The sequence below is a fragment of the Moschus berezovskii genome, chromosome 7 (genome assembly GCF_049115385.1).
Source record: "Moschus berezovskii isolate FMDL1 chromosome 7, NW_MosBer_1.0, whole genome shotgun sequence".
Lineage (NCBI taxonomy): Eukaryota > Metazoa > Chordata > Mammalia > Artiodactyla > Moschidae > Moschus > Moschus berezovskii.
The window spans coordinates 68061757-68205935 of NC_142466.1; the positions used below are offsets into that span (position 1 = coordinate 68061757).

The following is a 144179-nucleotide window of genomic DNA, read 5'->3' on the forward strand; positions in this document are numbered from 1 at the left end:
AAGTGTGAGGTGACATCTCATTGTGGTTTTGATTTGCATTTCTCTGATGATTACCAACGTTGAACATTTTTTCATGTGCTTATTGACCATCTGTATGTCTTCTTTGAAAAAATGTCTACTCAAGTGTTCTGCCTACATTTTTAATCATGTTGTTTTTTTGATAGAGTTGTATAAGTAATTTATATATTTTGGATCTTAACCCCTTATTGATCATATCATTTACAAATATTTTCCCCCATTTGGTAAGCTGTCTTTTTGCTTTGTTGATAGATTTTTTTTTTTTTTTTTTTTTGCTGTGCAAAGATTTTAATTTTAATTAGGTCTCATTCATTTTTACTTTTGTTTCTCCTCTCCCACTTTTGTCACTGATAACTTATGATTCCTGGATTAGTGTTTCTCTGATCATTGTGACTGTCTTAATTGGCTGGTTTCTGTTCACCTGGTAAAGATTTGAGGAAACCATCTTTATTTTGTTGGCAACACACACAATTTAACGCCTTGAGTGGGCAAGATTTCTAAATTTTGGTGATTTTTGTAAGTTCTATTAATTCCAATCAGAGCAACAGTTCCTGCCCAGATTCCCAGGTTCTGGGAGTGCAGACCATTCAGAGAGGATAATCTAGCTCTGAAACCACTGTCCACATACAGGGATTTTTCTGTTGTTTATTTCATACTGAAGAGTATTCATAAACATTAAAAATTTTTTTAAAAAATATGTACTAAGTTGCTTCAGTCACGACCCTATGGACTGGAGCCCACCAGGCTCCTCTGTCCATGGGATTCTCCAGGCAAAAATACTGGAGTGGGTTGCCAAGCCCTCCTGCAAGGGATCTTCCTGACCTAGGGACTGAACTGTATCTCTTATGTCTTCTGCATTGGCATGCAGGTTCTTTACCATTAGTCCCACCTGGGAAGCCCCTGTAATTTTTTTAAAATAAAATTATTTTAAAAATACTTTCCTTTATTTTTGGCTGTGCTGGGTCTCTGTTGCTTCTCGGGCTTTTCTCTAGTTGTGGTCATCGGGGGTTGCTCTCCAGTTGCAGTGCACAGACTTCTCATTGCAGTGGCTTCTCTTGTTGCAGAGCATGGGCTCTAGGTGCACAGGCTGCAATAGTTGTGGTGCATGGGCTTAGCTGTTCTGTGGCATGTGGGATCTTCCTGGACCAAGGATCAAACCTGTATCTCCTACATTGGTAGGCAGATTCTTTACCACTGACCCACCAGGGAGCTAATAGCCCCAAACTGTGATCATCCCAGATGTCCTTCAACAGGTGAATGGTTAAATAGACTGTGGCACATCCAATCATGGAATGCTACCTGGCAATAAAAAGGAATGTACCATTGATACATGTGATAGCTTGGATGAATTTGTTTTGCAAAATGTTACCACTGTGTGTGACATACCACAATGACATACCACTGTGTGTGGCAATGTGTGTGACATAATAAGAAATACATATTTGGTGTCTGCTTTCCTTACTTCCTCTTTTCCTGGCACACAGCTCTTAAAAGCCTTGTAATCTCTGAAGTGGTAAAAGCATTTTAGTATGTTAATGAGATGACTTGTGGCTGGAAGCACCTAAAAAGCTCTTAAAGATGGGGGACTGGTTTCCGCTTGGAAAATTAACCACGTGATTAGAGGGTTGGAAGTTTGAGCCCCACTCTCCTAACACCCAGGGTGGGGATGAGAAGCTGGAGGTTGGGCTGATCATTAGTGGTCAATAATTTAATCAATCATGTCTGCATAGAAAAGCCTCTATCAAAAACCCTAGCTGAAGCATTCACAGAAGCTGCTGAACACATCAAGGTGCCAGGAGGCTGATGGTCCTGGAGGGGGCATGGAAGCTCCATGTCTCTTCCCACACATCTTGCTCCATGTATCTTTTCTGTTTGGCTGTTGCGGAGTCGTATCCTTTAATAATAAGTCAGGAATGTAGTAGATAAACTATTTTTCTGAGTTCTGTGAACTGCTTTATCAGATTTTCCAACTCTAGAAGGGGGTCATGGGAACCCCTCCTTTACAACTGTTTGGTCAGAAATACAGAAGGCCTCAACTCCGGACTGGCATCTGAAGTGGGACCAGTTTTATGGGACTAAGCTCTTATGCTAATTCTAATTTCAGGTAGAGAGTGTCAGAATGGAATTGAATTGTAGATACTCAATAGGTGTCAAAGTGTTCAGAATAAGTAGCAGTCTAGAAAAAAAGAGGGATTTTTTTTTTCCAATTTAGAGAGAAATGGAACAAAGCATACAAGAGAACTCTCTGCATTATTTCTTACTACTGCATATGAATCTACAATTATCTCAATAAAGATTTCAATTAAAATACATGCAATATAGTAAGTCTTAATATAGTAGTATGGAAAGTAAAAACTAAGTCTGTTTTCCATACCTTACCCTAATTCCATTTTCTGGAGAGAACATTAACACTATAACGTATAACCTTCCAGACGTTTTCCTATACTTACACATTTCTTTAAACACAAATGGCACTGTACAATTTGCTTAAGTAAGCAGCTTATTTTGTTCACTTAAAAACAGACATCATTTCATGGCATTTGGGGTTGCCAGATAGAGCAAATAAAAATACAAAATGCTCAGTTAAATTTGAATTCTGGATAAATAATGGATTTTTTAAAGTGTAAATATGTCTCCAGTATGTTGCAATTTTATCTAGTGACCCTAATGACAATATACTTACCGAATTCTTTTGAAAAACTGGTTACGTAGTATCCCATTAATACTTAGCCTTTGCCTGTTGATGAAGGTGCTCTTTAGGTCAGAGTGTTCATTATTATTCTCAGTAATTCACAAATTCTCTTGTATTTGTATGGCACCTGAAATTGTTCAAACTTCTCTCAAATTTCATTCAGCAAAATTAACTGAGAATTATAGCCGAAAAATCCTGGGCTTTGGATTCCTGACTCATTCTTATCAGATATCTAAACTTCTTGAAACTTAGTGTCCTCATTTGTAAAATGGGAATAAGAATACCTATTCTGCAGGATTAGAAATAATGTATATACAACCTATAGTACACTGTCTAGCAGAGAATGGAATTCAGGAGCTAAAAACATTGTAGGGACTTCCTTGGTAGTCCAGTGGTTAAGAATTCACCGCCAATGCAGCGGACACAAGTTCGATCCCTGGTCCAGGAAGATCCCACATACCACAAAGCAACTAAGCCCATGCGCCACAGCTACTGAAGCCTGTGCCCTAGAGCTCGGGTTCTACAAGAGAGGCCACCCCACTGAGAAGCTGAAGCACCACAAAGAAGGGTAACTCCCACTTGCCGCAACTAGAGAAAGCCTGTGTGCAGCAATGAAGACCCAGTGCAGCCAAATCAATCAATAAATACATACATTAAATATTTTTTAATATTAAAAGAAAGTGATATATGGCAAAACCAATACAATATTGTAAAGTAATTAGCCAAAAAAAATTTAAAAAAAAGAAAGTGATAAAACATTTTTAATTACAGTAATTTTAAGACCCTGTGGTAAGTGCTAAGGGATAAACAGAATTAAGAAACATATTCCTGGGATTTCTCTGGTGGTCCAGTGGCTAAGACCCTGTGCTGCCAATGCAGGGGCAGGGGGGACCAGGTTTGATCCTTGGTCAGGAAACCATATTATATATGCTGCAGCTATGAGTTTGCATGCTGTGACTAAAGATCCTGCATGCCAACGAAAAGATCCTTCATGAAAAAAAAAAAAAGATCCTGCATGTTGCAGATAAAGATTGAAGATCTCGAGTGCTGCAACTAGGACCCGGTACAACCAAATAAATAAATTAAATATATAATAAGAAAAAAGAAACATTGTTGATATTTTGGGGTTACTTTTAACTTTGAAATAATTTCAAAATTATTAGAAAGTTGCAAGAAGAGAACAGAGCAAGGAATTCCCATACACCCTTTCCCCAGATTCACTGATTCTACATTTCGTCCTATCAGTTCCATCATCTTCCCACCATGCTTTCCTATGAACAAAGACATTCTGGTTCCGTTCCGTTCTGTCGCTCAGTCGTGTCCGACTCTATGCGACCCCGTGGACTGTACCCTACCAGGCTTCTCCGTCCATGGGATTCTCCAGGCAAGAATACTGGAGTGGGTTACCGTTTCCTTCTCCAGGGCATCTTCCCGACCCAGGGATCGAACCCGGGTCTCCAGCATTGGAGGCAGACGCTTTAACCTCTGAGCCACCAGGGAAGCCCAAGACATTCTGGTACACACCCACAATTTATCAAAATTAGGAAATTTAACAAACTCCCAAAGTAGTTTTCACATTCAAATTCCTGAAGTATTTTTAATAGGTTTTTTGGAGCTATCTCCTCTTTCAGCAGAATGATGGCCCCAAACTGAATTTTGCGTGGTTTCCCATTTTCTCTTGCATTGCACATAAGAATCAAGGCATGATTTGTAGCCTGAGGTGTGCTAACCTCAACCGCTTCAGAAGAGAAACAGCACTGTAATGAATGGACCTTTGCTTCCAGTCCCCACTGATGACTCCACCACAAATGGCATTCATTCCACCACCAGGGAAGCACAGCTCTTGTCGTGCCTTCCCAGGCACGGATACTCTTATATGGGCAGAGTGGCTGCCTGGGCTTTCTCTGAAATGTACAACTGCTCATCTCTCTTTCCTGGTTAGCACCCCTCCCGACTCAAGCACGGCACACAAGCCCAGCCCTTCACCAAGAGTTCCCTGATTACTGGCTCTTCCTCTCCTGCCACACCCATTTCCTGTCCTCCATCCAACATAACTTTCTCCCAGAAGACTTGTGTTTTCTTGTCTCTGTGCTTCTGCACACAGAATTCCCCATCTGGGGAATGCTCTTCCTTGTCAAAATTTTCTACTTTTTCCCCCAATGCCTAACTCCAGTACAAAATACTTCAGTCCCTTGGTTAGAGATAATTGCTTCCCATTTTGAGTTTGAACCAGCATGAATGAGTGCACTTGTATTAATAGTTAGTGCTTCTGTCTGGTCCTTTGTTAGAGTTGGTTGCTCTATGGATCTGGCAATTCTGTGTTTGAGCTTCCTTGTGCAGAAGCCATCTCTCTTCTTCTTTCCTCAGGCATTGCCCTGGGAGGCATAGGGTAGACACTGGTGACTGATTATAGAATGAACAGCATGAATTACCCTATGTGGGAGGGGCAGACACTTGGTTATAGAGATGATGCATATAAATGCATATTAATCATTCTAAAAATTGTAGAGGGTTTTATTATTGCTGCTAATGGTGTTTTTATTGGTAGAGATGTTATACTCCAAATAGTCTGACCCACCCATTTAGTGGCTCAAGAAACAGGGAGCAGCAAAATCATATCCAATCTCCTTACTGTCCATTTGAGGAAACAAGCTGACAGAGGGGCAGGCACTTCTTTCAGGACAGGTCCCACAGCTCAGGCCCTGCCTCCCTGCACTGAACCTTTTCCTCTTGCAGCATAATTACTCTCCTTAATTCACCAACACTCAAATGCTTTTGAATATGCACACTCAACATGACTTTGAAAAACTTTTAAGTAGATATCTAATTTTTCACACCATACTTTTAATTATGATCTCCTTTACTTACGTAGAATTTTAAGTTTAAAATGGTTATTTTCCTTAGTACTCGTAACCATTTGACACAGACAGGCTAGACTATATTAACTCCATTTTACAGGTAAGAATGGGAATATGCTTATATTTAGTATAAGATCCAGGATATAAACCCTGGACTTCCACACATGCAACTGCTCTTTTCCCATGACTTTTTGATACATCATTTTTAAAGTAATCTGATTTCACAATGCTTCATAGTATAAGAGTAACATCTATAACTTGTAATCCTGGAAGGTTAACTCTTGGGGCAACCAACATAATTACCTCATAATCTGACACATTTTAAGGCACTGTTAATACCTCCAACTCAATCTCACAGCTATGTGTGTAACAGGGAAGAACATTTTGTATTCTATTACAAGTTCATCACTAAAGCAATGTTGCCTATAAACTTAAATTATACATAACGGCCCATGTTTGGGAATCTGCTCCCAGGTAATGAGCATTAAGCTAAGAAACCTTTGTTTGCTGACCAGGCCCACCTGTGAACAACTAACACAGCCCCTTTGGAGGCTGATGGGGACCCATAAATACTTGACTTTACTCCCTTTCCTATCAGTATAAAAGAAACCTGAATTCTAACTCAGGTAAGACAGTTTTTTGGGATACAAGCTCACCATCTTCTTGGTTTATTGGCTTTCTGAATAAAGTCCCCATTCCTTGTCCCAACAACTCATCTCTCCATTTATTGACCTGTCAGGTAGCGAGCAGTATGACTTTGGACTAACACGTTTGAGCGCTCCATGAACCCAAACTGCAGCAGAGCTGATCTTAAAGGACCAGGGGACACAATAGTTAAGCATGATTTTAACTCTTAAGCTTGGTTTGGCACACCCTCGCCACCTACTTAGACGACAAGTTGAAGCAACCCAGTGATAGGAGCAGAGGCAAGGCCCATTTAGGGATGGACACCAATGATAAACACAAGCACGATCAGACCCCCCCTTTTAGGTCTAACATCTTCACGAGTGTTGGTCTACCTGCAGGGTAGAGGGCAACACTTCTGGATTCTAGAATATATAAGGAAAGGGTCCAATTGTGTCTCTTGTCTGGGGCCTGAAAGACCAAATGGTGCTAACTTCATCCATGCCAAACCAAAAAAATGGCTCACTCTTTGCTGACTTGGGTTTTAAGAAGCCATCAAGAGAACCAGAAAATTCCATCTTGAAGCCCAGCAGAACTAAATGGTGGGCATTTCCCTGAGTCATAGATGGCACAGGGACTCAGTAATCTACCATGGCATTCTTAATAGGTTCAAGTACGCACCCTGGAGTTGGCCCACTACTGTCTTGTATTCATGCTTAGGTATTCATTCATTAACCCCAGGATAGAAGATGTGACAAAGCATCCCTCCTCCACGGCATGAGTCTTTGGCTGGTTTCAGAGGTGGAAAGCGACCAACACAGAAAACACACAGGAATTTTTCCTTGGAACTAGGGTGCCAATATCACCATCTTTTCCCTGAACTTTCCCCCTCCAGTTTCTGAAGATAGAGGAGAATATAAACTCTGAAGATATTTGGAAACAATTTCAGAAAACAAAAACACATGCTTCCAAATGCACTGTGCTTTCAGATATTCTGAGTTTAGTTCAGCTGCTGGTTCAGCTGACTGATGTGTTCACTTCCATAGATGAGCTTCCGAACAGACTTCAGATTTGGAAATCCCCAGGTCACGTGAGGTTCCACAATAGGAAGTGTTTTTATGGTTTGAGGGGTTTCTTGCACAAAGACGTCACTGAAAATCTTATTCAGGCTGTCTTGCGATGGTCCACTGCACCAGTAAACTCACCCCATTAATCCTCTAGATGACTACAACAAAGGCCAAAGAATGTTTACCTGGCACTTTCAAGCCAAGAGGTTTCACTTTCAGTTGTCTGTGGTCGGTGCATCCTGTCACACGGTTTCGGCTAGGAATCATGGAGGAAGCATTTTAGTCGCTAAAACTTGACCGCTTTTCCATTCCTCTGTTCCTTCTTTTGCAAAGGCTTTGCCTGGATGGCTCCGAGGAAGGACCTGATAAAACTTACACTTTTCCAGGAGGTTTTCTAGAATCAAAGGGATCTTCCCTCTTAACTCCTCCTCCGCCATCTTTCTGAGTCTGCGACTACTGCTGGTGCGCAGGTGGGGAAGAGAGGAACCGCTCTATGTTTACCGGACCATAGAAACGTCTGTTCTGACTCTTGGCTGGATGACCAGGACCGTCCGTGCCCTCTTAGCAGCACTGAATCACTGCGATCTTGCTAACCCTAATTCCTGGCGAAAGTTGCATAAAGCTGCCTTTACAAGGCTTCCAAACTTTTTAGAGCTGTGTCATCTTTAAAACCTAACCCTTTAGGTTTCAATTGTATTTCATAATGCTGGGGCGAGGCTGTAAACACCGAATTGCCTTCCACTGCGCATGCTCTCCTCATGATTTTGCATAATCCACCAAAGTTTTAATTTTTTGATTAATTGTATTTATGTATTTTAGAACAACTGTTTACTGTAAACCTCAGAAACTGAAGCAATAACTCCTTTGAAGATATCCAATGGATTGAAAATACCAGAAGATTTGATACCTGCTATTATTAAAAAAAAATACACAAACAAAATATGTGATTTCTTTTTTAATGTGCTTATTTCCCCTCTTTTCCCTTTTACTCATATTTCGGTTCCACACATGTTATCTTAGTGTAATTTCTTTTGCTTGAAAATCTTTTACTGTAGTATGCTGTGCTGTTAGTCGCTCCGTGTCCGACTCTTTGTGCTCTATGGACTGCAGACCACCAGGCTCCTCTGTCCATGGGATTTGGCAAGCAAGAATACTGGAGTGGGTTGCCATGCCCTCCTCCAGGGGACCTTCCTAACCTAGGGATCGAACCCAGGTCTCCCGCATTGCAGACGGATTCTTTACCGTCTGAACCACCAGAGAAGCCCCTAAAAACACATGTATAAATTTATACTTAATACTTTTTCTTTCCTCTTGCTATAATTTTTTTTTACGTCAGGATCGAGTTATCATTACAATTGTAATTCATACATCGGGTGAAAGTCACATAAATAATGACCAAACGGTAAAACGTATTAGAAGGACTTTACAGTGATGCTAGGTTGGTGTTTCTGGTACCTTGAGTTATCTAATGGCTCCTGGGGATTTCATTCCTCGTGGCAACACAGTTTATAGTAAGATGTGGAGAGGGCAGAGGTATACTTGTCTTTCGCTGGATGACGGGAGGGCCAATAGGCAAGAGAAGAACGAAAATGAGAACCTTCACTACCAGTGACTTCTCTGCAGATTAATTTTAGGAAAGAGAACTTAAGAAAGTTTAAATATGTGGAAACTGTACGTCCGCGCCACCAGGCACAACTTCCCGTGCCCTCAGTCACACTCCAGGTACCGAGACTTGAAGTCCCCTCTGTGCCGGGAGCGACCCCGCCCACTCCTCTCAGGGACCCCGCCCCCTCCTCGCAGGGACCTCCCCGCCCCGACTAGCCCCGCCCCCGACGAGCCCCGCCCCCGCCGCGCCCCCGCCCCTTCCGGCGCGCGAGGTTTGATTCCCTTGGCGGGCGGAAGCGGCCAGAGCCTCACCATCCCAAAGGTTCTTAGGAACTTTCTGCACTCGTCGCTTTCTTCGGGATTGCAGTCCAGTGCGTCTGTCTTTCTGCCTGGTTTAGTCCCTCCCAGCCCTCCGCCCTCAGGTCAGTGTGTCCCGCGTGGGTGAGGGCCGAGGTCCTGGCAGTGCGCAGCTCGGGGGACAGCGGCTTGAGCCCAGGGTGCTGCTAGTTTTGGGGAACTTCGTGGAGCCCCCGCCTTACGAGTTCGGTTCCTTGGATGAGATAATTAGCCTTTCCGACCCCCGTTTTTCTCCGCTGTGAGTGGGGATAGTGATCGTACCCGCCTCCGGGTTATCGATCAGGTGTGTAGTGGAAGCGCTTGCCACCTCGGAGGCTGGGGTAGATGTGAATTCCCATTCCACGTTTGCACGACCTTGACGGTCTCCGAGAAAGACGTTCAAAGAAGGATTTCAAGTTGTTTCAGTTCGTACAACTCAATTTACTGGGCCAGTTCAGTGAAAAAGGAAATGTGTTATGTCTTATCACCCCTCTTTCAGAGTCCAAAGGCTTCCTCTCCTTCACCTTCTCAAAGTAGTGGCTTAAGAGACTTACACTAAAAGGGGAGTATACACCGAATGCTATAGCAGTAAAAGAAGTGGCCCTCACCGAAAGACCAGTAGGGAAAGGGAGACGTCCGAAGGAGGGCGTCCCAGGGGAGTGATCCGGGCTCTCTCATTCCTAGGATGAGTACTATTGAGCTTCACCATTGGTATTTCTCTTTGGTAATGGAAAGGGAAAGGGGGAAGGCAGGGCAGCATTACAGGTGCCTGGAGTTTTGCTTAGAGACTAGTGTTCCTCACTTTTTTGTTCATATTTTGGTTTCTGTTTCTGTGCTGTGTGGGATAAATCAGAAACGCCCTCACTTGCACCTTCATGGGCTTGTCTCACCAGTGGATCTGTCCTTTCAGTATATTTGCTGTGGACCAAGGAGATGATCAGATCAATCTCTTACTGGCTTTGGGAATGAATGCCTCTCTGTTGGTACTCCCAGAAGCCTCTGCAAGGGAGCAGAACTGGATGTTAATTAAATGTATTACAAGGTCACATTGTAAGACATTCTGTATTCTGCTTCTCATTTGAAATATCCTCAGCATCAATGTCTTACCAAGCTCACTAGATAACGTAAATGTACGACACAGCAGGAAATAGCATAGCCCAAATAAGACTATGTTGGTAAGAAAATGCCCCCAATTTGTTGCTATCCTATAAAATTTACTGATAAACTTCCTCCCACTATCTAGGCAATTCCTAGTTTCCTCAGAAAAGTTCAGGACCACAGTTTTATATAGCTCCAGTTCTATTTAGTCACATTCAGAAGGACAATCAGGTGTCTGATTGGGGTCTAGTTTCCTTCTTTATCCACAGTTGGGAGGTCCCCTTCCACATTTAACTAATCATATATCTCCTTTAGCAGCAGCTGGATAACTCCAGTCACATGTCCTTATTCTGTATTTCCAAACTCTAGAGGATAAACAGAGAGGAGAATTAAGAATATTAGAACCAATTCTACTTCCACAAGCCAAGTAAAATCTGCTATCATTATAGAGGTTTGCAGTATAAACACTAGTTTTCTTATACAGTAGCAAAAAGAATGTTACCTGGATTAAATAGATATAATTTAGGCCCACATTAGTTTTACTTCTCTGAAGACATGGTATAATTTGAGGGAAGGGAGTAGATAAGCAAATGGAAGGAAGAAAAAAAGAGGAGGTGTGTGATTCAGTCTTACACTGATGCAGGTCGATCTCTGCTAGTTGACTGGAGGCCATAACCTGAAAGTTCAAAACTCATTTGGGAAAAATCCGTCAAGACATTGATTAGGATGCTCTTATATCCCTCATCTGGGAAAATCAATTCCAACATCATACCAACTGCTTTCTTTTTCTGTGTGGCAATTTAAAATAGCCCAGTCTTTGGTATGGAATTTAAGCATGTGCATGGTGGCAATTAGAATCTTATATTTCCTAAGACCTGTTTTTTTCCTTTGTCTATTTTCATCTCATGGTCTTTTGTTAGTTTGTTTTTTGGCTGTGCCATGCGGCTTGCAGGATCTCAGTTGCCCATCAGAGATTGAAACTGGACCACAGTAGTGAAAGGCTGGAATCCTTACCACTAGGCCAGTGAGGAACTTTTTCCATTTCATGGTTTTTAAGCTTCATAATGTCTGTTTGTGTTTCCTCTTTAACCCCTGTGTTCTGAATACCCCAATATTGCATTAGTTGGGCCTCTGCTCTCTAAGGAACGTGATAGCCTACTTTTATATCAGACAACTTTCTAAACAGATTTATAGCCTGACATCCCTCCATTTCCAATATCCTGCTCACTCTCTTCTCCCTCATTAGGATCCCAAAGATTTCTTAGCCTTGTATTGACCTCTATATTTTACTGCTATTTTTACCTGTTTTAAAAATTCTTAGTCCTGTAATTCCTGTCTTTGGGGGTGTGGTTCCACTTTATTCCCAATTTGCTCCAGTGACAAATGCCCTTTAAAAGGTTTCTGAATTAGTACTGCTGTTAAGGATATTTCTCATCCTGTATCTCAGGGGCCAAGAAGAATAAATATGTCCTCTGTACTGTCTCCTTGCCTGGAACAACTTTTGCCATTCTAATGGAAGCAGAAATATTTCATTTTATGTCATCAGCTTTCTATTAGCATCAGGACCTGACTTTTCTTCCTTAGTTTGCCTATGCTATTTGTGTAGATTCAGCTAGATTAAAAGTTCAACCTGCTTATTAAGTTGGTCCAATGTCCGTTCTTCCTAGAAAATGACTAATATTGTTTATTGGATCTTGGTCTTTTTTACATTATTTTTTATCTTTCTTGCTATTTCAACTTTGACATTGCTACTTAAACCATTTTTTAAGCTGATTGTTTTCTTGAGTTTTGATATTTTTCCCTTCAGAATTTCCACTCTAGTGTTCATTTCACTGACCAAATTTTTGAAGGCATTTTACTTGCTAAATAACATACCTTTTTTCTCCAAGTAAAATGATTCATGGAATCAGAGTGCTTTAAGCATTTTAAGAGGATATTTAAAGGGATCTTAAAAAAAAGATCTGTGGCTCTTGGGCTTTTGATAATTACTTTCAGTTTTTCCTCCACCTCAGTTTAAGAATATGGCCCATCTTCACTATAGTAAAAACCTTCCCTGTTACTCTGTCTTTTCCTTTATAAACTCACCATAGTCCTGAGATTGAGACTAGACCATACTCTAGGTCTTCCAAAGTCACCAACATTATTGAGATTTAATAACATGCTGGTCCCTCGGCTCTGGAAGAGCCAGGATGAAGGACAGAGAACTTAAAGTTAGTGAACATGGTGCTGGCCACATAACTGATCCCAGAGCCTTCAGCAGATTTGCTGAAACTCTCCCTGTTGGTAAGGGAGGCTCTCTGGCTCTAGAAATGAGCACTAGCACCAGGTTTCCACCACTGAGTGGTAGTAATTAAGATATACATGAGTTCTGTCCTTTCCAGGTGGAACTTTACCCAAGTCCCAGTTGGCTGTGCATGTACTTGCTGCTGCTGCTGCTAAGTCACTTCAGTCGTGTCCGACTCTGTGTGACCCCATAGAGGGCAGCCCATCAGGCTCCCCCGTCCCTGGGATTCTCCAGGCAAGAACACTGGAGTGGGTTGCCATTTCCTTCTCCAATGTGTGAAAGTGAAAAGGGAAAGTGAAGTCGCTCAGTCATGTCTGACTCGTAGCGACCCCATGGACTGCAGCCTACCAGGCTCCTCCGTCCATGGGATTTTCTAGGCAAGAGTACTGGAGTGGCTTGCCATTGCCTTCTCCGGTGCATGTACTTACCTAAGTGTTAAAGAGAGTGGTATCCTGGGGTCTTGAACCCTGTAGTGCCATACCTAGTCCACTGCCAGGTCACAGGAAGCTCTGGGCACAGGAGTCATACCAGCAAAGGAGGAGTTCATCACTAGCTAGGTCTTGACTCAAAGCCCTTTGAGATCTCTAGATCCCTTGGTGTGCTGTGCTGGTTTACCTGTAAGAAAGCTCCACTTTGCAGCACCTAAACTCAGGTCCCAGGACTTCACCTATATAGGAGCGCTTCCAAATTTATTTAGAAATCTGCTTCTGAGAAATTTTCTTTGACTAGTTTCGCTTTTTTCCCTTCCTTCTTGGCTTCTATGAAGCTGTATTCTTCTAATTCTTACTTTTCTAATGGTCATCTTCATGCTCTTCCTCTTGCCATTCCTAACTATAGGTCTGGTATGAGTAAGGCCTTATCTGTACGTATTTTAAACATTAAGGAGATCCAACCAGTCCGTCCTAAAGGAGACCAGTCCTGGGTGTTCATTGGAAGGACTGATGCTGAGGCTGAAACTCCAGCACTTTGGCCACCTCATGAGAAGAGTTGACTCATTGGAAAAGACCCTGATGCTGGGAGGAATTGGGGGCAGGAGGAGAAGGGGACGACAGAGGATGAGATGGCTGGATGGCATCACCGACTGGATGCATATGAGTTTGAGTGAACTCCGGGAGTTGGTGATGGACAGCGAGGCCTGGCGTGCTGCGATTCATGGGGTTACAAAGAGTTGGACATGACTGAGTGACTGAACTGAACTGTCTTTAAAGTCTTTACTGTAATTGATTTTGTGTGTGGTGTGAGGTAGAGATGTGGTGTTCTTTTTCTCTGTAAGCCTAACCAATTGTCCCAGCGCCACATCTGCATTTCTTTTTGCTGGTACTTCTGAAAGCAGCTTCAGTTCAGTACATGTCAGCCTTTTCTTCCACTGGGACCTTTGCACCTACATTCTCTTTTTCTGGAATTCTCTTCCTCTCATTCTTTTCAAGTTAACAATTTTTGTTAAGGCCTATGAACCACAAACCATTAGGAACACATCTGTAATTTAAAAACATTAGGTGTCCTTAGCTTGCTGCAGCAAGAGGAACCCTGCTCCCTAGGATCTTGAGCATCTCAATAAGAGTGAGTTGAAAGGGGCTTATATGGTTTGGGCTTGTGCTGGGGAAACGAGGACCAGTTTTGGAATGGATTCTATCAAAGGGCAGGAGCATTTCAGCTTTTGTCTATCTGAGGAAGAAGGAAGTGGGAGCAATGAGGTAGAGCTAAGGGTGTCATTGGTGAGAAAGCAGCAGTCTGTCAAATAAAAGAACACTATCATTTTAACTGCTTCAGGGACTTTGCTGGTGGTCCAGTGGTTAAGACTGTGCTACCGATGCAGGGGGCCTGGGTTAGATCCCTGGTCAGGAAGCTAGATCCCACATGCGGCAACTAAGAATTGGCGTGCTGCACCAACTAAAGATCCTGCAAGCAACTAAGACCCAGAGCAGCCAAGTAAATAAATAAAAATCAGTGTCAAAAGAAAATGATTTTAACTGCTTCACATGGAAACATTCTTTACATGGTCATGGACAGGCCCTGTGGAAAACATTGTTCTAGTTTTGATGCGAACATCCCAGTCTGATTATTTTTATGATTAATGGTTTCTCTGTCTATTTAAAGGACCCTTTTCTGTCCTGAAATGATAACAATATTCTATTAAAAGTTTTTAAAGATTTACCTTTCATATTTGTCTTTATTTGATCTGGAATAGATTTTTTTGTAGGAGTGAGAGGAATCTAGTTTTGTCTTGTTTTGTTTTTTCCTATTCCTAATCAGTTTTCTCAATATGATTTATATGCCTGAGACTTATTTTTGTAGTTAAAAGAGTGAAGGAGATAACCTGTTAGTAGTTCCCTTTTTGATTGCGTACTGTTTTTGTCTTACAGGTTATTTTTATAATTTTGAGTAAACTTCCAGGAGGACTATGAAAGATTATGATGAACTTCTCAAATACTATGAATTATATGAAACTATTGGGACAGGTAATTAATTTTTTCTTGAAGAGAATAGGTCATCCATTTGAGAGTAGAGTGAAATGGGGCAGCCATGAGCTGCTTTTCTTTTTTTTTAATTTACTTATTTTTGAGGAATCTCCATACCGTCTTCCATAGCGGCTGTATCAATTTACATTCCCACCAACAGTGCAAGAGCGTTCCTTTTTCTCCACACCCTCTCCAGCAAACGACAAAATTCTGTGAAGCAATTATCCTTCAATAAAAAATAAAAAAAACAAAACAGAAGCAATATTATGAAAAATTCAATAAAGACTCTAAAAATGAAAAAAAAATTTACTTTTTGTTGAAGGATAATTGCTTTACAATATTGTGTTGGTTTCTGCTAAACCATGAGCTTTTTTGCGGAACTTATATAGTTTAAAAAGTTTTGAACTTATTTTAGTAAGAAAAAGTGGAACAAGAGAGAGGTGAGTTGTAGGAAAGGTCTTATAGTTCATTTTATTAATAAAAGTCACTAGAGAGTTTTGAGCCAAGGAGTGATCTTACTTTTTGTTTTTAAGGATCACTCTGGCTACTTGATTGTGAAAAAAATGGCTGGGAGAGGGCAAAGGCAGAAGCAGATAGATGTTAGGAAGTTACTGCAGTAATTTAGGTGAGTGTACTGGAGATGATGGTGACATGGATGGTGATAGAATTGAAGGTAGTGGGATTCTGTGTATAGAAAGGGGTGGACTTCTGTATACAGACACACATATATGTATATATAATTTATTGAGGCATAATACACAGTAAAATAAGCAAAGTGTAATACATTTGGTGGCGTTTTGGCTCACATATGCTCATATGTTCAGATCAGGACATAGAATGTTTCCATTCAGTGCCTGCCTCCTTTCCCCCAAGATAAACATTAATAAATTTTTGAAGACAGAGCCAATGGGCTATGTTAATGGGTTGGGTATGGGGTGTGAGACAAAAAGGAAGGGCTAAAGATGGCTTCCAGACTTTTGGCCTGATCTGGGAAGATGAGTTGCCATTTACTGAGATGGGGAACACCATGGGAGGGACTTTTGGGAACTTCTTTTTAGAGGTACTAAGTTTGTTTCTTTCAGATACCTGAATGTAGGTATTTACCCAGCTTTTGAGCCAATTTTGAAACATAATTGCTTATTTTTTCAGTTTTAAAACTGAATGGAAGTTTCATATTATTTGTCTTTTGTCTCTGCAACTTTATATTGTGTTTTGACAATGTTAATTAAAAGGCAGGTTTAATTATAAAACAAATTTCTAAAGAATTATAAAACAAATTTATACTTCTTCCTAATTGAAAAATTAAAGATATCCTATAATGGCAAAAGGGAATCTTTAGCTAGTCATTGGATAAGGAGAGGTTAGGATCATGGCTAACGCTTTGGAAGCAATATGAAAAAAAGGGCCACAAACTTCATGAAAATATAGCTCAAGAGAGCTTTATAAAGTAATTGGAAAGGTATTTGTGCTTGAGTTCTCAGTTTGCTCTGCTGATGATATTTAAGTTAGTTTGCTTATCTCTTCATAATACATTTTCCTATACTTAGGTGGCTTTGCAAAGGTCAAACTTGCCTGCCATATCCTCACTGGAGAAATGGTAGCTATAAAAATCATGGATAAAAATGCACTAGGGGTAAGTTTAATATTATTTTTAAAATATTTATAGATCAATTTTGTGAATTACAACCTGAATTTCCTCTAATGTTCTAGTTATTGCTCTTTTATTAAAATAACGTTTCCACAGCCATTTATGTATAAATCTGTGGTTTTAAAAGGGCTTCCCTGGTGGCTCCACTGAGATAAAGAATATCTCAGATAAAGAATAATGGCAGGCAGATGAAGAGTCTGCCTGCCAATGCAGGAGACCCAGGAGATGCAAGTTCGATCCCTGGGTTGGGAAGATCCCCTGGAGAAGGAAATGGCAACCCACTCCAGTACTCTTGCCTGAAAAATACCATGGATAGAGGAGCCTGGAAGAGTTTAATATGACTTGTTACTTTATTTTTAAGGATGTAAGTGCTGATTAACATATATAAAAAAGTTGAAGTGAATGTTGTGTTAGAGTAATATCACTCAATTCTCTGAACTCCTTCTGAAATATATGCCAAAATCACGAAGTGATCTATATCAGAATTACTTTAAATAACCTGTCAACTGACAATTCAGGCTCTCCTTCAGTATTTTTGTTTTCAGTGCTCAATATTATGTTTATTAAACTAATAAAAAGATATTAAAAATAATTTTTCTTGATCATTTAAACATTGGTTACAAAACTGATTAATTTAATTCCCTTAAGCAATTTAAACTTCAGTTATAACTTTAGTGTACCTTATTTACTTGACCCAGCAAACACCTTAATAGCAGATAAAATATGAGTTGTTACATTATAAGATATAACATACTAGTACTCAAAACTTACTCTAAAGCATCAATATGATGATATTAATTCATTAATTCTAAACTGGTTTTTGTATTTTCTATTGTTATTATGCTTATTTTAGTTACTTCTTAGGACTTTAAAAATATTTTGATTACTTTCAGGGTTTTAGTCATCAGATTCCCACATCCCCCCAGAAAAGAAGAAAAAAAGATTATCATATCAGAATAGTTAAAGTTACAACTTCTTGGTTAAGATCTAATATCAGATTGCATGGCCCTATCATTAGACTGAGTCCCTTTTTATAATATTACTTGTTTACTACATGGATATCTGGATTTTTATCTTTAGTATGGACTTTAAATTTTTTCAGCTTGGCTATCCTCCTCCCAGCCAACTTCTTATTTTGAAAAATTTCAAGCTCCTTGAAAAGTTGGGAGACTGAGATAGTGAATACCTTTTATCTACATTCACCAAATTTTAGCTCAGTTCAGTTCAGTTCAGTCACTCAGTCGTGTCCGACTCTCCGCAACCCCATGAATCACAGCACGCCAGGCCTCCCTGTCCATCACCAACTCCCAGAGTTCACTCAAACTCATGTCCATCAAGTCGGTGATGCCATCCAGCCATCTCATTCTCTGTCATCCCCTTCTCCTCCTGCCCCCAATCCTTCCCAGCATCAGACTCTTTTCCAGTGAGTCAGCTCGTCGCATGAGGTGGCCAAAGTATTGGAGTTTCAGCTTTAGCATCCTTCCTTGAACACCCAGGATTGATCTCCTTTAGAATGGACTGGATGGATCTCCTTGCAGTCCAAGGTACTCTCAAGAGTCTTCTCCAGCACCACAGTTCAAAAGCGCTCAGCTTTTTTTCGGCGCTCAGCTTTCTTCACAGTCCAACTCTCACATCCATACATGACCACTGGAAAAACCATAGCCTTGACTAGACGGACCTTGGTTGGCAAAGTAATGTCTCTGCTTTTTAATATACTATCTAGGTTGGTCATAACTTTCCTTCCAGATGGTAAGAGTGAACGTAGACATTCTCTGAATCAGTGAACTAAAATGGACTGGAATGGGTGAATTTAACTCAGATGACCATTGTATCTACTACTGTGGGCAGGAATCCCTTAGAAGAAATGGAGTAGCCATCATGGTCAACAAAAGAGTCTGAAATGCAGTACTTGAATGCAGTCTTAAAAACGACAGAATGATCTCTGTTCATTTCCAAGGCAAACCATTCAATATTACAGTAATCCAAGCCTATGCCCCAACCAGTAACGCTGAAGAAGCCGAAGTTGAACGGTTCTATGAAGACCTACAAGACCTTTTAGAACTAACACCCAAAAAAGATGTCCTTTTCATTCTAGGGGACTGGAATGCAAAAGTAGGAAGACAAGAAACACCTGGAGTAACAGGCAAATTTGGCCTTGGAGCACGGAATGAAGCAGGGCAAAGGCTAATAGAGTTTTGCCAAGAGAATGCACTGATCATAGCAAAGACCCTCTTCCAACAGCACAAGAGAAGACTCTACACCTGGACATCACCAGATGGTCAACACCGAAATCAGACTGATTATATTCTTTGCAGCCAAAGATGGAGAATCTCTATACAGTTAGCAAAAACAAGATCAGGAGCTGACTGTGACTCAGATCATGAACTCCTTATTGCCAAATTCAGACTTAAATTGAAGAAAGTAGGGAAAACCACTAGACCATTCGGATATGACCTAAATCAAATCCCTTATGATTATACAGTGGAAGTGAGAAATAGATTTAAGGGACTAGATCTGATAGATAGAGTGCCTGATGAACTCTGGACGGAGGTTCGTGACATTGTACAGGAGACAGGGACCAAGACCATCCCCGTGGAAAAGAAATGCAAAAAAGCAAAATGGCTGTCTGAGGAGGCCTTACAAATAGCTGTGAAAAGAAGAGAAGCAAAAAGCAAAGGAGAAAAGGAAAGATATAAGCATCTGAATGCAGAGTTCCAAAGAATAGCAAGGAGAGATAAGAAAGCCTTCCTCAGCGATCAATGCAAAGAAATAGAGGGAAGCAACAGAATAGGGAAAACAAGAGATCTCTTCAAGAAAATTAGAGTTTCCAAGGGAACTTTTCATGCAAAGATGGGCTCGATAAAGGACAGAAATGGTATGGATCTAACAGAAGCAGAAGATATTAAGAAGAGGTGGCAAGAATACACAGAAGAACTGTACAAAAAAGATCTTCACGACCCAGATAATCACGATAACGTGATCACTGACCTAGAGCCAGATATCTTGGAATGTGAAGTCAAAGGGGCCTTAAAAAGCATCACTACGAACAAAGCTAGTGGAGGTGATAGAATTCCAGTTGAGCTATTTCAAATCTTGAAAGATGATGCTGTGAAAGTGCTGCACTCAATATGCCAGCAAATTTGGAAAACTCAGCAGTGGCCACAGGACTGGAAAAGGTCAGTCTTCATTCCAATCCCAAAGAAAGGCAATGCCAAAGAATGCTCAAACTACCGGACAATTGCACTCATCTCACACGCTAGTAAAGTCCTGCTCAAAATTCTCCAAGCCAGGCTTCAGCAATATGTGAACCATGAACTTTCAGATGTTCAAGCAGGTTTTAGAAAAGGCAGAGGCACCAGAGATCAAATTGCCAACATTCGCTGGATCATGGAGAAAGCAAGAGAGTTCCAGAAAAATATCTATTTCTGCTTCATTGACTATGCCAAAGCCTTTGACTGTGTGGATCACAATAAACTGTGGAACATTCTGAAAGAGATGGGAATCCCAGACCACCTGACCTGCCTCTTGAGAAACCTGTATGCAGGTCAGGAGGCAACAGTCAGAATTGTACATGGAACAACAGACTGGTTCCAAATAGGAAAAGGAGTACGTCAAGGTTGTATGTTGTCACCCTGCTTATTTAACTTATATGCAGGGTACATCATGAGGAACGCTGGGCTGGAAGAAGCACAAGCTGGAATCAAGATTGCTGGGAGAAATATCAATCACCTCAGATATGCAGATGACACCACCCTTATGGCAGAAAGTGAAGAGGAACTCAAAAGCCTCTTGATGAAAGTGAAAGAGGAGAGTGAAAAGGTTGGCTTGAAGCTCAGCATTCAGAAAACAAAGATCATGGCATCTGGTCCCATCACTTCATGGGAAATAGTTGGGGTAACAGTGGAAACAGTGTCAGACTTTATTTTTTTGGGCTCCAAAATCACTGCGGATGCTGATTGTGGCCATGAAATTTTTAGCTCAGCAGGCTTCTTTTTTAAAAAATTTATTTTTGATTGAAGGATAATTGCTTTGCAATATTGCATTGGTTTCTATCAAACATTAACAAGATTAGCCATATGTTTCATCATGCTTCTTAATGGACATTGCGGAGACCGAAGTGGTAGCCTAGACATGCACACTGGATAGTGTTCCTGTCATTTCCCTTGTTTGGAATGCTGACCTTCGAAAGGGAGTGAGATGATTTTACTTTTTCTGGATGTTGTACTCTTGCCTCAGATTGAACTTTTCTTTTGTAAAACCCTCAAGTCATTTTGAAAATGTACACAGAAATAAGTTGTTCTCTATTTCTGTATTGTTGAGCAAATCATTTTGAGGCCATTGACTGCTTTTGCTACTTAGTATTAGAGTTGTTGATATTGGGGCTTGGAATATTTTCCAAATAAGTTGATTGCTCATTTAATAAAATGTTTTGTCACAGAGTGATTTGCCTCGGGTCAAAACAGAAATTGATGCCTTGAAGAACCTGAGACATCAGCATATATGTCAACTTTACCATGTGATAGAGACAGCCAACAAAATATTCATGGTTCTCGAGGTCAGTAGTAAGTACCAGAGACCTAAAGTTATTTGTCACTGTCTTAGCCTGTTTGGGCTGCTGTAACAAGTATCACAGACTGAGTAGCTTATGAACAACAGCAGTTTATTTCTCACAGTTCTGGAGGCTGGGAATCCCAAGATCGAGGCACCAGCATGGTCGGGTGAGGGTCCTCTTTCTGGTTCATAGCTGGTACCTTATTGCTATGTGCTTACATGATGGAAAAGGCTAGGGATCTCTCTGGAGCCTCTTTTATGAGAGCACTGATTTCATTCATGAGGACTCTGCCCTCATGTCCTAATCACCCCCCAAAGGTTCCACCTTCTAAAATCACCATCTTCAGGGCTTAGAGTTTCCACATAGAAATTTTTTGTGGGACACAAATGTTTATTCAGGCCATTCTCTTTCATTTTATGATAGTTATGAAAGAGGTATTAAATTCATTTCACTCTTGAGGTTAAATGCTAAGTGGCTTACCTGTTTAAGTTCTATCTGTAACAATTTAGACCAAGTAGACATGTATAATAAATTGGAGATACATTGTAAATATTCCTTTGTAATACCCTCCTTCTGTGATGGTGTGCGTTAGTGTACAGAATAGGTTAGAATTTGTTCCTGGAGAAAACCCCGAGTGAAGCAACAAAGACCCAATGCAACTAAGCAATAATAAATAAATAAATTAAAAATAGCACAAGACCAGAAGTATTCCAAAAGCTGGAATACTGAGAGTGTATTTTTGAATATACCTAAATTCATTCCTTTGCTTATAAATTGAATTAACAACATCTCTGAGTTAAGTATGATTTTTTATTTTAAATTCCTCTGATTTTTGCAAGTAATAATGATATTTATGTGACTCTGCTGCTCTTGCAGTATTGCCCTGGAGGAGAGCTGTTTGACTACATAATTTCCCACGATCGCCTCTCGGAGGAGGAGACCCGCCTTGTCTTCCGTCAGATAGTGTCTGCCGTTGCTTATGTGCACAGCCAGGGCTACGCTCACAGGGACCTGAAACCAGTAAGTGGCTGCATTCCAGGTGCTCACCTGAGAATAGACATCATTTACCTGTCATCACTCAGTTTCCAAATGTTCTTTTCTGTTTAGAATTTATCTGGGCTTTGCTTATTTTTTTGTTCCATTCCTAATGTATCTTTGTTTTTCCTTTTTGATTTTTGACTCCTGCTAGGCTCTTCTGGATGGCCTTATTATTGGCATTCTATTTCTTTGTCAATTTTGTGTGGCATTATAAATGTCTTTGTAATCAGCTGCAGAATATAAACCTCAGGTTTTATTCCTAGGAAAGAAGAGTTTTGCGTATTTTCTTTGAGAATATTGTCTTTGAGTATTTTCCTCTTGATATTCTTTTCCTGACATCATCTTCCTTTAATTTTAATTCCATTATGCTTCAGAAGTGAACAGTTCAATGAAATGGGCAGACTCTGCTTTTCAAGGGCAGAATGAAAATCTGATACTCTTAAGCGTGTAGGCTCTGACTAATATCCTTGCTGGTGAACATGAATTTCAATGTAATTTGGTACTAGGGTTTGAGATCTAGAATTGCCCTAACAAGATACGGCAGTTTCTGTCCTTTTCTCTTTGTTTTTATCCAACTCTTTGATTCGAGTTCACTCTTTCTGTTCAAACTTGCCTTTGGCACATACCATGTTTGCTTGTAGTTGAACCTCAGAGTACCAAGGAGAAAGTGGTTTATGCTAATGTGTCTTGAGGGGAAGCAGGATAGTTATCAACATTCCTCTCCTCTTCTCTTTCCTTCTCTTCCTGTCACTTCATTATTTCTTTTTTTTCAATTGATATTTTTTACTCTGTACCCAACCTTGAAGTGCTTTTAGGAATAGCTAGAGGTGGGATGTGATATAAGGAAGACTGTATATAGTTATGAAAATGTCTTTTTTATTTTCAGGAAAATTTGTTGTTTGATGAGTATCATAAATTAAAGCTGATTGACTTTGGTCTCTGTGCAAAACCCAAGGTAAGTGCAGAGATAAAAATGAGTTTCCTTCCTTTGCCATTGCAACTCTTGCCTGTTATCTTACACTAACTTCCATTTAGTATTTAGTGAGCCTGGTTGCATCCATTGAGAAGAATGCTAAATTTCACGCTTTTTATAAGTTCTCTTGATGATTTTAACATGTAGCCAAGGTTGAAAACCACTGCTCTAGGTCCAGGGTTGGTCGTGCTGAAAACCCCATGGGTATGCTGTGAGAGAATTTGCAGGACTGAGGTGTCAGGAAGCCATCACAGTATGAATGCTGAATTGACCACGTGTTTGCAGTTGGAGTATGTTCCTGTTAGATGATGCCTTTCTTTGTTTAGATATGCATTTCAGGAAATCTAGTGAAAAAATCTGTTCTTTATTATCCAAATGGTTATATAACTAACAGTTACATTTTGAGAGACAATCCCCTTTCCTTATAAAAGAAGAAGGAAAAAGTCCATATGTACTTTAAAATTTATACCGTGAATTATTTCCTTAATTTGCACTCCATCGTTAAGTACTGGTATTCTCCAGCATACCTTCTCTTTGAGGTGACTTTGAACTTTCTCCTGTGTGGCTGCTGTTGGAGGCTTCCTCTTGAGTCCTCTAATGATGGCACTTACTGTCTCTAAAATGAACTGTCTACCCTCATTAAGAATGTTGAAATTTCAGACTTGTCTCAGCCCCTTGGAGTCCCATGATTATTTCCTGCCCCAATCAGAATTACCTGGGTGCAAAGGGAGGAAGATTTTGCCCCTTTGGCTGAATGTCTGATTCTTTTTGATTTTCCTCTCCTTCCCTTGGCTCTTCAGAGATTGTCAGTCGAGTCTTGTGTCTGGGAACCAAATGCAAGAAGGCATTTTTCTGATCGACAAGCAATAGAGATAAAGCTTACTTTGAGCCGATAAGCTGGTTTAAGTCATGTTCATCACAGGAGGCAGTGGAGAATGTTTGTGACAGACTCTGGCAGCCTTTATTTATGGCTGCCACGGATTCAACCCACACAGACTCCGTCTCACAAAGCAAGACTTGACTGGGAGAAGGTGGCTTCAGCTTTCTGCTGAGGAGCTAACTTCTGGGTGTGCTGTTATAGTTGTAAATGAAATCTTACAATTTCATAAGTCATTTGCCATTTGTGGAACTCTGTAGAAGTGTTAGGCGGTGGTATCATTTGTATTATGTCTCCATATTTCTGTGGGCGACCAGAGGATCCTTATTTGAACAGATCTGGAGGCTGAGGTCATGATCTGTGTTATAACCAAGTCTAGAAAACAGACTCCCAAGGGTTTGTTTTATGTAGTGTTTGCTCTCTTCCCTCTTGGGGAAAAGAAACTTATGTATTTATAAAGATTTGCTATTGGAGATAGGGTCCTTTAGAGAAATAATCCTTTTTTCTTGAATACTTGGGAGTTGGAGGCCTTGGGTGCTTGGATGTCTAAACTGATTATTATGCAAATGGATGCCTAGGGAAGTATGAACTTGACTTGATTGAGCTAAGGGGAGAAGGATTTTTTTCATGCTAGGTCTTGGTGGTGCTGGAAATCCAGAGAAGAGAAAGCCACACGTGCATGCGTGCACATGGGCAGAGTATTGAGTTGGCGCCAGAATGTCTCTTATCATTTGGGGTAACTCTTATCTAGCATCTCTTTGCTTAAATTGGAAGAATGTTTATCAGGGTTTGAATTCTCTTAAGGGCTGTAGTTAATAAGTGTTTCATTTTTATCTTATTGGCAGGGTAACAAGGATTGTCACCTGCAGACCTGCTGTGGGAGTCTTGCTTATGCAGCACCTGAATTAATACAAGGCAAATCATATCTGGGATCAGAGGTAATTATTCAGTGATTAATTCAATTTATGATCAATATATGTTTACTGTTGATCTGTAGTGAGTCAGGCACTGTGTGTTGAGGATGTAACGAGGTAAGAAATAAACTTGTTAATCAAAGAGTTGTCTAGTCAGAGAGTGAGATAAGGGAAATGAACAGCTTGCAATAAATATAATAACACATAGTATTCTTGTGAAACCAAGATATATTTCTGGTGTTTTGTGTTTAACAGTGCCATAATTTAGACTGATTAGTCCTGCCAGGTAGAGTGTGAGGCCAGGATTATAGGCTTGGTTTGCAGAGATGGTGTTTAGCACAGAGAAGACCTTGGATAGCTGGCTGTACTTTATCCACAGCCAGCTATCCGAGGCCTGCAGTCCTGTGTAAGAGGCCCAGGCTCAGAAAGCCCTGGGCGTTGCCGCTTAACTACTGGCTACCGCATGCTAGTTCGCCCCTTACACTCTTTGGAGTACTGATTTTGCTGATATTGTCATAAAATGGAAAAGGTTTAGTTGTCAAAAGCTCTGGAAATACTGGGTTAAACAGGTTTCTTTAGTTCAGGGTGTTTCTGCATCTTAATATGTTCCTGTACAATGTCCTCTGGGAGGAGACCATCAAGAGAGCAGCTGGTCTCAGTTTCATGCGCCTACAGAATCCACTTTTTATGTGGAGCATCTTTTGGAACTGGTGTTATGTGGGAGAAACTTTGAGATATGCCAGTTTACTTAATTTGTAACATGAGAAGATAAGGACTAACTTGTTTTTGGTGACCTTTTATTTGGATATATTCTCAAACTTACAGAATAGTTACAAATATGGAATGAGAAACTTCTATATGTATTTTGCCAAATTTACAACTGTTTACATTTTTCCCTATTTGTTTTAGTATTCTTTATGTTTATATACATGTGAATTATGTTTTGAACCAATTGAGAGTAAGTTGGAGACATCATACCCCTTTATCATTAAATGCTGTGTATATATTACCTAAAAGCAAGGGCTCTCTTATTTATTTATTATTTTTTTGGCCATGCTGCATGGCTTGTGGGATGATCTTAGTTCACTCACCAGGGATTGATTGAACCTGGGCCGCAGTAGTGAAAGCGCTGAATCCTAACCTCTGGACTGCTGGGAAATTCCCAAGGTGTCCCTCTTTTAGTTATCAAAATAAATTTACCTTAGTTATCAAAATCAGAGAGTTTAACATTGGTACAATTTATTTAACCCACAATTCATGTTCAGGTGGTGTTAATTGTACCAATCATGTCTTTCACAGCTATATTTTCCCTCAAGTCCGGGATTCCATTCAGGATCATGCATTGCACTGTTGCATTTCTTTGTTCTTTAATCTGGAAGACTTCCTTAGACTTTCTTCATCTTCATGACCTTGAAATTTTGGGGGAGGCTGGTTATTTTATAAAATGGCCATCAATTTGAATTTGTTTGATTAGTTTTGGGTTATGCATTTTTGGCAGAAATACCACAGAGGTGTATTGTGGCCTTCTCAGGGCATCATAAGAAATGGATAAACTTTTACTGAATATTTATCGTAGTCCTGGAATTATGCTAGATCTTTTTTTTTTCTTTCAATTGTGGTAAAATACACATGACATAATATTTGCCATCTTAACCATTTATAAGGATACAGTTCCTATTTCAACTATTTTTAAATGTGCAATTCAGTAGTGTTAGGTACATTCATATTATTGTGCAGTCAATCTCCAGAGCTCTTTTAATCTTGCAAAACTGAGACTATACCTATTAAATAGTAACTCTGTTCCCCACTCCCTGCTCTCCTGGCAGCTATCCTTTTACTTTCTATCTTTGTGTGAGTGTGATGGACTCATACAATATTTTTTTGTGTGACTGCTTTATTTTATTAGTGTAGTATAGTCAAGCTTCTTCCATATTGTGGAGCATGTATCAGAATTTCCCTCCTTTTTAAATCTGAGTAATATACCACTGTATGTATATACCATATTTTATTTATACATTTATCCATGGACACTAGGATTACTTTTATCTTTTGGTTATTGTGAATAATGCTGGTAGACACAAATAACTCTTTGAGACCTTGCTTTCAGTTCTTTCGGATGTATACCCAAATGTGGACTTGCTAGATCATATGGTAGTTATATTTTTAATTTTTTGAGGAACTGCCATACTGTTTTCCATAGTGGCAGCAGCATTTTACATTCCTGTAATAATGCACAAGGATTCCACATGGTAGATCCTTTTTATAATTTTCATTTAATCTGCCCAAAAATCCCTTGGAGTGAATACTGTTACTCTGTTTCATAAGATAAAGATGATGAAGATACTGGGGCTCAGAAATTAAGTGCCTTTGCAGGATCACAACTAGCTACTGTGGGTCAAGATTTGAACTGAGTGAGGCTTAACCGCATGCCTGTACTCTTTCGAGTCTTCTAAAAGGAGTGGTAATCACATGCCTGACACTCACAAGATTCCTAGAGGTCTGGTGATGAGGCTCTGCTGGTTTGAATGCATCAAGGTTTTCCCACAGGATCTTGTTTTCTTATCCATTTTAGTTCAGTTTTCCATCCTTCTAGGATAATTTCTTAAGGATAGTGTACCACGGCATTGTCTGGGGGCACTTGTTAAAATATGCAGAACTCAGGGCAGTATATTTAGAGATTTTGGTTTTGTTTTCTAAGGTGGGGCTTTAGGAATCTTCTTTCTTAAATAAGTAATTTAGATTATTCTGTTGCTCATGGTTCAGATCGTGCTTTATGGAATGTTCCATGGTAAACATCGCTAATTCCTTTTTTAATTTCTCAGAGGAAGTCTCTCTGTTGACCTCTTCTTATGGCATTTGATGAGGCCATATTAGCCCACTCTTTCCTGGGTAGCCTCTTTCTTTGTGTTTAGTCTTTGTTAGATTAGTATGTGTCTTGGTGTGTTTTTCCTTAGGTTTATCCTGTATGGGACTCTTTGCACCTCTTGGACTTGATTTCCTTTACCATGCTGGGGAAATTTTCAACTGTTATCTATTCAAAAAATTTCTCATACCCTTTCTTTTTCTCTTCTTCTTCTGGACCCCTAAAATTCAAATGTTGGTGCGTTTGATATTGTCACGGAGGTCTCTGAGACTATCCTCAGTTCTTTTCATTCTTTTTACTTTATTCTGCTCTTCAGAAGTTATTTCCACCATTTTGTCTTCCAGTTCACTGATTCGTTCTTATGCTTCAGATATTCTGCTGTTCCTTCTAGGGTATTTTTAATTTCAGTAATTGTATTGTTTGTCTCTGTAGGTTTATTCTTTAATTCTTCTAGGTCTTGGTTAATTGAGTCTTGCATTTTCTCCATTTTATTTTCAAGGTTTTTGATCATTTTTACTATCATTCTGAATTCTTTTTCAGGGAATTTGCCTAGTTTCTCTTCATTTATTTGGACTTACATGTTTCTGGTTTTTTCCTTCATTTGTATAATATTTCTCTGCCTTTTCATTATTTATTTAAACTTACTGTGTTTGAGGTCTCTCTTGCCCAGGCTTCAAGGTTGAATTCTTTCTTCCTTTTGGTTTCTGCCCTCCTAAGGTTGGTCCAGTGGTTTGTGTAAGCTTCGTATAGGGTGAGATTTGTGCTGAGTTTTTTTGTTTGTTTTTTCTCTGATGGGCAAGGCTGAGTGAGGTGGTAATCCTCTGCTGATGACTGGGTTTGTATTTTTGTTTTGTTTGTTGTTTAGATGTGCTACTGGTGGTTGGGTGCTGCGGGTCTTGTATTCTTATATTCAAGTGGCTTCCTTTGTGTGAGTTCTCACTATCTGATACTCCCTACGGTTAGTTCTCTGGTAGTCTAGGGTCTTGGGGTCAGTGCTCCCACTCCAAAGGCTCAGGGCTTTCTTTCTTCCTGGTCAGTCTGCTACAGCCGTACTGGCCTCTGCTGTTCCACGTCTATGCCTGTTGCTCCCTCTGCTACGAATCTTCTTTCCTGTCCTCTTAGCCCGCTTGATTTTTCTCCTTAGCACTGTTACCACCTGGCAGAACAGCTGTCTATCTCGCCCTCCCCCACCCAATAGAGCTTCAGCACTTTCTCCACTTCCGCTCATAGTATGGTACCCAATACAGTTTTCCCACCCATGCCTCTCCTGTTTAGCCTCTTAACCTTAACACCCCAGTCAGGAGTGCCATGCCACCAAGACTCAATTTATAGATGAAGCATTTGACATCTTTCAGGCATAAATGGTTAATTTCTGACCTCCTGAAAGTTGGAAGAAGAATCAGTTTTTCACTTGAAAGTACACTGTTCACCCAGGGTTTCCTTTTTGAGTCCTAATGATATGATGTGATTTGGTAGGCAGGACTAGGTGTGAGATTGGTGTTATTTAGTATAAAAAGTAAAGTTTTTCCAAGGCTCAAATGAGGGTGGGAACTGTGACTTCTCAGCCAGTAGTCAAATGGCTGTCTTACGTAAAGGTTAACTCATTTCTGGGATTTTGAGATTTGTAGGGCTATTTGTACTGGCAGGCTAATTTCTAGCCTTGATCCTTGAAAAGTCATTTGTTGAACTTTATTAAGGTTTCTCTACATAGAGAGGACTTTACAGTGCAGCTTAGTCACATTTGCAGATTATCAGTAGTAAATTTTAAAACTTGTTTTGATTTTCTCATGCATGTTTACATAATTCTCATATGTAATAAACCCTCAGTAGCACTAATCTCTTTCAGAATCAGAGACTTAGCCTCATCTGCTTCCTTATCATGCCCAATCCAGCCAACTGGAAAAGATTTTCTGTTAAGCACTGGAGGGGAGTGCACTGAACTGGAAGTCGAGAGACCTGCCTGGGTGGCCTGCCGTTGGCTGGGTGACTTTGGATAAGCCTTCCTTTTCTGGGCTTCACCTTGTAGAATGAGCTGGTTGAACTGGATGATCTCTGAGTTCTTTTCCAGCTCTGTAAAGATTCTGTGTACTGCTACTTTGAAATGTGTTCTAATTTTTTGTCTTTTGATTTTTTTCTCTTCAGGCAGACGTTTGGAGCATGGGCATACTCTTATATGTACTTATGTGTGGCTTTCTGCCATTTGATGATGATAATGTCATGGCTTTGTACAAAAAGATTATGGTGAGTATTACAAGGCATAGAATTTCATTGTGAAAGTTTACTGCAAACTATATACTTCTATTTATAAAAGTACAGAAACAGGCAGAAGTAATCTATGCTGTTAGAAGTAAGGATAGTGATTACTTGTTGGAGGTGGGTAGTGACTGAGAGACATGGTTGAGGCTTATGTTTGGATTTTGATCTGAATGCTGATTATACTTATGTATTCAGATTTTGAAAACTCACCAAGATATACCCTATGATAGGTGTCCTTTTCTATATGTATTTTATACTTCTTCAGTAAGAAGCTTAACAAAACAAAAACAAATGGGAAAGTAAACATGTAAGCTGATTTTCCTGGTAAGAATTTTTGTTTTGTATCCTGAAATGATGCCTTAGTACGTTGCTGTGTTAAATCACATTTTTGTTTTGAGTTATGTTAAAACAAGAGAACCTTTTTGTGTTGAAGGTATTATGGGGCAGTGGGGGTGACTACTTAAGGGTAAAGGGTTTGTTTTGGGATTGATGAAAACATTATAGAATTAGACAGTGGTGATGATTACACAACTTGGTGAATGTATTAAGGACCACTAAAGTGTGTACTTTAAAAGTGAATTTTATGTTATATGAACTATATTCAATTGAAAAAACAAGAAATCATATGGGAAGGAAAGGAGTAAAATCCTTTTTAATGAGTTAAATTCAAGGCACACTAACAAAAGAAGACATGTAGAGAGGAGGAGCGCCACGTTGTGTCCATAGCAAACCACGGCCAGACCAGCAGAGAGCTTCTCAGTGGAGCTGGAATTCCGTTCTGCTTAACAAATATTTCCTGAAAGTCTTCTTTGAGATACTGAAAAGCATGAACAAAGATCTATGAAACTTGGTCATTTTTCCCCAGGGCCAGATTTCTTGCTAGAGACAGATATATGGCTATCTAAAAAGAGGAAAAGCATACATATACGTGTATCCATTTTCTCTTCAAACCCCTTCCATCCAGGCTGCCACATAACATTGAGCAGAATTCCCTGTGTTTTACAGTAGGCCCTTGTTGGTTATCCATTTTAAATATAGCAGGGTGTACATGACCATCCCAAACTCCTTAGCATGTGTACATGTGGCTGAGTCCCTTCACTGTTCACCTGAAACTGTCACAACATTCTTAATCGGCTATACCCCAATGCAAAATAAAAAATTCAAAAGAAAAAAATGAAAATAAAAAGGGGAAAGGGTGAGGGATGCCATTTTATAACAGGTATAAGTGAAGTTAATGCAGGAGTGGATGTGGGATTTGGGAAAACATCTTACAGGAAGTGAGGTTTGAGCTGGGCTTTGAAAGGTAGGAAGCACTTGAGAAAGGGATGTGGGAGAGAGCATGTCTGGTGGACAGTATCAGCAAAGACATAATGGGAGTAGCATGGGGAGAAATGATCAGAAGTTTTCTGTGTCTGGACCATTAGGTCTCTAACTCCTTTTTGTAGGGAGGCTGCCTACATCAGCTCTTATTTCTGGGAAGTAGCATACAGGGTTGAAGGTGGCAGAGGCAGTTGGCTCATTGCCTGCTCTATAGAACAACCAAGGCTAAGGGCACAGAGTTCAATCTGCAGTTATTTGACTTAATAGTTTTTCCTGTATCCCACCCTGGAAAACGCTTTAAAAATCAGTGCCAAAACTACAAGAGTAGTTTTGGGAAGTGACGGAGTTGTAGTAGTTCCAGTTTCTTGAAGGCTGAGGAGCTCTGATTCTGCAGGATCAGAGAAGTGATGTTAGCAGTAGCTGTTGCTCATGTTTTGGGGAACTGTGAGCTTGTGTGCTTCTCCTTGGAGAGGAGGATGGATGGGGCAGTGGGCTGGAGCCTGCCAGGGTAGCCAAGACAGCATATGTTTCTCCCCATCCCTTCTCACGAAGCCTCCTCTAAACTTTGTGGGGTAGCAGTTACTGCCTTGGCTCTACTAGCAATGCTGCCTGAGACAGCAGTTCCTGGCCTCACAGAGCCACAGCCCCCTGGTTAACAGCAGGATACAAGGAGAACAGTGTTAAAATCCCTTTGTAGTTTCAGCTTTAGTTAACAGATGTGGAGTGGGAAGGAGGCAGCTCAGGGACAATTTTCCAGTTATACTTTTGAAAAATATTTGGTTGACCTCTTGAGTTATTCCTGTTTTTTGCTACTCTTTCTTTAAAGTAGCATTCCGTTTTCTGTTCTGAAAATAACTTTAGTATTATAAGCTGCTAGTATGTCTTACCATGCTCTTTGGGGGTTGGGGGTACTCCATGCTAAAGAAATAAACTGACAGACAGATTTCTCCAAAGATGAAGAAGAATGGATGTGTTAGGTGTTAATAGCATGAAATCTTAAACCTTCTAGAATTTTAGAAAGACAATGTGGGGACACATGGTCATAGAGTTACCCTGTTTTCTCCTCTCTGCTTCTTGTTTCATATTTAAATTTTCACTAAAACATCTCTCACCCTGGCTGTGTCCATATGATCACTCTCAGGGTGGGGGAAGCCTTAGCTATGGACTTAGTTCACTGGTTTACAACCCTGGCAGCATAACAGCATCACTTGGGGTGCTTTAAAAAACATAAGGTCCAACCCCCAGAGAAGTTAAATCAGAATCTCACTGATATTTTAAAAATCTAGGATCTCTACTTTCTGGCTATGGACTTCGGCAAATTACTTAGCCTCTCTGTATGTCAGCTTCTTCATCTGTAAAATAGGTGATAGTATTCACAACACAGGGTTGTCAGCGTTAAATGAGTTGGTTCATTTAGTGTGCTGCTGCTGCTGCTAAGTCACTTCAGTTGGGTCCGACTCTGTGCAACCCCATAGGCGGCAGCCCGCCAGGCTCCGCTGTCCCTGGAATTTTCCAGGCAAGAGTACTGGAGTGGGTTGCCATTGCCTTCTCTGTCATTTAGTGCAATGCTCAGTAAATGTTAGCTCTTTTGACTGACATACATTTCTAAATTTGGTTTGCCAATATTTTGTCCAGGACTTAAAATTTGTTCAGAGATTAATATGTAGTTTTCCTTCCCAGAACTCTTTTGGGTTTTTTTTGGCTTCAAGATTTTACTAGCCACCTAAAGTTAATAGGGGACTACTCTTCCTTTTACTGTTTATTTTGTGTGTGTGAGTGTGGAGAGGCAGTTTAAGCTTAGAATTTTTGGGTGTTATGGAATATGCTTGAAAATCCATCTCCAACAGTGACTTCTTTATGGGAAGATTTTGAAATAGTAAGATCTCATTACTTTACTGAAAGCTCTCCAGTGGCTTCTTTCCCATTTTACTCAAGCCAGATTGTAGGCTCTAGGCATCATCCTAGGTGAACTGGCTTTCCATTATCTCAGCGTCCTCACTGCTTACTCACTTAGGATGAAATTCTCAAATCTTAAACAGTTTCTGAACACCTATCTGTGCCAGGCACTTTTCTGGATACTTGGGATATGTCATCATCTGTGAGTAAAACAGATGGAAGGTGCCTGCCCCCATGGAGTTTATATTACAGTGGCAGGGAAAAAAATACTGATAGTGGTAGAAAGAGATAATAGGTGTAATATTAAAAGATGATCGACCTCCCTGGTGGCTCAGACAGTAAAAGCGTCTGCCTGCAATGCGGGAGACCCGGGTTCAATCCCTGGGTTGAGAAGATCCCCTGGAGAAGGAAATAGCAACCCACTCCAGTACTCTTGCCTGGACAATCCAGTGGATGGAGAAGCCTGGTAGGCTACAGCCCATGGGGTCTAAAAGGGTCGGACACGACTGAGCGACTTCACTTTCATTTTCATGTGCTTTAGAAAAAAGAAAAAATTGAGCAGGTTAAAAAGGAATCAGGAGAATAGATGGAGAGGTGTGAAGGGAAAAAGAAGGGCTGGTTGCATTCAGTTCAGTGCAGTCGCTCAGTCATGTCTGACTCTTTGGGACCCCATGAACCACAGCACGCCAGGCCTCCCTGTCCATCACCAACTGCTGGAGTCCACCCAAACTCATGTCCATTGAGTCGGTGATGCCATCTAACCATCTCATCCTCTGTTGTCTGCTTCTCCTGCCCTCAATCTTTCCCAGCATTAGGGTCTTTTCAAATGATTCCGCTCTTCGCATCAGGTGGCCAAAGTATTGGAGTTTCGGCTTCAACATCAGTCTTTCCAATGAACACCCAGGACTGATCTCTTTTAGGATGGACTGGTTGGATCTCCTTGCAGTCCGAGGGACTCTCAAGAGTCTTCTCCAACACCACAGTTCAAAAGCATCAATTCTTTGGTGCTCAGCTTTCTTTATAGTCCAACATATCAACCATAGCCTTGACTAGATGGACCTTTGTTGACAAAGTGATGTCTCTGCTTTTTAATGTGCTATCTAGGTTGGTCATAACTTCCCTTCCAAGGGGTAAGCATCTTTTAATTTCATGGCTGCAGTCACCATCTGCAGTGATTTGGGAGCCCCCCAAAAATAAGTCAGCCACTGTTTCCACTGTTTCCCCATCTCTTCCACGAAGTGATGGGACCGGATGCCATGATCCTGGTTGCATTATTAAATGTTAAATAAGGTAGTCAGAGGTGAGATTTAAGCAAGATTTGGTGAGAAGGAGGTGAGAATGTTAGTCAAGTGGTCATCGAGGCCGAGAATATTTCAGGCAAGAAAGCAGAGCAAAAGCTAGAAGGTAGAAGCATGCCTGGTGTAGTCAAGGGGGAGCAGAAGGCCCGTGCCACTGGAATGGAGTAAGGTAGGAGAGCCATAGAAACGAAGTCTCAGAGGCTCAGAGCTCCAACTGCCTTTGGCTCTGTAGCTTTCAAAGATTCTGGCTTTTTCTCTAAGTGAAATAGGAAACAACCAGAGGGTTCTGAACAGAAAACAGACATGGTCTTGTTTAGATTTTATCAAGACTGCAGTGGCTACTGTGTGGGGATAGGCTCTAAGGAGCAAAGGGAGAACCAGGGAGATGGGTGAGGGGAATGTGGAAGTAATTTTCAGACAAGAGATGGTAGCCATTGAGGTCGTGAGAAGTGGTTGGATTCTAGGTGTCTTTTTTTTTTTTTTAATTATTTAAAAATGAACACAGAGTAAAATAAAAATTTTGTGTGTAACAGTTCTACAGATTTTAACACATGGAGATTCATGTAACCACCTCCATAGTCAGGATATATGTTTAGACTAATCTGTTGTCTTTGGAAGGTATTGCTAGTGTAATTTGCTGATGGATGGGATGAGGGGAGTAACCTGAGCAACTAGAAAGTTGGAATTGCCATCAGCTGAGATGGAGTGGATTCCTGGTAGAGCACGGATCATAAGGAATTCAGTTTTGAGCATAACGAATGTGTCTATTTTGCCTAAATTTTTTAGTTTATTGGCATAATGTTGCTTATTTAACCCCTCACAAAATGTATATCAGATTTTTATGTATATTTTTCCAGATTAATCTATACTATGTAAGGAATCTTTTATTTTATCTCTTTATGCTACCCCTTTCCCAGTTTTGTCATACAGATGGTAGCATACCACACTGTTCTGTATCTTGTCTTCTAACGGTATGTGTTGGAAATCATACCATTTCATACCCAGCTCAGAACTTTTCATAGAATTTTTTTTTCTTTTTGTTTTTAAATTTTAATTGGAGGCAAATTACTTTATAATATTATGGTGATTTTTGCCATACATTCACATGAATCAGCCATGGATGTACATGTGTTCCCCATCCTGACCCTCCCTCCCACCTCCCTCCCCATCCCATCCCTCAGAGACATCCCGGTGCACCAGCCCTGAGCACCCTGTCTCATGCATCAAACCTGGACTGGTGATCTATTTCACATATGATAATATACATGTTTCAATGCTATTCTCTCAAATCATCCCACCCTCGCCTTCTCCTACAGAGTCCAAAAGTCTGTTCTTTACAACATCTTTTGCTCTCTCGCGTATGGGGTCATTGTTACCATATTTCTAAATTCCATATATTCATAGAATTCACTTCATAGAATTGCAGTGTATTGTACTTTAATTTATCTAAACCAGCCTTAGTTATGTACCTTAATTTAAATTATGTACTTTAATGTATCGAAAATATAAATTAAAAGATTTTTAAAGATAAATTATATACCTTAATTTATCTAAACAATCCTGGGTTAATGGGTATTTAAGTAGTTTCTGAGTAGTAATTTTGTTCATTGTGCATATATGTATAAGAAAATTCCTCAAAGAGTTATGGGTCAGTTGTTCAGTCGCTCAGTTGTGTCTTACTCTTTCTGACTCCATGGACTATAGCACGCCAGGCTTCTCTGTCCTTTACCAACTTCCAAAGTTTGCTCAAACTCATGTCCACTGAAGTTGGGTATGTCATCCAACCATCTCATCCTCTGTTGTCCCCTTCTCCTTCTGCCCTCAATCTTTCCCAGCATCAGGGTCTTTTCCAGTGAGTCAGCTCTTTGCATCAGGTGGCCCAAGTATTGCAGTTTCAGCTTCAACATTAGTCCTTCCAATGAATATTCAGGGTTGATTTCCTTTAGGATTGACTGGTTTAATCTCCTTGCTGTCCAAGGGACTCTCAAGAGTCTTCTCCAGAACCACAGTTCGAAGGTATCAGTTCTTTGGTGCTAAGCCTTTTTTATTGTCCAGCTCTCACATCCATACATGACTACTGGAAAAACCACACCTTTGACTATACAGACCTTTGTTGGCAAAGTAATGTCTGTTTTTTAATACTCTGTCTAGGTTTGTCGTTGCTTTTCTTCCAAGGAGCAGGCATCTTTTAATTTTATAGCTGCAGTCACCATCCACAGTGATTGTGGAGCCCAAGAAAATTTAAGTCTGTCACTGTTTCCATTGTTTCCCCATCTATTTGCCATGAAGTGATGGGACCAGATGCCATGATCTTAGGTTTTTGAAAGTTGAGTTTTATTTTAAGCCAGTGTTTTTGCTCTCCTCTTTCACCTTTATCAAGAGGCTGTTTCTCTTTGCTTTCTGCCATAAATGTGGTATCACCTGCATATCTGAGGTTATTGAAATTTCTCCCTGCAATCTTGATTCCAGCTTGTGCTTCATCCAGCCTGGCATTTCACATGATGTAATCTGCATGTAAGTTAAATAGGTAAGGTGACAATATACAGCCTTTACGTACTCCTTTCCCAATTTTGAACTAGTCTGTTGTTCCATGTCCAGTTCTAACTGTTGCTTCTTGACCTGCGTACAGGTTTTGCAGGAGGCAGGTCAGGTGGTCTGATATTCCCATCTCTTTAAGAATTTTCCGTAGCTTTTTGTGATCCATACAGTCAAAGGCTTTAGCATAGTCAGTGAAGCAGAAGTAAGTGTTTTTCTGGAGTTCTCTAACTTTTTCTATGATCCAGTGAATGATGGCAATTTGGTCTCTGGTTCCTCTGCCTTTTCTAAATCCAGCTTGTACATCTGGAAGTTCTTGGCTCACATACTGTTGAAGCCTAGCTTGAAGGATTTTGAATATTACGTTGCTAACATTTGAAATAAGTGCAATTGTGCAGTAGTTTGACCATTCTTTGGCATTGCCTTTTTTTGGTATTGGAATGAAAACTGACCTTTTCCCATCCTGTGGCCACTGCTGAATTTTCCAAATTTGCTGGCATATTGAGTGCAGCACTTCAACAGCATCATCCTTTAGGATTTGAAATAGTTCAGCTGGAATTCCATCACTTCCACTAGCTTTGTTTGTAGTAATGCTTCCTAAGGCCCACTTGACATCGTAAGATATCTGGTTCTAGGTAGATGATATACCGTCATGGTTATCTGGGTCATTAAGATCTTTTTTATATAGGTTTTCTGTGTATTCTTGCCACCTCTTCTTAATATCTCTGTTTCTCTTAGGTCCATACTGTTTCTGTCCTTTGTTGTGCCTGTCTTTGCATGAAATGTCCTCTTACATAAGGGTCAGAGGTATGTGAATTAGTAAGTTTATTTGATATTGCCAAATTATTTCCCAGCAAAGTTCTATCAGTTTATAGTCACCAGCAATAGTGTGAAAATGTGTATTTCTTCATAATCCCATCAATATATCACCTTTTTCTGTGTTTAAGATTTTTTTTTGGCTATACAGGAATTGTTTTATTTTTGTTTTGTCAATTTTTTTCTATTTTGCTGCTCCATGCTACTTGAGGAAACTTAGTCTCTTGACCAGGGATCAATCCCATGCTCCCTCCAGTGGAATCGAGGACTCCTAATCACTAGACCACCAGGGAATTCCTGATGCTCCTAATTATTAATGTATTGTTTTACCAATACACGTACTAACATACAAATTTAGTACTAACATACAAATTTTAGTGTTCTCTACTTTTATTTATTTATTGAATACACTAGTGGATTCTGGGTGAATCCTTTGGGAGAGAGGACTTACCTTCAGTTCAGTTCAGTTCAGTTCAGTCGCTCAGTCGTGTCCGACTCTCCGCGACCCCATGAATCACAGCACGCCAGGCCTCCCTGTCCATCACCAACTCCCGGAGTACACTCAAACTCATGTCCACAGAGTCGGTGATGCCATCCAGCCATCTCATTCTCCGTCGTCCCCTTCTCCTCCCGCCCCCAACCTTTTCCAGCATCAGAGTCTTTTCCAGTGAGTCAACTCGTCGCATGAGGTGGCCAAAGTATTGCAGTTTCAGCTTTAGCATCACTCCCTCCAATGAACACCCAGGATTGATCTCCTTTAGAATGGACTGGTTGGATCTCCTTGCAGTATAAGGGACTCTCAAGAGTCTTCTCCAACACCACAGTTCAAAAGCATCGATTCTTCGGCGATCAGCTTTCTTCACAGTCCAACTCTCACATCCATACATGACCATGGGAAAAACCATTGCCTTGACTAGACGGACCTTGGTTGGCAAAGTAATGTCTCTGCTTTTTAATATACTATCAAGGTTGGTCATAACTTTCCTTCCAAGGAGCAAGCGTCTTTTAATTTCCTGGCTGCAATCAGCATCTGCAATGATTTTGGAGCCCAAAAAAATAAAGTCTAACACTGTTTCCACTGTTTTCCCATCTATTTCCCATGAAGTGATGGGACCAGATGCCATGATCTTTGTTTTCTGAATGTTGAGCTTCAAGCCAACCTTTTCACTCTCCTCTTTCACTTTCATCAAGAGGCTTTTGAGTTCCTCTTCACTTTCTGCCATAAGGGTAGTGTCATCTGCATATCTGAGGTTATTGATATTTCTCCCAGCAATCTTGATTCCAGCTTGTGCTTCTTCCAGCCCAGCGTTCCTCATGATAACATAAAAATGTTATATCCTAATAGTAGGTGTTAGATCAAAGTTTTGATATTTGGAGTAAATCAAATATTTCTGCCATGCAATGAGTAGAAAATGTCTAATTCTTGTTCAATAGAGATTTAGCCTTCCTAATTAATAGTATTTAGTAATATTAAATTAATATTTAAATTAATGCTAATACTAATCAATGCTAATACTAATATTTAAATTAATATTATTTACTAATACTGTATATTCTTTGTTTCTCTTATTCTGAATTTCATTTTTTAGTTTTTCATGTGTTTGCAAGTTGAAATTGATTCAAATTAGAACTTTTATGCATTATTGTGGAATTTAATTTCACACATTATAGATTTTGAAATTTATTGTAATCTTGGCTCAGAACTATTGTTCCGAGTCACAGTGTAATACAGTCTGCTGGTTGAATCTAATTAAGGTGTCGTATCACTTGCATGCAGTATGTATCTTTGCCTAGAATGTTCTAAAATTCCTCAGTTGGGAATAACACTTCCCTCAAACCCAGCAGTATTTGACACACTGTATGTAACTCTTGTTTAAAAGGCAGACTTTGTTTAGCTTTTTTGTTTTTTGGCTATTTTAACCAACATGCTAAACTACAGTTTCCAGCATGGTTACTAATAGACTGAGTGTTAATCTTATTAATGTCACCTATATTCATTCACTATTGCTGCATTCAAAGACAAGCATGACTGTACTCCAGTTCTGGGTACATAAACATTAAGGAAATATAACTAATTTAGTAAATGAAAGTTGAGTAGCTTGAAAGTAAAATTGCTTTCTAACAAGTATGGTTTATAATTTTAAAGGAAATGAGCAAGTTATCTCTTTATGAGATAATACTTTACAATTATAGAGCTGACTCCAGTACTATTATGTGTTGAAGAGATCACCTGCCTTTTTTAGTACTGTATGAAAAGTGAACAATTCCAAGCTCACCAATATTCCCAGGATTATCTTGCTTATTAGCACACAGATCTTTTTTCCTTCTTCCCAATTGGTTTCACCCTCTATTACCTGTTTCTTGCTCTCATTTGCAAGGTAATCAGCTCTTAAATAAACAAGAAATCTCCAAAGACTGGATATAGGGGCACAGGCTTAGTTGACACAGGGCCTTTTGTGGAGGTGCTCTTCCCCAGCGAAATTGTTCCTTTAAGGCCTTTTCTGTTTGACCATTTATAGATACATATTTTCAATATTTAAAGATGGAACCTTTCTCCCTACTTCTAGGTATCCTTAGACTTTCCAGCACAGTACAATACAATAAGTATTATATCTTTCTTTACTATCTCTGCCCCTTTATTTCTTTGTAACAATGTTTCTCAACTTTGGCACCACTGACATTTTGAACTGGATAATTCTTTGTAGTGGGGGACTGTCCTGTGCATTGTGGGGTGTTTAGCAGTATCCTTTGCCTTTATCCACGAGATGCCAGTAGTGGCCTCCAAATCACAACAATCAAAAATGTCTTCTGACACTGCCAGATGTCCCCTGGGGGACAAAATCACCCTCGGTTGAGAACCAGTGCCTTATAACATTGAATAGGTATTGATTTCCCTGGCTGAGACATAGGTTCCTCACCTGTGTGATGTGGTTAGTAATCCCTGCCCACTGCACCTGTGGGCAGGGTAAAATATGTATACAAGTGCTTTGTGTGTTTTTGAGTACTGTGTACAAATAAGTGGTTGGGGTAAGCCTGGCTGCAGAACTCAGCTCTGGACTCAGTGTAGAGGATGAAGCTCAGAATGTTAGGTCATGGTGCTGGGGCACAGGCTTCATGCTTCCTTTGTCCATGGTGCTTACAGAGCTGTTCTGTCCAAATAGGGAAAGTGGGTGGGTGATGTGAGTAGGACTTGACTAGTTGATTTGTTCTTACCAGGCAATCCTGAGGTCCTGAGGCAGCTGTGATGGGGCAAAGCACTATTGAGAGGGCAGGTGCATCCTCAGAATGACTCTAGCTGTTTTTACCGTACTGAATATTTAGCACCCTGGCATGTATGGCTTTGGCCACCATGCCATCTTTGGTCTGCCCGATCTCTCTGCCCTTTGAGTAGCCCTATCTCCCACTTCTTTTTATTTCAGATTGAACAAACATTTATTGCCTTTTGTGCAAGCCACTTTGCCAAGTGCTTTCCCATACATTCTCTTTTATTCCTTTTAGTGGAATAATCCCACATACAGTAATGCCTGGTAAGTAGCATCCCTGTACTTGTTTCACAGACAGTAACAGTAGTAATAGTAGTAGCAGTAATGGTAGTGATGGCAGCCTTAATAGTACAGACTAACAGATACTGAGCTCTTAATTCTGTGCCTAGCCTAGCACCCCACTCCAGTACTCTTGCCTGGAAAATCCCATGGATGGAGGAACCTGGTAGGCTGCAGTCCATGGGGTCGCGAAGTCAGATATGACTGAGCGACTTCACTTTCACTTTTCACTTTCATGCATTGGAGAAGGAAATGGCAACCCACTCCAGTGTTCTTGCCTGGAGAATCCCAGGGATGGCGGAGCCTGGTGGGCTGCCGTCTTTGGGGTCTCACAGAGTCGGACACGACTGACGCGACTTAGCAGCAGTAGCAGCATCAGCCCTGTGCTAAGTGCTTTATATGTATTAAATCATTGAATGCTAGCAGTGGTTTACGGAGTTGATACTATTACTGTATTTCTTTTCCAGATGAGGAAACTGAGGCATAGCGAGGTTACATAGCCCATCCACACAGCTAGTAAGTGGTAGGTCCTACATTTGGATATAGATAGTTTGTCTCCAGAGCTTACTCTTAGGAAACAGGGTCAGAAAAATGACATAACTTGTACAGGTTCAAGGAGCAGATAAGAGACAGACTGGGATTCAAATACAGAGTATGACTCCAGGCTCTGCTTGTTTCCAGTGTACCAAGTACCATACATCTCATTCACTGCCTACCTGTGGGTAGTATTGCTTCAATAAGTACTAGCTTATAACACAGCACAGGGGATCTATTAAAAGAGACTTCATGAAATCAAGTTAGGATGATCAAAGGGGTGAGAAATAAGAGGCAAAGGGAAACTTGGAATCAGCCTGGTGGCTCTTGTTATTCAGTTCTTTGGTCTGAAAATTCATTTTTATATCTGATTTCTGTAGAATTCTGCTGTTTTTAGTTGAGAGTACTTGTGTTTTGGATGGTAGTTTTGGGATTTAATGGCATAACATTTATTATCATAGTTCTGGTTCAGTTCAGTTCAGTGCAGTCGCTCAGTCATGTCCGACTCTTTGCAACCCCATGAATAACAGCACGCCAGGCCTCCCTGTCCATCACCAACTAGGAACTGTTATTTGTGTGTTGGAACAGACCAGAAAGGGCTGGAATCTGGAACCAGAATTCTCCTTGGGTGGGTAGGTGATGATAGGAGAGAGGTAATGCAAGTAAGTTAAACCCTTAGAGATGGTCTGTTAGTTTTCTATGGTTGTTGTCACAAAGTACTACAAGGTGGTGGCTTAAAATGGCAGATACTTATTCTTTCAGTTCTGGAGACTAGAAGTCTAAAACCAAGGTGTCAGCAGGCCATGGTCTCTCTGAAGGATGTGGAGAAACTCCTCTTTTGCCTCTTGCTAGCTTCTTGTGTTTGCCTGCAATCCTTGGCAGTCCTTGGTTTATAGGTGTGTCACTCCAGTCTCTGCCTCTGTTTTCGTGTGGCCTTCTCTCCTGTGTGTTTGTGTCTCTGAGTCTAAGTGCCCCCCTTCTTATAAGAATACCCCCCAGTTACTTTGGATTTAGCGCCCAGCCTAATCCAGTACATCTTAACTTGATTATTTTTGCAAAAGCCCCTATTTCCAAATGAGGGTGCATTCACAGGTTTCAGGTGGACTTAAGTTTTGGGGGGACACTATTCAACCCTGTGCAGTTGGTATTCAGAGAGTAAGCAGTAGATGGCTCTGCATCCAGTCAGCATGAGCAGAGACCCACTGGAGTACATGGAGGTTCTGACCCGTGAGCAAGACAAAGGACACTTGAGGCTGTGCAGGTTGTGATTGGAGACTCGGATCATGACTCTCTGATCAGCGTAAATAGATAGTAGAGTCCTCACCCCAGGTTGTCTCTATTTTCTACGGGACCCTGGTAAGAGCAGGCTATGGTATTTGAGGTACCAGGCAAACGATCAGTTTGCCAAGAAAGAGAACATGTCAGGTACCCAGGGTTTGAATCATGAGAGACATCTGGATGCAGGAATAAGGAAAAGCTGAGATAAGAGAGTGGGGCCAGCCAAGTCACGGCCTGTCCTGCATGTGAGTTGGTGCTGAGTCCCAGCAAAGTGGCTGAAGCATCTAAAAATCCCCCCTTCCCAGGGATAAGCCTGAGCCTAGGCAGCACTGAGCCTTCAGTGCTTGGTGGATGAAGGGTGGTAAGGAAAAATGAATTAGAGGCTTCTTATTACAATTCAGAAACAAACTGTCAGCACCTGACATTGGCATGTGTTTAGGTGCCCTGGCAAGGCATAAATAGGCATGGGATCTCCAGGTAGTAAAGGAGAATGAAAAATTTACAAAGCTAGTGGAGGTGATGGAATTCCAGTTGAGCTATTTCAAATCTTGAAAGAGGATGCTGTGAAAGTGCTGCACTCAATATGCCAGCAAATTTGGAAAACTCAGCAGTGGCCACAGGACTGGAAAAGGTCAGTCTTCATTCCAATCCCAAAGAATGGCAATGCCAAAGAATGCTCAAACTACCGCACAATTGCACTCATCTCACATGCTAGTAAAGTCATGCTCAAAATTCTCCAAGCCAGGCTTCAGCAATATGTGAACCGTGAACTCCCAGATGTTCAAGCAGGTTTTAGAAAAGGCAGAGGCACCAGAGATCAAATTGCCAACATCCGCTGGATCATGGAGAAAGCAAGAGAGTTTCAGAAAAACATCTATTTCTGCTTCATTGACTATGCCAAAGCCTTTGACTGTGTGGATCACAATAAACTGTGGAACATTCTGAAAGAGATGGGAATCCCAGACCACCTGACCTGCCTCTTGAGAAACCTGTATACAGGTCAGGAAGCAACAGTCAGAACTGTACATGGAACAACAGACTGGTTCCAAATAGGAAAAAGAGTACGTCAAGGCTGTATATTGTCACCTTGCTTATTTAACTTCTATGCAGAGTACATCATGAGGAACGCTGGGCTGGAAGAAGCACAAGCTGGAATCAAGATTGCCGGGAGAAATATCAATAACCTCAGATATGCAGATGACACTACCCTTATGGCAGAAAGTGAAGAGGAACTCAAAAGCCTCTTGATGAAAGTGAAAGAGGAGAGTGAAAAGGTTGGCTTGAAGCTCAACATTCAGAAAACAAAGATCATGGCATCTGGTCCCATCACTTCATGGGAAATAGATGGAAAAACAGTGGAAACAGTGTCAGACTTTATTTTTTTGGGCTCCAAAATCACTGCAGATGCTGATTGCAGCCAGGAAATTAAAAGACGCTTACTCCTTGGAAGGAAAGTTATGACCAACCTTGATAGTATATTAAAAAGCAGAGACATTACTTTTCCAACAAAGGCCCGTCTAGTCAAGGCTATGGTTTTTCCCGTGGTCATGTATGGATGTGAGAGTTGGACTGTGAAGAAAGCTGATCGCCTAAGAATTGATGCTTTTGAACTGTGGTGTTGGAGAAGACTTTTGAGAGTCCCTTGGACTGCAAGGAGATCCAACCAGTCCATTCTAAAGGAGATCAATCCTGGGTGTTCATTGGAAGGACTGATGCTAAAGCTGAAACTCCAATACTTTGGCCACCTCATGCGACGAGTCGACTCACTGGAAAAGACTCTGATGCTAGGAAAGGTTGGGGGCGGGAGGAGAAGGGGACGACCGAGAATGAGATGGCTGTATGGCATCACTGACTCTGTGGACATGAGTTTGAGTGAACTCTGGGAGTTGGTGACGGACAGGGAGGCCTGGCGTGCTGTGATTCATGGGGTTGCGGAGAGTCGGACACGACTGAGCAACTGAACTGAACTGACTGAAATGTCATTTGTAAAATGAAAGCTCTTGCCCTTCCTAGGAAACACTTTGTAGGTCAACCTGTCTGCTCTCATCAGAAAGGCTGAGTAAGAGGCTGAGTTACTTTAACATTAGCACCTTTTCTTTTTAAATAAATTGCTTGATAACATTTCTTTGGAACTTTGACTGTTTCTTTAACATAATCAAAGTCCAGCCTGTCATGTAGGTCTCAGATTCTGAGTGATCTGTACTGTCCATTTCCCCCCTCACCTTTAAGCTGGACTGGTTCCTGTGAGAATTGTGTCCTAGACAGTTCATAAGGGCAGAGAATGCAGTGCTGCTGCTAGTTGATGGCTTCTCCACCTACCTGCCTCTACTGTTCCAGCCTAATTCAGTTGTTGCTGGGTGTGTGTGTGTGTGTGTGCGCGCATGTGCATGTACTTACATGCATGTGCGTGTGTGCACTTGCCCTTGTCAGGGAAGTTTGTAATTTCCTTGGTTCTGTCTCACTGCAGCAAAAATTTGAAGCAACGGAGGGACCAGTGTTACAGCTCACTTTTATTTGGCAAGCAAAGGAAAATACATCCTCGAGGCATGAGGGCGGGCTGACCCAAAAGATGCGAAGAGAAGAGAGGCCAGAGGCTCAATTTTGGCTTCTCTTTTTCTATGTTTTTTTCCTCCCCCTGAGCCTGCCCTATGTAAATTGGGCTAGCCAGGAGGGGTGTTTGTTTCACTTTTTTGTTTCTCCGGTCCTTGGACCTTCCTTTGTTCTATTTTCCCGGGCTTTTCCCTGCTTTGTACTTTAGCCACCACCATTCTGAACTACTTTTTCCTATTTTAACTACCTAACATCACCGACTTGATGGACATGAGTTTGAGTGAACTCCGGGAGTTGGTGATGGACAGGGAGGCCTGGCGTGCTGTGATTCATGGGGTCGCAAAGAGTCAGACACGACTGAGCGACTGAACTGAACTGAACACCCTCATCTCCCTGGACCTGTAATAGATTTCTAACTCAGGATCCTTATTCAGGTAATTTTGTCTTTGAGTAGTTTTGGGGAACCTCTGGATTCTCTCAGACCATGTTCCTTAGTCCCCATAGTTATCACAAACAATTGTGTGATGAATATTACTATTCATGACAGTAATAACTGTTTTATGCCAAATTATTTGCTTTGGATGAATTGCTAGCAGTGTAATTGCTGGATCAAGGATATTTGATCTTGAGTGCTGTTTATACACATTTCCAGAGCACTCTTCAGAAACGGTCATACTTTCCTTGTATATATAAGTGCTCTTGCCCCTGAACTCTAACACTGGATAATTTTTTTTGAAGTTTTATCAATTTAGATCATATTTTTGTTTAAATTAATTACTTTTTTATTACTAGATTCATTGAACATGTTATCATGTTTATTGACCATTTAAAAGCTCTTGTTTTTGGAATTGTGAAAATTCTTTGTCCATTGTCTTTTGGAGTATATGCTTTTATCCTATTTCTTCATTTAATCAGCAAATATTAATTGAGCACCTTTTATGTTAGGGCCAGACAGTGTTCTCGGTGAACAATACAGACAAAATCCCTGTGATTTTTTGAAGAGTTTATATTCTAATGTAAATAGAATACATTAGAATATTTTCTAATGCATAAACAAATATGTAGTATGACGTTTATAAACAAATAAATATGTGTTTATAAATATAAACATATAGTGTGACATATTTAAACAGTAAATATGCTGGGGATGTGTGTATGTGCACAAAATAAATACGTAGAATGACATATAAACAAATAAATATGTAGAAAATAAATAAATATATAATATGACAAGTGGAGATAAGGACTGTACAGAAGGTGCCTTGAAAGGGTGGTAGAGATGATGGTGTGTGAGGATGCTGTTTATAATGGTGGTTTGGGGAAACCTCATTGATACCACTGGTATTTAAGGGGATACCTGAAGAAGGTAAAGGTGCAAGCTCTGCTGATATTGAGGAAAGCATGATAGTGGCGGGAACAAAATGTGCAAAGGACCTAAGGCAGGCCTGTGTTTAACTTGTGGCGTGATCATAGTTTGGTGAGTGAGGGAGAGAGTGAGGAGGTGAATTTGAGAGGTAGCAAGGAGTTGGGCCTGGAGCCAGAGTAAGGAATTTGGATTTCATTCTGAGTGAGATAGGGAGCCTTTAAAGAGTTTTGGATAGTGAAGTGACATGATCTGACCAAGTGTTTTGAAAGAACATTGGTGCTGATAAGTAGAGACTAGACTGTGGGGAGCAGTGAAGGGCTCTGGAAGACTAGCTGGGAGCCTCTTGCAGTATATCAGATGAAAGAGCCTGGAGGTGTGGGGCAGGTAGTGACAGGGGTTTCTGGATATATAACATAGAACCAGTAGATTTAGATTTGCTGATGGTTTGGGTGTGAAGGAAAGAGGAGCTAAAGATGGTCCAAGGTTTCTTCTTGTTTTTGTAAAATATTTGTTTACTTATTTGGCTGTGTTGGGTCTTAGCTGCCACACTCAGGATCTTTGATCTTCATTGTGACATTGAAGTTCTTTAGTTGCAGCCAGCAGGATCTTTAGTAGTGGCGTGAAAACTCTTAATTGCAGCATGTGGGATCTGGTTCCCTGATGGGGATTGAACCCAGGCCTCTTGGATTGGGAGTGTGAAGTCTTAGCCACTGGACCCCCAAGGAAGCCCATGATCCAAGGTTTCTGATCTGAGGAGTTGGTAAGGCAATTGCCATTTGCTGTGAAGGGGAAATGTTGGAAGAAGAGGATTGGTGGTGACCTGTGAGAGCTCTTTACATGATAAAGTAGGTTAGTCTTTTGTCATTTAGGTGGAAAGGCTTTTCCCCTACTCAGTTTGTTGTTAATTAACTTTGTTAGTTGTGTTTTGCTATACAGAAATGTCAGCTTTTAATTTTGTCATCTGTTAAAATCTTTTTAGTTTTTGGTATTGCTGTCATGTCTAGACAGGTTCTGAAAACTAGTCACCGATGCTTTCAGTATTCTCATGATTTTGTGTTTGCATTTAACTCTTTAATCTGGGTAGAATTAATTTTGATGTAGATTGTGAATTACAGTTCAATCTTAATTTTCTCATACAATTAACCTGTTATCCTAGCACCATTAAACAGTTTGTTCTCTGCTGAGAGAAATGATTCTGTCATTTCCTTTGAACTGGGAAAGAGGGGTGTGTGACAGATTGTGTGAAGAGGTACTGTTCTATCATGTGATAGTGTGTAGCAAGCCCCTAGTCTTGTTCTGGTTGATGACTTAGTGACGTAATGTCTAACAGGTTGTAAACATTTGTCTCCCAAGTCTTCCATTCCCTAAAGGGGTGGCTTTATTCAGTGCCAGTTCTTCAGTGATAGTGAATTCTGCCTCGTAGATGATATGTGACCTGTCTGTAACCACAGCCTGTGTCCAGTTACCAAGTGTGCCTTTCTGTGACCTAATTTTGTCAACTGACAATTCTTCTGGGATTATAAACTAAAATTTGCTTTAGCAATATGAACATTGACTACAGTGTATACTTCTGTCTGCTAATAATACTGTAGATTCCGAAGGCCTGTACGATATATGTTTGCCATGTCTTAAAGTTGGGTGAAGTCTTCAAGCTTGGAAGTAAATCTCTAGCATGTTGTTAACCGTAGACATTTTTGTTAAGGCTGATTGAACCTAAATCTCTTTAATGCTTTTCTTGTTTTCTGTAGAGAGGGAAATATGACATTCCAAAGTGGCTCTCTCCCAGTAGCGTTCTCCTTCTTCAGCAAATGCTACAGGTAATCTTTGTTATTTATTTTTAAATAATAGAAGTCTACTGCAGTTATTTGATTTTAAGATGTCTGTGGCGCTACTACATTTATACATCACCTTTAAAAAATTCTATTCATTATATCTATATCTATACTAGTAGAGTACAGATGTTCTCTACTAGTGCTTTCTTTGCAAATGCAATTTTTTTTTTTTTTGCCATACCACATGGCATGTGGGATCTTCCCTGATCAGGGATTGAACTCCCATCCCCTGTAGTAGAAGTGTGGAGTTTTAACCACTGGACCTCTAGGGAAGACCTGCATTTTTTTTTTAAAGACAGCTAATATATGTCTATGATGATTTGGTTTTTCTTCCTTTTTCTTGAGAATTGTCAGTTTAATCAGCTCTTGCTCCACTGTTTTCTGTGTTCTTGCTCCCACTCTTTGTATGCTAGATATATAGTGGATATGGAATAAATGCTTGAATGAGCTGATGTACAACTGAGTGGGCCCTTGATCTAGTGCTGTGGTTCTCAAACTTTAGCACGTACCAGAATTGCCAGATGGGCTTATTAAAACCCAGATTGCTGGGCTTCAAACAGAGAGTGTCTGACTCTATAGATCTGGGGCAGGACTAAGAGTTTGCATTTCTAACAAGCTCCCAGATGACACTGATGCTGCTGGTCTGGGGGGGGCCACATTTAAGAATCACTGATTTGGCGTAATGACCTCCGAAGGTGAAAGATAGGTGTGCTGAAGGCTATTTACACATCCCACCTAACCTGGTTCTGACCTGAAAATGGGGATTCTGAGCTTGGCCTCACTGCTACATAGTGTTTTGTGGATAAAATGAGATTAATAGGAAACACTTTGAAAATATGAGTACCTTATTAGTACAGTATGTTTTTCATTATTATGTATTCCAGTTTTCCATATTAAGCCTTCTCTACTTTTTATTCAAAATTTACTTCAAGCTCACCCACCTTGATTAAGTAGGCCAGACCACCAAATCTCCATAATGAGATTGAAAACACCTCATCCTTTCTTCTAAATTCCCCAAAACTTAATCTGTGTTGATTAATTTTCCTTTCCTCACATTTGAAAATTACAAATGGAAAAGAAAGGTATGCTTTTCAACTTGTTCTATGTGATTGTAAGCTCACCGGAGGTAGAGATTGCATATTCAGTGTGAATGCCCTGCATTGTGGCTGCTTGAATATTAAATTGGTGAATATTTCCTGTGAATAGGTTTTCCAGCAAAAGACTATTACATCATACAATAGATTGACTGAACTTCATGAATAATGTCCATACCAATGAAGTTCATGTTTGTTAAACATTTATCTTCTAAGCCGTGTTGGTTGCTATAGTTCTCTTGCTTCTAGTCCCTTTTTAAAAGAATTTATTCCAAGGCCATTTTAAGGTCTTTGACCGCATTTTTGTGATGATAAAAGTTTACATCTGTTCTGATGAATTTTGAGTTCTCAGGAGAAAAAGGTGTTCTATGCTCCCTGTTTGAAATGTTAATCTCCAGCTACCTCTCAATGGCCACTAGGTGGACCCAAAGAAACGGATTTCTATGAAAAATCTCTTGAACCACCCCTGGATCATGCACGATTACAACTGTCCTGTAGAGTGGCAAAGCAAGGCTCCTGTAAGTAGAATTAAAAAACAAACAAAAAACTTTGTGTGGATTCAGGATGTACAGTGATGTGGTCTAAGTATAAAAGAAAATATATTTTGTAGACTTATCCATCAGATTGCTGTTTGGGAGACTGTAACTGAATTATACATTTACCTGTTAATCTCTCGGACAGTGATATTAATTGATTCACTTAAAAGTAACAATACTATACCTGTTACAGTTTATCACAAATAAATATTTTTATGAAAAATGACTATTTAAAAAATAAATGTGGTGGGAAGAACAGCATTGTTTTACATCTTTGCAAGTTTCTTTAAAGTTTAGCTTGAAGGAAGGCACTTGGATCTCACCTGCTTCTGCATTGTCTCTTTTGTTATGTTGTTTTGATTGGAGATCCTCCGGGGTCTGCAGACCACACCACACCCTGAGAACTGGTTTAATATATATATATAGGAAAGAACTTTAACACAGAGTGCTATGCAAGTTTAAGCAATTATATTAACAAATATTCCTACATTACTGTTTTAAAATACTTTTTAACAAATGGCAGTTTGAACTTGATAAAAATGTGAGCGTTACTAAAGAATATGTATAATTTAAAAAATTATAGTTAATTTAAAATATTGTGTTAGTTTTAGATGTACAGCAAAGTGATTCAGTTATGCATATGTATATATTTCAAATTATTTTCCATTATAGGTTATTATAAGATATTGACTGATAGTTTCTGTGTTACACAGTAAATCTTTACAGTTTATTTTATGTAAGGGGTAGCCAAATTTTGTATATTAGTGAACTATTGCTATTAAAATAAAACCACATTTAGTGATTTAAAACAATAATAATTTACAGTTTCTGTGGATCAGTAATTTGGGGCTCAGCTGGGCTGTTCTTGTGTGGGTCTTACCTGAGGTCACTCGTGTGGCTGCAGTCAACTGGTGACTCTAACGTGGCTGGATTGTGTAAGATTCACTCAAAAGACCAGCTGTTGGGACTTCCCTGGTGCTTCAGTGGTTAAGACTCCATGTTTCTATTGCAGGAAGCACGGTTTTGATCCCTGGTCAAGGAACTAAGATCCCACATGTGACATAGCATGGCCAAAAACCCCCCCGGCTGTTTATGCTGGTTATTTGTTGGGTCACATTGTGTCCAGCAGGCTACTCTGGGCTTCTTGATATGGTGGCTAGATTCCAAAAGAAACAAGAAAGTGGGCAAGCCTTAACACTCAAGCATTTTTCAAGCCTCTGCTTTCGTTGTACTTACTAATGTCTGGCCAAAGCAAGCCACAAGGCAAAACCCAGAGCCAGTATGGAAAGCATAGGCATCAAAATTGGTACAATTCTTATCCCCTTTTCATAGACAAGGAAGTCAATAAGTTAAACATAACTGTTTAAGAAATAAATATAGTGAGAAGAATGGCACTGCTTTATGTCTTTGAAAATTTCTTTACGGTCTAGCTTAATAGAAGACACTTGGGTATTCATCTGCTTCTGCACTCTGTTTTGATACATTGTTTTGGTTAAAGCATATGAAGAAAATGTAGCCTCACACAGGTGTGTAGTTAGAAAAACATTTCAATGCTTTAAAGGAGATGTATTTTAATAGCCTTATCAGATAATTGGGGATGTTTTTTGATAATCTGAAATGTCTACAGTGAAGTGGAGTTTGTGCATGGGTCACCAGAATAGTTTGGAGACACGCCACATTGTAGACCTGATACAGCTGTAGGGTATTTGCTTTCTGGAAGAATCACACCAATAAATATAAATACTTGGACAATTAGGCTGTTTTTAACCCCTTCTCACTAGTCTGTCCCCTATTAGGACCACACAGCCTGATCTGAAATCCCTCCTGATTCTCCTGTGATTGTCAGTCTCTGAAACTTCTCTTCTCCCTTTTTCCTTTCACCCTTTAAGACATATTCAGTATCTACTGAGCAAACACAATTAGAGCAGCAGCTTAGTGCTAATAACTGAGAGCCTACAGACAGCAGAACGTATGCTGTCCTAGCAGTGTGGCAGCAGGGCCGGGGAGCTATGCTGTGCCCCCTGCGGGATGTTGACCATGCGTGGTGCCAATGCCTGTGTTCAGCCATTGGGGGTCATCATTTCTCCATGTGTGGGAGGGCTCTGCATGTCTTCTCAGCTGTGATCCTTAACAGGGGAGGATATGCTACTGTTTGCAATAGAATAGATGCCAAAATGAAGAAAGCCTCTGATTTCAACAGCACGAAGATTACTTTAAATTTTGGCATTGTGTAAAGTAGGATACATAGTTTTGAGGTTTTGAGTGTTCCGAAAATGTATATGATTTCCCTTACATATTAATATAATAATTGCTCATATATACTGAATGCTTACTATAATAGAAAAGTGTGCTGTTATAGTACTATAGTATAATTATAGAGCCCTTAGGATACTACCCTTAAGGGCTTTATGTTTTTAACTCTTTTAATTCATTTAACCCTCATACAAACCCTCTGAAGTGGGTACTGTTATTGTCCCCATTTGCAGATGAAGCAGTTGAACATAGAATCATGAGATAACTTGCCCAAGGTCAAATAGCTAGTAAGTGTAGAACCAGGATCTTAATCCAAACAGAAGGGCTCCAAAACATAATGGATCTGACAGGTCAACAGTTGAAACTCAGGTCTTGTATTCTGTGTAGTGGTAGCCTTTGTGATGAGCATTACTTGTCTGGTCTCTGTTGGAATAGCTATTGGAACAGAGTCTCAGAGAGGTGGCATTGTGGTGTGGTAGGAAGAACCCTAGGCTAGGGTGAAAAATGCCCATCTTGGGCAAATGGTATAAATTTTTTTGAGTCTTCATTTTCTCACCTCTAATGTGGGTATTCTAATGTCAGTCTCTTCTGTATGTTTGGATTATGTTTTGTCATTTTTAGAGTGCTTTAAATGTAATGTCATTCATCTTTTATGTCTGCCTTACTGAGCTATTGCAGGGATCAAATGAGTTATATACAGAAGAGCTATAAGGGATTATTGCTTTTTGAAGTATTCGCTTGTCTGCCTCAGTATTGTCTTTCATCAAGGTTGAACTATAAAAAATAATGCAGATTTACTTGGATATTTAAGGTAGAGATGCCGTTCTGTAACTGTATGCATGTTCTCCTATCATTTTCACACATAGCTGTAGTACTCAAGTATTGTATCAAATAGAAGTTATATTCAGTTCCATTTTCTGCCCTACTGAACAGGAAATGTAGTAGGCACGGATAATCCAAAATAATTGGCTAGCTTTTGGTACACATTTTTGTACTTAATTTAACTGGAGTGTGTGTGGCTGAGAATTCAGAGTACTTAAAGTATTTAACCTTTTTGAAAAACCCAGCTTGAGAAACCATATTTTTCAGACTTTGGTGTCTTGTCCCACTCTTTTCATTCTTTCCAGTTCAAGAGCCGAACAAAGAAGATTGCATCTCCTTCCTGCTCTTCCTTCCTTTCCTCCACATACCCTGTGGTAAAAGTACAGAGCAAGAGGCTATGGGGGAGAGGTTTTTGTTTTTATGAGAGTAACTTAAAATCATGGTGGGAACCCCAGAAATCCTGTCTTTCATGCTTGAGCAGTGATATCAACAAGAATATATCCAACTGAGTTGTCAAGTATCTGGGCTTCTGAGTCTGAGTTCTTCCTGAAGTGGGAATCTACAGTTCAAGAAATTGCTAAGGTCAGAGCATCACAGGGAAAACTTACTCGTGGCATTGTTGACTTTCCTGGAACCATCAGTATAAACCTGTGTGGTCTCCACATTCTCCATAGCCCGTGAGGTACCAGCCAGTCATACAAGTCATTGTTTGTACCGTCCCTGTAGTTTCATGGTGGCAGCATGATTTTCCCTTGAGTCTGCTGTGACGACTATGGTGTCCAGAACAAGGGAAAGTCATGATAGTGCTCTGCCTTCTGCTGGGCAAACCTCTCTTGGATCTTGAGGGTCAGTGACAGCCTGAACTATGTGATCTAAAGAAAGGACCAGAATGGTTGGGAGGAGTTAATCATTGAAACAGTGGTTAAAGGGACTGGAAAAGAGAATGTTTGGTGAAGAAAGGTTGTTGATAATAGGAATATTCAAATTTATGAAAGGCTCTTATACCAAAGAGGAAATAGAATTAAGACTGTTAATAAAAATAGTTAACCATTTTTTGAGGGTCTGTTTGTTTAGGTATTCCACATAGCTTGCATATGTTACATGGCAAGTGCTATCTCTATTTTACAGATGATGAAACTGAGACTAAGGGTAGTGTAATAACTTGCTCAAGATCACATGGTTCTTTTGTGATATAATGATTAAAACCAAGGTCGTCTACTTCTAAAGCCTGTCAGCTGTCAGATTGTAGTGATTCACAGTGAGTAGGAATCAGAAGGAGACAAATCTTAGGGGAGGAGGAAGAAGCTAACCATCCCAGCTGTTCTGGAGATGAAGACTAAATAGAAAGTGAAACCTCACTTACTGGGGCTGTTGTGAAGTGAATTCTTACATTGGAAATATGACTTTATAATTACATTCCTTACAATTCTCTTCCTGTGTGATTTTCTGAACTCCTTCCTGTTGAAGGGATAGGCCAGACCCTACCTGCCTTTTCATTCTCAGTGATCCTTGTTTGGTTCTGAGAACCTATTTCTGGTCCCATCTCTGGTGAGATCTCATCCTGGAGGGGTCAGACTACTTGGATCATTTCTGTCCTTAATCAAAGTAATGTTTGTGTGGAGGCAGTATTACTTCTTCCTTTTAACGACTGTGCTTTGCCAGTGCCTTCATCATAATGATGATTGTGCAGCGTCTGTGGCACCATCAGAAGCGCTCCTTGGATTGTGCTAAACCCAAACATAACCTGGGAGACTATATGCTGCAAGTCTGACCCACTCTTTACCTAGTCTCTTGTGCAGCCACCAGTTTTTGATGCCTAGATGACTGCTCTTTGATGCAAATGGCGGTCCCTGTCTTGCAGTAGGGGAGGAGAATAGAGTCCCTGGGCTGCACAGAAGAATTGTAGCAGTCGATCAGATGATGATGGGGACATGAAAAGCCAGGAAATAGAGCTCATCACCTTCTTGAACTGCTTATTGTTATCTGCTTATATCTCTCAAAATTGTGGAGGATGTTTATTCTTACCTAAGTGTTTGACAGGAGGGCAGTCTGAGGAAACTAACTTGAGATAGCAAAGCAGACTATGGGATAGCTAACCCGGGAAAAGGTGAAAAGCCCTGACCTAGGACACCACCAGACCCGCTCACAGAGTGGGGGACTGAGCAGAGCCAGCCGGCTATGGACGGCTCATCCCCCTTCCCCCGCCGAGACAGGCAGGGGAGGGCAGCCAGAGCCAGAAAGGGGCGATCGATACCAAACTGCAAGCAGGCTTCATTGCTAACCAAGACTTCTTGGGGTTCTGGCCGGTCAACACCCTCCTGAGAAGGTGTGCCAGTTGTACACCCAGAAAACTGAGCGGCAGGGACAGGGAGGTGATAGGTCACAGTGACTGCGCTCACCAAACACCTGGTCACCTGAGCTGCCTGGACTGCGGAAGGGCACAAAACGCAGGCCCAACCGAGTCTGCGCTTTTGTGGACCTGAGAACCAGAACCTGAGCGACTTTGACCTGGGAAATGCATGCAACCCAGGGCCCGCCTCAGACAGTTCCCAGCAGAGCAACCTAGAGCCTAAGCAGTATAGACCGGGAAAGCACACACGCCTTGAGCCCATGAGCGGGGGCAAACCCAGTGTGGCTGAGACACTGCGAGCACTCCCCACAGACGCCAGTGATATTTGTCTGCAGCGTTCCTCCCTCCCCACAACACGTGAACAAGGGAGCCTAAAAAAGTGTCCACCACCACCCCCTTGTGTCAGGGCAGAAATTAGACACTGAAGAGACCAGCAAACAGAAGAAGCTGAAACAGAGGGAACCACCTTGGAAGTGACAGATGGAGAAGTCTTGAGGCTACTTCAAGAATAAGACTGAAAACCAGAGGCAGAGGCTTAAGTCTAAATCCTGAGAACACCAGAGAACTCCTGACTGCAGGGAACATTAATCGATAGGAGCTCATCAAACGCCTCCATACCTACACTGAAACCAAGCACCACCCAAGGGTCAACAAGTTCCAGAGCAAGACATACCATGCAAATTCTCCAGCAACACAGGAACATAGCCCTGAGCTTCAATATAAAGGCTACCCAAAGTCACTCCAAACCCACTGACATCTCATAACTCATTACTGGACACTTCATTGCACTCCAGAGAGAAGAAATCCAACTCCACCCACCAGAACTCCAACACAAGCTTCCCTAACCAGGGAACCTTGACAAGTTACCCGTCCAGTCCCACCCACAGTGAGGAAACTCCACAATAAAGGGAACTCCACAAACTGCCAGAAGACGGAAAGGCCACCCCAAACACAGCAATATAAGCAAGATGAAGAGGCAGAGAAATACCCAGCAAGTAAAGGAACAGGATAAATGCCCACCAATACAAACAAAAGAGGAAGAGATAGGGAACCTACCTGATAAAGAATTCCAAATAATGATAGTGAAAATGATCCAAAATCTTGAAAACAAATTTGGAGTTACAGATAAATAACCTGGAGACAAGGATTGAGAAGATGCAAAAAAGGTTTAACAAGGATCTAGAAGAAATAAAAAATAGTCAATATACAATGAATAATGCAATTCAGTTCAGTTCAGTCGCTCAGTCGTGTCCGACTCTTTGCGACCCTGTGAATCACAGCACGCCAGGCCTCCCTGTCCATCACCAACTCCTGGAGTTCACTCAAACTCATGTCCATCGAGTCGGTGATGCCATCCAGCCATCTCATTCTCTGTTGTTCCCGTCTCCTCCCACCCCCAATTCTTCCTAGCATCAGATTGTTTTCCAGTGAGTCAACTCGACGCATGAGGTGGCCAAAGTATTGGAGTTTCAGCTTTAGCATCAGTCCTTCCAATGAACACCCAGGATTGATCTCCTTTAGAATGGACCGGTTGGATCGCCTTGCAGTAGATGAGATCAAAAACACTGGAGGGAACCAACAGTAGAATAACGGAGGCAGAAGATAGGATAAGCGAGTTAGAAGATAAAATGGTAGAAATAAATGAAACAGAGAGGAAAAAAGAAAAACGAATTAAAAGAAATGAGGACAATCTCAGAGACCTCTGAGACAATGTTAAACACCCCAACATTCGAATCATAGGAGTCCCAGAAGAAGAAGACAAAAAGAAAGACCATGAGAAAAATACTTGAGGAAATAATAGTTGAAAATTTCCCTAAAATGGGGAAGCAAATAATCACCCAAGTCCAAGAAACCCAGAGAGTCCCAGACAGGATAAACCCAAGGCGAAATACCCCACGACACATATTAATCAAATTAACAAAGATCAAACACAAAGAACAAATATTAAAAGCAGCAAGGGAAAAACAACAAATAACACACAAGGGGATTCCCATAAAGATAACAGCTGATCTTTCAACAGAAACTCTTCAGGCCAGGAGGGAATGGCAAGACATACTTAAAGTGATGAAAGAAAGTAACCTATAGCCCAGATTACTATACCCAGCAAGGATCTCATTCAAATATGAAGGAGAAATCAAAAGCTTTACAGACAAGCAAAAGCTGAGAGAATTCAGCATCACCAAACCAGCTCTCCAACAAATGCTAAAGGACCTTCTCTAGACAGGAAACACAGAAAGGGTGTATAAACTCGAACCTAAAGCAATAAAGAAAATGGCTACAGGATCATACTTATCAATAATTACCTTAAACGTAAATGGTTGAATGCCCCAACCAAAAGACAAAGGCTGGCTGAATGGATACAAAAACAAGACCCCCATATATGTTGTCTACAAGAGACCCACCTCAAAACAAGGGACACATACAGACTGAAAGTGAAGGGCTAGAAAAAGACATTCCACACAAATAGAGACCAAAAGGAAGCAGGAGTAGCAACATTCATATCAGATAAAATAGACTTTAAAACAAAGGCTTTGAAAAGAGACAAAGAAGGACACTATAAAATGATCAAAGGATCAATCCAAGAAGAAGATATAACAATTATAAATATATATGCACCCAACATAGGAGCACTGCAATATGTAAGACAAATGCTAACAAGTGTGAAAGGGGAAATTAACAATAACACAATAATAGTGGGAGACTTTAATACCCCACTCACACCTATGGATAGATCAACTATCCAGTTAATTTACTAAACGGTAAATTAACAAGGAAACACAAACGTTAAACGATACAATATACCAGTTAGACCTAATAGATATCTATAGGACATTTCAACCCAAAACAATGAATTTCACTTTTTTCTCAAGCTCACACGGAACCTTCTCCAGGATAGATCACATCCTGTGCCATGAATCTAGCCTTGGTAAATTCAAAAAAATTGAAATCATTCCAAGCATCTTTTCTGACCACAATGCAGTAAGACTAGATCTCAATTACAGGAGAAAAACTATTAAAAATTCCAACATATGGAGGCTGAACAACACACTGCTGAATAACCAACAAATCATAGAAGAAATCAAAAAAGAAATCAAAATATGCATAGAAACGAATGAAAATGAAACACAACAACCCAAAACCTGTGGGACACTGTAAAAGCAGTGCTAAGGGGAAGGTTCATAGCAATACAGGCACACCTCAAGAAACAAGAAAAAAGTCAACTAAATAATCTAACTCTACACCTAAAGCAACTAGAAAAGGAAGAAATGAAGAATCCCAGGGTTAGTAGAAGGAAAGAAATCTTAAAAATTAGAGCAGAAATAAATGCAAAAGAAACAAAAGAGACCATAGCAAAAATCAACAAAGCCAAAAGCTGGTTCTTTGAGAGGGTAAATAAAATGGACAAACCACTAGCCAGACTCATCAAGAAACAAAGGGAGAAAAACCAAATCAATAAAATTAGAAATGAAAAGGGAGAGATCACAACAGACAACACAGATATACAAAGGATCATAAGAGAGTACTATCAGCAATTATATGCCAATAAAATGGACAACTTGGAAGAAATGGACAAATGCTTAGAAAAGTACAACTTTCCAAAACTGAACCAGGAAGAAATAGCAAATCTTAACAGACCCATCACAAGTATGGAAATTGAAACTGTAATCAGAAATCTTCCAGCAAACAAAAGCCCAGGTCCAGACGGCTTCACAGCTGAATTCCACCAAAAATTTAGAGAAGAGCTAACACCTATCCTACTCAAACTCTTCCAGAAAATTGCAGAAGAAGGTAAACTTCCAAACTCATTCTATGAGGCCACCATCACCCTAATCCCTAAACCTGACAAAGATGCCACAAAAAAAGAAAACTACAGGCCAATATCACTGATGAACATAAATGCAAAAATCCTTAACAAAATTCTAGTAATCAGAATCCAACAACACATTAAAAAGATCATACATCATGACCAAGTGGGCTTTATCCCAGGAATGCAAGGATTCTTTAATATCTGCAAATTAATCAATGTAATACACCACATTAACAAACTGAAAAATAAAAACCATATGATTATCTCAACAGATGCAGAGAAAGCCTTTGACAAAATTCAACACCCATTTATGATAAAAACCCTCCAGAATGCGGGACTAGAAGGAACATACCTCAACATAATAAAAGCTATATATGACAAACCCACAGCAAACATTATCCTCAGTGGTGAAAAATTGAAAGCATTTCCCCTAAAGTCAGGAACAAGACAAGGGTGCCCACTCTCACCACTACTATTCAATATAGTTTTGGAAGTTTTGGCTACAGCAATCAGAGCAGAAAAAGACATAAAAGGAATCCAAATTGGGAAAGAAGTAAAATTCTCACTGATGACATGATCCTCTACACAGAAAACCCTAAAGACTCTACCAGAAAATTACTAGAGCTAATCAATGAATATAGTAAAGTTGCAGGATATAAAATCAACACACAGAAATCCCTTGCATTCCTATATACTAATAATGAGAAATTAAGGAAACAATTCCATTCACCGTTGGAACGAAAAGAATTAAATATATCTTAGGAAAATATCTACCTAAAGGAACTAAAGACCTATATATAGAAAACTATAAAACACTGGTGAAAGAAATCAAAGAGGACACTAATAGATGGAGAAATATACCATGTTTGTGGATGGAAAGAATAAATATTGTGAAAATGAGTATACTACCCAAAATAATTTATAGATTCAATGCAATCCCTGTCAAGCTACCAATGATATTTTTCACAGAGCTAGAACAAATAATTTCACAATTTGTATGGAAATACAAAAAAACCTCGAATAGCCAAAGCAATCTTGAGAAAGAAGAATGGAACTGGGGGAATCAACCTGCCGGACTTCAGGCTCTACTACAAAGCAACAGTCATCAAGACAGTATGGTACTGGCATAAAGACATATCTATCAGTGGAACAAACTGGAAAGCCCAGAGATAAATCCACACACCTATGGACACCTTATCTTTGACAAAGGAGGTAAGAATATTCAATGGAGAAAAGACAGTCTCTTTAACAAGTGGTGCTGGGAAAACTGGTCAACCACTTGTAACAGAATGAAACTAGAACAATCCTTAACACCATACACAAAAATAAACTCAAAATGGATTAAAGATCTAAATGTAAGACCAGAAACTATAGAACTCCTAGAGGAGAACATAGGCAAAACACTCCCCGACATAAATCATAGCAGGATCCTCCATGACCCACCTCCCAGAATATTGGAAATAAAAGCAAAAATAAACAAATGGGACCTAATTAAAATTAAAAGCTTCTGCACAGCAAAGAAAACTATAAGCAAGTTGAAAAGACAGCCTTCAGAATGGGAGAAAATAATAGCCACTGAAGCAACTGATAAAAGAATTAATCTCAAAAATATACAAGCAATTCCTGCAGCTCAATTCCAGAAAAATAAATGACCCAATCAAAAAATGGGCCAAAGAACTAAACAGACATTTCTCCAAAGAAGACATACAGATGGCTAACAAACACATGAAAAGATGCTCAACATCACTCATAATCAGAGAAATGCAAATCAAAACAACAGTGTGGTACCATTTCACGCCAGCCAGAATGGCTGCTATCCAAAAGTCTGTGAGCAATAAATTTGCTGGAGAGGGTGTGGAGAAAAGGGAACTGTCTTACACTGTTGGTAGGAATGCAAACAAGTACAGCCACTGTGGAGAACAGTGTGGAGATTCCTTAAAAAATTGTAAATAGAACTCCCATACAACCCAGCAATCCCACTGCTGGGCATACACACCGAGGAAACCAGAATTGAAAGAGACACATGTACTCCAATGTTCATTGCAGCACTGTTAATAATAGCCAGGACATGGAAGCAACCTAGATGTCCATCTGCAGATGAATGGATAAGAAAGCTGTGGTACATATACACAATGGAGTATTACTCAGCAATTAAAAAGAATACATTTGGATCAGTTCTAATGAGGTGGATGAAACTGGAGCCTATTATACAGGGTGAAATAAGCCAGAAAGAAAAACACCAAGACAGTATACTAACGCATATATATGGAATTTAGAAAGATGGTAACGATAATCCTGTATACGAGACAACTAATCTTCGAATGTATAGGCATAAAGTTGTTTCTATTATTTATAGTCTTAATGCTTCTATGAGTAATTCCCATTTTGAGTATTGTTTATTTGCAAGGTTTTTCTTGTTGATTATTGTTACCTGATGTTTCCCTTTCTAGAGAAGCTTTTTAAGGCAGCTTTGACTCTGTTGAGTCTCTCAATTTTATCTTTATTTTTATTGCATTAATACCTGGTATGTATTAGTTGCTTTCTTTTCTTTATGATTATTCTGTTCATTTTGCTAACTTCTTAAACTGGCTGTATACTTGTATACTCATTGCTCTTCCTTTTTATGTAAAGTCTACTACATTTAAGGCCTCAGTGGATAATGTTTTCCACATCCCGTAGGTTTTAAGACTTTGTATTTTTGTTATCTTTCTGTAATGATGTTGTTTTTAAATGCCATGTACTCAGTGAGTGATATAAACACATTGTAAATTTCAGTTTTCTAATTAAAAAAAACAAGAGTTTGATAAACTCATGTTGTTTTTGCATGTTGGCGTTTGATTTTTTAAGGTCATTATTTAATTTAAAGGTTTCAAAGCCATAAATATTTTATTAATGTTAATAAAATTGATAAAATTCTTTTTCTAGCTTATTCACCTTGATGAAGATTGTGTAACGGAACTTTCTGTACATCACAGAAACAACAGGCAAACTATGGAGGATTTGCTTTCACTGGTAAGAAATGCAGCATGAATTTGAAAATATTATCTTTTATTTCATCTTTTTGTTTTGTTTTGTTTTATCAGTACATTAAAAATAGTATAGCATTTTTCAGGCCTAAGATTTTATCCTCGGTGAAGATACTGTATTGCACTTAGTTTATGTTTGTGTATATTTTCAACTCTTTTCTGATGTCTGCTAGATATCCTCTTTAGAAATTATGTTGAACAAAGAGAATTACAGTGGAAAAAAAATTAAGAAACAGATCAAACGAGTCCAGAGAATTTTCAGAGTTCCAATTCTGACAACTTTTAATTCTTTAATGCAGAAATGTGATTCTGCTGTAGCAATGAGGTAAACACAAATCAGTTTTCATTTTACCTGAAAGCATCCCATTAGCATCACATCACCCCCAACCTTATGAACCAGATACATGTGATTTCCGGTGTTGGATCATTTTTAGCTGTTTCAGATGCTTAATTACTAGATTCTGTATGTAGTTTCTCCTGGAAACAGAGGCTGTCTCTGAGTACAGTCTGACATGATGGGTAGGGATCGCACCCAGCTTACCTCCTGGTTCAGGACCATGTCTTTCATCACCTATAAATTGTGTTTGCTTTTTCCTCTTTTCTAACTTGAAAGGTAAAGGCCTTAAGAAGATTTTTTTACAGAACTAACCAAAGCTTTGCTAAGACACAAGTTTTTTCAGTGAGGAGATAATGAAAGAATTCTTTTGAATGACACAGTAAGTCTTTTGAAAGACAATTTCAGACAAATGGGACATATCTGGAAAACAGAGTGATAATTTACTTTTTCAATGGAATGAAAGGAAATGGCAAGAATTGGGAACTGCTGCTAGATATGTTAGGTCCTTCTTTTTTTTAAAGTATTTATTTATTTGGCTACACCAGGTCTTAGTTGCAGCATGCGAACTCTTAGCTGTGGCATGTAGGATCCAGTTCCCTGACCAGGGATTGAACCCAGGCCCCCTGCATTAGGAGCAGGAGTCCTAGCCACTGGACCACCAGGGAAGTCCCAGGTCCTTCGTCTTTTACAGTGAAAATTTGAAGTTTTCACATAGACGAGTTTTATATAAATATGACTTTTTCTTTGGGATGATCTTTAATAGAAAGCTATATTTTGGATTCAAGAAATTGCTTTTTCAATTGTTATTATAGAAATTTTCAAATATCTATAGAGGGACTAGTATAATAACAATGATTTTCCATGCACTCATCTTCTAGCTTTAATTAACAGGTATTAACATTTTGCCAGTTTTATCTATATCCCAGCACTGTCCTCCATCTGCCCTTTTTAGCTAAGATATTTCAAAGCAAATCCCATGTATCATGATGTTTTATGCAGAAAAACTTTGGCAGGAGATTCACAAACTTTAAAACCTGTATCTGAAAAGTAACATACTCAAAACTTCAAGAATCTTTGGGTAAAAAGTCTTTAAAATAGTGTCCTTTATGTGGACACTATTTTATCTCTACGTATAATTTTCAAAGTTGAAACTGAAATGGAAATAGGGATTATAAAACAATATAACGAAGCATGATAGTAATGGTTTTCTGGTATTACATCTCTCTCAACATCTCAGTTGTCTTGAAAGCTGGGCATGACAAACCTTAGGAATGTGTGAGGAGAGTAATAGTTTTCTTCTTGTGTACTTTCCCTTCATTCTTAAATGCCTGTTTGTACTTATTTTCCAGTCCTAGGGATGAGTAGACAACTTCCTCAAAACCTTGGCTGAACATTAGAATCACCTAGGAACTTTAATCCTGATGCCTAAATCTCAACCCCAGAGATTATTATTTCATTGATCTGGGGTGTGGCCTAAGCATCAGAATTTTTAAAGGCTTCCCAAATGATTGCAGTATGTGGACAGGGGTTGGGAGGTACTACTCTAGATTGTTCCTCTTCAAAGTGTGATCTGTGACCAGCAGCATCATCACTTTGTGCTTGTTAGAGATGCAGCATCACTTTGTGCACCTCAGACCTACTGAATCGGAATCTGCATCTTAGTAGAACCTCAAGTGATTGATCATGAAGCACTGGTCTGAATCAGTGGTTCTCAACTGGGAGTGATTTTGCCCCTCCAGGGACATTTTTGGTTCTCACAACTAGGGTGTGTGTATATGCCAATATCGCCTGGTGGGTAGAGGCCAGTGGTGCTGCTAAATATCCTATAGTACACAAAATAGGCCCTGGCCACAAATTACCCAGGTCAATTATCAATAGTGTTGAAGTTGAGAAATCCTGGTCTGGGAAGTCTCAGAGAATTCACATTGGTTCTGAGTACTTTCCAGTTTTAAAGAGCCTTGGGAAAACCAGTTTTGAGATCAGCCATGGTTTGTTAATATTTTTTTTTTCTGGTGTCTTGGGCACTATGCTGTTCAGGCTGGCTAGACAGGGCAGAGATCAGTTTAATGTGATCCATGCTAGTATGGAGCTGCTGATCTTTGTGTAAAGAGAAAGAAACAATATTATTCACAAACATTCAACTTTTGGAATACCACTTATACATTAAATACCCGAGCATTCTTAAACTGCTTTTTGTATTGGAAGTGAGAATCTCTCATGTGTCATGATTTTGAGCCATCTTGTTTTAACCCTCTTGAGATTTCCTCCAGTGGTGCTAGAGCTTCCACTTCATTGCTTTCCTCACTTTCCCCCTCGTCTTCCAGCTGTGAGTGGCTCTGGATTGTGGAGCAGCCAATTATCTGGTTGGGGAGCTTCACGGAAGGTCCCGTGTGCACACAAGGACCTCCAGAACAAGACAGATCCTTTCCCCTCACCCCTGTGGTGTAAACTCTCATGTATTCTGGTAACAGAGGTTTAAAGATTGAGGGCCCCATTGCGGGAATATAAATGTTCCTTTGTCAAAACCCTGTTTTCTGGGCACTGTTCTGTCTTACCCTTTCCTTACATGCTCTTTTTCATGCCCTTAAGACAGATGTCTTGGCTGACACATCAGCCTCAGCAGGTGTTGTTCTGCTCGTAGAACAAACTTCCTTATCTTCAAAGCCTTACTACATGACTTCCTTGTCCAAGAAGGAGACTCAATAAATATGCACTCAGGATTTTTTGGGCAGTTGCTGTTTTGTGAGCTCTCCCTGCACTGTCTCTCATAGTCCTGTGTGGTTGTGAGAATTAATTCAGGACGACACCGCTATACCCCAGGAGCAAGGTCAGGGAAAGGAGACTGGGCTGCTCCTCAGTTTATCAAACCCTGTGATCCAGTAGCTGCCTGTCCTCAGCCCAGGCGCCCAGGCAGTCCTTTAAACATTTGGTTTGCATGAACAATAACTGGGGATTTTTAAATGTCTTTCATTTCCTGGAAGTAGAACCTTCTTTATAACAGGTAAACCTTTTGCTTTACTCTCAGACATTTGACTTTCTAAAGAGGGAGCTGCTTAAAAGATAAGAGAGACATTGGTTGTGTTAGACTTGAGGATTGACATCACCTGGAAAGCATAACTAATGCATTGATTTATCTGTTATTAAACACAGAACTCCCCTGTGCATATTATCATAATAAATAGTATGCAATAGCTATGGCAAAAAAGTTATTAAAAAGATGCTTTTTTGCCTAGGGAAATAGAGAATTTCCAGGATGATTATTAAGCTCTGAGGTATGTTTAGAAACTCCACCTAAAACTCAGCATTTTCCCAGTATTATTTACAATGCCTGGGTTATGCCATCATTAACAAGCACGTGGCAACTTTTTTCTGAAACATTGTCTCTAATCAGTTTATGGCATCCCTTTCAAAAAGACATTTATCACACATGAGACCATAGATGTGGAAGGTGCAAAAAAAACCCTTTAACATGGGAATTATCTGGAGATCCAGTGATTATGACTTGGTGCTTCATTCCTGGGGTGTAGAATTCAATACCTGGTCAGGGAACTAAGATCCTACAAGCTATGCCACACGGCCAAATAAATAAATGAATAAACAGTTAAATAAATGCAATCTTTAACATAACTTTTGGAGAGTAGAGAGTTAGTTTCCAAGTACCTTCTCCATGAAACCTTTCCTGTCCTTCCTTATCCCCAACCTATCTAAATGAAAGGCAACATCCATGATAATTTATTACAGTGTTACACTTCTTCCACTAGATTGATTTGTCCATTATGTAAATTTCAAAGTATATACTACAATTGTGGGTGTCTAAAATGTTAACAGATAAAACTTATTAATAAAATCAGAGGTGACAGTAGATCTCTTTGGGTCATGTGAGAGATGACATGTGAGACATGACCCCTTTGTGAGAGATACATAGCATAAAATACTATTTAGTTTTAAATTTTAACACTTTTACAGGGCAGAGAGTCTCGTAGTCTTGAGTACATTATTTAGAAACATTTAGTTTTTCATGAGGATTGAACAGATATGTTTATATTCAACACCTCCTAAAACCTCAGTAAAATAATAATAAAGGAATAAAAAGGCAAACATTTCACAATGAAAAGAATGAAAGAGGAGATAAAAGAACTGTCAATAAAATTTTAGAAGTTATAAAATAGCTAAGTGTCAGCTGACCTAGCATTTTGGAGAAAACTGAAAGCAAAGTGCATGGAGTGGGAAAAGGCAATAAGCAAATTGTTAGAGCCTTGGACCTCCAGAAAGGCTCAGGAATCAGAGGTCCTAGGAACCTCTGGAGTCAGGGAAGTGAGCAGGTTGGCAACCAGGAATATTGGTTGGAAGTCTCTATTAGGAGCAGTTAGACTGCTAGGTCCCTTTCTTTACCTTGTGCTGCATGATAACCTTTCCCCGACTCCAGCAGAAGACTGGAGAGACACTGAACACGACATGCTTTTGTACCAGATGCAGCTCAGTGGGGGCGATGAGCCATCCTGAAATGGATGCATTGACACACACAATCCCCTTACTGAACAGTGAACCACCATCTCAAACTCCCTTCCCTAGTCATCTTTGAGAATGCCGGGATCAGGATTTTATCCTTACTGCAGTGGAGTTGGGGAAAATACTAGGAGACTCATCTCTAGGGAAAAGCCAAGAGAAAAGACCTATTATACCATTGGCTGGGAGTTCAGCTTCCTGCCTGTTAACCTTAAAGCAGGGCTTCCCAGCCCCTGGGCCACAGACTGGTATGGTCCATAGCCTGTTAGCAACCAGCCCACACAGCAGGAGGTGAGCAGTGGGCTGGAGAGTGAGCAAGTGAAGCTTCATCTGTATTTACAGCTGCTCCCCATCGCTTGCATTACTGCCTGAGCTCCTCCTGTCAGATCAGCAGCAGCATTAGATTCTCACGGGAGTGAACTCTACTGTGAATTGCATATGTGAGGAATCTAGGTTGCGTACCTATTAGAATCTAATATCTGATAATCTGATTCTGCGTTATGATGAGTTGTATAATTATTTCATTATGTATCACAATGTAATAATAATAGAAATAAAGTACACAATAAATGTAACGTGCTTGAATCATCCAGAAACCATCCTCCCCTCACCGCCATCTGTGGAAAAATTGCCTTCCACAAAACCTGTCCTTGGTGTGAAAAAGGTTGGGGACTGCTGTGTTAGAGAGAAGCCCCCAAGGTAATGAACTGCCCCAAACTACACATAGAGTCTTTTAGCTGTGTAGTATGCTCTTTGCTTCTAAATAGAGACAATCAGCCAGAGATCACCAAACCTTTGAGGACAGCCTCTAACATGAAAGTCAAAGATCAAAACAATGGGGTCGGGGAGAGAGTGAAGCAAAAGTATAGATACTCAGAAAAAATCAGATAATGCAGGGAGTGGAAGAAAATGGCTAAGAAACAATAATTACTATTCTTTGAGATAAGAGAAGCTATTTTGTTTTCGAAATGGGAATAAGATGACTTAAGAACATTTTAAGAGATAGCTCTTGAAGATTTAAAATATGACCAGGGAAATGAAAAGCTCAGTAGACATATTTCAAAATGAAGTTAATGTGAAATGTTTCAAAGGGAGAACCTAAAGACAAATAGATGCACAAAGAGAAGGTAAGAAAGGTCCAACATACACATAATAGAAGCTGCAGGAAAATAAAAAACAGAGGAGGGGAAAGAAACCATCAAAGAAACAGTATGAGAAAGAATATTCCAGAAGTGAAAGTATAAGTAACTAGGGCTTGGCAAAATGGATGAAAATAAATCTGCACAAAAGCCTATTTTAGTAAACTTCTAGAAAACTAGGGCTGAAAAAGGAGATGCAGATTTTCTAGAGACAGGAAGCAAAAGGTCATACACAAAGGTTTGGGAATCAGAATGACTTTTGATTTTTTGATAACTGTACTAAAAGTGAGAAGACCATGGGACAGTGCCTTCAAAGCTGTGAAAATTATCGTCAACCTAGAATTCCATACTCAGCCAAACCAGAATCAAGTGTGTGAACAGCATACAGTCATTTATCAGATATGCAAAATCTTAAAAAATTTACCTCCCATTCATCCAATAATTAAACAGTTTACTAATTGACATGGCAAGGGTTTCCCCAGGACTCTACCCACCTTTTGGCCTCTGTTCTGATTAATGTCAGGGTACCAATTAAATATTTTGGACATTACTTAGTTGTAAGGACTATTTACATGGTTATAATAACATAAATGTGATTTAACTAAAAATTGATTAAAATTATAATAAGAGGATACAGGAAGGAGATGTGTTGGGGAAAAAGGAAGGAGTTGAAATAGAGCTAATTTCTTTTTTCCATAGTAAGAAAGCTGGAGACAATATCTGACACTAAACTAAAATTTAAAGCTGTATAATCAATTGATCTAGAAATACAGAGAAAATAGCTGAAAGTGTTAAAAAGTGGTACCTTTTAGGGAGTGGAAATTGTGTGTGGGGTATGGTGTAGGGGATTGCTGTTTTTCACTGTATGCTTTGTAAAGCTTAAAAAAAAATCTAAACTCTGAATGTCATGATATTGGGGAAAAATATTAATTTAAAATAAAGATGATGTCAAAAGCAAGTTTAGTCTTCTAAACAACTTGATATTCTTTTCTCCAGTGGCAGTATGATCACCTCACAGCTACTTACCTTCTGCTCCTAGCCAAGAAGGCTCGGGGAAAACCGGTTCGTTTAAGGCTTCTTTCTTCCTATGGACAGGCCAACTCAACGCCAGTCACAAACATAAAGGTGAATGTTAGAACCTTTTGTGTGAGTGCCATCCACTCTTGCCATGTGCTTACTCTGTTCATGAGTGAATACACACCAGGAAGGTTAACTTTGCTGATGTCAAGGACCCAGAAGCAAGGCATTTGATGATTTAAATATTTTTGTTAAGGGAAATGAGAAATTCTGAGCTTGAATGCTAAAATTTTGAATGTTGGCGTGGCATTAAAAGAAAAATTTCTCCCTTCCTCCTTTTTTCCCATGAAAGTAACTCCTGATTGTTGTAGAATAATTTTAAGCCACGGATAAGCTAAAGGAAAATGTAATTTATCTATAAAGCTACTACCATCTGTAGATAAAATAGTTTATATTTTACTGTCTTTCCAGTCTTTTTTAGTATGCTTGTTTATATATTATGTAAATTATAGGACAAATTATATATGCTTTATGTAAATGAAGTGTTTCAGTGTAATGTTGATACTCATTTATGTTAGGGGTTTAAGATGTTTTGAATAGTAGCTATAGCTCATGCAACTCAAATTTCTTGTATGACTTGTAACTATTTTTTTCCATTTTGTAGTCTTTGTCTCATTTTCCTTCCTCATGAACGTGTAGAATGGTGGAGAAACCTTGCCTATTTGGAAGCACCGTGTCATTCCTAAGTGCTCACATCAGTCTCTGTTTTCTGTGTGATTCTCTGTATTTCCCATGGCTTAAACTTCTGCCTTCCAGATACTTTGCTGAATGGATGTGGAGCTTTGTAAGATAATCTTCCTTCCATTAGTTCAGGCTGCAGTTTAAATGATTTTAGCGCTAGAAAACGGTACTTTTGTTATTCTCAGAGAGAGGGAGTATGATCCAGTATGTTTGCTTAGTCTCTCAGTTGCGTTGACTCTTTGCGACCCTATAGACCTGCCAGGCTCCTCTGTCCATGGGATTTCCCGGGCGAGAATACTGGAGTGGGTTGCCATTTCCTCTTCCAGGGAATCTTCTTCTCCCTGGGATTGAACCTATATCTCTCGCATCTCCTGCATTGGCAGGCAAATTGTTTACCACTGTGCCACCTGGGAAGCCTGGAATCCAGTATAGCCCAAATGATTATGTGAGTGCAGTGATTTTTTTCTTAAATTGGAGGATAATTGCCTTACAATGTTGTGTTGGTTTCTGCCATACAGCAGTGTGACTCAGCCGTAAGTGTACGTGTGTCCCCTCCCTCTTGAATCTCCCTCCTCCGTCCCAGATTTTTTTTTTTTCAGGTCTCAAAACTGTGTTTTAAAAATCTTCAAATGCTACTCCTTTCATAATCTTTTGTTGAATCCACCCATACCCCCAGCCCCGGCAATTCCTTTAACAACTCATGTAGATCTCTCTTTTGGCACTTGTCAATCATGTGCTGCATGTATAGTGGTTCTTTTGTCCCTGAGGGACCTAACTCGTCTCCCTTTTCTCCCTAGTTGGTCTTTTGACCAAATTAAAAACTGAAAGTGTTAGTATAAGGGGCTGTTGTGTGAAGAAATCTCTGAAGTGAGATAATCTTCTGCTGGGCTGTTTTTCTTTTTAAAAGAAAGTTTTGTATTGGAGTATAGCCGATTTACAATGTTGTGATAGTTTCAGGTGGACAGCAAAGGGTGAGCTGTTCTCTAGTCTGTTCTCAGAGAGTTATACTGGGTTGGTGAATATCCCATGCCCAGGCAGATCTTTTACCTGCTGACTCTGAATCATCTAATCCCTCATCCTGCTCACGGAGCAAACTCTTTAAAGTCTGATACTCAAGTTGGTACCTTTGGGTTCAGGAGGATGCAAAAACATAAGCTTTGCTTCTGATCAAGGTAATTTCAGAGAGATATTAGATACCTTCATACTTAGAATAAACCTCAGCTTAATTTTATTTTGTTTTTTATTTTTTGGCTGTACTGTGTGGCATGTGGTATCCTAGCTCCCTGATCAGGGATTGAACTCAGGCCCTCAGCAGTGAAAGTGCAGAATCCTAACCACACTGGACTGCCAGGGAACTCCCTAAGTTTTTGAGTTTATGACACCCTAGTTAAACAGTCTTAGACATTTTCCTGAGCCATTAGATTTTCTTATATCTGGATTGACCTGGTCTCAATTGATGTACTTATATGAGTCATAGAATATCCAAGTAAAAATGATCTGGGAAGGTATTTAATCTTCCATCTAATGAACATTTACCCAATAATTTAATTATTTGGGCATTTATATTATTGAGTCAGTTTTTATAGCCAATAAAGAGAGTTTTTAATGTCAAGAAATGAAGTAGAAATCAAATTTTGTTATTTTTTTTCTCCCTAATCTATATGCAACTCACTAAGGCTTGGAGCAAGCTATATAGTCTTTCTGCTATTCTCCTCCTTGATAGAATCATTCCTTTTTTCTCTAGAGTTTTCTTTATAAAAAAGTAAGTAATTCTGAACTACTAATCAATGACACTGTCAGTGAAATGATAATACAATCTGATCTGAGAATCACAAAAAGACCACATATTTTCAACATCATTAGCATTTTCAGGCCCTGTGCTAGAAAGGAGAGTGCTTGCTGTCTAACAGATAAGATGAGACAAGACACGTATAAATAACACAACATCATAGTAGATGGTTGGTACCAGGTAAGCCCTGGAGATGTGTGGTAGGGGCTTTGTATAGCACGGGAGTGATCACTATGGGTGATTCAAACTGGATCCATTGTTAACTTTAGGAAAGTGGAAAAGAAGGAGCACAGAATTTAGGGCAAGATAAATGTAATTAGCAAAAACTCAGTCTCCTAAATGTGCTTGATGTATTCTTTTGACAGTGATCAGATTTGTTTGCTTAAAATAGAGTTGAAGGGGGAAAAGTAAGAGAGGGAGAGAGAATGGGTGATCTGGAAGGGTAGCTGAAAGCTAGATTTTAGAGAACCTTGAAATGCCTGATCAGAGGGTTAGACTTTATGCTATAGGTAATGGGAAACTGGATTTTTGAGCAAGCCATGACGATGACAAATCACCAACCTGACTCATTTTCAGAATTCATCCATTGTATATAGGGTTATTCAGTCAGGGATGTGTATGTGCTTTTACTCCCTACTGTAGCCCTCATTCATACAATACTGTGCTTCTCCCCACTGAGCCTAGACTTAGTATTTTTCTCAGCCTAGCACTCCATGTAATTAGTTCTAGTTGATGGTAATTGATAACCCTGGAGAACTCTGTCATCCCTGGTTGAGAGGGTGGAAAGACTAGTGGTGGGGATTGTACTGTCTGCTTGAATAGTTTAGATATGAGAAGATTTGTCCTTGAATTAGAAAATCAGAAAAGAAGGGATTTTGGGGGTGTAAGAAATTCAAGTATAGTTGCCTGACTAGGCTAAATAGATGTTGAAAGAAAGAAAAATAAAAAATCCAGCTATACTGCATAGTCTTAGAATTTAGAGTGTATCTAGTATATTCCTAGTTTATTAACTTCCCAGGTGGCTCAGTGGTAAAGAATCTGCCTATCACTGCAGGAGATGCAGGTTCGATCCCCACTCTACTATTCTTGCCTGGGGAATGCCATGGACAGAGGAAGCAGGCAGGCTACAGTCCATGGGGTTGCAAAGAGTCAGACACACCTGAGCAACTGAGCACAGTTTATTGAGGAGGAAGAATGAAGGAAAATAAGTGACTCTGGTGGTATTATTAGCATAGGATCCCAAATATATTGTCTCCAGGAGATGTTTCATAAGGCTAATTTATTCCTAGTAGAAATTGCTAACTACTCAGTATGTTCTTCCAACCAAGAAACCTCTATTTCAGAGTCCCTTCCATTTTCTACTTTGTCAGAGAGCTTCTTATTTGTGGATTTGCAAAGGAGTCATTTGTCTGATGTTGTAGTGTTTATCTGATAAACTACTTAGCCATATAACATAAGAACATTCCAAGGCATCTTGTTTGAGAGTCAGAGTCTACTATCTAATAATTTGAATTAAAGACTTTTGACTTCTTGTTTTCAGTTTTGGATGTGAGCTCCTTCTATATACTATCTCTCATTTGTTTCTGCTTCCAGGGCCTTGCCCTGTGTATACCCTTTTAAAACTGAATCATGGTGGCATTGTTTTCTGAGTTCTTCTGTTTTTGAATAGTCAAAGAATCTGAGTCTAGAAGATATGATCACCAGTGACGAAAATTATGTGGCTGGATTAATAAACTATGAATGGTGTGAAGACATTTCATCAAGAGGTGTGGCTACTCCACAAACACCACAGGTTGGTTATTTTTATTATTTAAAGTGGATATGTTATCTCAATTATAAAAAATATCTAGGCTATATAACGAGATCTAATTTGTGCTTGCAAATTTCATGAATTCCTAAACTATTAAAAATATTAACAGGAGATTGTTGGGATATGAATGAAAGGAAGCCAATTATTTCCAAGTTGAATTCTTTTCATTTTGGAGCACTTTACTGCTCTTTTTTTTTTTCCTTTCCTCCCCTCCCCTCCTGTTTACAAAATGAGGTATAATTTAAATGTCCCTGTTCCACAAACTTATCAATACTTGATATTTTTTTGTATTTAGTATTTTATAATATGATGAATGTGAAGTGATATCTCATGTGGTTTTAATTTGTACTTTTTTGATTATGTTTGTATCTGTTCATATGTTGATCAGCCAATCTTTTTTCCTGTTTTATGAAATGTTTTTTTGTGTCTTTTGCCTGTTTCTCTATTGGATTGTTTCTTTTCTCTTTTGGTATTGAGGAAAGTCTAATTCTAACCCTTTGTTGGTTGTGTATTGCAGGTGTACAGATATATCATCTGAGTTTGTCACTTGTCTTTTTACTTTGATGGCAGGAGTCATTAATTTTAATGAGTTGTCAGTATTTTTCTTTATGGTTTGTAACTTTTGTATCTTTTAAAAGAAATCATTCTCCAAAAGTTATAAATGCATTCACACATATTGCTTCTCAAGTTTTAAAGCTTTTTCTTTCACATTTAAGCCTTTAATCTATGGAGAATTAAGTCTCTTGTATGGTGTAAGGTAGGGAATCAATTCTTCCTCTTATAACCAGTTGTGCCAGCACCATTATAAAATCTAGTCTGTCTGCACTGATCTACAGTGGCACTTTTGTCAGATATCAAGTTGTTATATGTATGTCTGCTTCTGAGAAATATTTTGTTTCATTGGTTTATTTTCACCAATACCATCTGTCTTACCTCTTCAGTTTTATAATATTTCTTTTATCTGGATAGCCAGTTTCCTCCCATCTTAGTCTATAGGGATATCTTGGCTATTTCTTGTTCCTTTGCATTTCCATGTACATTTTAGAGTCATTTTGATAAATTGACAACTTTATATATACTTAAAAATTGAAATTACATTGTTTCTAAGATTCAATTTGGGAAAAAATTGAGGTCTGTACTCTCAAATCCCTCATCTGTAGACGTAGTATACCTTGCTATTTATTAGGTTTTAGTTAACTGCTTTCAATAAAATTTTATAAATTTCTCCCAAAAGATCTTCCTTTCCAATGTTCATGCCTTTAGTGTCATTTTATTACTGTACTTAGTAGTCCTAACAATATAGCAGACATTCTTGGGTTCTTCCCAACTGTAGAATGATGCTTCTAATATTTTACCATTAAATATGGTGCTTGTTTTTTCTTTTTCATTCCCCTTCACCCTGCCTTTCTCTGTTCTTCTTTCCCTTTTCCTGTTATCCTGCTTTTCCTCTCTCTTCTCTGTGCCTCCCAACCCATATTTCTCAGACTAAGAAAATTTTCTCATCTATCCTGGTTTACTTAAAAATTATGAATCTCAGTTGCAGAAAAAAAGATTAGATAGAATTCATCTGTTGAGATAATCATCTGGCTTTGTTCTTTCCATTTGTTAATGTAGTATATGTTATATTAATAGATTTTATTTTAAAACAATTTTGCATCCTTTAGATAAGCCCAGTTTGTCATGATGTATTGCTATCTTTTTTACACGTTGCTGGGTTTAGTTTACTAATAATTTTCATTTAGAATTTTTGCTTCTATGTTCTTAAGTGAGATTGGCCAATTCTTTCTTAAATGACTTTTTTTTTTCTTTTGAAAATTTTAGTTTTGTTATGCGCAAGTAATACATGGGTATATTCATCTTGTAAAAAAGTTCAAACATTATGGAACTATGTTGAATAGAGTGAAAGGCTTTCTTCCCCTGTTGTTGCATCCCATCCCATCTTATATTACTTGTATCTGATTGATATTAAGATTATAATTTGTCTTTTAAAATGATTTGGAACATAGTCTCTCTTTTTTATTCCATGAAATGGTATTTAAGAGCTATTAATTATATTTTCCTTGAGTCTATGATGGAGCTTATGTAACTATCTCGGCCTGGAATTTTTCTGTGAGAAGCTAGTCAACTACTGATACAATTTCTTTTGTGTTTATAGGACTACACAGTATTTCAATTTCTTCCTGTCAGTTTGGTGAATTTTGTTTTTCTAGTGTCCATTTCATTTAAATTTTAAAATGTTTTGGCATAAAATCACTGGATATTATGGTCCCATGTGCATTTCGCTCATTTTCCTCCAGTAGTTAATTTTGCATAACTGTGGTACAACTTTTTTTGGCTCTATACATTTTAACTTCATAAATTACATTTTTAGAATGTAATGCTATTGATATTTGTTTTGATTTCCCTTCATTTACATACATTTCCCTTCATTTACATACCCTTCTTATCTCTCAAATTCTTCATTCTAAAATTATTTTTTTTCTTCCTGAAGTGTATCCTTTAAAATTTCCTTTAGTGGAAACTACAGTTGATGGCAAACATTCTTTCTAAATTAGCTAAAATTGTCTTTTTTTCATTTTTTTAATGTAGTTTCTCTGTATGTTGATTTATAGTTTATCAGTTATTTTACACTTTTCATTTTGAACATATTATTCCACTCTCTTTTTTTCCCCCTCTGTTCTCCTAGAGATCTGTTTATTTTTTAATTAATAAAGAATTGTTTAATCGCTAAGTCATGTCCAACCCCATGAACTGTAGCCCACCAGGCTCCTCTGTCCATGGGATTTCCCAGGCAAGAATATTGGAGTGGGTTGCTATTTCCTTCTCCTCCACTGTCTTCTTCCTTCTTCAGTTACCACTGAGGAATCAGTGTCAGCAAATTTGCCAGCAAATTTGGAAAACTCAGCAGTGGCTACAGAACTGGAAAAGGTCAGTTTCATTCCAGTCCCAAAGGAGAACAATGCCAAAGAATACTCAAACTACTGCACAATTGCACTCACCTCACACGCCAGCAAAGTAATGCTCAAAATTCTCCAAGCCTGGCTTGGAGAACCATGAAATTCCAGATGTTCACACTGGATTTAGAAAAGGCAGAGGAACCAGAGATAAAATTGCTAACATCTGTTGGATCATGGAAAAAGCAAGAGAGTTCCAGAAAAACATCTACTTCTGCTTTATTGACTATGCCAAAGCCTTTGACTATGTGGATCACAACAAACTGGAAAATTCTTCAAGAGATGGGAATACCAGACCACCTCACCTGCCTTCTGAGAAATCTGTATGCAGGTCAAGAAGCAACAGTTAGAACTGGGCGTGGAACAACAGACGGGTTCCAAATAGGGAAAGGAGTACATCAAGGCTGTATATTGTCACCCTGCTTATTTAACTTATATGCAGAGTACATCATGAGAAATGCTGGACTGGATGAAGCACAAGCTGGAGTCAAGATTGCCCAGAGAAATATCAGTAACCTCAGATATGCAGACAATACCACCTTTATGACAGAAAGTGAAGAACTAAAGAGCCTCTTAATGAAAGTGAAAGAAGAGATCGAAAAAGTTGGCTTACAACTCAACATTCAGAAAACTGAGATCATGGCATCCGGTCCCATCACTTCATGACAAATAGATGGGGAAACAATGGAAACAGTGACAGACTTTGTTTTGAGGGACTCCAAAATCACTGCAGATTGTGACTGTAGCCATGAAATTAAAAGACGCTTGCTCCTTGGAAAAAAGCTATGACCAACCTGGACAGCATATTAAAAAGTAGAGACATTACTTTGCCAACAAAGGTCTGTCTAGTCAAAGTTATGGTTTTGCAGTAGTCGTGGATGGATGTGAGAGTTGGACTATAAAGAAAGCTGAGCACTGAAGAACTGATGCTTTTGAACTGTGGTGTTGGAGAAGACTCTTGAGAGTCCCTTGGACTGCAAGGAGATCCAACCAGTCTATCCTAAAGGGGATCAGTCCTGGGTGTTCATTGGAAGGACTGATGTTGAAGCTGAAACTCCAATACTTTGGCCACCTGATGCGAAGAGCTGACTCATTTGAAAAGATTCTGATGCTGGGAAAGATTGAGGGCAGGAGGCGAAGGGGATGACAGAGGATGAGATGTTTGGATGGCATCACTGACTCAATGGACATGGGTTTGGGTGGACTCCGGGAGCTGGTGATGGACAGGGAGGCCTGGCGTGCTGCAGTTCATGGGGTTGCAAAGAATCGGGCATGACTGAGTGACTGAACTGAACTGAATTGAAACAGGGTATTGTTCTAATACTGTTCATTACTCACTCCCCTGAGCAAATGAAATCCCTTTACTGAGGGAATATCACAGATAACATAAATATGACTGTTTAAGTTGTACTAATTTGAGCACTGAAGAATTGATGCTTTGGAACTGTGGTGTTGGAGAAGACTCTTGAGAGTCCAAGGGACTGCAAGGAGATCCACGCAGTCCATCCTAAAGGAAATCAGTCCTGAATATTCATTGGAAGGTCTGATGTTGAAGCTCAAACTCCAATACTTTGGCCACCTGATGCGAAGAACTGACTCATTGGAAAAGACCCTGATGCTGGGAAAGATTGAGGTTGGGAGGAGAAGGTGATGACAGAGGATGAGGTGGTTGGATGGCATCACCGACTGGCATGCCATCACATGGCATCACACGAGTTTGAGTAAACTCTGGGAGTTGGTGATGGACAGGGAGGCCTGGCCTGTTGCAGTCCATGGGGTCACAAAGAGTCGGACACGACTGAGCGACTGAACTGAATTAGTGTCAGTCAGGTTGCTTTCTAGTTAGTCTTTTCTCCCTGGCTCTTTTTAGGATTTTTTCTTTGCTTTTGGTGTTCTGCAGTCTCATTGTTAGGTATACTGTCTGGTGAGTAGTGTCTTCTAGAATTGTACAACCTGGTAAATATAGATATGGATTTCTTTTTGTTTATGATTCATTGTGTTTCCTGTATTTGAGGATTTGTATCTTTAATTAATTTTAGAGGATACCTTGAGTAATTACTGCTTTTTCATTGTCTCTATTATCTATCTCTGGAATGTATAATAGATGTATGTTAGACCATAGAGCTTCGTCTTCCATTTATTTTAAACTCTCTTTCATATATCCCATATCTTTCTGTCTAAGCTGTGTTCTAGATCATTTCATATTTATTTCACATTCACATTCTCTTTTCATTTCTATCTGCTATTTGACATGTCCATTGAATTTTTCATTTTTATCATTGCATTATTTCTAGAGATTTTTATTCTCTTTCAAAATTGCTTTAACGTTTCTCTTTTCATGTTTTTAATTTTTTATTTTGAACATATGAACATATTTATGTTCTGTATTTGATAATTTTAATATCTTACATCTTTTGGGGTCTGTTTCTTTTATTTTTTTCTCCTGACTTTTGCTCTTGGTGTTTGAATCATTTGTGATTTTTTTTTTTTAATAGGTTCATTTTTCTTGGAATTCTTTGGGAATGCTTTGAGGCTTGGATTAAGGGTTGAGGTCTTGGGTTGTGCTGGATTGAAGCTTTTCTTTCAGATAGGAATTGTGTTTCCTTTTGTCATGTTCCTGGAATACAACCATTTAGGACTAGAATTATTTTAAATCAAATTCTAAGGTTGAAATTTCTGGGATATGAATTTGAGCTCCAAGTCTGTGTGAAGACTGTTCTGTGGTTACTTAGCAATTGTTAAAGGAAATTCTCTTTTCTTCTTCAGAGCCATAACCAAGACAGACAAATTTTTTTGCTAACTCCTTTACAGGGCAGGTTTAAATTTATTCACTCTTTCATTTTTGTTTTGGCCCCTCCTGGCTTTACCTGGAAGCTTTGGCTCTAACTTAGCCCCTGCATAGGTCTCATCTCCTGCTGTAGATTATGCGAGAGTGGGTACATGCCCTTAAGGCAGCAGACAGTTTCAACCTTGATTACATTTCTGCATTCATGCTTCTGTTTTTCGTTTGACCTCTGAGGATTTTCCTATCTTTTTTGCAAGCTCAACCATAAATTTAAAAGGATTAAGACATATTTTCTATGCAACATTTCTGTTAGAACATTTTAACATAGTTTTTCTGTGCTGGTCATTGACTAAACTTTTATTTCTTGGTACATATTAGAAACAAACTGGCAGTCTAGATATGGGAAGCAATTCTTAGGGATTTATTTGTGGCCATCAATTGCCTAGAATCTGGGTGTGTTTGATTAAATACAGCTTGAAACATGTTGAAAATTACCTGTCAATAGAACAACCTAAAGTGATCTACATGTACTAACTAAAGGGAACTGAATATATATTTTCAAATTTCCTAGTATCACCAATAATATCCTTTTGATAGTGTTTCATTTTAATAAAAGTGGTGCAAGGTAATTTGCAAATGATTAAGGCATGCTGTAAAGAAATTGACTTTTCTTCTTCAATGTGCTTTATCCAGTAACTTTTTTTTTCCAGTTTGCCAAGCATTGGACAGAATCAAATGGCCTGGAATCTACATCATTAACTCCAGTATTATGCAGGGCATCTGCCAATAAATTAAAGAACAAAGAAAATGTATATACTCCTAAGTCTGCTGTAAAGAATGAAGAGTGCTTTGTATTTCCTGAGCCAAAGACTCCAGTTAATAAGAACCAGTATAAAAGAGAAATACTCACTACACCAAATCATTACAGTACACCCTCCAAAGGTATTTGCTGTTTAGATTAAACAGTAGCAAAATATCTCGAAATTCCTTCTTACCATGCTAAATAAACATATAGCAGATCAGAAATGGCTAGCAATGCCCTCAGGAATTATAGGAGAAGTCAGGCTGTTTTTTAAGCATATGTTATTTGCATTAGTTGGAATGAAAGCATATTAATCAACTTCAGATTTTTCTCAAATGTTATTAAGGTTTTCTCTTTCTCACATTTATAGAGTTGAATCATATTATCACAGAATATCAAAGGTGAAAGGCAAGTTGCTGCTGATTTAATCCCCCTACCCTTTTCACAACTAAGGAACCTGAGGCTCAGATGAGTGAAGGGATCTACCCAAGGTTGTACATGTAGGCCGAGACCTTGCTTGCCCCTCTGCCCCCACATAGAATGACTCCATTCAAGTCTTTGCTGAGCCCTTCTTAGTCATCTGGAGTTCCAGTTCTGGTGTCTGATCCTGTTCTGCCTGTTCTATTACTGATGCCCTTCCGGATACCTAGAGCTGTGTTCATATTACAGCTCTCATTTACCTTGATTTCCTCTTCATTTTAATCATCACCAATTATTCAAGCTGTTTCCTTGGTGATATCTCAGTGTTTTCATAGCTGATTTTATCTGGGGACATTCTGTTTTGTCACTCTGTTTAAAACATAGTGCCTAGATCTGAATCCAGTTTTCTAGTACTAGGTCTCACCAGGATGACAGTGTCATGAGAGTAGACTCTCACTTTTCTGTGACATGGCATAGTACATAGCTGTAGCCATACTTGGTATCTTGTACCTACTAGGTGCCTGCATGCGTGCCAAGTTGCTTCAGTCTGCCTGACTTTTTGTGACCCCATGGTCTGTAGCCCTCCAGGCTCCTCTGTCTATGGGATTCTCCAGGCAAGAATACTGGAGTGGTGGGTTGCCATGCCCTCCTCCAGGGGATCTTCCTGACCCAGGGATCAAACCTGTGTCTTTCATGTCTCTGCATTGGCAGGCAGATTCTTTACCACTAGTGCCACCTGGGAAACCTAGTGCCTGGCATATAATGGGGTCCATTTCTGTTGAATGAAGAAATGAATAAATTAGAGAGCCTGAAGGGATTTCATTTACTGTGATCTAGTCTTTGTCACTTTAAAGAAATGACACCTAAACTTTATTAGTTTTCTTTCCAGCAGTTGTGACCTACTTGTGTGTTATGTTAAAATCTTAATGAACCTACACTGTGAAACATTGCCTTGTGAATGGCTGCCCACATCCTGCCATTGTGTTTCCAGTTTGCTAACTGACTGATAGCCAGTTCTAGAGTTTACTTCTTATACATAAAGATATTATGAAACACTTGGTGAGAATATTTGCTGGAAGTTCTGTTGATAGCATTATCCAGTTGAATCAACACTTTCCCTAAAATCATGAGGCTGGTTTGGTGTGATGTGTGAAAGCCTGTGGTTATTTACGAGCATTAATGAGATAATATTTGCATATAGTAGGACCTCAGTCGGAGAAGGAAATGGCACCCCACTCTAGTACTCTTGCCTGGAAAATCCCATGAACGGGGGAGCCTGGTGGGCTGCAGTCCATTGGGTCGCGAAGAGTCGGACACGACTGAGCAACTTCACTTTCACGCATTGGAGAAGGAAAGGGCTACCCACTCCAGTGTTCTTGCCTGGAGAATCCCAGGGACGGAGGAGCCTGGTGGGCTGCCGCCTATGGGGTCGCACAGAGTCGGACACGACTGAAGCGACTTAGCAGCAGCAGCAGCAGCAGGACCTCAGTAATTGCTGCTGTTGCATCGTATCTCTTTCTCTTCTCTTATTTCTCTTAATATACCTACAAGGTCCTTTGTGAGTCGTGAGGTTGGGCAGGGAACTAGAATGGACCTTTAACTCATCTTAACCCATTCAGGAGTTTTTTTTAAAAATTATTTAAAAAAAATAGTCCCTTCTGTTATTGACTTTCAATAAAAAAAATTTATGTAATTCTGAAAGTTTTGAAAATATAGGTAGTTTAGAATTTATAATCTTAAAGTGTCGTTAATTTACATATCTTGTCCCTGTGAGAGATTACATTGGTCAGAAGCTATTTTTGGACATTTTTCTTTAAACATAAGGGCTGCCAAGAGAAGCAGTGGCCGAAGCCCCAGTTGATAGCCTCCATCAGCACTTTGCATTTTACTTTTGCTCTGAGTCATTTTTTTAATATTTATTTTTTTATTATTATTTTGCTGCTTTGGGTCCTCATTGCAGCATGTGGGATCTAATTCCCTGACCAGGGATCAAACCTGAGCCACCTGCATTGGAAGCATGGAGTCTTAGCGACTGGATCAAAAGGGCAGTCCCTTAGAATTAGTTTTATTTTTCTGAATCCTATCTAACCCATTTAATGAGAGTTTGCTGAAGGGTAACTATGTATGGTAGTAGATACCCTCAGTACACAAAGATGAAAACTGTTTTCATAGGTATTGTTGATTAATCTTATTTTCTTGTTCTTGGGGAACCAGTGAGAGTAATGCTATATAGTCATAAATAAAACAAATCCCTGATCTCTTTTTAAAACCTTGGTATCTTATATTTCTAAGCAGTATACAACTTTTAGATCATGAACAAAAAGTTAGCTAATTAGCAGTAACCAGATTGTTAATGCAGACTTGTCACAAACTGTATCAGTTACAAATACACTGCTAGAATAAAACCCCAAATTCTGGAATATGGAGTATAAAAATAATTAAAGCTCACAACCTCTTTAATAACTTTTGTCAGCTTTCACAGGGGAATGTTCTCTTTGCCTGACAGGAGTTGAAAGGGCTATGAATTGAGTTAACACCTCTCAGTAATATATCAGCTAAAGGTATAAATACAGATTAACTTTTATTTATAGAAAGGATAATCAGTAATCATGAAGTATTATTTATATGTTCTATTTAGATTTGTCATGTGATATTTAAAACAAAATCATGAGCATGGCCTCAGTTTTACAGTGATGAAAAAGCAGAGTCACACTTGTAAGGCAAAATGATTTTGTTTTTATTTTAAATCACATGGAAACATTTCTTTAAAGAATTAGAGCTTTAACATCACTGGGCAAGTGGTTACAATATTTCTGAGCCAGTGAATGAGGTGATACATGCATTACTGATAAAAATTTTGAAACCATAGCATGTAAACTACATATGGTTTGTATTTTTTGTTTTTCTAATAGCTGGAAACCAGTTCCTGAAGGAAACCCCAGTTAAAATGCCGGTAAATTCAACAGGAACAGAGAAGTTAATAACAGGAGTCATTAGCCCTGAGAGGCGGTAAGTGTTCAGTTTTTAAGACTCTTTTGCTCTTCAGTATATGTAACCAGATTTCCTTTTTTCATATATGATAAGCCCAATTAAGGTAAACCAGCATGTGAATTCTGTCAGGGACTGTAGGAATGTCTGTATAAACATAGTCTGAGGTCATTACTGAGGATGTTGACACTGCCTTCCTCAGGGGGCAGCTGTGAGACTCATCACCAGTAGGATTGACACCTTACCTTAAAATACAGCAGGGGCTTCTTTGGTGACTCTGGTAAAGCATCCCCCTTGCCAGTGCAGGGGACATGGATTTGATCCCTGATCTGGGATGATCCCACATGCTGCAAAGCAGCTAAGCCTGTGAACCACAACTATTGAGCTTGTGCTCTAGATCCTGGGAACTGCAACTACTGAAGCCTGTGTGCCCCAGAGCCTGTGCTCCCCAACGAGAGAAGCCACCTCAATGAGAGGACCGTACACTGCAACTGGAGAGTAGCCCCTGCTTGCCACAACTAGAGAAAAGCCTGTGTCGCAGTGCAGACCCAGCAGAGCCAAAAATAAATAAATAAAATAAAATAATACAGCCGGCTGGGAGGCTGGGGCCAGGGTTCATGTGCTGAGGTCCGTCTTTCCCTGCACTTCTGCCAATGGAGGATAGATGTCTACTAACAGAAGCAAAGAGTCAGACACGATTGAGCTTGCACGCATGGCATTATTACTCATTTTCTTGATATCATAATGAGATTGTGGTTATGTAGGAAAATATTAATACATTGATGTGTACTGAAGTGTTTTAGAATAAAGGGTTGTGATATCTTCAGATGGGTTACTTTGATGGCTTATTTTTAATATATTTATTATATATACATAAAGAAAGCAAGTGTGATAAAATATTAATATAATATTAATCTAGAAGGATATGTGGGTGGTTGTTATGTATTTTGCTCAACTCTTCTACATATTTGACATTAAAAATAAAAAATAATTTTGGCATTTGGCTCGGGGGACAGGTGATGGCTGTATTTGGGTGGGAGATGGCTTTCGTGCTCCCTGAAGAAGAATAAGATGGCCTGGCCTGGGCATAGCTGGCACCTATCAGGCAGGACAAAAGCACCTCTGTGAGGGGCCAACAGGTGGAAGTCCAGCCCCTACTCATGATGTTTTTGTTTTTTTTCCCTCAGGTGTCGCTCAGTAGAAGTCAATCTCAACCAAGTACATGTGGAGGAAACTCCAAAAAGAAAAGGAACCAAAGTGTTTGGGAGCCTCGAGAAGGGGTTGGATAAAGTTATCACGGTGCTTACCAGGAGCAAAAGGAAAGGCTCTGTCAAAGATGGGCCAAGAAGACTAAAGGTAGTGTAAGGTCGTGGAAATGGGCGTCTCAAGCTGTAAGGAAATAACCCAGACACCACGGGAAAGTAACAGGCTTTATTGGCAGTGCGCTCCCGGGCAGAACCCACTGACCGCAAGAATGGCCACGAGGAGTTCTGCCCCAACAAAGGCAGGGTGCGATTTTTATGCCTTCGGGGCAGGAAGTGGTATCATATAACCTGGACAGGCCTAAGATAAGGTAAAGCTCGGGAATGCGAGATTGTGAGTGGTCAGCTAGACAGGCGGAGAAGGCAATGGCAAGCCACTCCAGTACTATTGCCTAGAAAATCCCATGGATGGAGGAGCCTGGTAGGCTGTAGTCCATGGGGTCGCTAAGGGTCGGACACGACTGAGCGACTTCACTTTCACTTTTTACTTTCACACATTGGAGAAGGAAATGGCAACCCACTTCAGTGTTCTTGCCTGGAGAATCCCAGGGACGGGGGAGCCTGGTGGGCTTCCATCTATGGGGTCACACAGAGTCGGACACGACTGAAGTGACTTAGCAGCAGCAGCAGCAGCTAGACAGGGTTGGTCACTCTGGAGGTCAGGAAGTGGGGGGATAGATCTCGGCAGAGGGTTATTACGTCAGAAATTCCTCAGCGGTTTGGCGGGACTTTTTCCCTCTGGCGGGGGATGGAGAGGGGAAGAAGGAGACAAGATAGCCACCGGGAAGGGGAAGCCAAGAAGGCCACCAGGGTCCGACCTTACAGGTAGGTGGACTGAAATTCTTTAATATGGATTTTAGAAGCTTACTGCTAATTGCACTATTTTTTTTTTCCAAAGAAAAGTACTGAATGTGTGAATTGATTAGTATTTTTAATTTACTTATGTACATATTTTTTGAGCACCTAAAGTATGCGTGTTACTATGCAGTGGGCTTAATGCAGAGGTAAATTACATACAGTTGGTCTTTTGGGGGGACAAATAACTATTTGTTAAAGTTTAAATATTCAAGTTCAGGTAGGGGGATTAATCTCATGGAGATGAGGAAGCATGGGGCATGTATGAGGAATTGTCTTAAAGGGTGGGAGCTTGTGCTCAGTTGTCCTATTTCTGGTACACAGAAGAGTCCCTGACACATGGGTGCATTTGTAGGCCCTCACAAAATATTTGAATGCAGGAAGTTAATTTGAACTTTGAGTGTGACATGTGAGGAGAATAGCAACAGGCCCAGAAGGGAGGCTGGGTGCTTCAGGGGAGAATGTTCTGAGATCCCATTTATGTTCTGTCTTAAAGTGAGAGAAGATAGGACTTCTCCATTAGTGTCTGTTGCCTTGTAGAACTTACATAATTCACTGGAGTTTTATGTTTCATATGACTGTTTACTAGGCATATTTTATCTTTTATTCTGAGATTTCTCTAGTTGGAGACAGTTGTGAGGTATTTCAAACCCTGACACTGGGATTATGAAAATCATGTCATTTCTATGAGAATAGTAAATAAAGAAGATTAAGGAAACTTGTCCAATTATATATATTGTTGAGATGCTAAGCAGTTATCAAATACTAATGGATGACATCTTTGAAATGTTCACCCATGTAAATTGTTTGAAACTTGAATGCGTTTTTCAGTAGTAACTGCTGTGATATTGGCTTTCTAGGTATTTCCCAGTGCTTCCAGAATGTAGGAGAAAAATGACAAGATGGGAATGAGAAACCTGGGTTGTAGCCTCAGCTTCATACAGTGTAGCTTGGCTAAGTCATTTTATCTCTGACTTTCTCGATGTCTTTATTTGTAAAAACTGGAGAGAATGTCTCTGGCAGCTTCACAGAGTTGAGATATGTAAACAAGACTGTATGAAATGCTGCACTGCATATGAAATGCTTTATTGATATAAGGTGTTCCAGGGTCAAATAACATTGTTTTTGTCAGTGTTGAGCATTTTAACCGCAGTGTAGCAGAACCACTGTTCTAATCAGCACATTCGAGCATCTGAAACTTTATCTAACTTTGGATCTTTAACCCTTTCTGATGTTTAAAGTTTTTCAGAACTGAAGGACTTGCTTTAGGAGATGAGCCTCATTTTTCCACCTGGTTGTTAAAAATTATAGATTTACAGAAAGTTAAAAGGATGGTACAAAGGGATTTTCCTGGTGGTCCAGTGCTCCCACTGCAGGGAACATAGGTTTGATCCCTTGGGGAACTAAGATCCCACAAGCTGTGAGATGGGGCAAAAAAAATATAAAAGATGGTTCAAAAAACCCCTTAGTTTTTTAAGATAGCAAACCGTATGTAGTTAAGCCCTCTTTTAGGAAGCAGTCTTTAAAAATCTGAATTTTAAATAGATAAAATAAGATCACTTCCTTATTTTACAAAAGGAATCACTTGAATTGTGATTTCCTGGTAGGCTGCAGTCCATGGGGTTGTGAAGAGTCAGACACGACTGAGTGACTTCACTTTCACTTTTCACTTTCACACATTGAAGAAGGAAATGGCACCCCACTCCAGTGTTCTTGCCTGGAGAATCCCAGGGATGGCGGAGCCTGGTGGGCTGCCATCTATGGGGTCGCACAGAGTCGGGCACGACTGAAGCGACTTAGCAGCAGCAGCAGCAGCTTGTTATTATCTTGAAAAGACCAAGTTAATTTGGTGAAAAAAGTCCTGAGTTGGAAACCAAGACAGAGGAGCTTGTCACAGCTGTGCCTCTTGTTCCTTTTATAACCTGAAACTGAGGTTCCTAAACTCCTCATTTGACAGTCACCTTTATATCGGCATATCAGTATATAATCTACACTGTTATTTTTCTGATACTTTCTTTATAAGATGCATTTTAGTATATGTGCTGCCAAAGTGAGCATTATGTGATACAAAATTAAAATAGATTTAGAGGTATAATTGACATGCAATAATCTGCGTATATTAAAAATGTACAATTCATATACTTTGGCATACATAATGCACTTGTGAAACCACCACAATCAAGATGACTAACTTTTTAAAAGCTTGAATTTATTTAAAAGGAAACCATATATTATTATTTTTTGCTAATTATATTTTTCTAAATCAGATTAGAGCAAATACATAAAATTATTTATCTGGGGACTTCCCTGGTGGCCTAGAGGTTCAGACTCCGTACTTCTACTGCACTGGGTACAGTCTTGAACTCTTGTCAGGAAACTAAGATCCCACATTCTATGCAGTGTGACCCAAAAAAAAGTATCCACGTGCCACTTCTTATAAGTCCAGTTATAATTTTTTTATCACATTTTGGGAAACCCCATCTTAAGAAACTTGTATTTCTTCTTTGAGTCATAGGTTCTTCATTTGAAAAGTAAGGTAGTGGGGTCTTTTCCAACCTCAGCATTTTGTTATTTATAAAAAGAACTGAAATCTTAAAGACATAGAAGGTATAATTTTGTTTGACAGTAAAGGTAGTACTAGGAAGGCAGGGATTCTTGTCTGTCTCTGGGACCTATTAAAACAGTGCCTGGCACCTAGTAAGCCTTCATTAAATAGTTGTTGGATGAATAGATGGACAGTTACCAATTAGGAATGAAATTATTTCTGAGAAATATGCAGTGAGTGAATGAGAAAAACCTGTTATATTCATTCCTTCATAGAATTGTCATAGAATCAGCCCCTGGGATTCTATAAAATTCCTTAAGTAATCAAGAAAGAATTAAGGAAACACATCCAACTATATACAAGTGAAATTTTCTAGGGTATTTGTTTTCTCATAGTTTAAACTGCAGGAATCTTTATCACAGTGTAGGAAGGAGGAAATAGGTAGAGCTCAGAAAGATAGACATTATTTAATATTTATTTACTTATTTAAAAAGGTGGTAGGAGAGGAAGATGCAAGTATAAAAATGATGATATAGAGGTTATTACTAATAAACATGATTTCTCTAGGCTCTCCCAGTACCATCTCAGTCCAACTTACTAAGAGTTGATTGTAAATTCTGTTTATCTTGAAATATTTCCACTTGAAATGGTACTATATTGAGGAGTTGGGAATCTCTAAATCAGGTAGGATGGTCTTTGTGTTGATGTAAGGATTTATTTCTCACCCCTCCTTTTTCTTTTTTAAGCCTCACTATAACGTGACTACAACCAAATTAGTGAATCCAGATCAACTCTTGAATGAAATAATGTCTGTTCTTCCAAAGAAGCACGTTGACTTTGTACAGAAGGGGTAAGAATCATGTTTGCATCTATTACTTGATGTCTTTTGAACTTCGAGAAAATATAGGTTGAGTCCCCTCTCCCCTTATTAAAAATATGTATTTCTTCCATCTCATTTTTTCCAAAAAAGCTTTTATGATAGTGTCTGTGTTTATAATTTATTCTCTTTTGTTTTATATGGGCTTTAGAAGTTTTTTAAGTGACCATATTGTCACCACTTTCAAAGTTAGACTTTTCGAAATAGAAAAATCTGAATTTCTTCCAGTTTTCTTTTGCTTCTTCTATTTTTCTTTAATGTTCTGCTTAACGATAATATTTCTAAATTGTAATCTAAATTTATGAGCTACCTCAAACAAATCAAGGATATATATATACACACACACTCCTCTTTATGATGTCTGTGTGATAGGATTGGTTTTCAGTACTTTGGATAGTGTGTCACTTTACCTCTTTCCCACTGTTGAATGAACTGTCATCAAAACCTCCTGGGTCATGATCTCATGGATTGAACAGCCAGAACACTTCTGGTTACTTAAGATGTTCATATTTCTAAGCATTTCCACTTAGTTACGTCTCTCTAAAATTTTATTATTAAAGCACTAATAGAAGAATGAAAGTACTAAACTAGAAGAATGAAAACACTGACTTAAAACTCAGCATTCAAAATACTAAAATTATGGCATCCAGTCCCCATCACTTCATGGCAAATAGAAGGGGGAAAAATGGAAACAGTGACAGATTTTATTTTCTTGAGCTCCAAAATCACTGCGGACATGACTGCAGCCATGAAATTAAAAGACTCTTGCTCCTTGGAAGGAAAGCTATGATAAACCTAGACAGCGTGTGAAAAAGCAGAGATATCACTTTGCCAACAGAGGTCTGTATAGTCAGATCTATGATTTTTCCAGTAGTCATGTACAGATATCGGAGAAGGCAATGGCACCCCCCTCCAGTACTCTTGCCTGGGAAATCCCATGGACGGAGGAGCCTGGTAGGCTACAGTCTATGGGTCACACAGACACGACTGACGCGACTTAGCAGCAGTAGCAGCATGTACAGATGTGAGAGTTGAACCATAAAGAAGGCTGAGTACCAAAGAATTGATGCATTTGAATTGTGCTAGAGAAGACTCTTGAGAGTTCCTTGGACTGCAAGATCAAACCAGTCAATCCTAAAGGAAATCAACCCTGAATATTCATTGGAAGAACTGATGCTGAAGCTCCAGTACTTCGGCTACCTGATGCAAAGAGCTGACCTATTGGAAAAGGCTCCAGTGCTGGGAAAGATAGAAGGCAAAAGGAGAAGGAAGCAACAGATGATGAGATGGTTGGATAGCATCACTGACTCAATGGACATGAATTTTAGCAAACTCTGGGAGATAGTGATGGACAGGGAAGCCTGGTGTGCTCTAGTACATGAGGTTGCAAAGAGTTGGACATGACTTAGTGACTGGACAATGACAAAGAAGAGCCACTAATAAATTAACAAAAATATTTAAATGGAACAGTCAATAGAAGATTTGAAGAAAGAATCTTTTGCAACAGTAATTTTACTTTTCACTATCTCTAAGTGTTGGCAAGCACTCCTTATATAAACCCTGGCTTTCTTCTTCAGATGTCATTAGAACACATCTAACCCTGACTTGCTCTTCATGCTTGGGGTTTATTCACAGTTGCAGAACCTCTCACCGAATCTGTATGAGAAAGCTTTCCTAATTATTTTTCCTTTAGCATATAATCTGCCAGATCACTAACTGGCTATTAACCAATAATCTGTTCCTTGAACTTCCTGATCCACCCAAAGGTCTGCCTTGATCCCTTATTTTTCTTTTTATCTTACCTGTTTTACTTTCTTTGTGACAGAACAGAATAACGAACTTTTCAGTGGTGTGGTGTCACTAATCTCGATTATATTCCATTACTATCTTTTTCCAATGAGGAAGAATCACGTTTTATCTTTGATGTGGCTACGTTGCTCTGTGCTTCATCTTCCCATCAGGAACCTTAACTACAGGGTATACCTTATGGTATGGCATTTCTGGTATCGACTGCTTATTTTTAATAGATCAAGCCCCAAAGGACACAAGTAAGAAAAAGAGCGATATATTTTATAACTCTGCCCTAAAGTGTTATAATGATCATAACCTCTTATTACTATTAGAAAATAGGGCTTCCCTTGTGGCTTAGCTGGTAAAGAATCTGCCTGCAAAGTGGGAGACTTGGGTTCGATCCCTGGGTTGGGAAGGTCCACTGGAGAAGGGAAAGGCTACCCACTCCAGTATTCTGGCCTGGAGAAGTCCATGGACTATATAGTCCATGGGGTTGCAAAGAGTTGGACACAACTGAACGACTTTCACATTCACTATTAGAAAAACCTTAAAAACGTGTTTCTTACTAACAGGTTGGTGGCTTCATCTTAATTTATATGAAAGACAGAAGTTTCTGATGAAGTGCACAAAATAAAATATTCATCTCCCCTCTGCTTTCTTTTGTTGTGAACATTGTGGAAATGGCCTAATGTTCACAGGTTACACCATTGAAAGAGCTGCATAAAGGATGCCAAAAGATTTCTTAAGCATGAATGGCTTGTATAGCTATGAATAAAGCACTTTTCCTTGGAGCAAGAGAGAATTCTGATAAAACGTTTTCAGCTTTTTTTTTTTTTTTTTAAAGATTCTGGTTCAGCTTTTGGGAAAACACTAGTCATACTCCATCACTAATGCATAGCTAGGTCATCTGGAAACTGTAAGCAGTACTACATTGCTTAATATGAAATCATGGTTCATTTTCCCCACTGGCCTCCTAGAGGCTTAGAAATCTCTTGTATTATACAGAATATTCATGATTCTCCTACTAACTGGCTTCTTATCTTGTTTTTCACAGCTATACACTGAAGTGTCAAACACAGTCAGATTTTGGCAAAGTGACAATGCAGTTTGAACTAGAAGTATGCCAGCTTCAAAAACCCGATGTGGTGGGTATCAGGAGGCAGCGGCTTAAGGGTGATGCCTGGGTTTACAAGAGATTAGTGGAAGACATCCTATCTAGCTGCAAGGTTTAATTGATGGATGGTTTCCATCCTGCTTGATGAGTATGGATGTGATACAGTCTATGTGGAGCCTGGTGTGATTGGTTTGATTTTTCAAGTCCACTGGAAGTACAACAAACTCATGTCTAAAGAGCTGTCTCAAAGACCAATATCTTTTTGTTTTTCGACAAAAGATACTATTTTGTGGGTGAACCTAAGGCAAGCCCATCTGTCATTATCTATTACTGTCTTTTTAAATCATGCGCTTTATATATTAATAACTGTTTACTTTCTTAGAGTCACTTCCATACATGAATGTAAGCTCTTAACTATGTCTTCTTTTTAATGTGTAATTTCTTTCTGAAATAAAATCATTTGTGAACATAGCAGGCTTCTCCTCTTCTTTGTATTTGATTTTGATCCAAATAAAACCTCAAATGGCTTCTTGACTATTAAGTAGAGACTATTTGGAGTATGTTTTATCTGTTATCAAATATGCCTTGGGCAGAAAAACAGATAAGAATTCATTTGCATAATTTTTTCCTGTCTCTGATTTAAGTAGGATTTATTGAGATCGTTAACTAAGTCACAGCTGTGGTTACCAGAGTTAAACAACACATTTAATATGTTGAATAAAAGAGTGTTGACTTCAGTAAGTGTGTTCAGTCAACAATGATAAGTATCTGAACTATGAACCCCCATGAAATGTTACTTTATTGTAATTTTCCACAAATCTCAAGGTTGGCCTCAAATTTGTCTTTTTATTTAATTTTATTGGTCTCTAAAGGTCAGCACTAAAGTTATATTTGTGTGGATTTTACAAGTTAACCTAGTTGGAGAAAAAAATAGCAGTGTTTCTAGTCAGTGAGGAAATGTTTTATCATTCATTTGTTCAGTAAACATTTACTCAGTGCTTGTAAGCATTAGGTTCTGGGACTGAATATCAAACTGTCTAATAAAAAGTTCAGTCTATTAGCAGGTTGTGTATGTGTAAGTCACTTCAGTCATGTCCATCTCTTTGTGACCCTATGGACTATAACTCAGCAGGTTTCTCTGTCCGTGGAATTCTCTAGGCAAGAATACTAGAGTGGGTTGCCCTTCCCTGCTCCAGGGGATCTTTCTGACCCAGGGATCGAACCCCCATCTCTTTACAGCCCTGCATTGGCTGGTGGGTTCTTTACCACTAGGGCCACCTGGAAAGCCCATTAAAAGGGCAGATGCATATAAATCAACCAGTACTTATAGTATAGAGGGCATGATCAACTTTGTCTGGAGGAGTAAGGGATGACTTCTTGAAGGAAACTATTTGGTCTTGAAAGATACATGAGTTCAATAGAAAGAGAAAACAGTATGACATTCTTGACAGCATAAATAGTATGTACAAAGGCATGGAATGATAAAATGGCTTGTGTGTTTAAGGTACAGGCAGAAGGTACTACAGGGAGGATAGCAGGAGATGAGGATTTAAAAGTTTAGCTGGAAATAAGTGATAAAAACTTGGAGGAACTTGAAGCCTCCACTAAACTGTTTTGATAAAGGAGTGCTGTCAAGGAGTTTAAAATTTTTTTATAGCAGCTTTACTGAAATACAATTCACATCCTATAAAATTACCCCTTTAAAGTGTACAGTTCAGTGGTTCTTAGTATGTTCCTATTTGTACAACCATCACCACAATCTAATTTTAGAACATTTTCACCACCTGAAAGAAAACCCTTGTACCCATTAGTGGTAACTCCCAATTACCGAACCGCCTATCCCCCACAACCCCCACAGCCCCTGGCAACCACTAATCTACTTTCTGCCTCTATAGACTTGACTACTATGGACATTTGATATAAATGAAATCTTATATGTGGCCTTTGGGGTCTAGCTTCCTTCAACTTAGCATAGTATTTTTAAGATTCATCATATAGCATATTTTAGGACTTCTTTCTGTTTTACTGCTGAAAAATATTCCATTGTATGGATATCAGTTCAGTTCAGTTCAGTCGCTCAGTCGTGTCCAACCCTTTGCGACCCCATGAATCACAGCACGCCAGGCCTCCCTGTCCATCACCAACTCCCGGAGTTCACTCAGACCCACCTCCATCGAGTCGGTGATGCCATCCAGCCATCTCATTCTCTGTCATTCCCTTCTCCTCCTGCCCCCAATCCCTCCCAGCATCAGAGTCTTTTCCAATGAGTCAACTCTTTGCATGAGGTGGCCAAAGTATTGGAGCTTCAGCTTTAGCATCAGTCCTTCCAATGAACACCCAGGACTGATCTTTAGGATGGACTGGTTTAACTCCTTGCAGTCCAAGGGACCCTTAAGAGTCTTCTCCAACACCACAGTTCAAAAGCATCAAATCTTCTGCGATCAGCTTTCTTCACAGTCCAACTCTCACATCCATTGTATGGATATATCACATTATATTTATCCATTTATCAGTTGATGGATATTTGGGTTGTTTCTGCTTCATGGCCTTATAAATAATGCTGCTCTGGATATTTGTGTCCAAGTTTTTGTGTGGACATAGTTGTTCAATTCTCTTGTGTGTATACCTAGGATTGGAATTGCTGAGTCATCTAACATTTTGAGAAACTGACAAATTGCTTATCATTTTATGATTCCACCAGCAGTGTGCTGCTAAGTCACTTCAGTCGTGTCTGACTCTGTGTGACCCCATAGACGGAAGCCCACCAGGCTCCCCCATCCCTGGGATTCTCCAGGCAAGAACACTGGCGTGGGTTGCCATTTCCTTCTCCAATGTGTGAAAGTGAAAAGTGAAAGTGAAGTTGCTCAGTCGTGTCCGACTCTTAGCGACCCCATGGACTGCAGCCTACCAGGCTCCTCCATCCATGGGATTTTCTAGGCAAGAGTACTGGAGTGGCTTGCCATTGCCTTCTCCCACCAGCAGTGTATGAGGGTTCTAATTTTTTCTCATTTATATTCTAGCATTTCTTACTGTCTTTTTTATTTTAGCCCTGCGAAGTGATATGAAGTAGTATCTCAGTGTGGTTTTCATTTGCTTTTCCCAAATGACTAATGATATTGAGCATTTTTTGTGTGTGCCTGCTGGCCATTTATACATCTGTTTTTTGAGAAATATTTATTTAGATCCTTTGCCCATTTTTAACTGGGCTGTTTTTCTTTTTACTGTTGAGTTGAATAAGAATTCTTACTCTATAGTGCTAGATATAAGTCCCTTTTCAAATATGTGCTTTGTAATTTTTTAATTATTGTGTGGGTTATCTCTGTACTTCTTGATGGTGTCTTTTGAAGAACAGAAGTTTTAATTTTCTAAAGCCCAATTTATATATTTTTATAAGACATAAGAGAAGGATCACTCTTCTGTTTCTATAGCAGATGGCATGGTCTAGAACAGTGATTCTCAAAAACTTCTGACCATGAACAATAGTAAGAAGCACATTTTGCTTTAGGATCCATCACATAAATACATTTTAATAACACTGCTTAACCTTAATATAAGAAATACTATTTTATATTTTATTTTCTTTTTTAAACATCTGGTCTAACAATTACAATCCTTAAATTGGAGGTTTTAGTATATTTACCTTTAAAATTTTTTAAAAATTAAAAATCTTTTTTGGGGGATAAATTCAGTCTAGAAATGCTGTTATTAGTTCTGCTACCCATCAGACTATATCAAGTTAAAATAGGTTCTCTGATTGCTATTTAGGCTAAAATCTTCCTTTTCTTTAAGAAAAAATATTAATAGTTGCCATATCATCTAATAATCTGTCACTTAGCTCTAATTCTGTAGAACCATTTGGAGAATTAAAGGGATATGGGTGTAGTTAAGTAAATGAGGCTGGGTTAGTTCTCAAGAGGCAAATACCGTTTAGATTGTTGACACTAAACTAAATCTACATAGTTGTAAGTTGGCTTTGTTCTCCATCGTCCAGCCATCGCTGGGCTTCTTTGTCGGGCCTGTGTGATTTTATGTACAAAGGAAGGCAGTGTAAAGGAGGATGAGGGGATTTGTAAAGGATTGTTGAAGGAATTGGGAGTTTGAAAACTGGAGGGCTCACAAGGGGAGAGAGTATGTGTCTTGTTTCAGTGAGAATAACAGGCAGAGAAAGTCTAGTGAAGAGTTGGAGGTAGAGGTTATATCTCATTCATCTTTGTGTTTTCAGCATGTAGTAGTCTCTGGAATATAGTAGGGACTCAATATACGCTTATCAAATTTAACTGCATTGAACTCCTTTTTTTGGCCACACGCATGGCATGTGGGATCTTAGTTCCTGGACCAAAGATTGAACCCATTCCCTGAGGAGTATAAGTGTGGAGTTTTCACCACTGGACCACCAGGGAAGTCCCTGAACCATATTGAACTAAACTCACAATAAAGAGCTTTGAGAAAAACTCCAAGCTACCAGACAAGAGAAAAGACACTTAGACTATTGCCCTTTCATTGGAGGTATTCAGACATGTTGGACAGCTATTTGTGAGATGGGTCATAGAAGGGATTTAAGTATGAGCTAAACCAACAGTCCTAAAGTTCCTGTCTACCTTAGCATCTGCGATCCAGTAACATCATGGAAGATAATCAGTTGTTTGGATGTTGGCAGCAGAGAGAGAGCCCCAGAAGCTTTTGCAGCATCATTATAGGTAGTTTTGAATATTTTGGAAGTTAGGAATGATAGAATGGTGACTGAATCTCAGGAGCAATAAAAGATTGTGTTTGTTGACTGTGACAGGGAGAAACGAAGATTATAGAGCTGTCAGATATTGAGTGCCCACTGTGTGCCAGATACTATGCTGGATGGTTTGTATCAGGGGTCAGCAAACAGGCTTGTGGGCCACCCTGCAGTCTTTTTTGGCAAAGTTTTATGGGAGCACAGCCAATATAAAGTAGCTCATGTTGTCTATTTTTGTTTCTCAGTGGCAGGGTTGATTGGTTTTTATAATGTATGACCAAGAAAACAAAGTATTTGCTATCATAAAGTATTTACAGGAAAAGTTTGCTGACCCCTGATTTAGATCAGTGTTTTCAAATCATCGTAACATGTATTACACACATTAACTCATTTAGCTTTACACTCACTCTGCAAGGGAGGTGGTATCCCTTTTCACAGAGGGGAACACTGAGTCTCAGAAAGGCAAATTAATAACTCTTCAGGTTGGATAAAGCTTAAAAGTGCATTGGATTTGAACCAGGCATGACAGGCTCTGAAGCATAGAGGTAATACCTCTCTCCTGAAATTGTACCATGTAGGTAAGCATGATTATATTATAAATAAATATAATATAAAGCATATATTATATAAACTTAAAATATTACTTTCTTGTAGCAACAATTATACACAAAATGGTTAAGACATAGGAAAACATCACTATTTCAGACTTCATTACAGTGTAATAAGTGTATTACAGTTGAGTGTGTTACATGATTCTCTTTAGTAAAAGTAATGAGTTCAAAGTCTTCCCGAGTAAGGAGAATACAGTCTGCAAGGAGATCCAACCAGTCCATTCTAAAGGAGATCAATCCTGGGTGTTCATTGGAAGGACTGATGCTAAAGCTGAAACTCCAATACTTTGGCCACCTCATGCGATGAGTTGACTCACTGGAAAAGACTCTGATGCTGGGAGGGAGTAGGGGTGGGAGGAGACGGGGACGACAGAGAATGAGATGGCTGGATGGCATCACCGACTCGATGGACATGAGTTTGAGTGAACTCCGGGAGTTCGTGATGGACAGGGAGGTGCTGTGGTTCATGGGGTCGCAAAGAGTCGGTCACGACTGAACGACTGAACTGAACTGAACTTAGATATGACATGAAATGCACAAGCAACAAGAGGAAAAGTTGATACTTTGTCAAAATTAAAAATTTGCTTCAAAGGACACTATCAACAAAGTGAAAGGACAACCTCCAGAATGGGAGAAAACATTTCCTATGGGAATCCCAGACCACCTGACCTGCCTCTTGAGAAACCTGTATGCAGGTCAGGAAGCAACAGTTAGAACAGGACATGGAACAACAGATTGGTTCCAAATAGGAAAAGGTGTACGTCAAGGTTGTATATTGTCACCTTGCTTATTTAACTTATATGCAGAGTACATCATGAGGAACGCTGGGCTGGAAGAAGCACAAGCTGGAATCAAGACTGCTGGGAGAAATATCAATAACCTCAGATATGCAGATGACACTACCCTTATGGCAGAAAGTGAAGAGGAACTCAAAAGCCTCTTGATGAAAGTGAAAGAGGAGAGTGAAAAGGTTGGCTTGAAGCTCAACATTCAGAAAACAAAGATCATGGCATCTGGTCCCATCACTTCATGGGAAATAGATGGAAAAACCGTGGAAACAGTGTCAGACTTTATTTTTTGGGGCTCCAAAATCACTGCAGATGCTGATTGCAGCCATGAAATTAAAGGATATTTGCTCCTTGGAAGGAAAGTTATGACCAATCTTGATAGTATATTAAAAAGCAGAGACATCACTTTGCCAACCAAGGTCCGTCTAGTCAAGGCAATGGTTTTTCCCGTGGTCATGTATGGATGTGAGAGTTGGACTGTGAAGAAAGCTGATCGCCGAAGAATCGATGCTTTTGAACTGTGGTGTTGGAGAAGACTCTTGAGAGTCCCTTATACTGCAAGGAGATCCAACCAGTCCATTCTAAAGGAGATCAATCCTGGATGTTCATTGGAGGGACTGATGCTAAAGCTGAAGCTGCAATACTTTGGCCACCTCATGCGACGAGTTGACTCACTGGAAAAGACTCTGATGCTGGGAAAGGTTGGGGGCGGGAGGAGAAGGGGACGACGGAGAATGAGATGGCTGGATGGCATCACCGACTCTGTGGACATGAGTTTGAGTGTACTCCGGGAGTTGGTGATGGACAGGGAGGCCTGGCGTGCTGTGATTCATGGGGTCGCGGAGAGTCGGACACGACTGAGCGACTGAACTGAAATGAAACACTTTTCTGGTAAAAGATTTGTGCCCCAAAAATAAGAGAATTCTTATAAGTCAACCATAAGAAAATAACACAACTTAAAAAAATGAATGAAATATCTGAATTGATGCTTCATCAAAGGTAAACAAATGGCAAATAAATATATGACAAGGTGCTCAACATCATTTGTCACTGGAGAATTTCTAATTAAAGTGAGATAGTGGCATGGCTGAAATCCCGAAACTGATAATATCAAAAATTGACAAAGATGTGGAGCAGCAGTAACTCATTCATTGCTGGTAGAAATGCAAAATGGTACATGCACTTGGGAAGACATTTTGATAGTTTATTGCAAAGTTAAACATAATCTCATTATATAACCCAGTAATTGTACTCTTAAGTCTTTACCCAATTGATTTGAAAACAGGTTCACAAAAAGATCTGCATGTGAATGTTTATAATAACTTTATTCGTAATTGCCCAAAATTGGAAGCCACAAAAATGTCCTTCAATATTTGACTGGATAAACAAACTGTGGTACACCCATACAGTGGAAAATTATTCAGCAATAAAAAGAAATGAGCTATCAAGCCATGAAAAGACATGGAAGAACATTAAACATAGATTGCTATGTGAAAGAAATCAATCTGAAGAGACTATCTACTGTGTGGTTACAGTTGTCCTGGAAAAGGCTAAACTGGAGACATTAAAAAGATCAATGTGATGGGAAGGAGTGTTGAATAGGCGAAGCACAGGGAGTTTTTAGGGTGGTAAAGCTACTGTATGATACTTTAATGGTGGGTACATAATATGCATTTGTCAAAATCTATCGAACTTTCAGCACAGTGAGTATATATTTGTTGTAATCTATTCAGGCTGCTGTAGCCATAAACCATAGACTGGTTGGCTTAAACATTTATTTCTCACAATTCTGGAGCCTGGAAAGTCCAAGATCAAGGTATTGGCAGATGCTTGCTTCCTAGTTCAGAGACAAATGTCTTCTCGTTGTGACCTCACATGAAGGAAGGAGTGAGTGAGTTTTCTGGGTCTTTTGTAAAGGCACTAATTCCATTCACAAGGGCCCCATCCTCATGACATAATCACCTTCTAAAGTTCCCACCCCCACATAGTGTCACATTGGGGTTTAGGTTTCAACATTTGAATTGGGGAGTAAAGGACAGAGACAAGCCTTCATTCTATAGCATGACTGTAATATGAATTTTTAAAAAATCATTTAGAATGTAGGATAACCCAGGAAGAAATGTACACTGTGACAAGAGGATCTAACTGTATTACAGATGTACGAAACAACTTCTTTAAAGGGAGTGGAGGAAAAGGTGCTGACCTAAGTAACTTTGGAAATGAGGGAAGTGTGTAAGATTCAGTGCAAAAGGAACCACACAAGCACTATACTCTCAATGATAAAGTTGTTTCTCGTGGGAACACAGCTTAACACTTTTGATACTTGTGATATTCTGATGCTTCTGATACTGGAACTGAAGTAAATGGATTTTGGGTGGTGGAAGCCAGATTTCTCACCACTGGAGTAGGAATTTACAATAAACAAGGGAAGAAAACCCTAATGATTTATGCAGTGTTTATCTTAATATAGATACAAATGGTTACATATAGAAATATATCAACCTATATATAAACACACAAGTTCATATTTGTATGTGTATTTCTTCTGTCTGCTGAGAAAGTTTCAAAGACACCTGGTTGCAGCAAGCAGACTTAAGGCTCAGATCTTAGCTCCTAATATTCTCTAATAAAAGGAATCAGGGCTCCTTGGAGAACTGGCTGATTCTAGGACTGGGGCTGGAAATATGGAAGATGAGTCTGGATTATCTCAGTGCCAGAAAGTGGGGAAGTGCTAACAACAACAGTAACACCCACATTGATAAGGGTGTGTCATTAAGTGGAAGCATTGGAGTTGTTGGCAATTTTAAAATATTTAAGATGTTTAAAATGCCCATTACTGGAAAAGCTCTGTTTATGGCCTGGCTGGGAGACTGAGCGATTGCTTGGCCTCTGAGAGATTCTGGTTCAGTTCAGTTCAGTTTAGTCGCTCAGTCGTGTCCGACTCTTTGCGACCCCATGAACCACAGCACGCCAGGCCTCCCTATCCATCACCAACTCCCGGAGTTCACTCAAACTCATGTCCATAGAGTCAGTGATGCCATCCAGCCATCTCATTCTCTGTCGTCCCCTTCTCCTCCCGCCCCCAATCCTTCCCAGCATCAGAGTCTTTCCCAGTGAGTCAACTCATCGCATGAGGTGGCCAAAGTATTGGAGTTTCAGCTTTAGCATCAGTCCTTCCAATGAACACCCAGGATCGATCTCCCTTAGAATGGACTGGTTGGATCTCCTTGCAGTCCAAGGGACTCTCAAGAGTCTTCTCCAGCACCACAGTTCAAAAGCATCAATTCTTTGGCAATCAGCTTGAGAGATTCTGGTACTCAAACAGAAGAAATAATGCACACGCTAGTAAAGTCATGCTCAAAATTCTCCAAGCCAGGCTTCAGCAATATGTGAACCGTGAACTCCCAGATGTTCAAGCAGGTTTTAGAAAAGGCAGAGGCACCAGAGATCAAATTGCCAACATCCGCTGGATCATGGAGAAAGCAAGAGAGTTCCAGGAAAATATCTATTTCTGCTTCATTGACTATGCCAAAGCCTTTGACTGTGTGGATCACAATAAACTGTGGAAAATTCTGAAAGACATGGGAATACCAGACCACCTGAGCTGCCTCTTGAGAAACCTGTATGCAGGTCAGGAAGCAACAGTCAGAACTGGACATGGAACAACCGACTGGTTCCAAATAGGAAAAGGAGTACGTCAAGGCTGTATATTGTCACCTTGCTTATTTAACTTATATGCAGAGTACATCATGAGAAACGCTGGGCTGGAAGAAGCACAAGCTGGAATCAAGATTACTGGGAGAAATATCAATAACCTCAGATATGCAGATGACACTACCTTTATGGCAGAAAGTGAAGAGGAACTCAAAAGCCTCTTGATGAAAGTGAAAGAGGAGAGTGAAAAGGTTGGCTTGAAGCTCAACATTCAGAAAACAAAGATCATGGCATCTGGTCCCATCACTTCATGGGAAATAGATGGAAAAACCGTGGAAACAGTGTCAGACTTTATTTTTTTGGGCTCCAAAATCACTGCAGATGCTGATTGCAGCCATGAAATTAAAAGACGCTTGCTCCTTGGAAGGAAAGTTATGACCAACCTTGATAGTATATTAAAAAGCAGAGACATCACTTTGCCAACAAAGGTCCGTCTAGTCAAGGCTATGATTTTTCCCGTGGTCATGTATGGATGTGAGAGTTGGACTGTGAAGAAAGCTGATCGCCGAAGAATCGATGCTTTTGAACTGTGGTGTTGGAGAAGACTCTTGAGAGTCCCTTGTACCGCAAGGAGATCCAACCAGTCCATTCTAAGGGAGATCGATCCTGGGTGTTCATTGGAAGGACTGATGCTAAAGCTGAAACTGCAATACTTTGGCCACCTCATGCGATGAGTTGATTTACTGGAAAAGACTCTGATGCTGGGAAATGTTGGGGGCGGGAGGAGATGGGGACGACAGAGAATGAGATGGCTGGATGGCGTCACCGACTCTGTGGACATGAGTTTGAGTGAACTCCGGGAGTTGGTGATGGATAGGGAGGCCTGGCGTGCTGTGATTCATGGGGTCGCGGAGAGTCGGACACGACTGAGCGACTGAACTGAACTGAACTGAACTGAAGAGGGATTGCAAGAATTGTTAGACTATGTGTACAACTCAGCACAGGGTCCCCTGAAAATATCCATAGACAAGCTTCACGATGTCCTCCTCGCTGGAATCTGTGGAGTGGCCTTGCCGAAACAGATCTGATACACATGCCCAGCCCTAGTCCTTCCTCTACCAAATTTAACACCCCAAAATGATTAGCCAGTTAATCTCATGCCATTTGTTGAATATTCATTATTGACTCACTTTAAGAAATTTTTGATCAGCCCTGGGTGTCCATTGGAAGGACTGATGTTGAAGCTGAAATTCCAATACTATGGCAACCTGATGTGAAGAGCTGACTCATTTGAAAAGACCCTGATGCTGGGAAGATTGAGGGCAGAAGGAGAAGGGGACGATGGGATGAGATGGTTGGATGACATCACCGACTCAATGGACTTGAGTTTGTGTAAACTCTGGGAGTTGGTGATGGACAAGGAGGCCTGGCATGCTGAGGTCCATTGGGTTGCAAAGAGTCAGACACGACTGAGTGACTGAACTGAACTGAATTAATTTATTTTAATTGGAGGATAATTGCTTTACAATATTGTGATGGTTTTTGTCATACATCAGCATGAATCTGCCATAGTTATACATGTGCCCCCCTATACTGACTCACTTTTAACTTCATTTGGTTCACCTACTCAGTCAACATTTATTGAATTTGAACTTGGTACTAGGTCGGATGTGGGAAAGAATACATGTATTATCCTGCCATTAAGGTGCTAAGGGTCTCAATGAAAAATACACTGGGCAGCATGCAGATGCATGGAAGTTCACAATGGCTTTTTGGTATCTTCTTCCTGCCCAGTCCTCATCTAAGTCAGCATTATAGGAGACACCTGTCTCTCTTGGCATATTAGAAGGGCCTAGCTATGACCTCTTATTCAAAATTTGAGGCATTGTGAAGACTTCTCTAAGCCCAACTGTGGCATTTGTACCACTGTCTATGAGACTGTATACTTCAGCAGGAAGAGCACTGGATGCTAGGACTCAGGCACTGGGAGAACTCAGCAGACCTGACACAGTTGTGTGACCTTGGGTAAGTCATTGTTTATCTTCAGGTTTGATTCTCTAAACATGACATGTACATGGAAACACAGACTACAAAGATATACAGACTTCTTTCAGGATCCCTCTTAGCTGACGCCAAGGTTTGATGTGTAATTTGGAATGATAGATTAAAATTTAGCCAAGAAAAGTAACTCTGGCAGAGTGGCTACAAACACCTCAACATGTGACATAAACATAAGGATACTCTGACCTGGACAACATGCTGACTCTGTATTTAGATGTCCATTCTGCTGATCTGCTTATTTTTCTGAATTCCCATTCTGGCTTATACACTCTAAAAAGCCTCAGGCATTTGCTTGATAGAGAGAAATATGTTCCACAGAAAAGTGTTTTGAATTACCAAACACAGAGTTATAGAGCAGAAAGGTGTAATTCCATAGGAGACTGAGCAAAGTTTGGTGGTCAATGGGAAATTTCCTTTTTTGGGGGGGGGCTCGCTGTGTCACACAGCATTTGGGATCTTAGTTCCCAGACCAGGGAACCCCCTGCAGTGGAAGCCTGGAGTCTTAACTGCTGGACCACCAGGGAAGTCCAGTGGGAAATTTCTGATGTGTTTCCTAAGAAATGTAAACCATACAGAAGGCCAGGGTGAGAGTGGAATACTCAGAGGTGAGTGGAATACTTTGAGTCAAGGGTGCAAAAAAAAGGCAAGGGGGTGTCCCTCAGGATTTAATCTTTTCATTTTATTTTTATATTTTACTGTATTTTAAATGTTAAATTTGATTCTGTTTTGGGCTAGACATTAGAATTAGGAAACATTGATTTTTAGAATTTCAGGGACCCTCGAGATAAGTCTACTGCCTTCTCTCCACCCTTGCCCTGTCCCTGCCATGCCCTTAGCTGAGACAAGGCTGTTTTTAGAGAGAGAGATGGAAAGAAATCATAGGGGACAAGTCCAGGGTGACAAGATCCACCATCCATCATGACTCCTGACCACAAACAGTTGGAGCCTTTCTCTTTACTCTGTGGGTTTTTTTTTTTTTAATTAACCTTTTTTCATTTTTCCTACTTTAGAATTTCACATTATAGTCCTTTGTTCATTCTCCTCTTTTCTCTCGATAATGAAAATGGATATAATATGAACTTAAACTCACTTGCCCTGGGTCATTGCCAGTGCTTAATAAAAGTGTATTAGTATTTGTAGTAATGGTAATAACCCACAGATAATGATGTCGCTAAAGACCAAAGGGTCCCCTTGCGTGAGAAGCGCCCCCCCCGAGTCGTCTAGCTTTGCAGAATTTAATGGAGACCTTGACTGCTTCAGATAGTCATTGTCCCTTTTAAATTATCAAGGTTTCATGGAGACAAGCGTTCTTCACTTAAGGATTTTCCAGACTGTCTGATGTGCTGGGCTCTGGGTAACCTTGTTCCTATGTCATCATATGTCATGCTGCCTCTTGGAAATTGTTCCCTGATGTTTGCAAAAATGAACTACTTAAAGGAAAACTAAAAAAAATTCCTTTTATTCACTTACACAGACACACACACGTATTTTAGTATTGGAAATGGTTACTTTCAGATAAGTGGGTCAGGGTCATGAGGGGAATTGAAGCTATGTGATGTGAGGAATGGGGGAAGGAATGGCCAGGCTTCATGGAGACAAGAATGAGATGTAACAGGCATCTTCAGAAATCTGAAGATTTATGGAAGAGAGGTTTGAACTTTTATGGATGAACCCACTGGGTATAAAGAAGAATACTTCTAAATGCACAGGTTTAATAAGATGTTGGTCTTAATTTGCTATGTGCTGTGATTAGTTGCTCAGGCATGTCCAACTCTTTGCAACCCCATGGACTGTAGACCACCAGGCTTCTCCATCCATAGGATTTCCCAGGCAAGAATACTAGAGTGGGTTGCCATTTCCTTCTCCAGGGGTATCTTCTTGATCCAGGAGTTGAACCTGGGTCTTCTGCATTGCAGGCAGATTCCTTACCAGCTGAACTACAGGGGAATCCTTGTAGGTTTGCTATGAGGGAGGCCTTTCTCCTTAGCTATTTGGGAAGGAAAGATGCTTGCCTAGAAGTGGCCAGTTCCCTATCCCTGGAGTGCTCCAGTAGAAACAAGACAGTCCCTCAGCTGGGACTATGTGCTGTGTTCAGTTGCTTTAGTCCTGTCTGACTCTTTGCAGGCAGGAATACTGGAGTGGGTTGTGCCCTTCTCCAGGGGATCTTCCCAACCCAGGAATTGAACCCGTATCTCCAGCATCTCCTGCATTGCAGGTAGGTTCTTTACCCACTGAGCCCTCAGCAGGGGCTATGGAGGAAAAATTATAAGCATTTGGTGACTTTTGAACTAAATCATTTGAGAATCCCTTGTAACCCTGAGAAGCAATAATTCTATGTGATTCTTGACAGGAGAATCTGACTTTTGTGTTGCAGAATGGGAACCCCAGGGCTTTCTTGGTAGAGAGTTCAAGTCTAGGATCTGGTTTTAGGAAGGAAGAAATGGCCCTTTCAATGGCCCAGCATATCCCCAGGCCCCAGGGTGATGTTGTCTCACCCCAGGCAAACTGCAGCTGGATATAGTTGCTGTCAACTACTTCTCTGAAAAACAGGTAATGGAATTGAAAAGAGATGGGAGAAGAAACAATAAGCCATTCAAGTCAAGAAAGAAGACCTTTGAAAGAGGGATAAACAGTGATGCTTGATGCTACAGAATGGACAAGGATGTTAAGGAATGAGAAGAGGGCGTTAGATCTGTCAAGGAGGAACCAGAGGCAGCTTCAAGAGTGTGGTGGAGCAGAAGCTTGACCTCAGGGCCACAGGATCACTGATGAGAAGTAGAGGCAAGAAATTCAGACCACATGCCCATGGATTTTATGGCAAGAACAATTGGATGGAGCCTAGACAGGTAAGACCTATGAAGATGAAGACTGAAGGCACAAGGGAAGGAGAATGAAGATGAGGACCAGTAGTGAATCTTGGAGGCAGAAAGGATGTTTCTGAGAAAAAGAGAACTTCAGTATGATATTTCTGGTTTGCAAAGTGCTTTACAAACAGCAATTCTTGATGCAATTCGATCTTTTAAATAATAGTATTCTACAGTCTTTGGATATCATTTCCACTTTTTCATACCCACAAATAGACCCCAAGCAGATGGGATGAGGTTTAAAGAGAAATCCTATGGTCAGAAGGGGATATTAGAGTGTGGCTATAGAGGAAACTGCCGAGAGGTAGAGTCCCCAAGGACACCACCACTGAACACCACTGCTGAATTCAATGACTCCCTTATTCCTGTTCCCTGACCCTGTTGACCACTTCCTCCATCTGGAACCCCTTCTGCTTTTGATTATATTCTCTTCTGGTTTTCCTAACACCCCTCAAACTTCGTTCCAGCCTCTTCCTCTGTCTGTCCCTTAGATGTTAATTCTAGACTTCTGGCTTGGCCATTTCTCTCTGCTTTTCACACTTTTCTAGATGTTCTCATCTGTCCTGTGGCTCATGATGCTTCTCACATCTAAATTCCTGGCCCAGTCCTCTTTCCTCGGCTCCCAGTGCCTGTGTCCAACTTTCCATTGTCCTCCATTTGGATGTCCCATAGGCACTTAAAAGGAAACATTTCTAGACCTAAACTTATTATCTCCACAAACTCTATTTTCTCCTATAATCCCCATCTTTAGAGTGACCATACATCCCAGGTTGCCTGGGATAGTCTCAGTTTAAATCTGTTGTCCCAACATATTAATAATATATTTAATAATATTAATTATTAGATAATAATAATTTCCACATTATTTATTGTTCATCTCACTCCAGTAGACTGAGACTCTGGAGAATGGAAATGGTGTCTTTTTCACTTTGATATTCCCAGTGTCAAACAAGAGTCTAGCCTATAGAACACACTCAATAAATGTCAATGAGAGGGATCATCTCTTGATCAGAGAAAGATGCAAGGAGGCCTGCAGTCTTCATGGACTCTAGGTGTAGGACACAGAACAAGTCCCTGTACTGGATTTTGGCTAGAGGTTTGCCTCAGGAAAGGTGTAGTAGTTAGCCAAGAGAGCAGGAGAAGGAAGCCTGTTTCCAGATTAAGGTACACTTTAGAAGTTTCTGACATGGTTACTAGACACATGTCCTTTTGAAAAGAGGCTTTTAAGCTTGCTGAGGAGCTCCTGCACAAATCAGATCGCCCATTTGTATATCATGAAGTTATGAGTCAACTCATATGACAGACAGGTGAAAGGAGCTTTAAAAAATATACATGCAAGAAAAGTCCTGCTAGCCAGGTGGCGTTTCAGCTTTGCCCAAGAAAGTGGCAGCTATCCCCTCTGCTGCCCCAAGCAAGGAAAAGCTGCTGATTTGTTGACTGGCTGCTGCTACTGCTACTGCTAAGTCACTTCAGTCGTGTCCGACTCTGTGTGACCCCATAGACGGAAGCCCACCAGGCTCCCCCGTCCCTGGGATTCTCCAGGCAAGAACACTGGAGTGGGTTGCCATTTCCTTCTCCTGGCTAGTCAGAGGAAATCACAGATTCACAAGGTTTCCCTCAATTGCCTGGGTCAGGCTCACCCGATGCTTGTTGTGGCTTCAAGCTTTGCTAAACTAAAAACAAGTGTCGTCACCCAGCTCCCTGAGCAGAACTTGGACTCTGAAACTGTTGAAAGACACCCTTTTGTGGGGCCATGAGCTGTGGAAGACAGATCATGAATGCTGATGGACTTGTCGGCATGAGCATAGAAGCCTGTAGAAACGCCTGTTTTCTGAAGAGGTCACTGCCCATCAGGAAAGCCTGACTCTTGCCCAGCAGGGCTCCTAGGGAAGCTACGAGTTGAGGAAGGTCCAATCAAGAGAAGCACGGCCCATCCATCCACTAGGGAAAGTGGTACTGATGTTGGCTTTTTGGTTTCAGCCTTTCTGATTTTTGCTCTCAGGGCAATGTGTGCCTTTTCTGGTTCAGGCTGAGGCCACTACCAATCAGCTGCTGGTCTGACTCCCCTTTCACCTTTTGCCTCCTAAGGCAGCTTGATCATTCAATCAATACAGCCTTTACCAGGAGGGCTGATCTGTAACAGGAGGGAAAGGGGCAGGGCACAACTTTTGAAAGAATGACATAGCCCAAGGACACAACATAAACCAATTAGAATCAAATGGGACCAAGATGGCAGACAAGAGTAGACCTTAATCCTCAATCAACAAATGAAATGACACACCCAGAGGTGCCATGACAGTTGCAGGGCACTTTTAAAAGACCAAGGAGTGGGTGGTGGCCCAAGTCCTGGAAATCTCTACCCCTTCCCAAAACTAGTTTGAATAATCTTCTCATAGCAGATGAAATTACCCAGCCTATAAAAACTAGAAAAGGCAGAGGCACCAGAGATCAAATTGCCAACATCCACTGGATCATGGAGAAAGCAAGAGAGTTCCAGAAAAATATCTATTTCTGCTTCATTGACTATGCTAAAGCCTTTGACTGTGTGGATCACAATAAACTGTGGAACATTCTGAAAGAGATGGGAATCCCAGACCACCTGACCTGCCTCTTGAGAAACCTGTATGCAGGTCAGGAAGCAACAGTCAGAACCGGACATGGAACAACAGACTGGTTCCAAATAGGAAAAGGAGTACGTCAAGGCTGTATATTGTCACCTTGCTTATTTAACTTATATGCGGAGTACATCATGAGGAACGCTGGGCTGGAAGAAGCACAAGCTGGAATCAAGACTGCTGGGAGAAATATCAATAACCTCAGATATGCAGATGACACTACCCTTATGGCAGAAAGTGAAGAGGAACTCAAAAGCCTCTTGATGAAAGTGAAAGAGGAGAGTGAAAAGTTTGGCTTGAAGCTCAACATTCAGAAAACAAAGATCATGGCATCTGGTCCCATCACTTCATGGGAAATAGATGGAAAAACAGTGGAAACAGTGTCAGACTTTGTTTTTTTGGGCTCCAAAATCACTGCAGATGCTGATTGCAGCCAGGAAATTAAAAGATGCTTACTCCTTGGAAGGAAAGTTATGACCAATCTTAAATTATATTAAAAAGCAGAGATATTAATTTGCCAACCAAGGTCCATCTAGTCAAGGCTATGGTTTTTCCCGTGGTCATGTATGGATGTGAGAGTTGGACTGTGAAGAAAGATGATCGCCGAAGAACTGATGCTTTTGAACTGTGGTGTTGGAGAAGACTCTTGAGAGTCCCATGTACTGCAAGGAGATCCAAACAGTCCATTCTAAAGGAGATCAATCCTGGGTGTTCACTGGAAGGACTGATGCTAAAGCTGAAACTGCAATACTTTGGCCACCTCATGAGAAGAGTTGACTCACTGGAAAAGACTCTGATGCTGGGAAAGGTTGGGGGCGGGAGGAGAAGGGGATGACGGAGAATGAGATGGCTGGATGGCATCACCGACTCTGTGGACATGAGTTTGAGTGAGCTCCGGGAGTTGGTGATGGACAGGGAGGCCTGGTGTGCTATGATTCATGGGGTTGTGGAGAGTTGGACACGACTGAGCGACTGAACTGAACTGAACTAAAGACCATGAGGGCTTCCCAGTGTAAAGTCGAAATGGCCCAATGATGTTAAGAACCCAGAGGCCTAATAGATAATATAACAGGCTTTAATGGCTAGGCGCCCCGGGTGGGATTCCTGGACCTAACAGAGCCAGGTTGGGGAAGTCCGCGCTGAACAAAGGCAAGAGGCAATTTATATAACTATAGGCAAGATTTGGAGTGGTGGTCTCTCATAGGTCAGTTAGCCGGGGGGCAAGACTTGGTTGGTTGCCCGGTCTGCTCATGGTTGTGCTGATGCAGCGGAATAGTTCTTGCTATTTCTGGGCAGAATGCTGTTTCTGGACAGGAGGTTAGGAGGGGGAGGTTAGGAAAGGGTTGATCTCTACCAGGAACCGACACCTCAAGGACACTCCAGCAATGGGGGAGGGAATGAGAGAATAGAGCACAATAGTCAGAGTCCAGTGGGACTTTTTCCCGCCGGCGGGAAAGGGAAGAGGGGGAGGAGAAGTCCAACAATGGCCACTGAGGTCCGACCTTACACCCCGGTGGTGCTACTGGTAAAGAATCTGCCTGCCAATGCAGGAGATGCAGGAGACTTGTGTTTGACCCCTGGGTTGGGAAGATCCCCTGGAGTAGGTAGGTAATGGCAACCTACTCCAGTATTCTTGCCTGGAAAATTCCGGGGACATAGGAGCCTGATGGATTACAGTCCACGGAGTCACAAAGGGTTAGACATGACTGAGTGACTAAACACACAAAGACCATGAAGATGAAATTAAGGGATAGAATTGGAACCGTAGAATATTACAGCTGAACGGATAGGCCTTTAGACTTGTCTTCTCATTTTATATAAGTAAATTGAGCCCCAGTGTGGTCAATGAACTTGACCAAAGTCACAAGGCCAATTAGTAGCAGGGTCAGTGTTAGACCCCATATCTGTCAGAATTTATCTAAGGCTCTTGTCTAGGCGGTTTAAATTTTCTTCATTAAATAGAGGGACAGCTTAGCAATCAACCTTCATAAGGTCCTTTGTGTGTGTCCTAGGGATTTGGGGTGTGGCATGGAGGGGCAAGGGCTTCTCTGGTGGCTCAGTGGCAAAAAATCTGCCTGCAATGTAGGAGATGCAGGAGACACAGGTTTGGTTCCTGAGTGGGGAAGATCCCCTGGAAGAGGGCATGGTAACCCACTCCAGTATTCTTGCCTGGAGAATCTTGTGGACAGAGGAGCCTGGCGGGCAACATACAGCCCATGGGGTTGCAAAGAGTCGGACAAGACTGAAACAACTAAGCACGCATGCACACATGGAGGGACAAGTATAGATATTCTTACTTCCAGTAATGTTCAAAACAGCTGAGCAGACCTTTCAAGGCTTGTTTGAGAGCCATTACACCGGTTTTCTACTGGAGACATTTTTAAGTTCTTAACATTGCCAGACCAAGTGAAAATAAAATCTGATCTGACAGGAGCACAGGTGTTGTCTTTTGTTCGTGTTTTTAAACTGAGAATCAGATGCTGTGAAATATCCTCAGCACAGCGAGTGGGAGGCTATGATATCCTTTATTACTCTGACTCTTGTGTTGGTATATGTGGGGATTCTAGAAAAGAAGTTATCTGACTGCCTTTAGTAGAATTCCTACCCCCCTTTTTAGTTCACTTCTGATTCTTCTCTTACCCTGGTCTTGCTAAGACATCATCTGATTTTGAAAAAAAAATCATTCCCTTTTCTACAAATTTGTGTTCTTCTTTTGTAAAATGAGTAGGTTAAGCTATATACTCTCATAGCTGCTTCTAGCCTGTTCCATCAGAGAAGGCTCCTCTGTCCAATCCTTGGAGCAGACTTGGACATTCATATCATATTTATGAGATGTATATATGTATCCTTCCCTAGCGACTTCACTTTCACTTTTCACTTTCATGCATTGGAGAAGGAAATGGCAACCCACTCCAGTATTCTTGCCTGGAGAATCCCAGGGACGGGGGAGCCTGGTGGGCTGCTGTCTATGGGGTCACACAGAGTCGGACACGACTGAAGTGACTTAGCAGCAGCAGCATATATATTTGTATGACGTATATATGTATACATATACCCCCCGCCCCGAAAAAATCTATGTCTCTGCTTTGTCCTTGGCCAGAATTTCTCTCCTATTCTTACACTTTATACTTAAATTCATCATTCCTTAAATGTCCAATCCTCTCTCTTTTCTAAACACTCTAATAAGCTTATTATTTCAACCATTTATATTTAACATTAAAGTTTAATTGTGAAGTTGTTAACCATAGAAAATTATTAAATAAGTGAGTTTGGAATGAGCATGGAACAGCTGAAAAAATAAAGAGTGAGTATTTCAAAATGAACACTTTGGAAAAGAAATTTATGCATAGAAAACAATGGAGAATTACAATTAAGAGCTCTGGGGATCTCAAACTGATTTGTCCAGCTATTACATAGTCATTTCAATTTAAATTAAAATTGTAACTATTTTCTAGTCTACTAAAAATATGAGGTGTCACATTAAGAGTTTTAATGGTGCATTCTCTGGGGGATGCAAAAATGCGAGATTGTAGCACATAAATAACTATATAGTGAAGAGTGAATAAATTCTCTGCCAAAAAAATGAATATGATAAAAACAGAAATGACAGTGGATTATTTTATTCCCTCTAGTGAAGCGCAGCTCACACATTAGAGCAAAGAAACAGTTCACAGGGTGTCTAATTCCATATCATTTTGTCAGAGCTGATGAAAAGAACAACACAAAAAATTTTAACTGGTTGATGAACTCAGGCATAAATGAGGCCATATATTTTGTTCCCAAAGTAAAATATTTTTTAAGTCACAGAAAGTAGGTTGATATTAATATTTGATAACCCTGATTCATAGAAAATTGGATTAGTCAAGGTTTTAACCACTGTAGAACATGTTTAAGGCAATCTAACTTCTAGAGAGGGAAAAAAGATTAAGTCAAAAGCAAGAGGTGTGGCTTCCTGGAGTAGGCTAAGCCCTGCTGTGTGTGTGTGTGTGTGTGTTCATGTGTGGTCATATGCTAGAATGATTGCTTAGAGTGGGTGAATTCTGATGATAGAGCATAGAAAATTTTGGATTTTATTGTAATACAAGTGACTTAAAAGAATCAGCCTCTGAATATCTGGAGGAAGCAGAGAATTAACTGAAGTAAGAACCAGGGACAAGAGAGTTACTATAATTGTTTGAGCTTCCTGGTAGCCAAGATAAAAAGGAACCTAGTAGGTTTTATAAGTCTTGTTATATCAGTGTTTTCCCATTCCTAAGTTCTTGGAAGAATTTGTTATTTAGAGCAGTGGTTCTCAAACTGAGTATACTTAATAATGATCCAGGATGTTAAAAAAAAAATACTGATGCATGAACCCTGCCTCTAGAAATTCTGTTTAATCCAACTGGGGTGGGACATGTGCACCTATATTTTTTAGAAGATCCCCAGGTGCGTCTAAGGCACAGCTAGGCCTGGGGCTCTGTGGTGCAGAAACTTAAGGAGAACAAATGAGTAATCACTGTTCTGCAGAAGATGCAGAAACACTTAATACAACCAATTATCATATTGATTTTTAATACAAGAAGGGTATTGATTTGTAGTTCAGTGAAGGCATTTATAAACAATTCAAATTCAGTTTTCTTACCACATCTGCGCTTTCAGGAATTCATTCCTAAAAATCAGACATTGTACACACAAACACCAACTGGGATTTAATTTTCCATCATTTTAAATAGGAAAAAAATTCAGTGTGTCACATGCAACCCAAACCTCTCAACCAAATTTTGCTAAAACATAAGTAAAACACAATCAACTGCCTGTTTAAATTTAAGTTACAAATGATTGTATTAGGATGTAAAAATGCTTACAACATTATATGATAAATCAGGTTGTTAATAGTTGTGCACAGTGACAAGGCTTCTATTAGGGCCACTCCATCTGAGACACACCTCCTTTTTGTTGTCTCTTGGTCTGCTTTTTAAAATTTTGTATGGGATTCTGATGATCTACCAATTATATTAAAAAAAAAAACAACTGGAGACTTCTCATTTATCCTTTTGTTAATAATGTCATGATGAATTTTTGTGATTAATTTTTAATTAAAATTTTTCCTTTATGAATACTGACTGAAATATATTGAAAGATATGAATGTTTTATGAAATTTGGGTATTTTTATTCTAAGAGGCATTCTACCAGAATAATGTTAGACAACAAGACATTGTATATTTTAAAAGTCCAAGTTGGATGAGCAGGGATGAGAATTGCATTGATAAGAATTTTTTTTAGCAGCAAGCAGCAACATAACATTCTCCCTCATTAAAGTAGGTATTCATGGCAAGAAGTGGAGTGGTGGATGGTCATAGCAACTTATTGTGATCAAGGGCTATGGCTATTCCCACCTGCTTTATGCTTTTCTACATTTATGGTATTGGTGATAGCTCCCCTCAACGTCACAAGATGGCTTCGGCAGCCCAGAGCACCATGTCTTCTATCAACAGAATACAAAATTAGGGAGGGAAGCCAGTGAGAGGACTCATCCTATTAAGTTTCTCTTACATCAGGAGCAAAATCTTTCTCACAAGCCTTCAAGCAGAATTCTTCTATCATCTTATTAGCAGAAATGGGTTATGTGGCCATCCACAGCTAAAAAGAAGGCTGAGGAAGTGGTTATCTTGCATTTGCAGCCTCTATCATGCAAGGAAGATAGGAGAGGGGAGGAAGGCCCAGTGGGAAGGTCAGTAGAATCCAAAATTCTATCATTAATGAGCTGTGTGTTCTTGGGCAGGTCTCTTACCCTCCATAAACTGACAGAGTTTTCTGACAGAGCACTTTTGCTTGAATTTGAAGATGTTACTTATTATAAAGGTTTGTCTTAATTGGAAAAGAGAATCTCTTTGGAGATTCTCAGGGTACCTTGGCATATAAAAATCTCTAATAAGTTCTGCACTAAAGACAATAGTTTAACTGTCCAATCCAGCATTTCCACAATATATTTGACCATAGAACCTTTTCTTATAAATCAGACAGTTGTTAATATGCAACCAGTATTCTGTGGGGCTCTTCAGGAAACACTGCCCTGCTAGACTGAAGTTTCTTGAAGATAGGATCTTCATCTTTAAATTTCCCAGAGTACTTAGACTGTCCAGACAACTGCCATTCATCCTTCACAGCTTCAGTCTCGCTTCCTCAGGGACGATGTCTCATCCATCAAACTAGGTTGGAAGATATATATATATATATAAATATACATATATAAAATTTTATCTATATTTCCTAATCTATTTTGGTATGTGTCCTGTATGAATATATCCTGTCCTCCTCCTTTATACCCCCTGGTTGCAATAAATTATCAGGTATGATTATGTATGATCAACCTTACCAAATAGCCTGTAAGCTCCCTGAGAACAGGGGTAGTTTCTTGTTCACTGCTTTGTCTCCAGTGCCTACCACAGTGGCTAGCACATAGCAGACACTTATTTTTGGATGAATGAATGCTTTCCACGTGGTGGACCATAGAAGTCTTTGGTAATGGAAACCTTATGTTTTGTTTCCTAGCACTAATCCCCCAACCTTTTCTTCTAGGATTGCTCCCTGCCGCCTATTCTATTCATATAGTGGTTCCTGCTGACAGTTGGTCCAGGAGTGGGTGCCTAAGCCAGTAAGCCTCCTCCTGGGGCTTTTACACTTTGGGATGGAAGAAGGGCCAGATTTCTTCCTTCTAGTGGGATGGGAGAGCCTGGTGGGCTGCCGTCTGTGGGGTCGCACAGAATCGGACACGACTGAAGCATAGCAGCAGCAGCAGCAGTGGTTAAACACAGAAGAGGTGAAGGTCAGAAACTGTTGGCATTCACATTTCCTTATCTTTGAACCTGAGAATTATAGAAAACTGATACAGCAATTGAGAGAGAGAGAGAGAGAAAATCATAGATAACCAACCAGAGAAGGGAGATGAAAAGTGTGATGACCAAGATTGAGCTTCTGGGTTTTTTTCCTGGGTCCTAGGCACATTCCTATTCCTGGGCTTCATGAGAATCTCTTTAATCCTTACACTAACTTCCTCTTCCTTGTTTAAGTTCGTTTGAGTTGATTTTCTGCTTCTTGTGAATCTTAAATATTAATAGTATAATTTACTAAATGAATTATTAATAATTATTGATGTAAAAAGAAAGGGGATGTAGGGCTTCTGGGTTCATGAGTGTATATAAAACAGTGAGCAGAGTGACTGAGTTGAATTCAGACTTGGTGAACTAGGACACAAGCAGAGCATGCTTAGATTCAGGAGAAAGAAATATTCAGTCTATTTATGCACACAGTGGTTTCAAGGATCAAATGAGTTAAAAGGTATAAAGGGCTTTAAAAGTGACATAGAAAGAATCTTTTCAATAAAACCAAAATATGCATTCTGGTGGTAGAGGGTGACAAAAAGACAACGGAAACCCCAAACCACAAGCGTCTCCATGATATCTGATGGCCATTGCTCTGCAGCCGTCACCATCCCCTCTAATGCCCAGACCTCTCCTGCTTCCCTGCAAAGAGCGCTCAGCCCCACGCTGCCACAGCACCTGGCTCGTCTGCTCTCTGCAGGTGTGTTCAAAGTCATTCTGCTTTTTGTTACTTGTCTGCCCTGCCTGAAGACACTCTCAGACTTTGTGAAGGACACCATCAGGGCCACCGTAGGGTGACTCTGGTGACTGAATAATGCATGAAACCAGCAGTGGGCAAGGGGGAGCCTCCCCAAGTGGATGGTGGGTTGAGGACAGGGTTTGGTCTCTATCTGTGGGGATCTGACTTTCTCATCCATGGGATTTTTCAGACTGATGGATCAGTCCACGTGGATGAAGTACCCTTACTAGGTTTCCTGAAGTGTTGTTTAGTTGTACTGGTGACAAATTAGACAACAGCACTTAACAGTTTACAAAGAATGCTCATGTCTCATTTATCTCATTTGGATGTCACAATAGCTCTGGGAAGTAGAGGGGTCAAGGGTTGTTATCTACTATCTATTGACTAGGAAACTGAGACCCCCCCCCGCCAAGAAAACACGATTTGCCAAGAGAAGACCAGTCTTTTAGGGTGACTTTAAAAGATACTCCTAGGTTAATTGAATTCACAAGATTTTTCTGTTCTTAAAGCGAATTAGAATGTTTCTCCTGCTCTGCCTTTCCTATTTGAAATTAGAAAAAATTGTGGTGAAATATACATAACATAAAATTTATTATTTTAACCATTTTGGTGTATAAGTACATTCAATGTTGTATTAATACAATGATCACCTCTATCTAGTTCAGAAGTTTTTTGGTCATTGCTCACTGAAACTCTGTACATTAATCAACAGCTCCCCATTGCCTGCTCTCTCTGGCCCCTGGCAGCCACCAGTTTGCCTTCTAACTTTGTGAATTTGCTTATTCTAGGTATTTGATACAAAAGAAATTATACAATATTTGCCCTTTCATGCCCTTCATGAAAACCATGAAGAAATGGTTTTCTTCATTTAATCATAATGTCTTCAAGGTTTATCCAAGTTGGAGCAGGTGTTAGGGTTTCCATCCTTTTTAAGGCTGAATAATATTCCGTTGTATGTATACACTACATTTTATTTATCCATCCATCCATCGTTGGCCCCTTGGTTGCTTTCACCTTTTGGCTATTGTAAATATAGCTAAAAGGTGCTGTGAGCATTGGTATGCAAGTATATGTTAGAGTCCCTGCTTTCACTTCTTTTGGGTATAAACCTAAGAGTGGAATTGCTGGATCATGTGGCAATTCTACATTTAAGTTTCTGAGGAACCGCCATACTGTTTTCAACAATGGCTGCACCACTTTCCAGTCCCACCATTCTTTCTGTTTTTCAGCCGAAATTCATCCTCTGCCACAGCTCTCCAGCATCTTCCATTCATCTCCACTCCCCAAACATCCACCCTGTATACAAAGTGGTTGTGCCTGTCCCACTTATTAGAGAAAAAAAAAAAAGTAGCATTAATAGTTAAAAGTGTGGTATTACAGCAGGGTCTGGCAGTAGGTGATTGATGGCCTCCATTACACCCCATTAGATATTTTATTCTTGTTAAATGAAGAGCAGCCAACTTTGTCAAGTATTTTTAGTTCCCTCCGGTCTTATTGGTCCGATCTATTCTTCAGGACGGCCTGTAAATGGCCACATATGGCTGAGTGTCTGCAGGACGGATGGCCGTGCAGCTGGCGTTCATTGGCCACCAATTTACCCTGGCCCCCTTCATTGTGAGCCTGACAGCACCGGGGAGCCTTGTAGATCTAACCAAATATATCTATTTTCTAATTGTCTATTTATCACCTTCTGGGGATTTGTGGGCCTCCTATCTGAAGGGAAAGGGGGGATGGCCTTGAACAATGATCCTTGTCAAGGCTCTCGCTCGCTCTAAATTAGGGCCTAGTTGCTAAATAACTAATTTAGTCTGCTATCAAGCTGAAAAAGTGGGTATTCAGCGCAAAGTGCCAGCTGGGGAATTGATTATGTCTTCTCTCAGCGAGTGTGATAAACCTGCCGCCGAGCCACTGTGGAAGGCTGGAGACGGCTCCCCGGGGGCAGCGGCATTTCATCACCGAGAGTCGGCAGAGGGAGCAGGTCCAGGCCTGGCACAGCAGCTGAAGTCTGGGGCGCCGGGTCTGTCCCGCCATGGCGCCCATGGGGAGTCTGGATCTCTCCTCTTCCTCCTGGTCTATGGCTTCTGCTTGGAGTCATAGGGACCTTTGCATCTGTGAGCAAGGTGAGAACTGGGGAGGGAAGAGGAAGGGCATCCTGACAGCCCCAATTTCCAATTAGAGTGAGATTATTGAAGGTAGTGCAAGCCTGCGGTGGGGGAGGTGGGAGGGAATGAATAGGAAGAGGAGGTTCTTAGGAAAATATATTCATAACAACTACCGGATTTTGAACAGAGAAGGATGCCAGGTAGCTGAGAATAGAGAATTACGGTTTACTGTTTGGGAAATCGAACAACAAAAACAACACCAGCAATCAATTACTCAGTCCTCCCCTGTGCCAGGAGGCTGCAAATCCATGATCTCTTTGAATCTTCTCAACATCCAGGCAGATTAGGGTTCCTACCCTGATTGGTTCTTGGAGAAAAAGAATTTCAGAAATGTTACCAAATCAACTTGTCACAGGCTGACCTGTGCCCATAAATATCTTCCCCACCTCAAAGTTTTATAATGCCTGGAATGTTTCCATTGTTCATTCAGCTGGTCTTTATTGAGTACCTTTCTCTTCTGGATGCCGGGAGTCAGTGTAGGGATTCAGTCAGACCAGGTCCTGCCTTCATGAAGCTGATTTTCTAGTGGGAGAGACAGACCACACCAGTGGTTCTCAACACAATGAGACCTAAAGACTTCTTTGGAACTCAAATCTCTTGAATGACTCCTTCGTTCCGTTTCGTTCCATTCAGTCGTTCAGTCGTGTCCGACTCTTTGCGACCCCGTGGACTGTAGCCTACCAGGCTTCTCCGTCCATGGGATTCTCCAGGCAAGAATACTGGAGTGGGTTACCATCTCCTTCTCCAGGGGATCTTCCCGACCCAGGGATCGAACCCGGGTCTTCCACATTGGAGGCAGATGCTTTAACCTCTGAGCCACCAGGGAATTCACAGATAACACATTCTACTTATTCACATAATTTTAAAAATAAATGTAGCACTTTACTATAATGCAATAGAGAAATAAAAGGAAAGGAATTTTAATGAAACTAACGTGAAAGTGAAAGTGTTAGTCACTCAGTAGTGTCTGACTCTTGTCCGCCGGAGGAGCCTGGTGGGCTACAGTCCATGGGATTCTCAAGGCAAGAATACTGGAATGGATTGCCATTTCCTTCTCCAGGGGATCTTCCTGACCCAGGGATCAAAACCAGGTCTTCCGAAATGCAGGCAGATTCTTTACCATCTGAGCCACTAGGGAAGCAAACTAATATGTATTTCAATATTTAAATGTTTGATCATAAGGACATACCAGAAAGCACCATGAAGCTCACTTACTTATAATGAATGTTTGAATTTAAGAATAAAAAAAGAGATAATGTCTAACTGAGTGCTGACATTTTCTCTTTGATAATTTGAAATAAGGACTAAAAAAAGATACTGGTAAATATACTTAGAATTGTTTTGAATGTGACAGCTACAAATGCAGACTGATACAGGTATAGTAACAGTGATTCAAATATCATGAATGCCACCGATGACATGATTTTCTGAACTGAGGAAACTCCAAGTTGAAGAAAGCCAAGTAATCTCTTGCTTTCCATGGGGAAAGTCAGTATCAGTTAAACCAAGCATATGAGCCTTTGTGTGTAAGATGGAGCCTGAGTCTAGATTTAGATAATTCTGAGTGGTTTTTGACTCACAGGGATGTCTGGTTAAAGTTCAGATGCTATAACGGTGTGAGACAACCCATGCCTTGTTTTGCACACACTGAGGGTTTCTGCTACTGCTAAGTCACTTCAGTCGTGTCTGACTCTGTGCGACCCCATAGACGGAAGCCCACCAGGCTCCCCCGTCCCTGGGATTCTCCAGGCAAGAACACTGGAGTGGGTCCCCATTTCCTTCTCCAATGCATGAGAGTGAAAAGTGAAAGTGAAGTTGCTCAGTCATGTCCGACTCTCAGCGACCCCATGGACTGCAGCTTTCCAGGCTCCTCTGTCCATGGGATTTTCTAGGCAAGAGTACTGGAGTGGGGTGCCATTGCCTACTCCCACTGAGGGTTTAGCTCTGCCCTATTGAAAATCCCTGAACTATGTAAAAGACAAGTAAATAAACAATAAAATAATGAGTAGTGATAAATACAATGATCAAAATAAAACTGGGTAAAGCACTTCCCTGGTGGTCCAGTGCCTAAGACTCCATGCTCCCAATGCAGGGAACCTGGGTTTGATCTGTGGTCAGGGAAGTAGATCCACATGCTGCAACTAAGACTCAGGCCAGACAAATGAATAAATATTAAGAAAAAAAAAACTGGGTGAGAGGCTGGAGAGTATTTGAGGAGCTCCTTTGGATTAGGGGGTCAAGGTTTCTGGTTTGGGTTAAGTGGTGCCTCTAAACCCACTGCTCCTGGAGAGGAGGAGGCATAGCATCTTTTGGAGGATTCATTACTCTGTTCAGGGAGGTGGGGCAGGGAGGAGGGTCAGGAGGTTGGCCAGGCTGGAGATCCAGAAGACCCAGGCTGGGCGCAGCTTTACCAGTTATTGAGTGACCTTGGGCCAGCCATTTTTTTTTCTTTGTGAGCTTCAGTTTTCTCACCTGTCAAATGGAGAGAATTATGATCACATTGTTTTCTTTTCGAGTTAATATGAAGATTCTAAGTGATGGGAGTAAGTGCTTTATGCATTGTAAAATTCATAGAGGACTTCTTAGTGATGGGAAAAATTACAAACAACTCAAAAGCCTCCAAATTTTTTTTGTTTTTTTTAGAGCTTGTCAGTTAGTAGGTTATGTATCATTAAAATGATGTGCATGCCTGTTAAGTCGCATCCGACTCTGTGCGACCCTATGGACTGTAGTCCGCCAGGCTCTTCTGTCCATGGGATTCTCCAGACAAGAATACTGAAGTGGGCTATCATACCCTCCTTCAGGGGATCTACCCAAACCAGAGATTCAACCTGTGTCTCTAGCGTCCCCTGCATTGGCAGGCAGGTTCTTTACCACTAGCGCCACCTATAGGAGGCTGTTCACAGGGTGTTAAGTGAGAAAAGTAAGTTACAAAATAATATGGAGGGTATGATGCACTGTTTGCAATTAAGAGAGGAAAAACAAGCAAGCAAACAAAAAACCACCAACAAATAAAAAAGAAATGGAAAGATACCAAAATAATAACTAATGTTATCTCTGGGAATTAGAGGTGATTGTAATTTTCTTTTTGATCCTCTGTATAATTGTATAATGAACTGTATCATTTTGGTAATAAGAGAATCAAGTTGCAAACATGATTTTTAACACAGTTGTCACACACCAAGTCCCCTGCTAAAATCACTGTGTGTCTGGGCAGGTGGCCAGTTTGCTATCTTCTTTTTTCCATTTCATACATTCAAAGATAAGCAGTGTGGCCACTTGTTGCCCAGGGAAAACTTGTGTTGTCCCAAGGAGCATCTGGTTTATATTATGTTCTCTGCCCTCAGAGTTTGAGTCTTGAAGCTTGAGGTTCTTACAGATGTACAAGGTTCTGGGCTAGGTACCATTATTTTAATCCTCATGACAGCCCTTTGAGGCAGACATTATTATCCCCATTTTATAGTTAAGAAAAGCAAAGCCTTGAAGGATTAAGTGTTTCATTACTGGTCATATGTCTCTTGAGTGGAAGAACAGGATTTAAATCTGGGATGTCTAACTCTGAGCCACTGGGCTAAGTTTGTAACCACTTGGGAGATTAATTATTGGCCAAGTTTTCACGTCTCTATACAGATAGTTCAAAAAGGCTAGAGCTTCAGTGTCCTCATGGCTAAACAGCCACCTCTCAGCCTGGCTGGGAGACTTAACAGGGTAGCAGAGAAGGCTCCAAGGCACGGTTTATACCAAGGAATCATGTGATAAACATAGCTTCCTTTCTTGGGCTTGGGTCTGGATTAAAATGAGGCTGTTGTCAGCCTCTCTGCCTAAACTGGAACCCATTGTACTGGTGGGTCGTTGTACTGGTGGGCGAGATTCCAATTAAGGACTCTAGGGACCTGAGGGGCCAGCCCCTGTGAAGACCAAGCCTGGGAGAGAAAGTACTGAATTTAGCCAAAGACTCCAACACCCAGTTATTCACACACCACTCAGTCACACACCCATTACCTCTTAGAAAAGAGAGATTTACCTTCTATTCAAGTCCTTACTAAGTCTCTTTTGTTACAGGGCTCACTCTCAACCACTTAATTTTAACCCACAAAGCACTATTTGGGGATAACATATTAGCTCCTGATAACTTCAGCCAATGCTGTGCTTCAAATGCTTAGGAAGGTCACTCGGGCAGAAATGGAGACAAAAACACTAAGTGTAGATTTAGTCATTTTTCCTTGTAATTGCAAGTGTTGAATGTTGTAAACAAGCCTTTTAAAGATTGCTTTAAAAGACAATAGGCTCTAAGTGGTTACTCTGCAGAGCTCATGAATAGAAAATGGGTACTTGGGGTTCATGTATGGATGTGTGAGTTGGACTGTGAAGAAAGCTGATCGCCAAAGAATTGATGCTTTTGAACTGTGGTGCTGGAGAAGACTCTTGAGAGTCCCTTGGACTGCAAGGAGATCCAACCAGTCCATTCTAAAGGAGATCAATCCTGGGTGTTCATTGGAAGGACTGATGCTAAAGCTGAAACTCCAATACTTTGGCCACCTCATGCGACGAGTTGACTCACTGGAAAAGAGTCTGATGCTGGGAAGGATTGGGGGTGGGAGGAGAAGGGGACAACAGAGAATGAGATGGCTGGATGGCATCACCAACTCGATGGACATGAGTTTGAGTGAACTCTGGGAGTTGGTGATGGACAGGGAGGCCTGGCGTGCTGTGATTCATGGGGTCGCGGAGAGTCGGACACGACTGAGTGACTGAACCTGAACTGAACTTGGGGTTAGGAGTATAATTTCCAGCGACAGCATCATCCTAAGATGCAAACTGGCCTGTATCCTAAATGACTTGAATGGAAGTGAAGATAATGTTCTCTGGAAAGCTGTGTCAGATGACTTGGGAAGTCGTTCTAGTGGTGACAAAGATACCAATGTCAAAGATGTATGTGAATAGAATGAATATAATTGCTTCATGAATTAAATGTAAACATGGAAAAACAATATTTCTAAATATATGTTCAACTTGTAAGACTTTATATTAATGTGCTAATTTTCAATTAACATATTAATTTATAATTAATATATTGGTATAGTAATATGTCTTGTATAAGTTACTTTACATGTATGTGAAATTAAATTTTAAAATTTATTAAATAAGTAGCACTCTGCTGCTGCTACTGCTAAGTCACTTCAGTCGTGTCCGACTCTGTGTGACCCCATAGACGGAAGCCCACCAGGCTCCCTCGTCCCTGGGATTCTCCAGGCAAGAACACTGGAGTGGGTTGCCATTTCCTTCTCCAAAAGTAGCACTCTAGCTCATCTATATTCCTAAAAGTTAATACATACAAATAGGTCAAAAGCTTTGTTTTGGCAGAAAGAAACTCACAGACTTACAGACTCAGAGAATGAACTTATGGTTGTGGTGGGGGTGTTGGTGTGGGTTGGGGTAAGGGAAGGGATGGTAAGGGAGTTTGGGATGGACATGTACACACTGTTATATTTAAAATGGATAACCACAAGGACCTACTGTATAGCACATGGAACTCTGCTCAATGTGATGTGGCAGCCTTGAATGGCAGGGGAGTTTGGGGGTGAATTAATTCATATATATGTATAAATATGGCTGAAGCCCCTCTGCTGTTCACCTGAAACTATCACAACATTGTTAATTGGCTATACCCCAATACGAAATAAAAAGTTTTTTTTTTTTTTAAGTTTTTAATAAAAGCCTTGTTTTGGAACTTTCTACTGGGAAAAGGCAGATCTCTCCATATTGAGGCTGTCACATGGGTAGACATATTAACTGTAAGCCTACAATGTACCAGGTATGGTATCAGGCACTCAGTGAGGGAGCGTTGGTGGAAGAGAACCCAGAGTCCCAAACCAAATGAGTCTTGAGAGTCTGATTGACCCCTTCCTGACAGCCAGATTGCTGGAACCCAAAGGAAGGTGAATACTTGCCCAGAATCACAGAAGAAAATCCAAGTTCTGTGATGAGGAAAGAAGTGATAGCAGACATCCAGGCAAACTTGGTCTGGTAGCCAAAGACCATACTTTTCACATAGTAATGTCCCAGCTCCTGAACCAGAGCTTGGCCTAAAGAAAAGCAAAGAACTAGTGCTTCCAACGTGGGATACCTGTTCTGCTGTGCAGAGGAGGTATCCACTGCTGGGACAGGCTAGTGTCTAAAATAGGGTTAATATCAGTGGAATTAGCCCTTTTTTCCTCAATACTCCATAAAATAATTTAAAAAATCTATATCCCTTCTTGAGCATTTAAAAGTTGACATCTAGAATATCTGAAGCAATTTTAAATACTTTAAAGTAAACAATTAAAAATAATTACAAAAGATGTAATGTGTGGTATACTTTAAATATAGATATTGTAAGATAAAACTCTCACATTGCAATTTTGAATGTATCTAATAAAATACAAATATCATAGCAATTTGAGACCCATGACCATCCTTTTAAAAAATACACGAATGAGCTCTTATTTAACAGTAGGAAATTATATTTCCAATCCACTTCCCCCACAGAATTTTATTCTAATGTAATGTATTTTTATGCTTGAAAGTCTTTTATTGATTTTCCTATCATACTTCTCTGCAACAAAAAGATGTATATACATTGAATTCTTTTATTTTTTGTGACCATAAGCTTCTAAGAATTAAAGAATTCTTCTGAACTATCACTTCAAGTATTAGTAATACAAACAATAAAAATAACATGAATGTATTGCAAATTTTGATAATTAGTAAACAGTTAAATTTTACTGGAAATGGTTTTCTTAATGAGATGGATTGGGGAAGACCACCTCATACAGACACTCAATGTGTGTCTCCAGGGATAGCCATTTACAGAGACTATGATGTAGATGGCAACCCCAGATATTATGCAGTGGACAACCTGCACAACTTTATATGGTGGCCCTGGTGAGGGATATTTGTAGAGCCTTGATTAAAGGTGACATTGAGAACACAATTTGTTGGCTTATCCCTTTATTTGATGTCCCAGAAGCTGGGACTCAATGGACAGTGCATCATAATAAGATTCACGGTGAAAAGATGCATGAGTCTGTACAGTAGAAGGGGTTTCCTAGAAAAGGGAAGATGGAAATGGAAAACTGGCATGATGCTTCTACCACAGGCAGATCAGTTTTAGGAAATGTTTCCTATGGAAGCTGAGGACCAGGAAATAGATTCCCTTAAAGTTATCTCTTCTTGGTATCCCCTGGAAAGACATGTGGTCAGGAACTGTGAACCTCTGGGGCACCTCCACTGTCCAGCCTGCAGTGCCTGTGGAGCTGTCCGTGGTCCTGACCAGATTGGAGGTTTTCTGTCATTTGCTAGATCCTTTGCCTTTCGGCAGGCCCTCTCAGCCAGGACCACCAAATCCACAGAGCCCACCACAAAGTCCAGCTCTGACTGTGGGCATGATAAATGCCTTGAACAGCCTAAGGAAGAACATAATAGCACCCACTTGTTTAGGACTTAGTAAGTTCCAGGCACTAGTCTCAGCATTTAAGTAATCTCATTTAACCTTTCCTCAAACCTGTAAAATACATACTGTGTTTCTCAGATGAGAAAACAGAGACTTGCATAAGGTAAATAACTTGCTCAAAGTCACACAAGTACATGTGGGGAAGGGAAGTTTCAAACCTAGTCCAGGGCAGTGAAGCTCTGAAGACTGCACCCTTTTCTATCCCACCATGTCTCTTTAAAACTTGAACAAAGAAGGGGACTATGGTGCTTATGGCCTCCTGTGAGCTAACTGCTTTGCACATTATCACATTTAAGTCTCACTACATCCTACAAGGCAAACACTATTATCTATTAGTTACAGATGAGGAAAATGAAGCCCAAGCTAGTAAGCAGTGGAGTTAGAGTTTGACCCTGGGTCCATTCATTACCAAAGAACAGTCTTATCCACCCTCCCTTAGGCAGATCACTGAGCTAGGATGTCAACTCTCCAGCCATAACTGAAAGCAGAGTCCATTACATTTTACTATAAGTCCCTTGCTATAAACTACCTTGAATTTCCCTACCAAGAATAAGGGAAATAAAAACAATAAAGTCACTGTTTGAAAATTTGACTTCTGAGTCCTTTTGGCCCAGCCTTACATTTTCCATAATTATTTCATTTCATTTAATTCTTAGAATGCTTCTTAGGCCTAACCATGTGCCAGGTACCCACCTAGATGCTGCTAAGGCATTGGAGATGAAGGAAAGGATGGTTCCTGACCTCAGTTGCTGTCATTTGACATGTCTTCTTAAATTCCAGAAAGACAGTGGTCAATACAGAGCCCCAGGATCTAGAGGAAGAAGCTGATTCTGATGGGGGATCTGGGAAGCTTTATGAATATGGTGGAATTTGAACTGGATGTCATTGCTGTTGAGTTAATTCAGTCACAACAGGCAGCTTATTCTGAAGGATCTAGAGAACTGTGGCCATATGGTCTTAGCTTGGAGTGCCTGAGTCTGTCTGTCCTGTGGATTGCAAGTTCTTAGTTCACATCTGTACAGAGCTAAAGCATGATAATTTACTGGGCAATAAGCTGTCCAACCAGTCCATTCTAAAGGAGATCAATCCTGGGTGTTCATTGGAAGGACTGATGCTAAAGCTGAAACTGCAATACTTTGGCCACCTCATGCGACGAGTTGACTCACTGGAAAAGAGTCTGATGCTGGGAGGGATTGGGGGTAGGAGGAGACGGGGACGACAGAGAATGAGATGGCTGGATGGCATCACCGACTCAATGGACATGAGTTTGAGTGAACTCCGGGAGTTGGTGATGGACAGGGAGGCCTGGCGTGCTGTGGTTCATGGGGTCGCGGAGAGTCGGACACGACTGAGCGACTGAACTGAACTGAACTGAAGCTGTTAAACTCATTATAGCAGCATTTTGTGAAAATAATTCCAGCTAAATACACCTTGGTTTCTCATAGGAATAGATCAGGAGTTAGTTCTTAGACAGGTACATACTTCCCTTGAAAATAGGGCTGCTGAGTGGAGTCCCCTATAGGCTCTGCAGACCTTAGGAGCTCTGTGGGTATTTTTCAGAGTTTACCTCTGCAAAATCCTGTGCCCTAGCCAGATAACCCCTTCCTGACTGCTCCTGAGACAGCTCTGGGAGGACAGTGCCTCCCTGGTGTTCTCCTGTGATAGTAAGTGGAGTCTCTTCTTCAGGGCCCATCTTGGCCTTTTTCCCTGAGCCACACCCAGTGATGGGGGTGGAGGGCCTGACAAAGGACCCTACTCTCCTGCAGAGTGGGCACCACTAGATATAGAGGCACTGTTCTGCAGAGGGGCCCTCAGGGTATGAGCTGGGGTAGGGCAGTCCAAATCCTCAAAAGTATCCCAAGAACCAAACTATAAAGAGATGCTAGCATTTCCCCAGGTGGTGCACACTGACTGAGTGTATTTTTTTTTGCAATCCTGGGCCATTTGGTTTCTCTGAGGAAAGTTAGCAAGCTTTTGAGACACACTCCATTTCTCAGTTTTTTTTGGGGGGTGATCAGACAATCTGTCATGATGCTTTACTTTCCTTCTATTGCCATTAAAAGGTCCCTCCCCCTGCTTTTTGGTGAACTTTTGAATCTTAAGACAATTAATTCTGGTCATGTCTATAATATCAGCACTGTTTCTTGAGTACCTACCAAGTACTAGGTGCTTTTCCTGGGATATTTCATTTCATTCTGCCAAGTAGGCAGTGTTGGCCCTGTTTTACTGATAAGAGTGAGGTTAGGAAAGGTAGAGTGACTTGCAAGGTCATAACTGTTGGGTGGTAAAGTCAGGATTTGAACCCAGGTTTCTCTGACTCTAGAGAGCAGGTACTCGGCAGGGAGACTCTTGAGGCGGCTCATCTAGGCCTGTCTCATGCCTGTCAGCACCTTCTGAAGTGTAGTTTCAGTTGCTAAATTGCAGTTTAGATTAAATGGAAGCATGACTTTCCTTGATCCACATGTAGCATCAGTGTAGCACAAAGGACTGGTACCCTCATTGCTATGTGGCTTTGGACAAGTCATTAACCTCTCTGGACCTGAGGTCCTCATGTAAAGAAAAAGCATGGAATGGATGATTTTCTCTGGGACTTTGAACTTCCAAAGTCCTGTGCTTCAAATGCCACAGTAAATTTAGGGGCTTTGTGGAACTGCAGCCCATCCGATATTCTCCCCAACTTGACCTTTTCTTAAATTCATTTCATTAATTCTCTTATTCATAAGAATGCATTTTCATTTCATGGTTCCTATGTTTAGTGCCTTCTCCTGATGATGCTTCTCTTCCCCGGTATAATTTTTTGTTCCATTAATTTCCAAGGAACATTTTGCCAGATCAGAGTGTTAAGAATCATTCACACCTCTTCCATTTGTCTAACCAACCGCTCATCCATTTCTCTCCAGAAATAATTGTATATGGTTCAATAAGTTTATTGTTCAAATCTGTTTACACTTCAGGATGCATCTCATCAGGATTCGTTTTAAAGAGTGGAAGCCAGTTTCCAATTATCATTATTATATCTGTTTCTCTAAGTTTTCCAAATACTCTTTTTCTTCATCTTCTGGAGCTGGGTTTTTTTTTTTTAATTTATTTTTCTTTCATATTGAGGACAGACTTTAAACCAAAAAAGCACTAGTTCTTTTCAATATTTATTTACCTCTGTTTCTCCAACTCACTGTGGCTAGTGAATCACCTGAGCCTGAGGATGGGCTTTCTCAGTATTCAGCATGACTCTGCCTTTATTTTGAGAAGTTCCCCATTCAGAGGCACTTCCCTGGTGGTCCAGTGGCTAAGACTTTGCACTCCCAATGCAGGGGGCCTGGGTTCAATCCCTAGTTGGGGGTCCCATGTGCCACAACTAAAAAAGATCCCAAATCTCACAACTAACACCCAGTGCAGCCAAATAAATAAAGAAATATTAAAAAAAAAAAAGAAGTCCCTCATTAAGAGATCACTGGGTCTTTGTGAGTCTATTAGGCTATGGACACGGTGGGCAGGTGAGGTCTGAGAAGGGAGAGAGGGAAGAAAGAGAAGCAGAAACTGAAATCTAGGAGAAAGAAGAGGGGAGATTTTAAAATAACATTGCCAGGTTTCAGGACAGACAGCAAACCAGTTGCTGAACTGGCCCAGGTCTGTCTACTCCTGAACCCTCTCAGAAGTGGAGGTAGAACTTGGGGATCTGGGACCCAAAGAATGGGTTTCAGCTCTGTTCTGCCAGATAGTCATTGGGCAGTACATCTCTTCACCTCTGCCTCAGTTCCTTAGTTGTGAAAGTGGGGATAAAAATAGTTCTTGCTTCATAGGGCCATTTGGGGATTTATTCATAGTCCGTTTACCCAGTTATTTACTGGTTCCTACAACGTGCCAGGCTGAGCCCCAAGGATATAGCCGAGGGCAAAGCCCAGACCCAGTGGCTCCATGGATGGAATTGTGGTCAGGGTGGGATGACCTAGATTGATATATTCACTTCTCATGTAAACTCCAGCAGTACCACAACATAGTCCCTGAAGTGCACTGGGGAGCCCTGGGAGTCAGCAGGTCAGGAGAGGGGAGAAAGTGGTGAGCAGAGGCAGGGGTGGCTGGGGCAGGGAGGAGGGGGAGCCCGGTTCCCTGTGAAGCTGGTTGGGAGAAGGCAACAAAGATGCCAAAGAAGCACTTGGCTCTGGGCAGCTGCGCCCATGAGTACTTGATCTGTGACTGCAGTCTTCCCAGGTCCTGCAGCCATCGCCCCCTGAGGGGGAACAGAGCTGTTTAATACCTCCAGTCCAACTGTGGGGACAGCAGAGACAGATCCAGAAGGGAGGATCTAGGGTCAAGGGTCGGGTCAAGGGTCCCTGTGGTTGGGGCACCAGTGTCTGGACCCACCTGAATGGGGGTCCAACTGCATGAGAATCTGAGTAAGGTGACATGAGGTCACAATATTTTCCGATACCGTCTTCTAGTGTGGTTCATACAATTTGGCACGTATCAGAACCACCGGGGGAGTTTATTTCAGATGTAGATATCTGGCCTCCATCCCTGGAGGCTGATTTATCAAATCTGGGTCAAGGCCTGGAGTCTGCATTGTATTGGGTTGGCCCAAAAGTTCATTCTAGTTTTTCTGTAAGAGTGTATGGAAAACCCCCGAACAAACTCTTTGGCCAATCCAATAATAAGCGCCTCAGGTTGGGGTCCCCCCACCAGTGAGAAGTTCTGCCCATGGGCAACTTGACCTTCTAAACAAACTTGGGCTTTACATGGATTCCAGCAACCTTGGTCAGCAAGGCTAGGAGGCTTTTCAAAGGAATGGACCCTTTTGCTTGGGTCTGAATGTGCTAATATTATCACCTACTCAGAACCTGAAAACACTGAGCTTCTTGTCAAAATTCATACAGCAGCATGAGATGGGAATTAAGGAGAAATAACCTGGGTGTTCATTGGAAGGACTGATGCTAAAGCTGAAACTCCAATACTTTGGCCACCTCATGCGACGAGTTGACTCACTGGAAAAGACTCTGATGCTGGGAGGGATTGGTGGCGGGAGGAGAAGGGGATGACAGAGAATGAAATGGCTGGATGGCATCACCGACTCGATGGACATGAGTTTGAGTGAACTCCGGGAGTTGGTGATGGACAGGGAGGCCTGGCGTGCTGTGATTCATGGGGTCGCAAAGAGTCGGAGCGACTGAACTGAACTGAACTGAACCTGGTACTTGATTTCAGTGAAGCTTCAAGGACCCAGTCAGATATGCCGTCATCAGCTGTGGGAACAGCCCAGCCAGTCCAGTGAACATCTGGATCTTCTGCCTGTTGACAGCAGACACTAAGGGAAGGGGGGACAAAGGTGGCTTCCCTAGTACCGAAGAGTGGAGGCGCCACTGATTCAGAGGGGACTCAGCTGTGGGAATCCTGCCGGCTCTAGGGGCCTATTTAGGGTCAGGCCCTGGAGGAGGTGGAAGCAGAGGGGTGGAGGATTCTTGGACTTGGTGGCAAGGTGATCAAGCATCCTGGTTTGTCAAAGACTTTGCCAGTTTTATCTCTGAAATTCTCATGGTCCAGGCAACCCCTCAGACCAGGGCCAAGCCAGCTGCTTGGTCACCCTACTTGTTGACAAGGGAACTGCATTCTTCCGGGGTGATTACAGGTCCACCATTACTGTGTGATCTCGGGCAAGTGTCTTAAATGTGCTGGGTTTTAGTTTTCTGACCTGTCAACTGAGAATAATATTGTTTCCTTCATAGGAGGATTTTTGAGGAGAAGTAAATGAAATATGTATAGACCCTTAGCATAGCGCTTGGTACATTTATTCATTTGACAAATATCTTTTGGCCATGATTGTCGTATTTACCATATTTCTTTGAATCTGCTGCTGCTGCTGCTAAGTCACTTCAGTCATGTCCGACTCTGTGTGACCCCATAGACGGCAGCCCACCAGGCTCCCCCGTCCCTGGGATTCTCTAGGCAAGAACACTGGAGTGGGTTGCCATTTCCTTCTCCAATGTGTGAAAGTGAAAAGTGAAAGTGAAGTCGCTCAGTCGTGTCCGACCCCCAGCGACCCCATGGACTGCAGCCTACCAGGCTCCTCCATCCATGGGATTTTCTAGGCAAGAGTACTGCAGTGGCTTGCCATTGCCTTCTCTGTTCTTTGAATCTAAGATGCATCAATTATCTGGTGCACAATGATGGATCTATTAAGGAAAAAAATGCTGCCAATTAAACTTTTGACCTGTGGTTGGTTGATTGCAAGTTGTAACCCCTTTTCAGAGATGTGAAAATATGAGGAAAGGTCCATCTAGATTCAGCGAATCAGGTAGCATGCTGGAAACCCCTGAGGACACTGAATTAGGCACTGTAGTCTCTGCCTTTGCTCAATTTGTAGCTCAGGGCAAGCATTCTGGTGGAGATAATTTTCTAAAAAACCCTGAAGTGTAAACACAGGGTTGAAGAATGTGGCAGGTATTCTATTTATTTATTTACTTGGCCATGCTGTGTGGCATGCGAGGTCTTAGTTTCCCAATCAGGGATTGAACTCATGTCCTCTGCATTGGAGCACAGAGTCTTAACCACTGGGTGGCCAGGGAAGTCCTCAAAGTTCAAATGTCACAATGTGAAGGAAAGTTTTAGGCTGTCCAGTGTGTCAGAAGAGAAAATTCGTCAGTTCCCCTTGGGACATGATTGCTTTGTGTCCTAGGGCCAGTGTTTGGTGGAAATCTGAGCCTCATGTATGCAAAGAGGGGTTGATTCAGCTCTGAGGTCCTCCCAGCTTTGCCCTTGGGGACCCTGAAGGTGTAAATGCTTCCTCTCCCAATTTGGGAAGCATTTCCTCGAAGTTAGATGGCCTGACAAGGGAACATTGCCTCACTTAAGTTCAGTGGGAGTGGGGGTGGGGTGCAGTGGGGTGGTGGTGAAGGTGCCCGGGAGTGGGCAAGGGAAATTGCAGGTGCCAGAGACTGGGATTGGATGGGAACCAGGGAGAACATCGCACTGCTGTTTTCTCTGAAGAAACATGTTTACCCCGTTATTATTAATTCCCTATATGGGGAAATTCCATCTGTTGGGGACTTGAGAATAGAACCATCATAGCATCTCCCCTCACCCCCAGTATGCTTGCTCATTTGATCATCTTCCAGAAGGGAATCCTGTAAGGTCAGAGGAGGATTCTGTAAGGTCAGGTGTGGGGGTTTTAGCCCTGTTGTGGGGGAAGTGTGGTCACTGCAAACACTGGGGAAGGTGCTGGTTTCTACTTAGGGCCCAGAAGTAGCACTGAGTTAGCTGCTCTGGAAGAACCCTGGGCTGAGAATGCTGGGCCAGGAGTGTGGCCCATGGGGCATTCAGGAGCTCTTTTATGTATCTCATTACCTGACTCTAATGTTGGCTGAGGGGGAAACGCTGAGTGGTCTGAGGTAGAGCTGCCCCGGGGTCCCTCCTGCTGGAAGTCCGGGGTGGTCGTGGGAGTCGAGGGGTACAATTAAAAACCTTTCCCAGGATCCTGGTTGAGGGTAGAAATTCCATGTTGAGGTGGGGTTGGAGAGCTGGTCTGATAAATATGCATCACTTGAAAATACACTGTGTTTTTTCCAACTTTGTTGTTGTTGTTTAGTTGCTAAGTCATGTTCAACACTTTTGTGACCCCCATGAACTTTAGCATGCCAAGCTCCTCTGTCCATGGGATTTCACAGGCAAGAATACTGGAAGAGGTTGCCATTTTGTTTTCCAGGGGATCTTCCCAACCCAGGGATTGAACCCATATCTCCTGCATTGGCAGGTGGATTCTTTACTGCTAAGCCACCAGGGAAGCCCCTTTTCCAACTTGACAAGTAATATTTTTTCATTGTTGAAAATCTGGGGAAATACAAATAAAAGATAAAAGAAAAAAACAAAAATCATGGCAGTCTTGCAATCTATATTCAACCTCCTTTAAAATTCTGAAATATTGTTTCTCAGGATCTTTTTCTAAACACAGGCCTAATCTGTACACTTGAGGGACAAGGGCAAGCATACTATTGGAGTCCCATATACCACATGTTTAAATCATTTTCCTAAAGAAGTTGCTTTTCTTCTAAAATATTCAAAATTATTAAGATGAGAAGGCGAACTTCAAATTATAATTAGTAAATATTGAAAATTTAGATAAAATTATTCCAATAAAGCTGAAACTTTAATTAATTTTCAGATGTTTGAGTAAATTAAACTAGATATTCAAAATTTTAAAACTTGATGCTATTTTTAATGGCCAAGGTCATCTAGTTGTCAATATAAAGAATTGGCATCATGCTTCATGCATATTATATCTAGACCTACATACATACAAATTTAAGAGTAAAATGAATTATTTGCTATTGTAGAACATTCCTCAGCTGTTATGTGCAGCTGTTGCAAATGTGTTAATTAGTGAGCACTCCTGGAACCACGAATTACAACAAGAAGAAGAGCAAGGAAATGGACACTTGGCACTACTGGGAGATGATACTTTGTTATGCAAGAAAAGATTGCATTTCATGCTATCTGAGAGGAAGTATTTGACAAATTAATTCATCGTTTCTTTAAGCACACCCACTGCTCAAATCCTGCCTCCACTCTGAGGCAGTGTCCTTCTCTGATGTCAGCAGCAACTCACCCCGCACAGTATTGTGGCACTGGGATTCAGTCCCTTTTTGTTTTAAAAATGGAGGGCAGGATATGGAGATGTAGTTCCTAGGGCTTAAATGATGTTAATTGCAAGTTGGTGTTTAAGGTTACGCTTTGTAGCACCAAGCACCAGATCCCAGGCAACAGAAATGCCCGTGTCTTCTGGAATAACTATTCATGTGTGAGTGTGTTTATGAAATGTAAGGTGTAGAATGCCCTAAATTGTGACCCCAAACAAGGACCATCTTTGCTTAGGTATCAGGATATATGTGTGTGTGTGTATATATATATTATATATATAATATGTAACATATATAATTATATATAATATAATATATATATATATAATTTTGGATTAGGAACAAACTATAGGTATTATTTCCCCAGTTTTATATATCATAAACATTTTCTTCGTGTCTTCTTAAAATTTATTTTTAATGATTGCAGAATATTCCAAAACCAAATACGCCATCAACGATTAAACTATGTGTGCTTAGTTACTCAGTCATGTCTGACTCTTTGCAACCCTTTGGACTGTAGCCCACCAGGCTCCTCTGAGACATATATTGTTGAAATGTATGTTGTTTCCAATTTTTCTTTTTTATAAACAACACCACAGTGAACATCCTTATGCATATCTGAGGTCCATTTCTGGAAGAGCTATCATTAGGTCAAAGAGGATATACATTGTGTACATCAAATTCAACGAAGGAAGGATCCCTTTAAAAGCTCATTGTTGAATTAACTTGTTAAGGATTGATTCCAGACAGACGAACAAGGCAGGCAGCACTAGACTGACCCAAGGAGTGGAGTCTGGAGTCCTGGATCTCAACTGTGTGTGAGCTTGGGCAAGGCCCTTCCTATTTGGGTGCTAGTTTCTGCATCTACACAAAGAAGAGTTGGACTAGATATTTCCTCAGCCCTTGCAATCAGAAACGCTCTGATTCTGGGAGTCTGCGGGATGAGTGGAGCCGAACTCAATCCTCAGAGGCTGCAGCCATAAGACCACTCTGACCCCTGCTGGCTGGTTGCCAGATGCCAGTCTTGTTCCTGTCTCCTTCAGGCAGAACCCCTGAATCTTGGGGACTCTCAGCAACTCAGCTGCCTGCTGTGACACTAGCAAGCTAGGAGAAGTGGCTGCTGCTCCATCTCCAGGAATGGCATTCTTCAGGCTGTGTCCTTGATGTCTTATTCATTTGTGCAACAAATGTTCCCAGCTTCCTCTTTTGTGCCAGGGCTATGTGAGGGGACTGGGAACTCGTTTTTCACCCTTGAATGTACAATCTAGAAAGAGTAGAATGGGTCTCCTTTTACTACCATACAGAGCAGAAAGAGAGGTACAGAGAAAATCCTTCAGGTGTTTAAGAATTTGACTAAGGCTAGGCTCTCAAGCCTCTGCTATTCATTTGTTTGGATAAAGAACCCAAATGGCTGTGCTGGGTTGAGTAGTGTCCCTCTAAGATTCATGTCTGCCTAGACCTGTCATGTGATAGAGGGCCCCTGGGGATGTAGACAGGTCCAGATGGCATCACATTGGTGGGCCCTAATCCAATGACTCATGTCCTCACAAGAAAAGGAAATAGACACATAGAGACGTAGAGGGGAGGGCCCTGTGATGATAAAGGCAGGGATGGAGTGATGCAGCCACGAGTCGAGGAGTGCCAGGGACTGTCAGGAGAAGCTGAAAGCCTAAAGCCTTCAGAGAGAGCATGACCCTGCCGGCACCCTGGTTCTGGGCCTTTGGTCTCCCGAACCATGAGAGAATGCACTCTGTTGTTTTAGGCCTCCCAGTTTGCGGTGATGTGTTATAGCAACCCCAGGAAACTGGCACAATGGTGACTTCCTGAGGATGAAACCTGGCACACCACGGAGTGCTAGGAATCTAGTAGTGTGTGAGCATTATGAGTGTGTAAGTGGGGGAAGCCAGAAGGACTGAGCCGTACCCCTAGTCCAGCTGCTGACTGTGCTAGAGGCACAGCCCAAATAATGTAATTCTAGAAATGAAACAACAGCCACTTCTCCACCTCTCCTAGCTTGCTGGCATGACCCTGGGTGAGACCCTGTCTCCTCTCTGGGCATTGGGTTTCTTGGTCTGTATAGGAAGGATTGGACTAGACTGGTGGTTTTAATAATTCATTCTTCTGCTGTTTCACTTCCTAAAACTACATTCTTAGAGACTATGCCAAGATTGTTTTCTTTCTTTTCTTCTTTCTTTGAGAAACAGAACTCTTTCTCTCAAACAAAAGTAACCATAGTGCCCTTTACATAGAAGAGCACACAGTTTGTAACTGGGCTGGTTGCAGGATCTTGGGGCTGGGTGGAGCACTGCTGAGAACTCCTGACCCACCCCAGAGTGTCAGGATGTGCTCAATCTTGCACTGGCCTCTGGCATTGAAAAGGGTGACATTTGACACCAGATGACTGCAGACCACAACCCAGAAGTGAGTCAATCTCTTCATTATTTAACTGAAAGCTTTGTTTGACCTCACCAGTTATGACCAACCTAGATGGCATATTAAAAAGCAGAGACATTACTTTGCCAACGAAGGTCTGTCTAGTCAAGGCTATGGTTTTTCCCGTGGTCATGTATGGATGTGAGAGTTGGACTGTGAAGAAAGCTGATTGCTGAAGAATTGATGCTTTTGAACTGTGGTGCTGGAGAAGACTCTTGAGAGTCCCTTGGACTGCAAGGAGATCCAACCAGTCCATTCTAAAGGAGATCAATCCTGGGTGTTCATTGGAAGGACTGATGCTAAAGCTGAAACTGCAATACTTTGGCCACCTCATGCGACAAGTTGATTTACTGGAAAAGACTCTGATGCTGGGAAATGTTGGGGGCGGGAGGAGAAGGGGACGACAGAGAATGAGATGGCTGGATGGCATCACCCACTCTATGGACATGAGTTTGAGTGAACTCCGGGAGTTGGTGATGGACAGGGAGGCCTGGCGTGCTGTGATTCATGGGGTCGCAGAGAGTCGGACACGACTGAGCGACTGAACTGAACTGAACTGAATAAACCCTGAGAGTTTATTTATACAAGTATGTCTTCACAGAACTATTCCATGAGCTCAGAGAGGGTAAGTACATTTGTTTTTTCACATCTGTTGTAACAAATTAACCACAAACTTGATGGCCTCAAACAAAAATGTATTCGCTCACAGTTCTTGAGACTAGAAGTCCAAAATCAGTTTCACTGGACCAAAATCAAGGTGTCCAGAAGGCCATACCCCCTACTCTAAAGGGAGAAGCCATTGTTTGCCTCTTCCAGCTCCTGGTGGCTGCTAGTATGCCTCAGCTCGTGGCCGCATGACTCCAATCTCTGCCTCCATGTTCACATTGCTTTATCATCTACGTCAAATTTCCTCTGCCTCTCTCATATAAGGATCTTTGTGACTGCATTTAGGACCCACTCAGATTATTGAGGGTAATCTCTCCATCTCAAGGTCTATAATTTAATCATGTCTACAAAGTCTACTTTGCCATGTAAGGTAAGATTTACACCTGGCATTAGGATCTGATATTTTCGGAGGGATATGACTCATTCCACTCCAGAAGTGATGTGTTCACAGGGAGCCAGTGGCAGAAATGTATTTTTTCAGTCTCCCACTCTCTTTTTCTTATTATTGCCACTCCCTACCTCTGCCCAGTAAAGAAGCTGTAGAAGGAATTCGGAGCCCTTTTTTAGGTGAGAGGTAGAGGAGGAGACATTGCCATCAGTCTCCTGGGCAGTGCCTTCTGATCTCAGGGCACATGGAGAACAAAGTCATTCCCATGCAGAAGCACAAAAGAAAGCCCACCTGGGCAGCCCTCTGTCAAAGGCTCACCTGACCAGGGAGGCAACTTGTATACACTGAGCTAGATCCTGTGTGAGGAGCTTCCCTCTCTGATGTAAACCCCGAAACAACCCTCTGAGACAGAGATTATTAGCACCACTTTACAAATGAGAAAACAGGCTCTGAGAGGGAAAGGGCCTTGCCTAAAGCTACATAGATAGTGAAGGGAAGGCAATGGCACCCCACTCCATTACTTTTGCCTGGAAAATCCCATGGATGGAGGAGCCTGGTAGGCTGCAGTCCATGGGGTCGCTAAGAGTTAGACACGACTGAGCGACTTCACTTTCACATTTCACTTGCATGCATTGGAGAAGGAAATGGCAACCCACTCCAGCGTTCATGCCTGGAGAATCCCAGGGACGGCGGAGCCTGGTGGGCTGCCGTCTATGGGGTGGCACAGAGTTGGACACGACTGAAGTGACTTAGCAGCAGGAGTGTTGGATCTGAATCTGTTACTATGTGAAGACTTTAGAGTACCCATTTGGGTCTGGGTTTCTGTTACCCTGAGCACAGGGCTGGAGCACTGGATTTGAGTCTGGAAGCATAGGCTCCTCTTCTAAATAGTTGTATGAGCAACTAATTCTAATTCTCAGAGCCTGTGCTTCCTTATCTGTAAAATGGGATTGAGAGCCCTTGATCTCCCTCCTGAGTTGTTATGAGGTCCCAAGGAAATCGTGTCTGGGATGGCCTGGTACCCCTGCTGCCCACAGAGGAGGTGCTATAGGTAAGGTTTCACTGGATCAGCAAGTGTGAACAGTCTTCCAGGAAGAAGATTGGTGAGATGGAAGGTGCTGCATATGGGCTTTGCTGGGGCTGGCACAGACAAGGGCAACTGACCCCTCTGGAAGGCAGCAAGCAGGATGTGCATCCAAGGAGACCTAGCTCTAGCCGATGGCCATTTTATTTAACTCAAGAGACATTCACTGGGTAGTAACTCTAGGACATGCCCTGACCAGGTGACAAACTCAAAACATGGTGGCTTCTGCACCAGTGACCTCTTAGGTCACAAGGAGAAATGGGTGTGTACATAATCTAAGAGAAGACAGCATGTGGTCAGTACCAAGAGAAGAACACAAATAAGTGGATGGAAGCCCGAGAAGGGCATGACCAACTCTGACCCAGTGCAGGGGTTTCATGAAGGGCAGAGGAATCATGATCCTCCATGTGGTCCAATTCCTTAGTACCGCCAGCTTGATCCTTATTCCTTCCCTTGGGAGACAGAGTAAGGATAGTTAATAAATAACTTTTATTGCTGTAAAATTAAGAGTGTAAAGGCCACTGTAGAATATGTAGGCAATGAAAATAAACAAAGAGAAGAAAATAAAAATCTCTTAGAAGCCCATTGCCAGTGACTCGCCATTGTCCATATTTTGGTGTATTTTCTTCTAGTATTTTTTCCTCCATAGATTTCACTCTAGATTCTGTCTTATAGCCTGCTTTTTTTTTTTTAAAAAAAAAAACACCTTAACAAAGAATAATTTTGTGTCACTAATTGTTTTGACAGCTAAACTGGATACATAATGTTCCATCAGATGGTTGGAACATCCTTTCAATTCAGTTCAGTTCAGTCGCTCAGTCGTGTCCGACTCTTTGTGACTCCATGAATTGCAGCACGCCAGGCCTCCCTGTCCATCACCAACTCCCAGAGTTCACTCAAACTCATGTCCATTGAGTTGGTGATGCCATCCAGCCATCTCATTCTCTGTCATCCCCATCTCCTCCTGCCCCCAATCCCTCCCAGCATCAGAGTCTTTTCCAGTGAGTTAACTCTTCGCATGAGGTGGCCAAAGTATTGGAGTTTCAGCTTTACCATCAGTCCTTCCAATGAATACCCAGGACGGATCTCATTTAGGATGGACTGGTTGGATCTCCTTGCAGTCCAAGGGACTCTCAAGAGTTTTCCCCAATGCCACAGTTCAAAAGCATCAATTCTTTAGCGCTCAGCTTTCTTCACAGTCAAACTCTCACATTACCCAATCCTTAAAGATCAGATATTTAGATAATTTGTCCCCTAACCCCCACTATTATAAGCAGATTCCTATAATTGGGATAAAATTATAGGGATAAAATTCCTAAAGTTCTTACGTCTTTGTTCACACAGTAGAGAAATGCCTGGGTTTGAAATTACAGTGTCAGAGGGTAAGCTCATTTTAACAGCCAAGTTTGCCCTCCACAAATGTTGTTCTGATGTATATTCTCAGCAACAGTGTTTGAAAGTGCCTGTATCTCTCCACAGTCACTGATGCTGGCTTTTATCACATTTTAATATTTGTAAATTTGATAATTAAAAATGTCCTCTAGCTGATTTAATGTATATTTCTAAGTTGATTAGAAATTTTGAACATTTCTTCGCTATTTACGAGCCATGTAAATGTGTACATGTACTTCCTGGTAAAATGTCCACTTTGTGTTTCCCTGATATATTTGTAAGACCATTTTATGCACCAGGATGGGGAACAGTGTTCCCCACTTTTATGATGAGGAAGCTGAGGTTCACTGAGGGTAAGTGACTTGCCCAAGGTCACTTTGGCAAATCAGTGCTGGAATGGAGTCCTCCACCCTGAGCTTTGCAGTCACTCTTTAGTCCTGTGCCCACTACGTCACACTGATAGATGACCCTCTACTATGGTTCTGGGGGAAGAAAATCAAGCCTGCCGTGTTTCAATTTAGTCTTGATTCTTAAAATAATCTATCCTCTAACACACAGTCATGTTAGCAGAGAAAATATGTTCCGCCACTTACCGTTAAAGGAGTGGAGATCCTCAGTGGGCTATGACCCTTTAAGAGCGTGCCCTCCATCCTGATAAATCAGGTCCTGGAAGGCTGTGTGGGATATTAGTGCTGACGTGTGTGGGGACAGTTAGCACAGTTATTAACAGGACACCATGGCTGGAGACAGCTAGCTCAGCGTGCACCTGAGCTCCTGGAAACCTCAGTCACGGGCTGTCTTCTGAGAGTTGCCTGGACTGGGAGACTGTCTGCCCACCCAGCCATGTCCCCCAGGATGGCTCTACAGTTCCCATCTATCCACCTCGTTCTGCTCTGTTCATCTTGCGGCCACTTGCAAAGCCTGGGGTTAGAAAGAGCTGAGCCCCAAACCTGGCTGTACCATGAGCTTATGTGGTGCCCTCAGCACCCCCCTTGCTTCACTTTGTCCCTCTCCAGCCAATGGCTTTTCTGAATCTTGGTTAGCCTGCTCTCTCCATCTCTCCACTCCTGTCCACCCTGGCCTTTTCTGCTGGCCACCTGAACACCCGAGAAAGTGCAGATCCATAGGACATGGTGCTCAGTGGGACCTTACTATCCTCTCACCAGTGTCAGGCCACAGGCTTGGGTTTTCAAGAAAGGAGACTTTGTCTTTCTTCACAGGGCATGCTTTCTCTTTTGAGCTGCAAGGCAAGAAGGTAGTCTCAGTGAATTCCAAGTGATCTCATTACTTTGGGGTTTCTCTCCCTACTCTTCAGCTGCTGAACTGTCTAAATTTTGGGTAGGAGTTCACTTAGGGTCTTTGCAAAATGATCTGGGGGGCTGTCTGTGCTCTGGGAGACACCCACTCTAGCTGTCAACCCTTGAGACAATCAGTGCTGCCGGCCCTTGTGGCTGATGCCCTCTGCCTTTGGTTCCACCATCCCTCCCTCCGAAGCTAGACCTTTCCAGAAGTGTTGCAATCTCAGGTACATGAGAGGCTGCTAAGGGACATGGGAAAATCCCGCTGTTCTCTCCCGTGATAGACGCTCCCCAAGGCACTCTCTGCTCAGGCATACCACCCACAGCTTCCTCTCTTTGTCCCTCCTGCCCACATATGAACATGGGTTCTCTCCCAGGTCTGTGCCTGCCTGGCCTTCCCTGGGGAAGAGGCCCCGGTCTCCCCAAATTTCAGATCTCTCCAAACTTACCTGAGATTTCTGTTATCCCTGTAACCACGGGCTCAGCCAGGGGAGAGGTAGACTTCTGGGCCCTTCTCAAGGACCCCTCCAGTATCTAATCTTTTATCTTCTTCTCTTGCAGTCCAGGGAGTTTTTAATGTCCTTTGGGGTAGAAAAAAAATGACTGACAAATAAGTCATCAGTCCCAATCCTTTTGTTTCAAACATTTCCCCTTTGCTCTCCCCCACCACCAATATTTATTTATTTGGCTGCATCAGGTCTTAGTGGGAACATTGCAGCATGGCAGGATCTTTAGTTGCAGCATGTGGGATCTAGTTCTCTGACTAGGGATTGAACCCAGGCCCTCTGCATTGGGAGTAGCCACTGGACCACCAGGGAAGTCCCCACCTTGTTCTCACCTTGTTCTTTTTAATTGCTCTCTGCTTCTACTGAAATCACCTCTGCCTTTTCTGTAATGTGAACAAGGCAAAAACAAATGTTATTAGGAAATATGGAAGCAAACACCCCAGCAAATGGCCAGAATGCTATCTG

General features: G+C 40.7%; 1 protein-coding gene and 1 pseudogene across 1 annotated transcript; one reads left to right on the top strand and one right to left on the bottom strand.

Annotated features, from left to right (window-relative positions):
• Positions 1-5580: 5580 nt before the first annotated feature.
• LOC148777349 (large ribosomal subunit protein uL30 pseudogene) lies at positions 5581-8629 on the bottom strand (annotated as a pseudogene).
• A 521-nt stretch (positions 8630-9150) lies between these two features.
• Positions 9151-93209, top strand: MELK (maternal embryonic leucine zipper kinase). Its single transcript, XM_088837702.1, has 18 exons — positions 9151-9286; positions 14946-15041; positions 16589-16674; positions 21128-21244; positions 22118-22261; positions 23166-23234; positions 24975-25067; positions 30049-30147; positions 49046-49114; positions 50643-50741; positions 62918-63004; positions 69997-70125; positions 74217-74339; positions 80807-81038; positions 84231-84327; positions 85494-85662; positions 89715-89818; positions 92691-93209. The coding sequence occupies exons 2-18, from the start codon at positions 14984-14986 to the stop codon at positions 92866-92868; spliced, it is 1953 nt and encodes a 650-aa protein (XP_088693828.1). The 5' UTR covers positions 9151-9286; positions 14946-14983; the 3' UTR covers positions 92869-93209.
• Positions 93210-144179: the final 50970 nt, after the last annotated feature.

Coding starts and splice junctions, on each gene's coding strand:
- MELK (XM_088837702.1), top strand. CDS start 14,984: ATGAAAGATTATGATGAACTTCTCAAATACTATGAATTATATGAAACT. Junction 63,005..69,996: donor TGGAGGATTTGCTTTCACTG/GTAAGAAATGCA, acceptor TCTTTTCTCCAG/TGGCAGTATGATCACCTCAC. Junction 85,663..89,714: donor ATGGGCCAAGAAGACTAAAG/GTAGTGTAAGGT, acceptor TTCTTTTTTAAG/CCTCACTATAACGTGACTAC.